The following is a 121,902-nucleotide window of genomic DNA, read 5'->3' on the forward strand; positions in this document are numbered from 1 at the left end:
TTCAATGAGTATTACTGTGTTACGAGTAACAGTGAGATTGTGGACCTTAATTCTCCCCTAAGTCATACATAAACACATACTAGTCTGTACAGTCATGCATATACAGTCCTGGGAAGTGACAAATCAAGCATTTAAGGCTTTCTAAAAGCTTTACCTAACATTCTCCTGTTGATGGAGCTACAGTCTGTACAGTGATGCAGTGCCCACGATGGTCAGACCTCTCCTCCCCACGCATGACCCAGATAACCAGGATGGTGTGATCATTCACCTGGAGCCAGGCATCCTGAAATGGGAAGTCAAGTGGGCCTTAGGAAGCATCACTCTGAACAAAGCTAGTGGGGGTGATGGAATTCCAGTGGAGCTATGAAAGTGCTATGGAAAGATGATGCTGTGAAAATGCTGCACTCAATATCGTCAAAACCTCACCTTGTTTTGCCATCTTCGCCAATCTTTGTTGGTGGGTTCTATTGCTTTTTGTGCCAAAATTTCCTCCACGTCTTACCTCATGTCATCAAAGTCTTCTCCACTTATTTGCCATGTGATATGCTTTTTGGGTTCCCACAAAACCAAAGGACAGACGAGGAAGAGGGATGCAGGTTTACATCTGTCAGTTCAACCTCAGAAGTTTGGCTTCACCACTTGTGGGTGGAGTTGGCACTTTTCCCTCCTAAACTGGCTCCAGAAACCGGATTAGCCCTGTCTGCTTGGTTTTTGCCTCAAATCTTTAAAGCATCTCGGCACAGGCGGCAAAGGCATAGGAAGTTAAGCCCTTAAATTTGAGGCTTCGATCAAGTATTTGCTCATGTCACTGATAATTGTTCTTTAAGGCAGAGTTCCATTCTGATTTTTAGCCTGCTGTAACAGGGACAGTTTCAAGACTCTCAGGCTGTCATCACTATCTTCATCATCACCTTCTTTTTCCATCTTGGCCAGTCTTTGTTGGTGGGTTCTGTTGCGTTCTGTGCCAGAATTTCCTCCACGTCTTACCTCCTGTCATCAAAGTCTTCTCCACTTATTTGCCATGTGATACGTATTGTGTTTTTGACACTGTTCTTTATACTTTCTGCAACACGTTCAAAGATGGAAATTTTCCACACAGTCTGGTCAAATATTTTTCCTACAGTTATTGATAGTTGTCTCCTTGACATTGCTCCAGGCTGTGCCAACATAATTACATTGCGTATAGAGACTGACTTCCCGTAGTCCATCGTGGTAGTTTCCTTACTGGTGTTGAGAGCCTCGAAAGCCTTGCAATAGAGCTCCCTAGGATAATGTGCCTTGAATACTTACTCCTTGATCCAAGGGCATGCAACCAAGATGGGCACAATAAGGAACAGAAACTGTATGGACCTAACAGAAGCACAAGATACTAAGAAGAGGTGGGCAACAATACACAGAACTATACAAAAAAGATCATGACCCAGATAACCACGATGGTGTGATCATTCACCTGGAGCCAGACATCCTGAAATGTGAAGTCAAGTGGGGCTTAGGAAGCATCACTATGAAGAAAGCTAGTGGAGGTGATGGAATTCCAGTTGAGTTATGAAAGTGCTATGGAAAGATGATGCTATGAAAGTGCTGCACTCAATATGCTAGCAAATTTGGAAAACTCAGCAGTGGCCACGGGACTGGAAAAGGTCAGTTTTCATTCCAATCCCAAAGAGAGGCAGTTCCAAAGAATGTTCAAACTACCATACAATTGCATTCATCTCATTCACTAGCAACGTAATGCTCAAAATTCTCCAAGCCAGGCTTCAACATTATGTGAACATCTTCCAGATGTTCAAACTGGATTTAGAAAAGGCAGAGGAAGCAGAGATCAAATTGTGAACAACCATTGGATCATCAAAAAAGCAAGAGTGCCAGAAAAACATCAACTTCTGCTTTATTGACTGTGCCAAAGCCCTTGACTGTGTGGATCACAACAAACTGGAAAATTCTTCAAGAGATGGGAATACTAGATCACCTGACCTGTCTCCTGAGAAATCTGTACGCAGGTCAAGAAGCAGCAGTTAGAACTGGACATGGAACAACAGACTGGTTCCAAATAGGGAAAGGAGTACGTTAAGGCTGTACATTGTCACCCTGCTTATTTAACTTATATGCAGAGTACATCATGCAAAATGTTGGGCTGGAATGAAGATTGGTGAGAGAAACATCAATAACCTCAGATACACAGATAACAGCACCCTTATGGCAGAAAGCAAAGAAGAACTAAAGAGCCTCTTGGTGAAAGTGAAAGAGGAGAGTGAAAAAGCTGGCCTAAAACTCAACATTCAGAAAAGGTCACGGCATCCGGTCCCATCACTTCACAGCAAATAGATGGGGAAACAATGGAAACAGTGAGAGACTATTTTGGGGGGCTCCAAACTCACTGCAGATGGTGATTGCAGTCGTGAAATTAAAAGACGCTTGCTCCTTGGAAGAAAAGTTATGACCAACCTAGACAGCATATTCAAAAGCAGAGACATTACTTTGCCAACAAAGTTCGTTCAAGACTATGGTTTTTCCAGTAGTCATGTATGGATGTGAGAGTTGTACTATAAAGAAAGCTGAGTGCCAAAGAATTGATGCTTTTGAACTGTGGTGTTGGAGAAGACTCTTGAGAGTCCCTTGGACTGCAAGGAGATCAAACCAGTGAATCTTAAAGGAAATCATTCCTGAATATTCATTGAAAGGAATGATGCTGAAGCTCCAATACTTTGGCCACCTGATGCAAAGAGCTGACTCACTGGAAAAGACCCTGATGCTGGGAAAGATTGAAGGTGAGAGGAGAAGGGGACAACAAAGGATGAAATGGTTGGATGGCATCACTGAATGGATGGACATGAGTTTGGGTAAGCCCTGGGTGTTGGTGATGGACAGAGAAGTCTGGCATGCTGCAGGCCATGAGGTTGCAAAAAGCTGGACAGGACTGAGCTAGTGAACTCTGATACAAGGGCTGGATGAGAGAGGTAGTATTTGTGGGCATGAAAAGAACTTGTACCTTGGTGTTGGGATTTTTGAGTGTCCTACAGCAGTGGAGTGGGGCATTATGCAAAATTAACAAAATCTTGAAGGAAAAGTTTCTGCCCTGGAGACAGTATTCAACTTCTGGTATAAAACAGCTGTGAAAAAAAAAAAAAAAAGCTGTGGAAGCAATTAGAGGTCATCCAGGCTTTTTTGTTCCACTTCCAAGGGACTGACATAAGGTATGGTTCATGCTTTTCCCTCTAAGTAACTGAACTTGAAGCTCTATACCAGTAGGGGTTTGCACTTAAAGTCGGCCTTAGCATTGGTGCACAAAAGTAAGGTTTCATATTCCTGGAATGATTTAAAGTCAGTGGCATTGGAGGTTATTCGCATTATATAGGTTCTTTTGCCAACATCCCTGTAAAATAAGCCAGTTTCATAAGCGTTGAAAACCTGCTCTTTCATATATCCTCTTCCTGTATAACAATTAGCAAGTATTGTTTGAGTTCCACAGCTTCCAGATCTGCAAAACTTGCCCCACCTGCAAGGTTAACATGACCGATACCATGCTGACTTTTGAAATGTGCAAGCCTTCCAGCACTAGTGGAGACGTTCTTTGGCTTTTAGTTTCACAACAATGCTGTCCAAGAGACTCTTTTTTATCAGTTGTCATCTCGAATCCACAAACTGAGCCGCTTTTCCATCTATTCCATAGCTTCCTCGCACACTATGGATGTCACTTTAGCACTTTTCGGAGCAGCTTCACGTACGGATCAGCGAGTTTCATTTTTCTTGATGTACCGTATAGTTGATTGAATAACACTGAACTCATGGCCAAGAGCACTATAGCTCATGCCTGAACGAAGCTTATCTAACACACGTATTTTTCTCCATAAGGTACATCACAGCCTTCTTGCGCTTATGAACATTAGGCAGCACCCCCTAGCACTACGCTCAGCGTCGTTTTAAACAGCGAAATCTCTAACAGCCCAAAGATGAAAAACCGCCGCAAGAAATAGACTGCGAATCCGACACTTATTTACACTTCTGGAGCTGAAGTAATATAGTGAATCATGTGCCTCCAATCTCGACTACCCACCACTGGTTAACTCCAAATTTTCACTCTCTGCACATGTCCGCAAATAAACCCAGAAAGCACCGAAATGTTTGATTTTGGGGTGACAGTAAATTTTCACAAGTAAGCGAGTTCAAAAACGTCAACTCCTGAACAAAGGTCGGCCGTCTTCCCACAGGCAAACAAATTTTGCTTCAAGGATACATCCCCTCAGAAGCGGCGGAGCGCTGAAGACTACTCGTCCCAGCATGCCTCGCCACAGCAGCGAGCCCGGGTCTGCAGGGCCGAGGCTCTGGCCCGGAAGTGTCGCACTGGCTGCGCGTAGCACGCGTTGCGCATGCTCCACGCTGCGGGGGTCCGCCCCACCACCGCCTCCTGTCTCGCACCACTACGCTCTATGCCTAGAGCTTTGCCGTTGGGCACAGCTGCTTCGCCCCTGTAGACCCTGCGCGGTAGCGACATGGAGGAATTCGACTCTGAAGACTTCTCCACCTCCGAGGAGGACGAGGACTACGTGCCCTCGGGTGAGCGACTCCGCCTGAGGCGAGAGGCGACTCGCCCCGCCCAGCGGCTCACGTGAGGCGCGCTTTGCCCGTCGTGCGTGGGCCCGGTGGCCGGGCAGCGCTCGCCTCCCGCGGCCCCGCCCCGCGCCCTCGCCTGCCGGCCGGCTCTGCGCAACCCGCGTGGCCCTGGTTGCGTCCGCCGCGGCGTTTCGCGCAGCGGCTCCTGGTGGCCTGGATTGGACCGCCGCCCCACCTCGGAGGGCGGGAACCTGCAAGTGAACTCAGACGCTGCCGGTCGTTGGGGCGTCGCGTTTTCTCACCCACCCTGAGCTCTTCTGAAAGGCAGACCTTGTGTCCCCAGGGAGTTGCTAACTGGCATGTCCCACATATAACCTTTTCACTGTCTGTCCTCAGAAGTGTTCTGGTTGTTTAAAAGTTGGCATAATGATCCCCTTTACTTCTTAGCGAAGATTGCACTCACTGCTGCCTTTTCAGACCTTAGATAAAGTTTTTGTGTAAACCGATCCGGGCTAAAATGTCACCCAGACCTAACCCGTCCGCCATCCTGCGCTTTCCACAGGCTCCCCCATCTCATTAGATGTATCTGCTGGTACAATCGCTCAGGTAAAAGCAAAGCCGAAAAACCCGTCGGAGTTGACCTTATTCTCACTCTTTTGATCCAGATAATCATTCAGTTCTGTTTGAGTCCACGTGGAAGATTGATTTCTAATCACTCCCTCAGTAATCTCGCTCTTACTGAGCTTCCATTATCGCTAAGACTCTCCATAGCTTCCCAACTGGGTTACCAGGTTCCGTTCTTATCCACCATTGGTCTTCTGATATTGGCCAGTGTGATCATTTGAAAACTAGTTTTCATATTAGTCAAAAGTACCGTGTTAGTCGCTCAGTTGTGTCTGCTTCTTTGCGATCCCATGGATTTTAGCCCACCAGGCTCCTCTGTCCTTGGAATTCCCCAGACAAGAATACCGAATTAGGTTGCCATTCCCTTCTCCAGGGGATCAAACCCGGGTCTCCTGCATTGCAGGCAGATTCTTTACCGTCTGAACCCCGATGAAGCCAAAAAGGTGGCATGGGTATGCTTAAAAATAGTCAAGTATTTCTGAAATACTTACTTTGAATCTGAACCTTTTCCATCACCTATCATCCCTGTCAGTTCTCTCTAGAAGAAACTGCTTTCTTTTAAAATTTGGTATTTCCATTGTTTGTTGACATAACTGATCCATGTTAGGTCTTCTTTTAATACCCTCTTGAGTCTTTCTCCTCACTGCCAAAACATAGACTTTTTCAACTTCAGAACCTTCTAAAATCCCCAGCCTGCCAATGTTCCTATGTCTAATTTGGGTTAGACTGGTATTGATTTCTTTTTCGTAATGACTGTGTGGACACCAGGTTCTTGGCTGAATCATGTGGTATATACAGTTATTGCTTTTCCTGAACTAGATTTCTTTGGAGTGAATAATTGCCATTTTGTTGTTGTTTAGTCATCTATGTACTTAATACTGATTTGATCCTAAACTCTCAAAATTGTCTAAATCATCTTCCAAGACATTTTGATATATTAAATAATGATTCACTTTTTTGAAGTCCTTCTTTGTCTTCTGACCTGCTCAGATTTGACTTGGCTTTACCATTTTTAAACTTAAAATCTTCCATCCTGACCACCACTCTGGATGTTCCTTTTGTCTCCTTTTTCTTTTGGATTCTTTGTTTCTTGGGTCCCGTGATATCTTCATTCTTGGTGTGTTCCACCAAAATGAGAATAAATCCTCAAATAGCTTATTGAAGAAAGATGGATGATAGAAACTGTTTCATGTGTGAGACCATGACTATCTAAAAATAAATAGGTGACCCTCGGGCATGATTAATAGTTTGGTATGTAGTTCTGTATTCTATAATAGTTTTCTATCTGAATTTTGAAGATATTTCTCCATTATTTTAAGAAGTCTCTTGTTGCTAGTTTTTACTCATTTCCATAAAATTTGTTTGTCTCTGGAAGCTCATAGAATCTTTGTTCCTGATATTTTCTGATATTTCACAGTGATATACTATACCTTAGTATGAGTCTGTTTTCATCTATTGGTCTTGGCCTTATGGAACTTTTTAAATTTGGGAAGGGGACCGTTTTCTCCATTTTATTTTTTTGGAATCATTATTTGTATATTTACTCTTATGTTGGGCTTCCCTGATGGCTCAGCTGGTAAAGAATCCGCCTGCAACGTGGGAGACCTGGGTTCAATCCCTGAGATGGGAAGATCCCCTGGAGAAGGGAAAGGCTACCCACTCCAATATTCCGGCCTGGAGAATTCCATGGACTGTATAGTCCATGGGGTCGCAAAGAGATGGACACAACTGAAGCGACTTAGCAGCTGCAGCAGAGCAACTTTCACTTTTCACTCTTATGTTACCTTATGGACTGATACTCTCTTTTCTTCCATTTTGACCTCTATTTTCTAACTCTGATTTTTTTCTTCATGTGAATATTTCAGTATTTTAACATCCTCCTTTTCTGTTGAGTATTTTTCTCTTTCTATATTTTTTCTATGTTTTATGGCTTTTATTAACACAAATACAATGTGTACGCAAGCTGTTTGTTTTCTTTCCGTATGGCCTGAAATTGGTGACTTGGATGGCCCTGTTGGCTGCTCTTTCCACCATGACACTGGATTTCTTGTAGATGTTGGGTACAGTCTCAGCACAGTAAGATTTGTTGCACATCAGCAGTACTTCAAGCTCTTTGACATTGTAGACCAGGAACTTCTGAAGCCGTGGTGCAGCATGTGCTTTATTTTTTTGTTGTCCTCATCACCAGTATTGGGCCTTCAAGATGTGACCTTTCAATATTTTTAATTTTTAATAACTCTTTTTGTTGTTTGAAAACTTTTAAATAGCATCATGTTCTTGTTTTGTGAGTGCAAGTATCTTATTACTATATGGATATTAATTATAAAAGTTTTTTTCCCTCGTTTTGCCTTTTTTTTTTTTTTTTTTTTCTTTTTAAGGACTGGAGAGCATCTGCTGGTCTCGAACCAGCCTCAGAGAGGGTAATTGGGTAATTTGATCACTCTGTAGTCGAAGGAACCACTGAGCTACAGCCAGCGCCTTTTTCCCTAGTTTTGTTTCCTCTGAATTTTTTCTGTTTTCAGTCTTGCCTTTGATATTAGAGACTTTCCTCGGTTGTTTGGTGGTCCTAGTTCATTGTACATTAAACCTTTAATAGTTATATGGATCTGGAGGAATATTCAAAATACCACTCTTTGTAATGGCCCCAAACCAAATATCCATCAACACAGGAATGGGTAAATAAATTGTGGTATAGTCATATAATGAAATAATATTTAGGGATGACAATGAAGAAGCTGTACCTCCATGCAAAGTGAAATAAAAGAGTTAGTTGCTCAATCATGTCTGACTCTTTGCGACCCCATTCTCCAGGCAAGGTGACTTACAAATAAAATGTTGAGTGAAAGAAGCTGGATGCAAGAGCTCTTATTGTAGGCATCTGCTTAAGGCTCAAAAACAGATAAAACTAATCTATTTCATTAGACTTCAAGATAATGTTTCTTTGTGGGATGTTGCTGGTATCTAGATTGCAGCAGGGCACAAGGAACTTCTGCAAAGCTGTTCATGTTCTGCTTCTTCAGTTGGGTCTAGTTAAACAGGAGTGTTCAGTTTGCATAATTTCAGTGACCTGTGCATTAGTTTGTGTGCTTTTTGGAATGTTATACTTGCAATAAAGCTTATGTGAAATAAAAAAGAAAAAAATTGATTGAATCTCTGTGTGTACAGGATTTGTTGACTGGTACCCACAAAAAGTGATCAGACTAGTCATCCAAGGAGCACTTTTGTTGGGGACCCTGAATGTCAGTGTCTGAAGATGGGAAGTTGACATATTTGTTTTTTCTGTCTAACCTGAAGTTTGTAAGCCTCTTTCTAAACCTCTTTTATTGATAAGAGAAGATACTTTTGCTTACTTTTGAAATATCCATGATGAGGTAAAAACATCAGTTTGTTCTTTGAAAAGTGACAGTAGTAGATTTGGAATTTCTGTTCATATAGTTGTAAAGACATGCTGATCCATGTCCTTACGGTGGGTGGAGCATAGCAGAAATTGCAAATATAAGTAGAGTGAGGTAATGGACTCTCCTGGAGGCCTGGAGTAGGGGAACTTATCTTAGTCTTCAGGAACAGGGAGGACAGCCCTCAGAAAATATTTCTGTCTGGTGAAGAACAAAGGAAAGTACTAGTTTTTCATAATGAAAATGTGTCATCTTCATGTGAAAGCCTTTATTCCTGTCTGTCTGACCACCGTGTTATGTTATTTCAGGTGGAGAGTATAGTGAAGATGATATAAATGAATTAGTGAAGGAAGATGAAGTGGATGGTGAAGAGGAGACACAGAAAACCAAAGGGACAAAAAGAAAGGCTGAGAGCGTTCTGGCCAGGTGATGCTGCCCTCAAGGCCCTTAGACGTCAGGGGCTATTGACACAGCCTTCCAGATTGCTGGCATTAGTCTGATGACAGATTTCTTGCTGCCAGTCTCTAACCTTTTTCTCATTGAGGGAAATATTTGGTGACCTTTTAGGATTAAATTCTTATTCTCTGGTAAGCTTTAATAATTTTTGAACTTTAATAAAAAAAATTAATAGGTAATATGTGCACCTGATTTAAAATGCAAAACTGGGGTATCCCCTGGTGGTCCAGAGGTTGGGACTCCATGCATCCAGTGCCAGGGCCTGATTCAGTCCCTGGTTGGGGAACTAAGATTCTACAAGCTGTTGGTTTGCAAAAAGAGAAAAGAAAAGCTCAATTACTAGAAAAAATATGTATCCCATTCCTATTTCTTGTTGCTTTGTTTCAGAAGTATTACACTGCCAGAAATACTTCTCTGTGCATGCCATGTTCAGTCGCTAAGTCGTGTCCAACTCCTCGCAACCCCATGGACTGTAGTCTGCTAGGCCTTTCTGTCTGTGGAATTTTCCAGGCAGAAATACTGGAGTGGGTTTGCCATTTCCTCCTCAGGGGAATCTTCATTGACCCAGGGATTGAATTCCAGTCTCCCGTGTCTCCTGCACTGGCAGGCGATTCTTGACCACCGAGCCACCTGGGAAGCCCCTCATTCTGTATATATATATATCTAAGTGTGTATTTTGTATTTCCTACTTAAAAAAATTTTTTTGCCATACAGCTTGTGGGATCTTGGTTCCCTGACCAGGGATTGGATTCGTGCTCCCTGCAGTAGAAGCGGGGAGTCTTAACCAGTGAACCAGTAGACAAGACGCTGTACCTCCTACTCTAAAAAACAGTGTGAATAGTAGTGTGGCCTGCGTACCTTTTGTCACTTTCCTTACTTCACACCTTGGTGATGGTGCTGCAGCGGTGCCTCTAGCTGTACCTTTTTCCTTTTGGTAACTGCACTGGGTTGCATTTCATGGACAGGCTCTACTCTGTTTAAACATTCCTTGAGAGACCTTTAGATTGTCCATATCTTTACTACAGCAAATAAGACTACAATGAATATTCTTTGTCTTTATACCCTTGTATATTTATAAATCAGACTGTGGAGAAGTAGAATTGTTTGCCCCAGGGTTATATGTAGTAAAAAATATAGATATATTGGTATAGGCAAATTACCTTCTATAAGCCTGGTACTAAATTGCACTCCCAACAAAAAAGTGTGAAAGTTCTCACAAGTTACTTAACTCAGATAAGGGAGTCTTTCATTAGAAGTCTTTTATTCTTTTTGATTGGTATTTCTGTCTTCCTGGGCATTGAAGCAAAAAGCAGATTGTAGAAGAATTTTGAGTATTAGATGATTCACTTGAAGTCAGAATAGTCTTAGGAAACAATTTGCTCTTTTAAGTCTTGGCTCAGTTCTTTTGTCCTTGAGTTTTTCTGTATTCCAGCTTTCATATCTTCAGAAAGTTGGAAGAAAATGGATTCTCTACTCCCTACTCCCTCAGAACTCTAGAAAGAAACAGTGTGAATAAATCTGAGGCTCTCTTCAATATCTGTTCTCCAAATGAAGTGACTTTTAAAAGTATCTGGCATATATATGTTCTTAGAGCCCTCTTTTTGATTGAGGTGATTTTTGGTGTTTTTTTGGTGAGAACAGCTAGTCCTGATTCAGAAGTAGAAGAGTAGATTTTGATTCTAAGTGTTTTTGGAAAATGGTAACTCTAAGAGCTCAGTTCTTTTTTCTTCCACAAAATCTTAGCTTAACCTCTCCCACTCATCATGCCACACGGTGAGGTAAGTAGTCCTTTAAGTCAGTCGTCCCGATTTAAAAGTTTTCTGAAGTTTCCAACATGTTTGGAATTCAGGAAGGAATAACTGAAATTATCTTGCTTGTTTGTCTTATCTTTCTTCTTCCTTCTTACTGTTGGTGACTAGGAAGAGAAAACAAGGTGGCCTCTCACTAGAAGAAGAGGACGAAGAGGGTGCCAGCGAGGGCTCCGGAGGAAGCAGTGGCGAGGAGGGAGATGCCACACCAGGGCAGGAAAAGGGCGTTGAGGCGGAGGATGCCCGGAAGAAGAAGGAGGACGAGCTGTGGGCCAGCTTCCTGAATGATGTAGGCCCGAAGTCAAAAGCGCCCGCAAGGACACACGTTAGAGTAAGTTAGCAGGTCAATAGGATGAATGCTTCTTGGAAATTCCCCAGATAGATTTTTTAAATTTACAAACCGAGATTTGAGGCTTACAGCAGAAATCTGATTAGCTGCTTTTTAATAGTAACTCTACTAAGTGAAAAGTAAAGCATTCCCTGTGGGAGAAAACATAAGCTTTTCTAATCATATCAATTCAGTGAGTATTTAAGTGTTTAAAGATGAAACGTGTTAAGACTAGCCGGAAACAATATATTTGGGTGGATCTTTTCCCTAATGTGAAATTTATTACACTTCTTTTTTCATAGACAGGAGAGGAGACTGAAGAGACAAGTTCAAGTCATTTGGTCAAAGCAGAGAGGCTAGAGAAACCTAAAGAAGCAGAAAAAGTTAAAATTACAAAGGTGTTTGATTTTGCTGGTGAAGAAGTCAGGTAAGATGACATTCACAAACTTGAAACTTAATTCTTTTTTTTTTCCCCAAAATCAGTTCTTTTTAAAAGAAACATTTTTCTTTTAATATATATTTTATTTATTTTTTTTGCTGCACTGGGTCTTCGTTGCTACATGTGAGCTTTCTCTTGTGCGGTGCTCAGGCTTCTCATTGTGGCGTCTCTGTTTGCAGAGCGCGGGCTCTAGAGTGCAGGCTCATTAGTTGTGATGCACAGGCTTAGCTGCCCCTAGGCATGTGGAATCTTTCTAGATCAGGGATCAGACCGGTGTCCCTTGCATTGCACGGTGATTCTTAACCTCTGGACTACCAGAGAGGCAAGCCCCTAAAAAGGAACATCTTTCTAAATGATGTTAGACATCTGTCCTCTTTCGAACATATCTTAATATTTTGGATGAGTTATATTTGAACTCAAGGAAAACAGTGGCTCCATTAATCATCAGGGAGCAGGAAAATGTCCTTTCACGTATGGCTATATAGTTTTGGGGCAGCATGGAGTGGTTGGCTGAACAGCAACAACAAACTGAGCACTAACTGCTTGCTTCCACTTACTTGCCGCCGTGCTTTGCGTCTGGGCTCCTTCTCCCTTCAGTACTTTCCCTAACTTTGAAGTATAAGCCCCAATAAAACGTTTGAAATCCGGTGACAGTTCAGAGTACTAGGAGAGAAGTTTGATTCTGATGCTGTTTCCTCATCTCAATATTATTTTTTTCAGTTGATTCATAGATTTGTTACTAGTTTAGCAAAACAGTACAGACTTAATACTTGGGTTGTTTTGGATGAGAGCCACATGCCTAGAATTTTCCTCTTTCCCATTTAAAAAAAATTTAATATGAAAACAGTGGGTTTGTAATTTAGAGCTAGAGGAGAACAAATGAATTACCTGCCAATCAGTAATGTTATTTTCCTTAAAGTTGATGTTCTTAAAAACAAATAATATCTAATTTCCAACAGTTGTTTCATCTAGTGAAAATATATCTTGGAAAAAGTTTTGGCATTGTTTTATAAATGATGTGAAGGAAAACTTTTATTATTTTTTTGTTGTTGTTGGTTGTGGCTCTTTTTTTAATTGGAATACAGTTGATTTACAATGTTGTGTTACTTTCTGCTATGAATTAAGTTATATATATATATATATTTCCTGGAGAAGGGCAAGGCAACCCACTCCATTATTTTGGCCTGGAGAATCCCATGGACCAGATGATCCTGGCAGGCTACAGTCCATGGGGTCACAAAGAGTCGGATACAACTGAAGCGACTTGAGTACTCAGCACACGTACATAGATATTTCCACTCTTTTTGTGTTTTTTTTTTCCTCCTTTTTTCTTCTCAAAAATTTTACACTTACAGAAGTGTTCTAAGAATAGTATTACAATGAGCATCCATATACCTGTCATACTGATTCACCACCTGTAAATGTTTTGCCTCTTTCTCCCCCACCTGTATCAGTGTTTCTCTCTTTTGTTTTGGCTGAACCTTTTAAGAAGTGTAGGTCTCATGACATTTCACTCTTAAATACTTCATTCCTGTTTCCTAAGAACAAAGATATCTTCCATGGTGACTCAGTGTAACTCTCACATCCAGTAGATTTCACATTAATACAGATTATTCTCTCAACTCACTCTAGTGAAGGATCCTGATTTTAAATATTCAGCCTGTTGCAGACCAATACTTTCCTAAAACACAGCAAAAGGAGTCAGAAAAGTATGTTAAAAAGATACAAAATGCAAGCTCACACTTTTAACAATGAGATTTAACATGCAGATATAAAGTTACATTTCAGTATATACAATCAAAATGAACATAAATCAGACAAGGAAAAGAGTTATACAACTATATTCTTTTTTTTTTTTTCCCTTGGCTGTACCCAGAAAAAACTGGTGAGATCTCAGTTCCTGGACAAGGGGTTGAAACCCCAACCTCAGTGCAGAAAGCACTGAGTCCTAACCTCTGGACCACCAGGGAATTCCCAGTAACTCTACATGTTGGTCATTGAAAGTGTGAGTGTAAGTGATTGATAAAAGGAATCCACTTTAATTATGAAACAAGAAACTAAGAATAGAGTATCAGTTCTTAATATCTAGACACATACTTTGAAAAAATACTGTTTATATTAATTTTTGCAGTTTTTAATGTGTCAAAATAGCTTATTTCTTTCTCGTTAATTATCTAGTCTAAGTGGGATTGGTGACAGCCCTACTCCTAGAGGATAATGTATTTGTAAATTACTGTTTCTGTGTTGGTGTTCTTCCTTGTCTTCTTTTTAATTTTTTTTCTTTTTAATTTTTTAAAAAATAATATTCATCATAAAGAAATCCATCTCAAAAGGCTGTATTGTATCTCTTTTAAATTTATTTTTCTAATAATTTCTTTTGATTGTGTTTTACAATAATACTGCTCTGCAACAGGTTGAAACAATTTTATGTCAAAGTCCTTCACTACAGATAGTTTAAATAATAATCTGCAATAATGTAAAATTAATGGAGATGGATGTGTGGATTTTAAGGCAGTCTCAATAAGTTCAGGATTTTCATTTTTACTTTTTCCAAATGAAGTCATTAATAACTTTTTTTTTCTTGCAGTTTTATTGAAGAAATAATTGATATACAGCACTATATAAGTTTAAGGCATAGAGAGTAATGATTTGATTTAGGTCCCTCATGAAATGATTAGTAATAACTGTGTTTTCCGATTTCATCTTCCATGCTTCATCAGTAGTCAGTTCCAGTCATTTATCCTGTCAAGTTATAATTAAATGTTTTATATAATTAAATTTAAGTCATATTTCAGTGGGAAAAAGGAATTCTGGATGCATGAATTCTCTATGTGTGGATTTTTTTTTATGGAAAATACAATTCAAAATATTCTATCAAACATGTTAATTTGCAGACACTGTTCTTCAGACTTTTATCACTTTTGCTCTTATTATTTATTTGCTTCTGAAAAATATGTTCAGTCTCATCCATGTATGAAAGTACTAAGATTGTCGAAAACACCAAAATGGGAATTCCCTGACGATCAGGTGATTAGGACTCTGTTTTCACGGCTGAGGGCCCAGGTTCAATTCCTGGCCAAGAAACTTAATATCCTTCAAGGTTCTTGCCACAGCCCCCCAACCCTCAAAAAAAACAAAACAAAGCCTGAAAAAAAACTCAACAAAGCAGACAGATAAGCATGTTTTACTATCTAATTGAGATGTTTAGAACTGGGGACCATATGGTTATTGTTTCTCTTTTGGAAGCACTAAATTTTTTCTGTAGTTCATTCGTATGGCGCTTTCTTCAAAACCATTGTACCTCAGCATATATAATATATCCACATTTATGATCAGCTTTCAGTTTATCAAATACAGTCTTTTAAATTTAATGCATTACCTTTACATGATTCACAAGTTTTCCTACTGTGCTCAGAATAGTGGGGTTTTTTGTTTTGTATTAAGATTTTTCTCAGCGAAGGAAGCAGTATATTGATTTATGTTCTAGCACAGACTCCTTAATCTAAACTGTTTCCCTGTCCTGCAGCTGTGTCACTGGAACTTGTTCTTGCAAACACTTACACTTCGAATTTCATCTGTTGTCATATGATCCTACTTTTATTATACAGATCACTGTCAGTTAATGTTTATTAACAAGAAACTGATTTTTAAAAAAGACTTTTTAATATCACCCTCATGTTTAAATCACAAATATTAAAATAATTTTCATATCAGCAGTAATTTGTCATTCTTCAAATTGCATTGAAGAAACGCTTTGCTAACTTTGTCATAGTTTATCATAAGCTAGATCCCAAATACTTCAAGCCATGGTGTCATTGGAAAGTTAAACTTGAACTACCTTCTTTGTCACAGATTCACCAAGATTTCCAAGCAAACATCATTGATATGGTCTTTTACTAATGTCCTTGGAATGGTTTATTATGTTCAGTTTAGCAACAGAAAGTACTTCTTTCCCAAAAGGCCACAATGCTAAAGAATGGAATTTTGCATCTGTTTCTATTGACTTTTGAATTTAGTAGTGTTTCTTTCAAATAATTCTTTTGATTTTGAGCTTATTTATTCATGTTTTATATGTAAATGCTGCAGAAGTTTTTGTGAATTTGTTGCTTTACTAGCTAAAACATCTCTGCAAAGAACTCACTGTGGTTTTAGCCCTGTATGATCGAAAACCAAGCCCAGTGTGTGAGGGCTCATAGAGTAAAATCAGCTTCACCTCAGTTGCCCTTCATTTCTTTGAAGTCACTTCTGTTATCATCATGTGGTTTATTACTTCTGCTGCATTCAGAAAAGATATTTAAAAAAAGAGCTTTTTTTTTTTTTGCAGAGACATACAGTGTGGGGTTTTTTTTTTTTTGCCATCAGCAAATTAGGATTAAAAAATTATAACAGTTTTATTTTCTTAGTTATTAAAAATTAAAATGATTATAAAAATAACAATTTGTAAAGAGAAATGCTTACGTTTTATCACATTTTGGGGTTTTAATTGAGAAAATAACCCTAAACTTTCTCCCTGTAGTATGGTCTAACTGCACATGACTAATATAGTAATATCACATGTGAGTGCTTTGCAGTAATTGGTGTATGTTCTGTTTAATGCTGTGAGTTCATCATTCCTATCTTGAATATTATGACATTATCAAATTTCTAGGCGAGTTTTTAAGTACAGTTTTTGTACCTATCTTTTGTTAGACCAGTAGCAGGTAGTTTGCAGCTCACATTTTTGGTAGCTCTACGTACAATTCTAGTCAGATCTTTCCATAGTTATTCCAAAATGTTCTTAATATCTGTATTTCTTCTCCAGTCCAAAATTCAGTCCAGGATTACCCTCTGCATTTAGTGTGAAGAGCCCATCTGTGTGGCAGAATGTCCCTCAGTTTTGGCGGGTGCCTTGTTTCCTCGTGGTTAGCTTCATGTTAATCACTTGAGACAAAAATACTACCCTGGTGATGATTTGGCCTCCTCAGCGCGTCACGTCATTACCACCCAGCACTGGTGCTGATGAGTTAGACTGCTTAGGCGATATCTGTAGGGATTCTCCATTACAAAGACTGTCTTTTCCCTTATAATCCTTTTTGGGATCCATTAAATAAATCTTGATGTGAATTAAGAATGTATTTTGCTGCCAGAAATCCACTGGGAACTATTGAGTTGTCCGACAGAGGGTGGTAGAACACTGATGGAGAGCCTCTAATGTTTGGAAGTCCTACAAAAAATACAGAAAATGTAATATATCATTAGGAATATAGGTTTTAAATTTTTGGAACTCTTTCTTGGCTTGCGTTATTTCCCATGTGTCACACAGTATATCTGAGAAAGATTTATTATAACTCTACCACTGACTTGACAGAGTAAGAAAAGCTGGTGAATAACTGTTGTTATGAAAAATCATTAAATTTCCTAACCAAATTAAGTTTTGTGGATTTATTAATACTTATAAATATAGTTGACACAAATTTTCTTTAAAAAAACTTTTTTCCCCCTATTTCATTTTTTAAGCAAATGCATCATGATTTTAAATACTGGATGAGTATGCAGGGAGCCTGCTGTTTCTGTCATTTGTCAGAAGAGGGCAGCCCAGTTTCTATCAAAGAAACAAATATGAAAAAGGAAACGCTTTTTTTTCCCAATAAATATACACACTCACATATTTATATATTTTATATTCTAAGGTAGTATATATGCTTTTTTGTTCAAACATACATATTGCAGAGACATATAACATGCTAAGGGAAAGTTCTCTGGAATTTTTCTTCCTAAACAAAAATTCTGATAACAACTGGCATGTTGGCAGCACTTTTTTAAACTTAAAGTATTTATAGTTAAATTTATGTATTATAAAGAACATTATGTAAGAATTTGGAGGGTCTGAATTTTAACTGATGCAAACTTGGTAAATGGATTTGAGCATATCTTTTAATCTCCTGATGTCATTATTCTGCTCTGTCTGTCTTTGTATCAATTAAGAGCATTACTACATCTTAAAAAAATGTGAGAAAAAGCTATAATTATTGGGAAGAATTTATAAGTATAAGCATAAAGTAGCGTTAGCAAAGATTGGCGTTTTAGTTTTTTTCTTAATATGTTTTAAATGCTAAATTTTGAGTTTTTACCATTTTGTTTCAGTTTTTTTCCACTTGAAAAATGTGTAGCTCATTAACACTGGAGAATGAGGAAAAATAGTACTTTTTTTTACCCTTCCTTATCATATAACCAGCTGAGCTAGTTAGCTCAGAGTTTCCTAAATGATTCACCTTTTGGAAGAGGCCAGTCATGGAAAGTTTCTGCTAAATAAAGACTTTTCAGGAAGTTCTGATTAAGTGAAAATGAAGTTAAGATGGAATTTCTGCTGATAGCACTTGAATTAGCTGTTGCTATTGGTGGGCCTTTTCCTGACAGGGATCCCTCTTGTATATTAGAAATGGTCTATAATTTAACTGTTCTCTTACTTGAAGATATTTTGACAGCTCCTCCCACCCTTCTTTTTTTTTTTTTCTGGCTGCCCCCATGGATCACGGGCTCTTAGTTTCTTGAACAGGGACTGACCTCAGGCCTTGACAGTGAGCACACTGAATCCTAGCCACTGGACCTCCAGGGAATTCCTGCAGATCTCTTCTCATTGCTTGTTAAAACTGGAGTTCTAGACATAGCCTCAGTGTGCAGTAGTCTGCTTGTTATTCCTTTGTGTCCTTTACCAGAATCCCTGAGAGAAATATTCCGGTTGATAAGAACTTTTTTCCCTAGTGAATATGAATAAGATTTTGACAGTAATAAATTTATAGAGATGCTTTTTCCTTATACTTTTTTCCCCACAGCTTATCCTTTTTTCTTTGCTTGCTTTATGGCACTTACCATATATCATATTTCGTTATGATTTGTTTTCATGATTGGTTATCCCAGTGGACTGTGAGCCAGTCAAGGCAGAGACCATGTTACAGCTTTTTCTGTGTCTCACATGTAACACAGTGCCTGCACCTAGGTTGCTTTTTTAGATAATGTCCACTCAGTTGTCTTAGATTGCTGGCAGAAACATATTGTTCATATTGTGGTAAAATAAGAAAACAAAGCATATTTTGCATAAAGGCTTCTTTTACTCTCCCTGTAATTTGGGGGCACATGATTTGTATCTTCTCTCATCACTAGCCTTCTGAACTTTCTTTCTTGATGCTGTGCCTGGATGTGGGACTTTCTACACTGTGGGGTCATGAGAGTTCCCTGGCAGCCTAGTGGTTAGGATTTGAGACTGTCCCTGCTGTGTCCTGCATTCGATCTCTGGACGGGGAACGGAGATCCTGTAAGGTGGCTGGTGCGGTCAAAATATTTATTTTAAATAAAGAAATAAAGTAAATTGTTGGGTCAGATGTTCTGTGGAACAACCATTTTGTGGAAACTCATCCTTCTAGGAAATTTTTCTTTTTGTTGATAACCTCCCATATTTTCTCTTATTCTGAAATTCCTGTCAGTTAAATTGATGTAATAGTAAGGCTATGCTGGGGTAACAAACCCAGGACGTCAGTAGCATAGCACATTTGTTTCTTACTGGTGCGAAGTCCAGGACAGGTGAGGTGGCAGCTCCATCTAATAACACGTGCATGCGAACACATAGGAAACACATAACCTTTGGGGTGGTTGTGGCACGGGAAATCTGAGTAGATACACTTTGATTTAATTTGTCTGCTTTGAGAATGAGTCTTGAAACTTCAGCCCTGCCCTTTGAGTCTAGAACTTCGGTGGTTTCTCATCTTTCTGCCAAGTAATGGATTCTGCTGGATTGGTTGGGGTCAGTAGCCTGTGGAGAAGGGAATCTGGGACCTAGGTGCTCCTGATACAGACATTCAGTTGGTTTTAACCCCACTCCTCTCCTCCACCTTCAAAGGTTCCTGGTATCTCAGTTTCCTGAACCTTTGTAGGTGATATGGCTTGTTTATTGGCCATTCCACATGGCTACAGCTTGAGAGAGCAGACCAAAGACTTCAGTCAACTGCTAACATGTTTGTTTGCTTTCTACCTTCAAAAGTTTAATTGATATCTTTCTCTTATTATTCCTGTTCTTATCCTTGTATAGTTCTGCTTTTGTAAATTTATTACCACTATTTGGCAGGGTTTTGGTAGGAAATAGAAAGTAGAGCATGTGTTCAGACCACCATTTCCAAGTGAAAGAATTCATGAACCATCTTAGGTCTCCCCAGATTCTGCCCAGGGCAAGGAGATTTAAAGCAACTTTCCAGGCCAGTATTCTTGGACTCTGCAGCTCTCAGGTTTGGACAAAAGTTTATTTTGTTTTTTTTTTTTTTTTCTATTGTAGTGTAAGGAATCACCCCAAAATTTAGCCACTTCAGACCATTATTTTATCATAATCTTTCTTAATTATGGGGTGGCTGGACTCAGCTAGATGGCTCTCATGCAGAGCCTGTCTTGCAGTTGGGCTTAGTGGCTGGTCTGGGACCATCTTGATGGTTTATTTACTTCCTTGTCTGGTGTCTGGGCCAGGAAGACTCAAACAGTTGGGATCTGGAACGGGCTCCTTAGATATCTCTCTCTCCCTGCGGTATTCCCGTGTGTTCTCTCCAGCATGGTGGCTTCAAGGCAGACAGACTTTTTATGTGGTAATGTGGGGTTTTAGAGGTGCATTCCGAGAGACAGCCACCTGGAAGCTCCGTATCACTTTTCTCAGCAAGTCTAAGAAGTGCCCTTTCTCCTGAACCTTGTGAGCTGACGCAGCCACAAAGGCCCACTCAGTTCCAAGTGGGGTGACATACCCTCTCTTTTCGCTGGGGTAGTGTCAGTTTCTGGACAGCATGGGAGCTGGGAAATTTATGGCAACCATATTTGGAAAGTAGAGTTAAAAGATTCTCTCTAGCATTGCTACTTAATCTCTAGATGAGAACAAGTAACTTAGCTCCTTAGATATCAGTGTTCTTACTCATGAATTGTAAATGTGTTAGCTGTTGGTACAGGAATGCTACCGACCATTCCCCCCAAAAGTGGTATACAGTAATACCCATTTATTTGTTACACATGTGTTTCTAGATATCGAGTTCAGTTCATCTAGGCTCGTGTCCAAGCTGCTGGTTGGGTTGAGACTTTTGCAGCATGTGTCTTTCCTCTGTCTTAGACCAGCAGCTTCTTGAGGTATATTCTTATGGCTAAAGGGAGGAATTCAAGGGACAAGTAAAAAAGCACAAATACGTTTAAAGCTTCTTTTCCTCTCAAATCAGTTAATGTCTCATTGACCACTGAAGTCGTATATCCAAGCTCATCGTCTGTGGGGCTTGGGGAATATCTTCTTGGTCAACAGGGAAGGAGTATTTATTTGGGGAGTAATGGTCTAATCTATCATATAGATTCTCCCTCTGTTTTTGACTCTTGACGTATTCAATACATGGAGAGACTTTCTTAGGACAGCAGTTGTTGTTCAGTTGCTAAATTGAGTCTGATTCTTTTAGACCTCATGCACTATAGCACTCGATGGTTTTCTGTCCCCTACTATCTCCTGGAGTTTGCTCGTATTCATGTCCATTGAGTCGGTGATGCTGTTTAAATATCTCATCCTCTGTTGCCCAATTTTCCTCCTGCCTTCAATCTTTTCCAGCATCAGGGTCTTTTCCAGTGAGTCAGCTCTTTGCATCAGGTGGCTAAAGTTTTGGAGGTTCAGCATCAGTCCTTCCAGTGAATATTCATGGTTGACTTCCTTTTGGATTGACTGGTTTGATCTCCTTGCAATCCAAGGGACTCTCCAAGAGTCTTCTCCAGTATCACAGTTCAAAAGCAGCAATTCTTTGGCGCTCAGCCTTCTTAATGGACCAACTCTCACATCCTTACATGACTATTGGGAAAACCATATCTCTCACTTATACGGATCTTTGTTGGCAAAATGATGGCTCTGCTTTTTAATATGTTGTCCAGGTTTGTCATAGCTTTCTTTCCAAGAAACAAGCATTTTTTTATTTCATGGCTGCAGTCACCATCTGCAGTGATTTTGGAGCCCAAGAAGATAAAATCTGGCATTGCTTCCACTTTTTCCCTTTCCATTTGCCATGAAGGTATGGGACCAGATTCCATGATCTTGCTTTTCTTAATGTTGAGTTTCAAGCCAGCTTTTTCACTGTATTCTTTCATCCTCATTAAGAGGCTCTTTAGTTCCTCTTCATTTTCCCCCATTAGGGTGGTATCATCTGCATAACTGAGATTGTTGGTATTTCTCCCAGCAGTCTTGATTCTCACTTGTGGTTCATCCAGCCTGGCATTTCACATGGTGAAGTGTGAATTTCACATTTCCCTGGTGGCTCAGACAGTAAGGATCCACCTCCAGTGTGCGAGACCTGAGTTTGATCCTTGGGTTGGGAAGATCCCCTGGAGGAAGGCATGGCAGCCCAGTCCAATATTCTTGCCTGGAGAATCCCCATGGATAGAATAGCCTGGCGGGCAACGTGGGTTGCAAAGAGTCAGACACGACTGAGCAACTGAGCACACACACAAACTCTGCATATAAGTTAAATAAACAGGATGACAGTATGCAGTCTTGATGTACTCCTTTCCCAGTTTTGAACCAATCCGTTGTTCCATGTTCTAACTGTTGCTTCTTGGCCTGCATACAGGTTTCTCAGGAGACAGGTTTTCCACAGTTTGTTTCGATCCATACAGTTGCAGGGTGTGAGATCTTTTAGCTGTGGCACGTGGGATCCAGTTCTCTGCCCAGGGATCAACGTTCAGCCCCCTGCATTGAGAGCATGGAGCCCTAGCCACTGGACCACCAGGAAAGTCCCAAAGATTCTTAGATGTACAACTCTCATTTTGTGCTACCTGTGATGGTGAAATAGTACCAGAGTGAGATAGTTCTTAATATAAAAATTTGGTTCTAGTCCCAAGAAGCCTAGAAGGAAAAAGAAAAGCTAAGGACTTCTGTTCTTTGCAAATCTGGAATATAGGATTTGTCTGTCATTATTGTGAATGACCTGTTTGAACACTCAGAATAACACCATAATCTTGGACCCTCCGACAGACAGATTGCAGTTAAACAAAATTCCTTAGATGTTTGTATTCGCTTGGGAAACCCAAGGCAGACATAAGGCATTTCCCCTCTTTATCTGAAGTTTCTGGTATCAAATTCATATCTTCATTTGATCCTTTAGGACTCAGTGTTATTGAGGGCAGTTTTCTTAGATTTGAAATTGGACAGGGTTCTCAATCGGGTAACTTTCTTTCACTCCTCAATCACTATCTGTGTAGCCAGTTTTAAGGAATTTTGTTTCATCTTTGGGTTGTTTTAGGAACAGAACAGGAGCCTTCTTTAGGGTTATCCCAATTGTTTATACTGTTGCTTTTCTCCTTAAAATAATGCCAGTGTGTTTCTCGCAATTACTCCACATCCCTGTTCCCACTTTGACTTAAGCGTGAGCACTAATATGCACGTGAGGTGCAGTGGGAGAGCCCTTCAGGCTTCACTTTGGTGATCTCACGTGGGCTCTGATTCAGAGTGACGGTCATGTGACAGAAGTAATGGAGGGGGTTTGAGAGACATCACTTCCATCTGCTGCTGTTTCCTTTTTTGAATTAATAAGGGCTAATGTCTGTCTAGAACTGTTAAAGTAAATTTTAACCATAACGCTCAGCAGCCAGAATTTACAGAAAGCCCAGTGATTTTTCCTTGGTTCTTTATGCCTTTTTTATTAGATTTTGTTTCTCTCCTTTTCTTCCGCTTATAAACTTGGTGTCTCTTTCCTTGGTACAGGGTGATTAAGGAAGTGGATGCCACATCTAAAGAAGCCAAATCCTTCTTCAAGCAAAATGAGAAAGAAAAACCCCAGTCTAACATCCCTTCAGCAGTACCATCACTTCCTGCCGGGTCAGGGTGAGTAGTCTAGTCTCAGGCCCAGGTGTACCTGGCACATTGGAGAAGCTGTTTTCACAACAGGGGCGCCCTTACCTGTAACTCTCATGGCTCCTTTCGTGAGAGCAGGAATTCTGCTGCTCTTCTGTCTTTGCTGAAATACCTGCCAAAATGGAGGATGCAGAGAAAAATACTTGCAGAATGGAGGATGCAGGCTTCTTCTTTGACTCTGAGCAAAGTCCTGGTTTACAGTGTTGGCCACAGAGGTGAACATAGAGTAGACTTCACATTTAAAAAATGGTTTTTGAATGTGAATATCAGCAGTTCATCATAACGTAATAAAGATTTGAGTTGAATACTTCCTTCCTAAGAATCTCCTCAGAACAAAAAAAGGTCAAGGCTGACTTACAAATAATTGTATTAGCACATTGTCAAGAACTTAACAGTTTTTCTCCCTTCATACTTTCCATAGTACATGAGTTATTTTGAGCTGAAGACTAGAATTCTTTCCGTGGAAGAAGGAAAAATTTCTTTCTTCTTAATCTACATGTAAGAAGTAAAGGTGACAGTTAAGTAGGAGGAGTCAGGGCATTCGCCTCGAGAGTGGTGAACATGGGCCACTCGCTCCCATCACAGCGCTGATCACCTCTGACTCCTGAGCGGAGCTCTCTCTTCTTGAGGTGTTTAGGGTGGAACAAGTCACCTATAGTTGATTTGCTGACCTTTCAGTTTTTGCTTCATCCTTTCCCCCTAAAACGGTGAAGTTTTATTTTGTGTGTTTTTTTTTTTTTTTTTTTTACAAGGGCTGAGATAAAAATAGGAGGCTCTAAGCTGAAACTACATGCTTTTGGCTTTCTAGTTATTATATTGTCTGAGAGGGGTTCTCTGCAGACCAGTGGCTTTCAGACTTTTTTGACTGCCACTCACAATAAGAAAGACATCTTACGTTATGACTTAGGTGAAGTGAAAGTCGCTTAGTCGTGTCCGACTCTTTGCAACCCCATGGACTGTAGCCTGCCAGGCTCCTCTGTCCATGGAATTTTCCAGGCCAGAATACTGGAGTGGAGTTCTCTTCTACATTCCCTTCTCCAGGGAATCTTCCCAACCCAGGTATCGAACCCAGGTCTCCCTCGCTGCAGGCAGGTGCTTTACCATCTGAGCCGCCAGGGAGGCCCCACATTAGGACTTAGTCTGTCCATAAATACAGATATGTATGGTGACTTCTGTTTTATGTCTATTATGTGAGTATTAGGGCTTCCCTGGTGGTTCATAGGTTAAAGCGTCTGCCTGCAATGCGGGAGACCTATGTATAGTATATGTCTTTTGAAAGAATGTTATAACCCATTGAATCAATTTCACAATCTCTTACAACCTGTATTTAACTAATACTGCTCTAGACTACATATAGAATTAGCCTTCTGCAGGCTTATCTCTGGGTCAACAGGCTTGTATCTGGTATTATTAAACAATGCCTCTTGCATTTAGTGAAAGTGTTACTGTGAATGTTACTGTGGATTAAATGCGGATGGAAATAAAGTCAGAGTTTCTTCTGCCTTAGATTTCTAGCATAGTTAGTTTCAAGTAGCATAATTTTTATTTCTAGCTTCCTTGGGTGTTTCTTGAGATTCTACTTGGAAACAACATGTTTCAGAAAATACTATTACCATAGTTCTAAAGATAACCGGAGGAGGCAGAAGTGGCATCTTGGCAAGGACACCTTGTTTAAGTCACTGAGTCAGTCATGAAAATCTCACTGTATTCTGTATTCATGGCTTGCTTTCTTAGAAAGAGCTACTAACCTTTCAAAGATAAGAAATCTGCTATGTTTTAGTGGGAACCAGAAGGAAACAGATGGCATCCTCAAATTGGGACACCTCTAGGAGATTTTAAGAACTCACAGTGTACTGAAAGACTACACAGATAGTGAGAGTGTGGTATCCTTGGGATTAGTAATAATGAGGCTCCATCACCACCCCTCGACCTGAGGGGCACTGCAGGGAGCAGCCTGTGGCAGTGAGGATAAGAAGGACCTCCAATCAGGAGCTGAGAGCTTTGCTTGAGCGATGGATCATCCAGGGGAATAAATAACGAAATATCCCATTCCTCCCTCCATCCTTTCTCTGCTGGGGACTCCATTGGCCAATGAGGCTCATGAAAGAAAAAATTATCCTCTACTTGTTAAAATGCAAGGAAGATTCATTTAGGATTATTACAGTAGGTATTAACAATTGTCACAGTAGGGGAGAAAGATCAGGCTTAACTTTTTATTTTTTTAATTTTTTTTGGAGTTCAGTTGCTTTACAATGTTGTGTTAATTTCTGCTGTATAGCAAAGTTATACGTATACATGTATCCCCTCTCTTTTGGGTTTACTGCCTATTTAGATCTTCACAGAGCATTGAGTAGAGTGCCTGGTGCTGATAGAGCAGGTTCTCATTATTACCTATTTTATACGTAGTGTCTTGGTGTATATATGTCAGTCCCATTCTCCCAGTTCATCCTCTCCCCCCGCTTTACCCCCTTGGTATCCCCTGCGTTTGTTCTCTGCATCTGTGTCTCTATCTGTGCTTTGTAAATAAAATCATCTATACCATTTTTTCAGATTTCACACATATGTGTTAATATACGGTATTTGTTTTTCCGACTTAACTCCGTTGTGTATGGCGGTCTCTAGGTCCGTAGCCATCTCTACAAGGACTCGGCTTCATTTTTCTTTTTCTGCCTGAGTGATGTCCCATTGTGTAGATGTGCCCCGTTTGCTTTATCCATTCCTCTGTTGACGGACGTGCAGGTCGTTTCCACGTCCTGGCTATTGTAAATAATGCCGCGGTGAACACTTGGGGTGCATGTGTCTTTCTGAATGATGGTTTTCTCTGGGTGTATGTTCAGTGGTGGGATTGCTGGGTCACATGGTAGGTCTGTTTTTAGTCTTTTCAGAAAGCTCTGCTGTTCTCCACAGTGGCTGTATCAGTTTACATTCCTACCAACAGTGCAAGGCGGTTCCCTTTTCTCCACGCTTTCTCCAGCATTTGTTGTCGATTTTGTGATGATGACCATTCTGACTCGTGTGTACCTCGTTATAGTTTTCAGGCTTGATTTTACATGCATCAAAGAGCTGGGGTTTGTGGCCAGGGAGCAGGTGAGGGCTGGGAGGAGGGTCTGTGGATGGGCCGGTGCTGAGGGCGACAGCAGCAGTGAGAGGGTTCTGGCTCACTGACCCAACAGGGTTCTCGTTGAAGGCGGGCCAAGGACTGATACGTCAAAGGTGGCAACTGAGGAAACTGTTCAGATACTGATCGTGATCAGCTATCACGGGTGGGCGATTCTGTTTAACCTGATTTAGCAGGATTCTTGCTAAAATTGAGCTCGGCAAGCCCAACAAGGAGGGGGGCCAAGTTTGAGACCTCATGGAGAAGAGGTTTCAAAGGAGCCTGACTGAGATTGGATCAAGTAGAGAGTCTGTTGTCGATACACCCGTACGGGACAGCATCTGGGGCAAGGAGCAGTGTGGAGACGGACGCAGGGGCCTCCCGATGGGTCAGTATCCTTTAGCAGGTTAATGAACTCACTCCTTCGTGATGGGGTAAAGTGGAACCTGAGCTTCTTTGAAAGCTATAATGAAACATAACAAGATTACAAGGATATGTCTGACTGAGTAAAAAAGTCCTCACAGTTTGTACATGAAAACAGGGACACAGTTCATTAATGATACATTGACTTTGAATTTCTCAATAAATCCAGAAGATAACCTTCAAAGTTGACATGATCATTTTTCTGAGGTTTATCTCAAAAAATGTCCACAGTGGTTGTTGTGCTTGGGAAAAGACAGGGTCAAAAGGAATTCAGTTGATCTGAGGTGTCTAACAACATTTTATCAGTGCAGACCTCAGTATGTGCTGCAGGCTGCACACCCATGGTGTGGAAAGTCTTCAGAAGAGTCTACAGGAGATACCAAATTTATTAAATGAAATTTATTTAACGTAGTAAAATTTTTTTTCAATGTTGGAATTGTTTCAGTTAATAGAGATTGCCCAGGAGAAACACATTGTTTGTTTATTTTTCTCCTCTCTAAACAGATTTAAGCAATACAGGAAAACCAGAGCAGGAGAGTAAAACATCCTGTCCCACATCCTTTGCTAGAATCACAGGAGCAAACATTTGTAACTGAAAATGCATTTCCTCCACATGTTTAAAATAGTACACTGCTTTGGCTTAAAAAATCTAAAGTTTATACTTTGGGGATAGAGTAAACCAAACATCCAGTTTTCACTGGAGGCAGGAATCAGAGATGACAGCTAACTCTACAGTTGGTAGAAGCAGCACCACGCTCATCCTGCTGTGTCTGAATTCTCCTAGTCCTCTTACTCTAAGTGCTCTATCCACTTCTCACCCTCCACTTCCCTCCAGCCCTGGTGACCAGTTGAATCCAGCTTCTGTCAGTGTTTGTGGGTGTTTGGCCGGTACATTCACTGCTTGTCTTCAACCCAGCATTTACTACTTACTTTATTCCAATAGTGGGCAACCGTTACTCCCATTCAAGTTTTTAATCCCAGCCAGAGCCATTAACTTGTTTGATTAAGGGCTTACTGTTTTAGATTCCTCTTTATAGACTGAAAATGATCTAAACCAGTAAAACATAAGGGTTCAAGACATCATTTTCCTGTATAATTTTGTGTTGTCTTCTCGATCTGTTGAGGGAAAAAAAAGGCTTCATTGTTGAGTCTAAGACATCATCCTGAGTGGTATCAGGTTAGCACTCTTTGCCCCAAAAATAGAAGAGAGAGGATTCCTCACAGTGCCACACTGCTGGTTGAAGACCTGTTGGTACTGAGTGTATTTGAGCCATCCATCCCCAGGACCTTCACTTCATACAGCAGGGTCTGTCTGAGCCGTTGATCTCTCCCAAACTCTTTGGACATGAGTTAATCAAACCTTGTTGACTTTTAAGTTTCAATATATAGTCTTTTGATAGAGATCATTGAGCATTTTACTTCAAGCAATAAAAATGAAACATAGCCACAGCACTGGGTTGGAAAAGTTTCTAATTTTTGATCTGAATCTCATTATTGATCAGTCAGACTTCTGACATATGTTGATTTATTTCTTAGGCCATTTTACCTTTAAAGTGTTACAGTCACATTGAGAGGAACATCTCAAAGCTACTGCTGCTGCTGCTGCTAAGTCACTTCAGTCGTGTCCGACTCTGTGTGACCCCATAGACGGCAGCCCACCAGGCTCCCCTATCCCTGGGATTCTCCAGGCAAGAACACTGGAGTGGGTTGCCATTTCCTTCTCCAGTGCATGAAAGTGAAAAGTGAAAGTGAAGTCGCTCAGTCGTGTCCGACTATTCGTGATCCCATGGACTGCAGCCCACCAGGCTCCTCCATCCATGGGATTTTCCAGGCAAGAGTACTGGAGTGGATTGCCATTGCCTTCTCCATTGAGAGGACCATCTCAAAGCTAGATAAAATTATATTTCAAGTTTTTTGCCTGACAGTGAAGAAAGGACCTCCGAATTATTCACAAAAAATATATTTACATCAATAGCAGAAAAAAAGACAGGCTACCTCAAAAATCTGACTCCACCTCCAGGTTTGATGCTCTTGTGAAATGCCTCATCAGGTGGCACGCGCTTGTGGGCTTGTGAGTAGTTATACATGATGAGGTTACTGAATGCCAGAGAAGGACCCTTCCCAGAAGAAGAGAATCAGCTTGTTTCAAAAGAATAAATATCATAAGTAAGTGCTTACTAGTAATTATTATAATTAATTATAATCATAATTATATAATTATACAATTAATTGGAGAAGGCAATGGCAATCCACTCCAGTACTCTTGCCTGGAAAATCCCATGGACGGAGGAGCCTGGTAGGCTGCAGTCCATGGGGTCGCTAAGAGTCATACTTGGCTGAGCGGCTTCACTTTCACTTTTCACTTTCATGCATTGGAGAAGGAAATGGCAACCCACTCCAGTGTTCTTGCATGGAGAATCCCAGGGATGAGGGAGCCTGGTGGGCTGCCGTCTACGGGATCACACAGAGTTGCACACGACTGAAGCGACTTAGCAGCATACAATTAATTATATACTTATAATTTTTATATATTTATAAATATTTTATTAACATTTCTAATTTGTATATAATTAATTATTATAATTAAGATCATTTGAAAAAAGTGGGCATTCTAGACATGACCTGTGATATCTTTCATATTCGTTTTTAAGAGAACAAATAGTATTCGTTTAATAGTTTAAAATTGGATGTACCTTATCTCTTTTTAAAAATAGCTATATTAAACTGTATTTACCAATTAAGTTATGCCATTTTTAGTTTTTAGTGTATTCAGCATGGTGCAGCACTTCCCCCCAAAATGCTGTCTGTCTCCATTTTTATACACCTCTCTTTTCCCCACCGCCAGGAAACCACTAATCTATCTCTTTGTCTAGATTTGCCTGTTTGGACATTTCATATAAATGGAATCATACAGCATTTCTTGTTTTGTGTCTGGCTTCTTTGACTAGCATGATGTGTTTTGGTTTTTTTGGCTGCATTCTGTAGCCTGTGGGATCTTAGTTCCCTAACCAGGGATGGAACCCGTGCCCCCTGCTTCGGGAGCTCGGAGTCTTAACCACCGGACCACGAGGGTTCAGGCCCGTTCTTGTGTCTGTACGTCATTCCTTTTTATGGCTGAATAGTATTCCATCATATGACTGTACCTCTTTTTGTTTTGTTTATTCACTCACTAGTTGATGGACATAGGATTGTTTGCTCTTTTTGACTATTACAAATAATCCTTCTCTAAACATTCATGTGCAGGAGACCTGGGTTTGGTCCCTGGTCTGGGAAGATCCCCTGGAGGAGGGCATGGCAACTCACTCCAGTATTCTTGCCTAGAGAATCTGCATGGACAGAGGAGCCTGGTGGGCTACAGTCCCTGGGGTCACACAGAGTCAGACACGACTGAGTGACTGAGCACACACACACATTCATGTACGAGTTTTTGTAGGGATATGTGTATGAACCTGGGCATGAGATTTCTGGGTCAGGTGGTAAGTTGGACACAGTTTTGGATAGGACAAGGAGCCGTAAGAGGAGAATTCACGTGTTACCAAGAGGTTCCTTTGACCGTGGTTTCTTTTAAAGCATGTGTAGTTCTATATATAAGCTCTGCTATAGGAAAAAGAGACTGGTGGAAAGCTGTAATGTCCAGTAACATTATAAAAGAAATGGCTAGATAAAAGATAAGGCAGTTTCCTTTTGTCATAGTTCATGTTGGATGTAAGGAGAGAGCTTAAGACTTTTGGTTTGTTCCCACAGCCAGCTCTAAGCTTTCTACTTAGTGAGGTTTCCTGTTTGATGATAATTTGGGATTTTACTTCAGCTGACTCAGGGCTGGCCCTGCCCTTATTTTATTACTGTTTGTAAGTAGATGTTCTTGACTTTGCCATTAATGTTTGAATGTGACTTTGTCATTCTTAGTGAATGTGGTTCCGCCATCAGGAGGTGTTCAGGAACGTGTGGTGAGAGAGAGTTTGGTGCCACATGAGACCGTTGGTACTCAGTGGCGGGGTTCAGGGGTACTGAATAGCCTGCAGTGCTTAGGACAGTTTATGCAGATAATTTTCTTTCCCCAAATGCCAGTAGTGTCCCCTTTGTGACATGCTGTTTTAGGGAGCTGGGGTCCTTCACTTTCCAGTTTGAGACTCCTTCATGGTAGACATTCACAAACTGACAGCTGATGAATCAGATCTGTCCTTGGATGCTTTATTTGACCAGCATTTAAAAATCAGGAGAGTTGGCACAACACTTTGGATTATTGGCTTTTCTCCAGAAGCAAGTTGTGCCCCTGCCCCCGCTCTTTCCTGACAGCGGGAAGGCACTGGAGCAGAGCCGATGGGCTGTGCCCATTCCCGTTCACGCTCCTCGGTGTTGCTGCCTGCCTGGTTCCTGCAGTCAGGTGATTCTCACATGCTTGAACCCCATGTTCCCCCTTAATGGTCAAGTTAATTACCTTTTGGAACCAACTTGTTCTCTAGATTAAGTATCAGACTTACTTCCTTCTCAAATTGTAGGTTAAACGTTTATCTGCTTTAAAAGAATAAGTAGTTTCTGTTTATTGATAGTTTACCAGATTTAAGACACAGTCCTAAATGTACAGGTATTATTTCATTTACTCCCCATGGACGCTTCAAGAGATAGGTGCTAACTTCGTGCCCATTTCCCAGATCAGGAAACTGAAACTCAGGGAGCTGCTCTTAATTTGTTAAAAGTACATAGTTGATGGATGGTGAAGCCTGGATTCCAGTCTAGTTCTACTTGACACCAAAACCTGAACTCCATCCACTGTGCCTTAAACCACTCCTCCTTATTTTCCTAATTGACCTTTTTTGTTAAAAGTATCTCTTCAGCTTTATAACTGATGAAGGACCCTTTAAAGCTATTTTGTGTTTTGTTATTTTTGAAGGAAGTGAGATGACTATTTAATCCCATTTCCTTTGTAAGCCTTTTCCTCATTAACCATGACTAGTTGGGTTTCCTGTATTATATTTTAATCTCAGCCTTATCTCATGAAATTGAAGGAGCTAGCACATTTTTAAAATGAGCTCCAGCTTTGTTTAGAAAGCAAAGACACCACTTTGCCGACAAAGGTCTGGATGGTCATGGCTGTGGTTTTTCCAGTAGTCATGTATGGATGGGATGTGACAGTTGGACCATAAAGAAGGCTGAGCACTGAAGAATTGATGCTTTCAAATTGTGGTACTGGAGAAGCCTCTTAAGAGTACCTTGGACAGCAAGGAGATCAAACCAGTCAATCCTAAAGGATATCAACCCTGAATATTCATTGGAAGGACTGATGCTGAAGCTCCAATACTTCAGGACTACCTGATGTGAAGAGCCTACTCATTGGAAAAGAGGCTGACTGATGCTGGAAAAGATTGAGGGCAAGAGGAGAAGGGGTGACAGAGGATGAGATGGTTGGATGACATCACCGGCTCAATGGACATGAGTTTGAGCAAACTCCAGGAGGTCGTGAAGGACAGGGGAGTCTGGCGTGCCGCAGTCCATGGGGCCGCAATAGTCGGATAAGGCTTGGTGACTGAACAGCAGCAGCAGTGGACTCCTGTTGAGGTCTGCATCTTACGCTGCAGAAAGCTTCCAGGGGATCCAAGTAGGAGATATCCTTGTCTGGCTTGTTTTAAGGTCATTTCTTCTTGCAACCATTTGTTCCAGAATAAGTCTATCTAGAAACAGCTTTTAAGAGGAAATGATTGATTCTATAAGCCTCACTGGTACTGCTGTTACTTTACTTATCAGCTCCAGAATGCTGCTTTTTGTTGGGGCAAGAAAACCCTGTACCAACTTTCACCTACATGTTCTTCAATGGATGCTTATATTCTGCTTCATTTGGTTTTAGCTTATTCTTAAATTTTATTTTAGGTATACTCTACAGTTGTTGCAGGTATAGGGTAAGTGGATTTGAAATTGAAATTAAACAATTCTTTTAAGATTTCCCCATGACTACTTGGAATATTTTGAATTTATTACAGGTGATCCCATCTCATGCACATTCTTGATTTGAAGAGATTGTTCCAGGTCAAGCTAGTAACTGAAAGAATTATGAATGGAGAGATTAATGATATTCCTTTCACCCCACCCTTCACTTTTTGGGGAGACTTTTTGACATTTGGATCAAGTAATTCATGCATCTAAATGAGAACCCAAACATAGAAAAGCTGCAAAGTAAGGACATTTTTCCTTTGTAGTCACTAGGATGGGATTGAATGCTTACAACAAATACTATGCCTCTAGGAAATGTCCCTTTTGGTTTTACAGGTTGCCCAGAGTTGAACAAATTCTAGTGATCTTAGAAAGTCCTATCAAGGAGTTGCTTTATTCCACAGAGCAACCTCCTTTTTAAAAACTTTGCCTTTACCCTTGAGTTAAAGCAGCAACAAGTCTAAGAGCCAGATACCTATATGTGTTATAAAATTTAAATTTTTTATTTTTCTGTATTCCTATACCCTTGATTGTACCAAATTTCTCTTGGTGTGAAATAGGGAAGGAAGATGCTTTGAGTGCTTCTTGGAGTGTAGGGAAGCATAGAAAGGGTAGGTAGCTGAAGTTATGACTCTTGTGAAGTTCAGTTGGTGCAATAATAGGAAACTGATTTGGAAAAGATTCATAGAGGCCTTCATTTAAGGAGAGAGTTGTGATGCTATAGGGATGAAGTGAAAGTATTTTGGTTATAACATGAATTTATTGATTTTAGTTGCTTCTTGTGCTTTAGCTTCTTTCAGTGTACACTAGAGGGCAGAGTTCCCCTGAAAAGATAGTTTGTCTTTTTAAGATAGTTTGTCTTTGGCAAGATCCCAGGAGAAGGAAACATTCCTAAGATCGGGTATATAAGTGTGTAATGTACATTTTTCTCTAATGATATAAGATTACTCTCTTGGTATGAAATATTTTTATGTTTTATATATAGTTTCTACATTTTTCTTTTATTAGAGAATTTGTTTTGTTTTAAATTTTACCATTGTGCTTAGAAAATGGAAAATGATTTTTCCTCCCTTGAGTTCTTTCATTCCCAGTCCCAGAGGCTAATCATTTTAGCCAGTTATCAGTTATATTCCAATCCTTCCCTATATTATCTAATATATTATAATATATGTATACATTAAAACAAAAATGGACTTACTCTTTCTTCATTAATCTGCAACTTGTATTTTTAAACAGTCGCATTTTGGGTATCTTTCCAGGTCCAGTATAAATGTCTATACTTTTTTATGCCTGCATGATACTCTGTTGTGTGAATATTCTATAATTTGAATAACCAACCATTCCCTTCTTGGTGAACTTTTAGTTTTCCAAATTTTGCACTTATGAATAGTTCTGTAGTAATCCTTGTACATACTTTTTTTTTTTTTAATGTTCTCATGCTGTTATTTCTGGAAGACAGATTTCTTATAAGTGGAATTGCTGAGTCAAATGTATGCACCTTAAATCCTAATAGGTGCTGCCAAATAGGCAACAACAGTTTGAAATCTCCAGTGTTATGTGAGTTGGAGGGCGTGTTTCTGCACATCATTACTTTACTAGTATCCAAAGATTTCTCCACAATCATGTTAACTGATTTCTCTTAACCTTCTGGTTTGTGTTGTGGCTTAAAATTCCCCCTCCTTTGACAACTTTTATCAGAAACAGACTTCTTTTTTTTTTTTCCCCAAGAATTAAACTAGTGCTACGTTTTGGTGCATTTGTCAAATGTTAGAGAAGGAATAAGTTAAGATTTTGGTATCACCTCTAGATTGTCTCCATGTTATATCAAATCATCAAAGTTAATTAATTCTCAGTCATTTAAGAGTTCAGATAAAAATCTGAGTTTTATGAATGCTGAGAGCAATTGTGAGCCAGTTTAGGGACTGCAGTATATTATAGATTCTTTAAAATGCTATGTGTTAGCATTCTCTCTTTATGTCCTTAGTGGTGGAAGTCACTACTCCCAAATGTTTTCATGTCAGTGAAGAATGTCATTTGTCCTAAGCTTAGCAGCCAGTGATTCTTACATTCTGATCATGTTCTGATACAGGCATCTTGCTACTGTTTGGTGGGAGGTTATGATTATATAGCAGAGAAGGCAATGGCACCCCACTCCAGTACTCTTGCCTGGAAAATCCCATGGACGGAGGAGCCTGGAGGGCTGCAGTCCATGGGGTCGCTGAGGGTCGGACATGACTGAGTGACTTCACTTTCACTTTTCACTTTCATGCATTGGAGAAGGAAATGGCAACCCACTCCAGTGTTCTTGCCTGGAGAATCCCAGGGATGGGGGAGCCTGGTGGGCTGCCGTCTATGGGATCGCTCAGAGTCGGACACGACTGAAGTGACTTAGCAGTATGATTATATAGAAAGATGCATATTTAATAAATATTTTTATTTGGATTGGGGAGTTTTTCTTACGGGAGAGGCTGAGTAGCTTTGTTCTCGTTATTTTGGTCAGGGATTGAAAATCAGGCTGATGTGAGGTCCAGCACTGAACTATCGTCAGTTACTAGCCCTGGATTCTTGCCAAAACTCTGTTATCCAAGGGAACCTATGATAAATTTCATTCAAAATAATTTAAAATTTCTAACCTAAGCTAATATTTCTGTATCATTAAGAAAATGGGAGATTCTGAATAAGTGTTAATCTTTAGATATGGTAATAGTAATTCTAGATGCTTATGACCATAAAAAAATGTCAGCCTTTTGAAAGTTAGACTTCCCTTGAACTTGAAATGCTTGCAATTTCAGTAGCTGCTTATTTGAGAATGAGCAAGAGCAATCCACACTTTGCATTGGCTTTTGCTTTAAACTGGGATCATTTAGCCCCAGCTGCTTGCGAGATGGTAAACTGTAGGAGGTAGGAACCAAAAGAGAAGAGTTTCTCTGTAGTCAGAGAGTGACATGTCTTATTTGAAGTGAGAATTGGAAAGATCTAGAGGATCCTGTGTGTAAGACACTCTTGACCTTGAACTTTTGTCTCATGTAACTAGTTTCAGAGAAAAGACTTGAGGGAGTCTCCTTTAGAGCGTTAACCACAAGCCTCATGTCTGCTTCCCAGCTGCGTTTCTGTATATGCTGTGGGTTAAGGAAATCCTAGTTTTTGAAAGCATTTCAGAAAGTCATTCCAATTAAGTTTACGTTGGACCTGTCTGGACCTCAGTTTCTCAGTCTTGTTGTGATGAAGCCAACTTTCTTATTGGGCTAACTTGGACAATCAGCTATGTGTTTTACAGTATCACAGAAGAATGAGCCAGGTAGAATTTCAGCACAAAGGCTTAGCTTTTGAAGTATCTGTCTTTATGAAACTGGAGTTATAGGTGTATTTTTTAAAGCTCCTTTGAAATAGGACTTTGGTCAGCACCAAAATGAAAGCAAAGGATCAGTGCTTCTCAGATGTAGTAGGGAAAGTTTGGATAAAGGCTTCTGTTTTCCGTACATTTATCAGTCCCTGGGGGAATTGATTGGCAATGGAAAATGGAACACATCTCCTTTCTCCCAGTGTGGTGTGTCATCTGCTTACGATACACTATCTCAGGATGCCCCTTCCTGCTAAGACTGACTTGCCTCTGAGCTCCCCACTGCCGCCTCTCCTGTGTGTGTGGTGCGTCCACAGGGTTCAGAGGCCTCTTCTGACCATCTCTTCAGTGCTGGTGGTTCTCTGTCCATCCGGTACTGCTTTTCTCCTGAGCTCCAGACCCATGTTTCTCACTGCTTGCTACAAGTTTATTCTGGATCCTCTTGACACCACAGTGGTCCAACATTTAATTCATTTTCTCTAAATGCTTCCATTTTACAGTACTGGAGAAATGGAGCCGGGAAGCTAAGTAGCTTCTCAGAGAGAGCTTCTAAACTAAAGCTTCTCTCTAGTCCATTTTTCCTGCCTGCTGGGCCACACTGCTTATCTATCTCTGGAGAAAGACTATACCACCACTATTTCCTAAATCAGTCATCCCAGCCTCAGTGCCGTCTTCAATTCTTTCCTTTCTTTTTCCTATCCTCCTCCTACCCCCAACTGCCCAATCCATTAAGTCCTTTTAATTCTACCTTCAGAATGTTCTGAATATTCATTTATATTCTTTCTCTCTCTCTCTTCATGCCTACTGTCTAGATTTCATCTTCACTGACATTGCCTCTTTTCTGGGTCTTTCTTTCTTCATCATCTGTCTTGTAATTGAAATATTTTCTAAAGTCTTTGAATAGCTTGGACTATTATAATTGGTTCCTAAATTTACTTAAAAGACTGCTGTCTCTCTTCCTGTATCTACCCTGGATGCCATTGCTGGAATAAGAGATTTGGGGCAATGATTCAGTTTAGATCCTATCACTTGCTCAAAAATTTGATTCTTTTTGCCTACTATTCAGTTCAGATTCTTTAGCCTAATATTAGTGAACAATGGATTTTAGTTCCAGCAAACCACACTTTTTTCTGGTACTCTGACAGCCAGAGAAGGGTCCTTCCCTTTACCCCGTCAGCTTATTCAGACTCCTTGTCCCCACCCCAGGTGCCTTCATCTCTTCCCATCTGTGGGAATCCTGCCCATTTTTCAAGCCCAGCTCTGCCCTCTCACACGCTGTCCTGATACAGACCCTCTCTCTCTGTACTCCTGTCCCACTAATGGCCCTTTAAATATTTGACCATGAAGTATAGTTATTTTGTTCTTCCTTATTTATGTCTTGAAGAGAATAAAACTCTTAAGATCTTTTCTTTGATGTTGGATTTCTGCAGTTTCAATACTGTGTGGATGGTAGAGATTTAATTTTGTCTCTTAAATCTGAAAATTCATGCCTTTTGAAAGTTCTGAAAATTTCTCAGGCATTATCTCTTTGAATATTGTCTGTTTGCATTTTATCATCACTGTTTAGAATGCCTATATGTCAGGTCTTTTCATTTTGTCCTCCACATCGCTTCACTTCTCTAGTATTTTTCACCTCACTGTATCTCTGAGTTGCCTTCTGGTTGTTTCCGGTGTCCCAGTTCTTTACTTTTTCTTCAGCTATGTCTAAGCTATTTTAACTTGTTCAGTGAGTTTCATTTCAATAAGTACGTTTTCTTTTTATTTTTAGAATTTTTATTTGATTTGTTTGCAAATCTGCTTGTTTTTTTTCTCATAGGATCATATGGTTTTGAGGTTTTCTTTTATATTCATCCTCATTTTATGTGTGCTTCCTTTATAGCTTCTGTCTGATCTTTTATCAGAAGTTCCTAGAGTTCTAAAGCTGTCTTTATTTCATTTGTTGTCTCTCTTAGTGGATTGTGTCCCTTTGTGTTTAGTATTCTTTATCATCTTTACTAAGCTTTTGTCTGTGGCATGATCTCATATGGCCTAGTGAAATTATATTTCTCTAAAGTGAGATGAATTCTCCACTCAGTGCCCTGGCTTTTTATGTGTCCTTTTTTCTTTCTTGGCTTTGAAGTTTCTGGAACACTCAGCTATCATAACGGGAGTAATTATGCATCCCAGCTCCGTGTGATAACAGACCCAGGGCCCCAGTTCCCAGGAGATGCTTTCCCCTCCCTTTCCCTGTTGTCCAAGCAGAGAGAAGCCTTCTTGTTTGCTCTGTAGGCTGTTAGGTGAGCTTTTCCTAGCCTGTCCTTTCCCTGAGGATACATGGTTTCTGTTTTATTTGAGACTTTAGTTCTAGCTTTCCACCTTTTACAAGTCCGAGACTAGTCCTGTTAGCATGTGGATAGCAAAGCCCAGGGCGGCAGTTGTTGAGACTCCTTCCCCACCGCATTCAGCCCCTGTAGCCGCTAGATCAGCTCACATTCTGCCACTGTGGCTTCGGTTCCTTCCTTGGTCCTGGCACCCTGGGCATTTCCCTTTTCTCTCGCGCGGGTTTAACTATGCATTTAAAATAAGGTTTGGTCTTTTGTTAAATTTAAATCTAGTGTTTCTAGGTCTTTATTGGAAAATGTTTAGGTTATATTAAACATTCATCTTGCCTGAACTGGAAGTTCATTGTGAGAAGTCACTCAGTCGTGTCCAACTCTTTGCAACCCCATGGACTGTCGTCTGTCAGGGTCCTCTGTCCATGGGATTGTCCAGGAAAGAGTACTGGAGTGGGTTGCCATTTCCTTCTCCAGGGGATCTTCCCGACCCGGGAATCGAACCCGGGTTTCACTTTACCATCTGAGCCACCAGGGAAGCCCCTCTTTAAGGGCAGATACACCCTGTATTGCTTTTTTAAAAATTGTTTCCCTGCAGCTAGTACGAAGTTGGTCATTACAATTGGCGAATTTGAAGTTACTCAAAGGAAATACTTCTGACCACTCTGAGCATAGGAAGAAATACCCAGTAACCCTTAAAAACACATTTGATGACTTTCTTTCATATCAGATATAAACTGATTCTTCTCCTATGCAAACCCTATTGATTTTCACCATTAAAATACTCTATATCTTAAATATCTGTTGTTTTTCTTCTCTCTTTTGAGCTATTTACATTGCTCCCTTTGTTGGTTTTCCTTGTTCTCTTCAGAAACAATATATCTGGGAATATTTTTTGTTACATTTTCTAAAGCATCCATGAATTTTCCTCATACTCATATTAGTCTTATTTCTTACCTTCCCCGGTCCCGCCCCCAGCTCCATCTTAATGTCTGTTTTGAAAATCTTTACCACTAGGTATTGTGGATCTTCCTTTTGTCTGTCTGGTGCCTCACCCCCTCAGAAATCTGCAAGACATTTCATAAATGCCACACTTCATGGGAGGCAAGGAGCTGAATATTCAAAACCATTGATTTCCCAGTGTTCTTTGTAGCTAGTTTTCAGTCAGGAACCTAGGCTTCTTGCGTCAGATACCTGCCCAGGATTTTCCATACAGGCCTAGTGAGGCAGAGGCAGAGAACTCGGAAGATCTTCCCAGGCCCATGCAGGGGCGGCAGCTGCGGTGTGTGTGGGACCCCAGACAGCAGCGCCAGTCTACATCTGTGGTGTGATTTGGGGGCATTGTTTCCAGCTTCTGAACTTGCTTCTTAAATCCTGGATTTTGATGAGTAATCCAATACCTTTTTTTCTATTTTGAGAGATTGTAGACTCACATGCAGTTTGTAAAATAACAGCTTTCTTGAATCCTTGACCCAGGATCCCTCTATTGTAACATCTTCAGTTCAGTTCAGTTCAGCTCAGTCGCTCAGTCGTGTCTGACTCTTTGTGACCCCATGAATCACAGCACGCCAGGCCTCCCGGAGTTCACTCAGACTCGCGTCCATTGAGTCAATGATGCCATCCAGCCATCTCATCCTCTGTCCTCCCCTTCTCCTCCTGCCCCCAGTCCCTCCCAGCATCAGAGTCTTTTCCAATGAGTCAACTCTTCTCATGAGGTGGCCTAAGTATTGGAGCTTCAGCTTTAGCATCATTCCTTCCGAAGAAATCCCAGGGTTGATCTCCTTCAGAATGGACTGGTTGGATCTCCTTGCTGTCCAAGGGACTCTCAAGAGTCTTCTCCAACACCACAGTTCAAACGCATCAATTCTTTGGCACTCAGCCTTCTTCACAGTCCAACTCTCACATCCATACACGACCACAGGAAAAACCATAGCCTTGACTAGACGGACCTTAGTCAGCAAAGTAATGTCTCTGCTTTTGAATATGCTCTCTAGGTTGGTCATAACCTTTCTTCCAAGGAGTAAGCGTCTTTTAATTTCATGGCTGCAGTCACCATCTGCAGTGATTTTGGAGCCCCCAAAAATAAAGTCTGATACTGTTTCCACTGTTTCCCCATCTATTCTTCATTTTCTGAATGTTGAGCTTTAAGCCAACTTTTTCACTCTCCTCTTTTACTATTGTAACATCTTACAGTCTCACAAATAAAGTGCTACAGAGAGTCATGTACAGGTTTTGTGTGGTTGTTAAGTGTGTGTATTTGTGAGGTGTTTTGTTTCTGTCGTGCCACGTGTCTTGCTGGCTCTTAGATCCCTGACCAGGGATTGAACCCGGGCTCCAGCTGTGCAAGTGCTGAGTCCTAACCCCTGAACTGCCAGGGAATTCACATAAGTGTGTTATTTTTGTGTGAACAAGTTTTCTATTGCTACTATAACAAATTACTATAAATGCAGCTACTTACAAAGCACAAATTTATTGTCTTACAATTTTGTAGACTAGAAGCCCAACACCATGGTTTCACCATGCTAAAATCAAAGCAGATCTGTGTTCCTAGTGATTGTAGGACTGCTAAGGGCTTCATTTTCTTGCTCTCAGCTGTGGGCCTTCCCAGCTTCCAGAGACCACCCACTTTCCTTGACTCATGGCCCGCTTCTGTTTTCAAAACCAGCAGCAGCTGGTTGATTCCCTCTCAAGCTAGGAATGTCTGTTCCTCCTTTCATCTCATCTCTACCCTAGCTGGGAAAGGTTCTCTGCTTGTGAGGATTTCTTTGATTAGATTGGGCCCACACTGATAATCGAGGATTATCTCCACTGTCTCAAGGACCATACCCTTAATGACATCTGTAGAGTCCCTTTTGCCATGGAACATAAGGTAACTAAATCAGATTCCAGGAGGGTAGGGAGTGAATATCTTTCAGGGAAAGGGGTCATTATTCTTCTCAGCACAATTAAAATTTCATTTCTCAGAGGTAAATGCTCTGAGAGGGAGTCAATTACTCAGTCATATGGTAGTTGAGAGTGAAACTACCATATACTAGGAGAGTGAAAAAGTTGGTTTAAAACTCAACATTCAAAAAATGAAGATCATGGCGTCCAGTCCCGTCACTTCCTGGCAAATAGATGGGGAAACAATGGAAACAGTGAGAGACTTTTGTTTTGGGGGGCTCCCAAATCCCTGCAGATGGTGAGTGCAGCCATGAAATTAAAAGATGCTTGCTCCTTGGAAGAAAAGCTATGACCAACCTAGACAGCATATTAAAAAGCAGAGACATGACTTTGACCACAAAAGTCCATCTAGTCAAAGCTATGGTTTTTCCATTAGTCATGCATGGATGTGAGAGTTGGACTGTAAAGAAAGCTGAGCACCGAAGAATTGATGCTTTTGAATTGTGATGTTGGAAAAGACTCTTGAGAGTCCCTTGGACTGCAAGGAGATCAAACCAGTTGGTCCTAAAGGAAATCAGTTCTGAATATTCATTGGGAGGACTGATGCTGACTGAAGCTCCAATCCTTTAGCCACCTGATGCAAATAACTGACTCACTGGAAAAGACCCTGATGCTGGGAAAGATTGAGGGCAGGAGGAGAAGGGGACGACAGAGGATGAGATGGTTGAATGGCATCACCAACTCAATGGACATGAGTTTGAGTAAACTCTGGGAGTTGGTGATAGACAGGGAGGCCTGATGTTCTGCAGTCCACGGGGTCACAAAGAATCAGACACGACTGAGCGACTGAACTGAACTGATGGTAGTTGAATGTATACTTTTATAAGAAACTGTCCAACTTTTCCAAAGGGGCTGCACCATTTTACATTTCCACCAGAAGTGTGTAAGGGATTCAATTTCTCTGCATTCTTATCAACATTTGGCACGGTCATTATTGTTTATTTTAGCCACTCCAGTAGGTGTGTAGTATACTTCTTTATGATTTTAATTTAGATTTCTCTAATGTCATATAAATACATTTCCCTAAGGTGTTAAATACTTTTTTATGTGCTCTTTTGCCATCTATATATCCTCTTTGGTGAAATGACTATTCTTGTCTTTTGGCCATTTTCTAACTGGATTGTTTGAACTTCTTACTGCTGAGTTTTAAGAGTTGTCTATAAATTCTGGGTATTTGTCCTTTATCAGATATTAGGTTTGCAGATCCTTTCTTCCATGTATAGCTATCTTATCCTTTTAAGATTTTCACAGGGCATACGTTTGTGATTTTGATGAAGTCCAATTTATCAGTTTTTCCTTTTATGGATTTTCCTTGGGGTGTCAAGTCTAAAAATGCTTTGCCTAGCCCTAGATCCCACAGACTTTTCTTTATTTTTTTTATGTTTTACATTTAACTTCATGCGCTGTTTTGAGTTATTTTTTGCATGAGGCATGTGATTTAGGTCAAGGATGATTTTTTAAAATTTTTGTTTCATTTTATTTGTTTTTTGACTGTGCCGTCCTCTTTGTGGCAATATTTGTTGAAAGGGCTATCTTTGAATTACTTTTGCCCTTATTCAAAAATTAATTCGGCTTATTTGTGTAGTTCAATTTCTGGGTTCTCTGTTCCATTGACATGTGTCTATCCCACAATCTTGATTACTGATCTATAAAATAAATCTTGAAATCTGGTCATCTGATTCCTCCCACTTCATTATTTCATTTCAGAAGTATTTAAAAAAAACTCTTCTAGTTCTTTTGCCTTTCCAAATAAGTTTTAAAATAATTTTGTCATTGTCTAGAAAAACTCTGGGATTTTGATAGGAATTCCTGTCAAACCTTGTTAAACCTTGTTATGGGCTGAATTGTGTTCTTCCCTCCCTCTTAAAAACTTGTATTTTGAAGCTTTAACCCCCAGTGTGACTGTATTTTGGGATAAGGTAGAAAGTAAATAATGTTAAATGAGGTTATAAGGGTGGGTGCTCATCCCATAGGATCAGTCTCCTATAAGAAGAGGAAGAGACACCAGACCTCTCTCTGCAAATATTAACAGAGAAGGAGTCATGTGAAAACACAGCTAGAAGGTATTTGTTTGCCAACCAGAGAGGTCTTACCTCATCTTGGATTTCCAGCCTCCAGAACTGTGCTGCTGCTGAGTCCCTTCAGTCGTGTCCGACTCTGTGTGACCCCAGAGACGGCAGGCAGCCCACCAGGCTCCCCCGTCCCTGGGATTCTCCAGGCAAGAACACTGGAGTGGGTTGCTATTTCCTTCTCCAGTGCATAAAAGTGAAAAGTGAAAGGGAAGACTCCTAGCGACCGCATGGACTGCAGCCTACCAGGCTCCTCCGTCCATGGGATTTTCCAGGCAAGAGTACTGGAGTGGGGTGCCATTGCCTTCTCCGTCCAGAACTGTGAGGAAATGCATTTCTGTTATTTAAGCCACTAGTCTATGGTATGCTGCTATGGGGCAGCCCAAGCAGACTAATATAAACCTATAAGTCAGTCCAGAGGGTATTGATATCTTTATTATATTGAGTCTTTCAATCCATGAACTTTGTGTGTGTCTCCATTTATTTTTATTAGCATTTTGCAGTTTTAAACATATAAGTCTTATAGATATAATTTGTTAGAGTTATGCCTAATATTTCATTTTCTTTTGAATGATTATAAATGGCATTGTATTTTTAAATTAATCTTTGTCTTCATTAACATTTTTCTATTCTACAGTCTGTTTTGTCAGATATCAGTATAGGCACTCTAGCTCTCTCTCTTTTTTAAAATGGACTTTATTTTATTTTTTTCAATTTGTTTGCATCACACGGGTTGCAGGATCTTAGTTCCCTCAACCAGGGGTTGAACCTGTGCCCTTGGCAGTGAAACTGCAGAGTCCTAACCACTGGACTGCCAGTATTTCCCTCTTACTGTATTTTTAATTTTAGTGTTGACATGTTCATTGCTAGTAAATGGAAATATAACTGATTTTTGTGTGTTTATCTTATACCCTGCAACCTGACTTAACTCACATATTCTAGGATTTTAAAAATAGACTCCTTGGGATTTTTACATAGTTAATCTTGCAAAAGAAAGTGAAGTCACTCAGTCGTGTCCGACTCTTTGCGACCCCATGGACTGTAGCCTACCAGGCTCCTCTGTCCATGGGATTCTCCAGGCAGTAGTCCTGGAGTGGATTGCCATTTCCTTCTCTAGGGATCTTCCCAACCCAGGGATCAAACCCAGGTCTCCCCCATTGTCTACAATCTCCGCCAGGGGGATTCTGCAGGCTAGAATACTGGAGTGGGTTGCCATGCTCTCCTCCAGGGTATCTTCCCAACCCAGGGATCGAACCCAGGTGTGCTGCATTGCAGGCAGATTCTTTACCGTCTGAGCCACCAGGGAAGCCATATAGTAGTCCATCGTATGGCTATCCGTTATCAGTTGATGGACATTCAAGTCAGTTTCCACTTTTTGGCTGTATGAATAGGATTATATATGAATAGCCTTATGAATAAGGCTGTAAGTATTTGTATACAAGATTTTTTGTGGACATTGTTTTCATTTCTCTTGGAGTGGGAGGGAGTGGGGTCATATGGTAACTGTGTTTAACTATTTGAGCAGCTTGCAGACTTTTCCAAAGAAACATTTCCACAAACATTCTACTTTTCCTCATCCTCATCAGTACTGTTACTATCCTTCTTTTTGGTCATAACTATCTTTGGGGGTACGGCGTGCCATCTTACTGTAATCTTGATTTGGAATTCCCCAGTGGCTTATGATATTGATCATCTTCATGTGCTTATTGGCCATTTGTATATCTTTTTTGGAGAAGAGTCTATTCAGATCTGCTCCTCATTTTGGGGGGGGTTGTCTTTTTATTATTGAGTTGTAAGAGTTCTTTATATATTCTGAATATATGTCCCCTGCAGTAGAAATGCAGTGTTCACCACTGGACTGCCAGGAAAGTCCCCTTCACCTCTTCTAATTTTATTGACATTAGTTTTATGACCCTGGATGTGGTCTAGCTTGGTATTTGTTCTGTGAATGCTTCAAAGCCTAATATCCCCCGCCCCAGTATCTTTTAAATAAATTCCTTTTCTGTGTAAATCAACCAGAGGCAGTGTCTGTGTCTTTTTCTGCTGCTGCTAAGTCGCTTCAGTCGTGTCCGACTCTGTGCGACCCCATACACGGCAGCCCACCAGGCTCCCCCGTCCCTGGGATTCTCCAGGCAAGAACACTGGAGTAGGTTGCCATTTCCTTCTCCATGCATGAAAGTGAAAAGTGAAAGTGAAGTCACTGAGTCGTGTCCAACTCTCAGCGACCCCATGGACTGCAGCCTACCAGGCTCCTCCATCCATGGGATTTTCCAGGCAAGAGTACTGGAGTGGGGTGCCATTGCCTTCTCCTGTGCCTTTTTCTAGAAACTTTAACTAATACTTGCTGCCCACTGCATCTGTTAATAGCCTTTATTGCAACACTTGCTGTACTGTCCTCTGTCAGTTTACATGTTGGTCTGTGAACTTGAGGATGTAGGTTTTGTGTCTTTTTTTTTTTTTTTTTCTTTAATACCCATTCTGGTACATGGAAAATAATTTATAGGCATTTCTTGGATGAATGAATAAATAAATAGATTTTATTAATGATCACCATTTTTAAAAAGTCTTAGGTAAACTCAGATCTAAGGAGATTTCTTTTTTTTTTTTTTTTTTGCTTATATGTATTCTCCTATCAGTCTTGATCTTAAAAGCAGAATGGGGGACTTCCTTGGCGGTCCAGTGGTTAAGACTTCGCCTTCCAATGCAGGGGGTGAGGGTTCAGTCCCTGGCAGGGAGTTAAGATTCCACATGCCTCAGGGCCAAAAAATAAAATAAATAAATAAATAAACAAACATAAATATTAAAAAAAAAAAAAAGGGCAGAATGTTTTTGGTTCCACAGCCTGTGTGCAGCAAGTGACTGACCCCTGAAACAAACTGTAATGTCTGTTTATGTAATTAGAGTGACATTTCATTCCAGCTCGATCATGTCGTATTTCAAGCACAGACACGTGGGACGTTCCTTGCTCATTCCACAAGACTGATTTCACACCTCCTGCTATTTCCTTCATTACAGGTTGACTTGTCCTCTTGTTGTGAAAGTGTTTCCATAACAAGACATTTCACAATTCACATCCTTGTACAGTGAACAAAAGCTCTGATATGTACCTGGAAGCCTTGTTTTCTAGTCAGGAAGCACATGGTACTCCCTCAGCCTTTCCTGCATTCACCTTTGCGTTTCCTTATGGATAACTGTTGGGTTGTCTTCTCCATTCAGTGTAGGCACTGGGTAGCTCAGACAGGGCCGGGGGAGCCTGGTGGGCCGCCGTCTATGGGGTCGCACAGAGTTGGAGACGACTGAGGCAACTTAGCAGCAGCAGCTCAGACAGGAAAGAGTCTGCTTGCAGTGCAGGAGACCCAGGTTTGATCCCTGGATCAGGAAAATCCCCTGGAAAAGGAAATGGCAACCTATTCCAGTATTCTTGCCTGGGAAATCCCATGGACCGAGGTGCCTGGTGACCTACAGTCCAAAGGGTCACAAAGAGTTGGACACGACTGAGCAACTAACACTTTCCCTTTCCCTAGGTTAAAATGTATATAAAGGATTTTGTTGTATAATGTGCACTGTTAATGTTAAAGAGTTCAGGCTGTTGCTGGTGACTGCCATCTAAGTTGTGTGCAGTAAATGGAGTAGATGCAGGAGCCCGTGCAGGGACCTGAGCTGCACATTCTGCCACTTGGCATGATATCCTATTTATTGCTAAGGCAATTTGGGGTGACTTCCTCTCTGTTGCTTTGGGGATTTTCTAACAGTTTTTACTGCAAGAAAAAAAAAAAAGAAGAAGAACTGAATGAACTGGGGATGGCCCGTGGGAAAAGACTTCTTGAATGATTTCTCTGACTTTCAGTTAAGAGCATATTTAATGGGTTCATGTTTTTCTTCCTTTGAAACTAAATTGACTAGATGGTACTTGAACACAGGAAGATCTTTCTGTATCTTCTCTCACACTTAGTTTCTTCTCTTCTTTGCCATCTTTTTTTTCTTTTTTTGTTATTTCAGCTAGATGCCTTGTTAATAGCTTATATATTGAGAATTTGCAAGAAAGGAGTGAGATATAAATAAAGCAAGATTGTAGAGAGATAAGGATATCATTTTAGTTGTTGTTAGTATCCTTTCATCACATTTCAGGTGAACTCAAGTCAAGAATGGTGGAGAGCATTTTAGTGACAATCCCCATATTCTAAGCTTTGTTATTTTCTGAGTCTTCATCTATTCAGAAGATGTATTAAACAGCATCTGTTGAGTGCTTTTTTGTTCCCCACAGAATTTGACTTTCTTAACGGAATATGGGATAGTTATCATAGGAGCCTTAGTGTTCAATTCAGTGAGTTACAACAGCTGTATATATCCATGTAGCCCCTCCTGAAATGAGGTCTGTGTGGTGTGACTCCATCTCCCCAGAAAGCTTTCTCATGCCTTCTCTCAGGTGGTTCTCTTCCCGCCTCCCCTCACACCTTCTGCCCTAGGCAACCACTCATTTTTATTACAATATGTTAGTTTTCCTATTCCAGAATTTGATGTATATCAGTCATATGTTGTGTAACTCTTTTGTTTGTGGCTTTTTTTACTCAGCATGTTTTTTAGACTCACCCATGTTACTGTGTCATATTCATTTATTTCCATTGTATGAGAATATAGTTTATCCATCCTCTTGATGGGCGTCTGGGTTGTTTCCAAATCTTTTTGAAGACGTGTATTTTTATTTCTCTTAGGTAAATAAATACCAGGGAGTAGGATTGCTAAGTCATAGGGTAGGTGTGTATTTAATGTGAAAAACAGATTGCCAAACAGTTCTCCAAAGTGAGTGCATTATTTTATATTCTCGCCTGCGTGTGTGAGAGTTCCACTTGGTCCATATTCTGGTCCACATTTGGTTTCGTCAGTCTTTTTTATTTTGGTGGGTGTGAGTTTTCATTTGCATTGCTCTGAAGACTAATAATAATGACATCTTGTGCTTATTGGCCATTTGTATGTCTTCTTTTGTGAAATGTGTCCTCCAGTCTCATTTTTTTATCAGTTGTTCATCAGTTTGTTGAATTGTAGGAATTCTTATGGATATGTGCACTTTGTCAGATATAAATGCTATTACTGAGTATTTCTTTTATGTTTTTTTTAGCTCACAATTATATTTATTTGTTATTTTTGGTTGCACTGGGTTTTTGTTGCTGTGAGTGGGCTTTCTCAGGTGCAGACAGTGGGGGCTTTCTCAGGTGCAGACAGTGGGGGCTTTCCTCTAGGTGCAGACAGTGGGAGCTTTCCTCTAGGTGCAGACAGTGGGGGCTTTCGCTAGGTGCAGACAGTGGGGGCTGCTCTCCTGGTGCAGACAGTGGGGGCTTTCTCAGGTGCAGACAGTGGAGACTGCTCTCCTGGTGCAGACAGTGGAGACTGCTCTCCTGGTGCAGACAGTGGGGGCTTTCTCAGGTGCAGACAGTGGGGGCTTTCTCAGGTGCAGACAGTTGGGGCTTTCTCAGGTGCAGACAGTGGGAGCTTTCTCAGGTGCAGACAGTGGGGACTTTCTCTAGGTGCAGACAGTGGGGGCTTTCTCAGGTGCAGACAGTGGAGGCCGCTCTCTGGGTGCGGACGGTGGGGGCCGCTCTCTGGGTGCGGATGGTGGGGGCCGCTCTCTGGGTGCGGACGGTGGGGGCCGCTTTCTGGGTGCGGACGGTGGGGGCTGCTCTCTAGGTGTGGGTCTCAGGCTTCTCTTGGCAGCCTCTCTTCTTGTAAACACAGGCTCCAGGGCGTGAAGGCTTTGGTAGTTGGGGCACATGGGCTTATTTGCTCCACAATTTGTGTAATCTTCTCCAACCAGGGACTGAACCTGTGTCTCTTCATTGGCAGGTGAATTCTTTACCACTTGGCCATTGTGGTGTGTGGTTTGTTCTTTTTTCATTCATTCATTTATTTTTGGTTGTGCTGGGTCTTTGCTTTATGCGGGCTTTTTCTCTAGTTGTGGTGAGTGGGGGCTTCTCTCTAGTTGTGGTGGGTTTCTCATTGTGGTGGCTTCTCTTGTCGCAGAGCCCAGGCTTCTGGGCTTGCAGGCTTCAGTAGCGCTTGGGCTCAGTAGCTGTGGCGCACGGGCTTAGTTGCCCACAGCGTGTGGGATCTTCCCGGACCAGAGACTGAACCCGTGCGTGTCCCCTGCATGGTATGTTCTGATGAGCAGAAATTTTAAATTTCGTTCAAGTTCAGTTTATTTATCTTTTTTTTTTTAAATGGTTAGTGCTTTTTGTTTCCTACAAGTTTCCCTATCCTAAGGTTGAGATGGTTTCTCCTTTCTTTCCCTCATTGTTCTAGTGTTTGTTTAGGTTTTTTTATCTGTCTTGATTATTTTTATATTTAAACAGTTTTTTAAGAATCATGAAAGTAAAAACAATTTAAACTGTTGCTTAAAAAGTTCAAACAGTGAAGAAAGATACAGAAAACAAAATGAAAGTTAATAATTCTATGTTTCTTTTTCTAGATATCCTCTGTTCAGGAGAGTCCTCATTAAGCATATTTGATGCTTAGCATTTAATGCTGAGCATTAAAACGTGGCTACTCTAAATTGAGATGTGTTTAAAGTATAAAATATACACTAAATTTTGAATAGTTAGGAGAAAAAAGCAAACTAGCTCAGTTTTTGTATCCTTTTCATTATTGAAGTGGTAACATTTTTAATATATTGGGTTAAATACAATAATTAAAATTCACTTCACCTTTACATTCTTTAATATGGATACTATAAAGTTTTAAATTATATGTGACTCTTATTTGTCGTTTCCATTATATTTCAATTGAATAGCTCTGTTCTAGACTTTTTCCTAAGCATTTAGTAGTCTTTATATACTTATCTGTGCTTGAGATTTTTTTCCACATGTAACAGTTGGTTTTATTTTATTTTATTTTTTTTTCTCATTAAACTTTTTTTAATGGGTCTCAAATTCTGTGACAGATTTTTGGTCAAGTTGTTTTCATTAAAAAGTACTGATTTTAAAAACTAATAACTTAAACTGCCACACACAAAACATATGGTCCACAAAAACATTCTCCTTTCCTTCTGAAGGTTTTACGATGCATTGTTATCATTAACCAGTCTTTTACTATTAAACTTAAATGGCCAATTGAGACAAACAGTTCTGAGACCGTTCTTCCACCACTGATTAAGACTGGGGTGGCAGGTATTGGGGATAATATTCATTTAGCCTTCTGAGCTTTCTGGGCAGACTTGGTGACCTTGCCAGCTCCAGCTGCCTTCTTGTCCACTGCTTTGATGACACCCACAGCGACTGTCTGTCTCATGTCACGCACAGCAAAACGGCCCAGGGGAGGATAATCAGAGAAGCTCTCGACACACATAGGCTTGCCAGGAACCATATCAACGATGGCAGCGTCACCAGATTTCAAGAATTTAGGGCCATCTTCCAGCTTTTTCCCAGAACGACGATCAATCTTCTCCTTCAGCTCAGCAAACTTGCAAGCAATGTGAGCTGTGTGACAATCCAGCACAGGTGCATATCCTGCACTGATCTGGCCTGAGTGGTTCAAAATAATCACCTGAGCTGTGAAGCCAGCAGCTTCCATGGGTGGATCATTTTTGCTGTCACCAGCCACACTGCCACGACGGACATCTTTGACAGACACGTTCTTGACATTGAAGCCCACACTGTCCCCAGGAAGGGCTTCACTCAGTGCTTCATGGTGCATTTCTACAGACCTCACCTCAGTTGTTACATTGACTGGAGCAAAGGTGACCTCCATGCCAGGTTTGAGAACACCAGTCTCCACACGACCCACAGGGACAGTACCAATACCACCAATTTTATAGACATCCTGGAGAGGCAAACGCAAGGGTTTGTCAGTTGGGCAAGTTGGTGGCAGGATGCAATCCAGAGCTTCAAGCAGGGTGGTTCCACTGGCATTGCCGTCCTTACGGGTGACTTTCCATCCCTTGAACCATGGCATATTAGCACTTGGCTCCAGCATGTTGTCACCATTCCAGCCAGAAATTGGCACAAATGCTACTGTGTCGGGGTTGTAGCCAATTTTCTTAATGTAGGTGCTGACTTCCTTAACAATTTCCTTGTATCTCTTCTGGTTATAAGGTGGCTCAGTGGAATCCATTTTGTTAATGCCAACAATTAGTTGTTTCACACCCAGGGTATAAGCCAGAAGGGCAAGCTCACGGGTCTGCCCGTTCTTGGCAATACCGGCTTCAAATTCACCAACACCAGCAGCAACAATCAGGACAGCACAGTCAGCCTGGGATGTGCCTGTAATCATGTTTTTGATGAAGTCTCTGTGTCCTGGGGCATCAATGATGGTAACATAGTACTTGCTGGTCTCAAATTTCCACAGGGAGATATCAATGGTGATACCATGCTCACGTTCAGCTTTCAGTTTGTCCAAGACCCAGGCATATTTGAAGGAGCCCTTTCCCATTTCGGCAGCCTCCTTCTCGAACTTTTCAATTGTTCTCTTGTTGATCCCGCCACATTTGTAGATCAGATGGCCAGTCGTGGTAGACTTCCCTGAATCTACGTGCCCAATGACAACGATGTTGATGTGGGTCTTCTCCTTTCCCATTTTGGCTTAGGTTTAACGGTGGTTTTCACGACACCTGTGTCCTGGCAGCAAACCCGTTGCGAAAAAGAACAGTTGGTTTTAGTTACATGAAGCCTGTTTTCCTGAAATTTGTCATTTTTGCTTAAAAATAAAAAAATATACACACACATATCGTGTTGTGCATATAGATTATTTGATATTTCTCTTAGTGGCTGCATAGTGTTCTATTTTGAATGTTCTATAATTTGTAAAACCATTTCCCTATAGAGACATTTAGTTTATTTACTGTTTTGCTTTCTGCTAAACAGTGTGTTTTTAGAGGCTTCTTCATATTTAGAAATCTGATAAAAACAGTTTTCTTCTCAAATAGAAGTGGTTATTATAACCAGAATGGGTGAATTGTGTAGAGGAAGTCAAGGTTCCCTTGTCAAGGACAAAATGGTTCCATAACTCTAATCAAAACAGCCTTAGGAGGAGCAGGCCCTTTAAATATAGTGTATTTTTCCTGCTGGAGTTCCAACTGCCTCTCTTTTGTTCATGATCAGTTGTTACACATGATCAGTTACACAGCAAGTTTAGGCTGGACAGAGGGTCACAAACGAAAAGAAGCCAGTATTCTGTGCCTGAGCTTAAGGGATTTTTTAATGCTCACTGTGTTCTTTTGAAAAGTTCTCCTCTTTCTAATTATTCTCCTTTTTTTCTAAGCAAAACATCTTTCCTAATGGTTCTAAAATCTAAAATTTTTTTTTTAATTTATTTATTTTTAATTTTTTACTTTACAATTCTGTATTGGTTTTGGCATAGATGGCCAGCTTCCTTAGTGGCTCAGTGGTAAAACTAGAGACCCAGGTTCCAATGCAAGACACCCGGGTTTGATCCTGGGTTGGGACGATCCCCTGGAGAAGGGCATGGCAACCCACTCCAGTGTTCTTGCCTGGAGAATCCCGTGGACAGAGGAGCCTGGCGGGCTACAGTCCACGGGGTCACAGAGAGTTGGACACGGCTGAGCAACTGAACCGGCATGCAGAGTATGTGGCCGGTCGTTTTGTAGTAAGAGAGTCTAGAAGAGAACTCACCTGTAAGCATTAGCAAGAGTGAGTGCAGTGAGATTATTTCCATATACTCTGGTCAGTTTAACATCTGTTTGTGAGTGTTGAAATAGGCCAGCGTGTTATTTCCATGATTGTGGCCTGGGAAATGTGCGTCTTTTTCAGTCAGCATGTGTAACTGATAAATGCAGCCCTTGAAGGAGCCTTTAGAGGGAAGTGGACAGATTGGAGCAGCTGCTCCAACAGAGGTGTGTTGGGCGCTCCTCACGGCTCTATCTCCAGGCCAGAATTGTTTTGGTTCCTGAACTGGGAATTGAGTCTATGATCTGACTCCGGGCCTGGGAATTCCTTTGAAACAACAGGATCATGAACTTTATCTCAAGGTTGATAAAGTTAATTTCCTTTTTCAGGTATCAGTTTGCCTTTAGAACTTTGTAGCTAAAATGTTCCCTTGCTGACACTTTTATTTTCTCCTTCCCTGACACATGTTTTGGCTTATTTAGGATTCACACAGGCTTTCAAACTGTGTGTGTGTGTGTTCTTTTAAATTTGTGGGTTACAGAGGTACAGGAAGAAAAGTCAGCACTTTCTTGTGTTAAAATGCAATGATTTTTTTCTCCCCCGTGAAAGAAAACCTGGAAGGAAAAGTTGGATGAACTTTGCAAGCAGTTTAAGAAGTAGAATGATTTCCAAACCGTAAACCCTGGACTGAGGCACAAGTAGAGTACTTCTGTTAGATTTTCTGTTGACTCTTTCATGAAGAAGATACTTGTTGCTCTGAACCTGGTCTGAGTCTTTTCAGTTTCCAGTTTTGATTGGATACTGGAACCATTTTGTGGGCAACTGTATATTGCTTCTTTAGAGAACTGAAAAGTTCCACTGATCTGGATCCTTTGGCAGTCAGTTGATACTTTGTCAAGACTAGTGAGCACTCCTGGGTCCAGTCTTGAACTTGCGGGTATGCCCAGTATTGAGTTATTTGTGAACAGACATAAAAAACATGCATCTTTCTATTTATAATAGAGGGAAGAAAATACTGTCATGAATATTACTGCTGGCTTCTTCTTTGGAAGTGTGTGCACGCACGTGTGCATGTGTGTGTGTGTGTTTAGTCACGCAGTCGTGTCCAACTCTGCAGCCCCATAGCTCACCAGGCTTCTTTGTCCATGGGGATTCTCCAGGAAAGAATACTGGAGTGGATTGCCATGCCCTCCTCCAGGGGATCTTCAAAACCCAGATATCGAATCCAGGTCTCCCACATTACAGGTGGATTCTCTACCATCTGAGCCACCTGGGAAGCCCAAGAAAACTGAGTGGGTAGCCTATCCCTTCTCCAGGGGAACTTCCCTACCCAGGAATCAAACTGGGGTCTCCTGCATTGCAGGCAGCTTCTTTACCAGCTGAGCTATCAGGGCAGCCCTCTGCCAAGTCGGTAAAGTATTATCATGGCCTTTTGGCTTGGGTAGATCTGCCATGAAAATGCAGTTTCAGCTTGAGTCGTAGCCACTCCATGCCACACAGGGACTGGTGCTTGCCTGCAGGCAAAGCTCTGTATGTAACTGGGCTCTCTCAGCTGGGTCCCTTTTTCTGGTGATTGACTCCATTCCAGTTTTCTACATGGTTTTGGTTGCTCTTTATGCCTTTAAATACTTGTTTTTCCAGTTTTATCCAGAGTTTATCATTGTTATCTGATAGTGGAAGGATTAGTCCATAAAAAGTACTCCACCATTACTGCGTTATTCGATTTTAAAAACAGATTCTCTCATTACTCTCCCACCACAAATATATAACTTTGCCATTCAGCTTCAGCTGTCATATATATAATTACTTTCTGAAAACTCTTTATGGGCTTTGAGTAATTCCACCTACTGATACGTTAACCATTTAAGGTGCTGTAGGAGAACAACTAGCCAGTCACCATGGTAAAATTTGTGATGTGTTGAAGGCCAAATAATCCAGAGCATATTGTAGCTGCAGATAAGTAATTTGGTTTCCATCTTGTTGCCAGTCTACTCAAAACGTACTCTAAAACCTTTACCAAAATAATGCAGTAGATGGACCAGGGTTTAGTGGGATTAAGAATGAACAATTGACATACCTTTTTAAAGAAATTTACTTTGACCGCATGGAGCCTTTGTTGCAATGTGCGTGGGTCTCGCTTGTTATGACAGGTGGGCCTCCCCTTGTGGCACGCTGGCGTCTATTGCGGCATGTGGGCTTAGGTTTCCCACAGCATGTGGGATCTTCATTCCCTGACCAGGGCTCAGACCTGCATCCCCTGCAGTGGAAGGCAGATTCCTAGTCACTGGACCACCAGCGACGTCCTGATGTACGTTTATAAATGCCTGGATTAGTGGTTCTCAAACTGTTTGGTCTTAGGACTTCTTTACATTCATACAAATTACTGAGAACCCCAAAGAGCTTTTGATCTGTTCCTGTATTAGAACTTAAAGCTAAGAAATTATTCAGGTAGTAATAAACTCGTTGAAAGCGGAAGTGTCAGTTGTTAAGTCATGTCCGGCTCTTGCGACCCCATGGACTGTCAACTGCCACGTTCCTCTGTCCATGGAATTCTGTAGGCAAGAGCACTGCAGTGGGTAGCCATTCCCTTCTCCAGAATAAACTCATTACATGTTAGTAAAAGTAGCATTTTTATGAAAAATAAATATATTTTCCAAAACAAAAAAAATTCAGAGGAATGGCCTTGTCTTACATTTTAGTTTAGTATTATCTCTGGAAAGATACTCAAGCAACTAATAACAATATTTATCTCAGAGGAGCCAGAATTTGGTAACTAGAAGATAGGAGAGGGAAAGAAGGCATATTTTCAATTTGAATTTTGTGCCTTGTACATTAATTACCATTTTTAAAATGTAAATGATTTAATAAAACCCTTATCTTTTCTTCTGGCAGAAAGGTGTTTAAAGTAATAGATTTTCAAAAATTATTTTATTTTAGATACTTATATTTAGAGGGGAGAAGAACTTCAGGAGACACCTCTTCAATCTAAATTCGGTTCCCACTGTCTTTCTCTCTTATAGTCCCCGATTCTTTTCTTTTGTAGCACTTACCTCAACTTGTAAGTACATAGATTTTGTTGTCTATTTTATTTTTTCACCTTTCTTCTCTCTCACTAGATGGTTAACTCCCTGAGGGCACGAATCAAATCTGTTCACTCTTCTCAGTCTAGTACTTGGTTCATAATGGTTTGTCAGCAAACATTAATTAAACAAATGAATGAGGGTCTATGGGAAACTCACATCAGTTTCCCATTTGTCGATGCTGAGCAGTTCTGGACAGATGCCAGAATACAAATATCCTGCCCAAACACCATTTCTTTATGGGTAAAAAGCTTCCTGCGTTTGTTCAGGCTCCCCATAGATTGTGCATTAGATGAGCAATAAATGTTTAGTAAGCAACTTGGAAGGTGAGCGTCACAGAGGAGGCCACAGAATGGGTTTGTGCTCATACTTTCATGCATGAAGCCATTTTGCTATTTTAAAGATTTCCTTCTCCATCTCATTCTTTCATTTATGTTTTTCTCTAAATAAAATAAACATTAAAAAAAAACTCTGATGCTAAGGTAAAGAGCATTACACCAAACATTTCTTCCTTCCTGGATGAAGATAGCCAAACATTTCATCTGTTTCCCTGCGGTGGTTCTTTTAGTGTTCTCAGCTCATTCACCACTGGGTCATCAGAGGCAAGCAGGTGGATTTCAAAGCCAGCACTTTGCTCATGAGACCCTCCATTGCCATAAGATCTGCCACTGCCGTAGTAACAAGAGCTGATGCTCTTGCTGTAGCCACTGAGGTCCACTCCTTTGCCTCAGGTTCCATGTAATCTCACTATTTCTAAAAAGATTTATTCCCTCTTCTATTCAAAACAACCCTGTGGAGCAGAAGATTTATAGTCATTAGTAGAAGAGCACATGGTGAACTATATTTTCATAGTAAAGTCATTCTTTTCCCATCTGTGAACAGATCTTTCACTTAGGTTTGCTTAATAAGTATAGGAATGAAGAGCAGAGTGTATGCTTCTGGAAGGTACCTCAGCTGATAGCTTGTGCTGGAGATCATGCCGTGATTTTTTTGGAGCTATGGTGAGTGTATTTTATAAACCAAAAATCAGCACACCTGCTGCAACAAATTTTTTTTCATTTGTACCAGAAAAGTCATACAGTGGTATTAAAAAATAAGTCAATAGCATGGATGGTCCTAAAGGCATTACGCTATGTGGAATAAGCTTTGTGGGTTTTTTCCCCTAAATAAATGCCTTTGCCAAAATTTTTGAAAATAATAATAATAAGGAGGTCCTCCCTGGTGGTCCAGTGGCTAAGACTCCATGCTCCCAATGCATAGGGCCCAGGTTTGATTCCTGGTTGGCAAACTAGATCCCACATACTGCAAATAAGATTCCACATGCCACAACTGAGACCCTGTGCAGTGAATAAAGAAAATACATTTTTAAAAACAATAAGTCAAATATAGTTATACATTAAAGAGTAAAGTAAAAAAGTTGGCCTTGTCCAAGAATATCAGGACATAAAAATGCTTTTCCTAGAAGGAAGGCAGGAGGTTGACTCTTTAAAAAATTGGAAAGCTGTGTTTTGATTTCCACTTTATTGATCTTTCAGCACAGTGTTGGCATCAGCACTCCTAGAACTGCAGCCTGGCCCCACCTCTCTACCCAGAGTAGGATGCTGCACCACAGACTACACAAAGCCATCATAGAGAGATGTCTTTTTTGCTGCAAAGGACACTTTTGCCTTAAAGCCTGTAGGTCAGACAGGTGAAAACAGGAGAATATAACGGTGACCCAGGACTATCCCATTTGGCCATCCTCACCTAATCTGTATAGATCATACACTCTAGGAAATAGCAAGTATCTGGTGGTAGCAAAAGGACCTCTGAGAAAGAACAGCTTCATTGACTACCTGGGTTTTTCTGAGTTTCTTCATCTTATACAAGTAACTTCCTGTAGTTATGGGAATTGGTCAAGACAAGCTCTTTTGCTTGTTTTTCTTAGACGTCACTCCAATTCGTGCCATAGCTGCACATTGCAGAATAGTAAAAGGAAAAGAGCAAAAAAATAACAAAAGTTCTGAAAACAAATACAAGGAAACCAAAGGAACCAAAGAGGAAACTGACATGAGAAATTCAGAAAGAGCCCAGCCTAGTTGAAAACATGCCTGTGCTGTGCATTCAGAGTTTTTTCCCGTGGTATATTTATGGGAGCTACAGGTGCCCTGGGAGTTCTATTGTGTATTGTAAATGTTTCATTCTCTGAACTTTTCTAGTCCTTATCCCTTTCTAGGTTTTTGTAATATCTGACTGAACATTGTTTTGAGATGGAATTTTTAGTTCCTGCTGTACCTCTTCTTGTCCCAAAGTAACAAACTCTTAACACTGATAGCAGTATCACTCTGGGAGGCATTTATGGGGACCTGAATCTGTGACTGTAACCCAGAATTTCACCTGTGAAAGTTCTCTGGGTAGTGGCTGGTATTGTCACTGTGCTCAGGACCATGTATGTTTACATGTTGAGGTCATAAGCCCCACCAGTGGGAACCCAGATTACTTGGTTTACTTACCTCTGTATCAGCAGCACCCAGAAGAATTTATGTTAGAAACAGGCACTTAATACATATTTGTTGAATTGATGAGGTTTTAGGAAGAAGATTGGAGAAGGAGTGGTATATTTGAAAGGACAGCCCAAAATGCATCTTAACACTGAAGAATTTGAACATTCCCCTCCACATTTCCTTATGCACAGGTGTAGGTATTTTTCCAGGTCTGTTTTGGGAAGTGTTTTTAACCATGACCCCATAGGAAGAAATATAATAAGACAAAATGCACTATTTGTGTGTAATGAGGTAAAAATATAATGTTTTATTCCATTTACTTTTCTTAAAATAAAATACTGATTGTACCCACTAAATTGACTCAAGATCCATTAGATTAAAACCAGCAGTTTGAAAACTGCTCTAAGAATGACTGGGTCTAGAATGTGTTTAAATGTTAATCTAAGAAGATAATGTCAGTTTGTTTTCAAAGTGGTTGAATCAGTCTAGCAGCAAGTGAGAGTTCCTACTGCTCCAGTCCTTGGCATTGGCAGACTTCAGTATTGCCATTTTTGTGGGTGTGAAACGGTGTGTCCTTGTTTACTATTAGAATGCAACTTTTCCTATAGCTTTAATTTGCATTTCCCTATTACTGATTCAGTTTCCTAGTGGGGAGACAGTTGTTTACTATTAGAGTGCACTTTGATGTTTTTACCTAAATATAAAGTACGTCTTAACTGTTCTTAGATCTTGAGGTTTTTGAAAATCTAAGGAAAATTATGGACCTGCCTCCTAGAAAAATTACACATATGCTGAGAATTCTTGACCACTGTGGGAGCTTCAGAGAGAGAGCGAGCTGGTGAAGAGTTCCCATGGGCTCCCAAAGAGAGACGGTTAATCTCTGTTCCACTCTAAGTCAGTTGCTGTGCTGGGTGGACGCTTCCCTGCACACCAGCACCACTGCCCTTCCTGAAGCTTTCTGGAAAAGTGCGATAGGGCCCACACCTTTGCACTGGTGGCAGAATAGGTCGGTGTCTATCACGGGGCACCAGTGCACATAGCATCACGTGTATAGACGGCGTGCTAAAGATGAGTGAGAGAGCAGAGGCTGTAAATGAACATAACTGAAGAAAACGGAAACTGAAAGCAACTAATAAAAGACTCTGCGAATATCCAGAAGAGAGTGGCTGGGTGCAAGTTTTTCCTACATGAGATGGTAGATTGAACTAATTTTATTTAAATCGAAATAGGATAGTCTAGTAGTCTTGAGGCCCTGATGGGCTTTGGTAACTGATATGAGTTACATGGACCCCAGTTACACACAGCATTATTTGTTTGTATTATGATACAGTTAACAAGTAGATATAATTCTACATGGGTAAATTGATCTCAAGGGGAAAACGGTTTATGCTTTCTTTGATCTGCCAGTCCCATAGATTTCTTTTTTTCTGCTCTGTTTTCCCTATGGCTTTTCTTACTCATCTAAGGCCAGAATTTAGAATTTATCCCATTACTTTGGCTCCAAGGAACTTTATTCACTACCCAGCCATGTGATTCAGCACCCAGTCAGTGGTTGACTAATTAGATACATCGTTCTCTTTAGAGTCACCTCCAGCCTTCCCTGACTTCCACTCCAAAGTCGCCACATCTGTGAAATAAAGCTGTTTTGTAGTATAAGGACCCTTGTATTTACTTTCAGAAGGGACATCCTTCCAGAAGCCATTTTTTATTTGATTTGGTAAGAAGTATGTGTGGATACCTTACAAGACATGTATTCCAAGCTCTATTGGGAGACCAGCATTTTAAAAGATAGAAAGTATGCAAGATTCAACCAAGTAGAAAACTAGTTGTCTCTCAGTGGATCATTTTCAGCTTTCGTTGGAGTGTATCCATTAGCAGTGCAAATGTGGGGTTGGATAGCACAATAAACAAATATTGAAAACTTCAGATTGTATTTATGAAACTCTGGCCCTCAGAGAAATTGACCATGTCAAGGAGACCATGAAGCACATCCCTATTGGATCACAGGTAGTTATTCTTTTATTCTGAATTCAAAACCAGTTACTTCTAATGGTCCTGAATATGTCTCCAAAATGTGCTCAGGGTTAGTATCCCTGGAGAAAAGATAGGAGAATCTGATAGAAGGTGAGCCACCTGCCTTTGTATAATATGGGGGTGCTGATGGTCGGGGAAACTCCTTAAAGGTGGCAAAGGCATTAAAAAAAAAAACTGGCTTCATGGTTTGTCAAACACAAAGTATGAAATTTGATGGTTTTGTTGGTTTTTTTTTTTTTTTTTTTTGCTAAGAGTTGGGGAGCAGGTGGGCAGAATTAAATGCACAGACTGACTAAAACTTCAACACACTTGATTCACTTCATAGCATATCAGCCTCTACTGCTGCTGCTGCCGCCGCTGCTGCTACTGCTGCTAAGTTGCTTCAGTCGTGTCCGACTCTTTGCGACCCCATAGACGGCAGCCCACCAGCCCCCCGATCCCTGGGATTCTCCAGGCAAGAACACTGAAGTGGGTTGCCATTTCCTTCTCCAGTGCATGAAAGTGAAAAGTGAAAGTGAAGTTGCTCAGTTGTATCTGACTCTTCTCGACCCCATGGACTGCAGCCCACCAGGCTCCTCCATCCATGGGATTTTCTAGGCAAGAGCACTAGAGTGGGGTGCCATCGCTTTTTCTGATCAGCCTCTGCAGAGCTTAGCTATTTTGGAGCCGGTGGTGTGAATTATTCTCTGTTAATAAGAGTCTGGCTTTTTTCCCCGCATTGGAGAAAAGAAGCTTGTGTACATTTTACCCAGCTTGGCAGTTCTCAGACTTTTTTGTTTTCAGGACCTCTTAGCACTCTTCAAAATTGTTCAGTTGGTTTATAACTGCCATTTATAGTGTAAAAAGTTAAAACTGAGAACAACTTAAAATATTTATTAGTTCATTTTCAAATAACAATAATGAACTTTGATACATGTTAACATAATATAAATAACCATATTTACCAAAAAAATTAGAGTCGTGCTGTGATTTTTCTCTTTAACATCTGGTTTAATAGAAGAGCAACTTCCCAGGTAACGCAGTGAAAAAGAACCTGCCTGCCAGTGCAGGAGATGCCAGAGACACGGGTTTGATCACTAGGTTGGGAAGATCCCCTGGAGAAGGAAATGGCAGCCCACTCCAGTATTCTTGCCTGGGAAATTCCATGGACAGAGGAGCCTGGTGGGCTGTAGTCCATGGGGTTGCCACAAGTTGGACACAACTAAGCACACGTGCGTATCTTAATAGAAGATAACTGGATTCTCAGATCTGCTGCTCCAGTCAACCTGTTTTAAAATATGTTACTTTGAAAAAAAAAAAATGTTACTTTGGTTGAATTATATGCAAAAAAGCCTGTCTTATACATATACATAGTTGGAAAAGGAAGGGGTATTTTTTCTATTCTTTTTTTTTTTATTTTTCTTATTAAGGAAGGAGTATTTTAATAGCTATTTAGATCATTTGGGGTATTGTTCTGTGGTACTACACAAAAATACAACTAATGATAGTTTTTTTTTCTATAAGAAAGCATTACAACTTTTTTTTGACATAGCAAAACTGAAAAGAGTCTAAATACCCAGTAGTGTGACTAATGAAATATAGTATATCTGTACAATGGAATATAATATAGTTGTTAAACCCTAAGATGAGTATATACTTACTGGGAAAGCCTCTGAAGTACATTATTAAAAAATACAGGAGACCTGAAACAGCAGTTTAGTGAGAGGGTTAGCCAGCAGGAGTCTAGCTTCTTGGCTTCAAAGTCCAGGCCTGCTACTTGTAGTTACAGAGCATTGGAAAGCATCTTCAGTTTCTCTGTGCCTCTCCTACTGTCCTTTGCTTTGGGTGAACTCTCTAGGTGACCCTTCTGTTTCTGAAACTTTTAGCTCTAAATAATGGTCTCAATCCAGCAAAAATATCCAGGACTCCCACATCCCCAATACCCACAACAAAAGAGAGAAAAAGTTCTTTTGCCTTCGATAACTAGGAAGTCAGTGGGGACATCCACCAGCTGTTGCAGAGGACGAGTAAGACAGTCCGGATGCAGTGGGAGAGGGCAGGAGCCAGGGTGTGCAAGGGATGCAGCAAGTGAGGGCAGCCTCTGGGAGCAACTACAAAGGGAAAAGCGAAAATAGAAGAAGGTATAGCTAAAGAAGGGTATAGCTACTAGAGTACACACGCGGCCCTCCCAGCTCCTATCAGTCATCACAAGGGGGCTACAGCAGAAACGCAGACCACGGCATGAACTACCAATACAGATAAAGCCCCCGAGGGGGTGAAGATTTGTACCTTCTGCACTTACCCTCCCATTTTAAGATTCAGTTTTATGCCTCACAGTTAACATGTCAGCCGCCCTCTCCAGGCCCCTCCAGCCTCCCCTGTCCACATTGACCTGTCGTGAGGTGCAGCTGGTCACACCCATGACCTGTCCTATGACCCATATTTAGCCGTGTTTAGGACTCCGTGTCTTCATTGGTTTGTTAGCTGCCATTACAACTTTGAGCAGTTTTTTGAGTTCTTGCAGTTAAATATCCCTCTGTTTATTTATGATTGATGTTAGTGTTAACTCAGTTTGCCTTTAAATAGTCATGGAAGGGATACGTCATCTGTTAATGCTTTTGTGAAGTGAGTTAAACAAGCTTTCTGTATTTTAATGCTTGTGTGCTCTAGTTGCTTCTATTCCAAAACTAATGCACTCCTTGAGCTGAGAATTCCATCCATCCTTTTCTACCTCCTCAGCAGTCTCCCTTCTTTAGATACACCTCTTTCTTCTATTTTAGCTTTTCCCTTTGTAGTTGCTCCAAAAGTTTGCCCTTGCTTGCTGTATCCCTCGCACATCCCTGGCTTCTGCCTTCTCCCACTGCATTTGGCCTCTGTCTTACTCCTCCTTGGTAGTCATTGGTGGAGGTCCCCAATGACTCCACAATGCGGGAGCCCTGGCTTCAGTCCCTGGGTTGGGAAGATCTCCTGGAGAAGGCAGTGGCACCCGACTCCAGTATTCTTGCCTGGGAAATCCCGTGAACGGAGGAGCCTGGTAGGCTACAGTCCATGGGGTTGCAAAGAGTTGGACACAACTGAGCAATTTCACTTTCACTTTTCAGAGTACACAAGCATAGAGCCTCCACATAGGGAGAGTGGCCTGAAAGTTAAGATGGATCCTGTTTGATTGTTCTTACTTACAACAGGAAAGAGAAGATGATGTTAGGGACTCGAGGAGTGTGGTGGTGGCTGGAATGGTCTCTGGGAAATGGGAAAGGGGAGCTTCCTAGAGTCACTCCCCAAGACTTCTGAGCAGCTTTAAGAGCAGGTCTGAGTCTGGAAATCATAGATCTGCAGGATCAATGTGACTGTGATCTTCCCTGGAAGCCTCAGGAGCAGGATTGCAGGCATAGCATGTGTCTTCGGGGCCATGCTGCTGGCCGTCTCTGAGGACCTCCAACACCCCGAGAGCCAGTGACTAGATCTGCCCTTCCTCACTATTTTGCTGCAGGCAAGCTCCAGTAGGCAGCACAACCTGTCAAACAGAATAGTACATATAACTTGCCTCATAAAAAAGCAACACCTTGATTTCCCTGTTTAAAAACATAACACAAAACATTGACGAGCTCAACAAAACACACAGTGGCTTTATGCATTAGCACCTAATTCATCAGCGCACCGAATTCAGATACTTGGATTTCTTTATCTAATTCACAGAGTTCTCCAGTGGTAGTTTCTTAAAGCTTAGTTGCAATGTGGAATCTGAAAACATATCAGTAAGCATCTTTTACTATCATATGAAAATTTTTGGTCTCACTTGCATTTTGAATGAATTTTTTTAACTAATACACATGATTTGTAATACCATGCACTAGTCGTTTTAGGCATTTGTAGAATGCTAGTTCACTGGATTACACAGAGCTAATGTTGACTGATTTCATTAACAAGTTGTATTCATTAATATCACCACCAATCTCATCAGAAAGTCTTTAAGTACCAGGAAGCCATCCAGCTCACAGTGGTAGATCCAAATTTTCCAGAATTCTAAATCTCAGAATTTTTCATTGGCAGCAGATACTGTCAGTTGTTCTCCTTCAAGTGAAAGACTTCGTTCGTTTTTCAGAAATGAGAAAATATCTGCCAAGTACCCAAGTATGAGTAACCGTAGTTTATCTGGAAAAGCAGATTTAGCTTGCAACTTGGTTGTACAAATGCTTTTCCTAGAGACCACCACTCTTGGCAGGAGTGCTTACTTCTACTTCATAAAGTGGAATATTAAAAAGATACCTATTAAAGAATTAAGGTTTAATAAGTTAGCCTTATTTTAATAAAATTATATTTATTTCATTACAAATGCAATTATAATTGTATATAAAATGTTTATTTCCCTTAATTTTTATGGCTTTTGGGTTTTCTTTTTTAATAAGAATAAAGCTCTTATTTTAGAATAATTTTATAGTGAACAATCTGATCAGAAAAGTTGCTAAAATGATACAGAGAGTTCCCCTATATTTTTAATCCAGCTTCCCCTAATTTTAACAATTATATGACCATGGGACATTTGTCAAAATTAAGATATCAACAAGAGGATAAAACTTAACCAAATTCTAAATTATATTCCAATTTTCCCATAAGAGTTCAATCCAGAATATCCCATTACATTTAGGCAACAGTATTTTCTCCACCACTTTTAAAGAAATAAATAAATTTAAGATTTATGGAAGAGTTGCAGAGACAGAATGGACTGTGCCATGTACCCTCCACCCAGCTTCCCCTAATGTAAACATCTTGCAGATAACAGTGTTTGTCTAAAACTAATAGACCATCAAGGCCACAACATTTTTATACCATCAAGGGGACACTTCCCCTGCAGATATGGCTTAGGTTTGCGGGGGGGCCCCCACATCTGTGAGCCTCACACTCTCACGACTTCAAGACTTCAAGCGTGGAGTCAGGCAGACCAGGGTTCTGGGCCCAACCCCAGCTGTTTCCGGGAGTGTGACCTCCCTAATCTCAGCTTCCTCCTCCACAAATGGGCAGATATAATGACAGACACACAGCAAATTACTGCCTTGTTCTTAAGTGAAATTGCCTTTTTTTTTCCCTTTCTTTCTCTCTCTCTCTTTTTTTTTAGCCTTTTTGACCTGGTCATAAGGAATCCTTTTGGCAAAGTGTTGTGCTAGTAATAGAAAGAAGAAAGGAAAAGGTCCCTATCCTCAAAGGACTGAAATCCTTGTGAGGAGGAGAAGTACCCCTCCAACTATGACGGGCTATTCTTTGTTTTAATTTTATTTATTTCTGACTGTGCTGGGTCTTCACTGATGCCCGGGCTTTTCTCTAGTTGTGCCACGTGGGCTTAGTTGGCCCACGGCATATGGGATCCTACTTCCCCAACCAGCGGTCGAACCCACATCCCTTGCATTGGAAGGTGGATCCTTTTTTTTTTCTTTATTTGCGTATTGGAAGGTAGACTGTTAACCACTAGACCACCAAGAAAGTCCCTGTTCAAATATTTTTCTTAGGAAAAACATAGAGAGAAAGGTGTATAATACCAATTTAAAAATTTAGGAAATCACGGGTAAAGTTAAAAATACACATATTTCTATTAGAAATTAACAAACCCAAGTAAGAGAAAGAAATATGAAGATTGCCCATGTATTAAAAAAAAAAAAGAAAAGAAACCTAAGAAATTAACATTGGTATATGATTAACTAAGCAGCAGACATTATTCAGATCTCACCAGTTTTCCCACTGATATCCTTTTTGCGTTCCAGAATCCAAACTGTGATTCCACCTTGCACTCAGTTGCATGTCTACATAGTCTCCTCTGATCTGTGATGGTTTCTAGTCTTTATATTTCTTGCCTTGACACCGTTGAAAACTACTGATGTATATTTTGTAGAATGTTACTCATCTGAGTTTTCCTCATGATGAGGCTGGGCTTATGGAGGTTTAGAAAAACTGCCCAAGAAGTGGCGTTCCCTTCTTATCACATTATTACTGGTGATGCTAACTTTGATCATTTGGTTAAAGTGGAGTCTGCCAAGTTTCTCCACTATAATACTTTAATTTTTTTCTCTTTACCTTTTTTTAAATTGCTTTGCTTTTTCAGTTTTTCCAGGTCACTTTGGATTTGTGTTCTGTTGATATTAACAAAGGAATATTGATGCTTGTTACTGAAGCTGAGCTCCCCAAATGCATTGTGGCACCAACTACTTGTTACTCTGGAAGGATAGATTAGACCATCTGCATTTTTCTAAGGGCAGCTCAGTCACTTTTCGGGGATGCAGTGGGGAAGTCCTGATGACTGACTGGATTTTCAAGTCTCTATTAGGCAGCAAAATACGACCTCAGAGGAGAGGAATGGAACAGGGTTATTTCCAGAGTTTGGATGGCATGCGACTCTTTCATAGGGAGTGTTGGCAGTTTTTTTTGGAGTGGAAGTTTTTAAGAGTTATCTTAGAAGATTCAAGCATACACATTGTAGAGTATCTAGAAATTTTGTAGTTTATTCTTATTTCCTTCGTCCTATCTGTCCATCTGCAGTAGATCATTTACTCCCAGAGAATTTTGGCAAATTAGTATTCCTAGTTCTTGGGCTATTTAATTTACATTTCACCAGGAGCGTTCATATCAGAATCCAGGGTACAATCTCACCACTGTTCTGCTATTAATACTAGGCCGACTAGTAAGCCCTGTGTCCAGCAGAATTTAAGCGAGGCAAGTCCTCATGGAAGATGGATTATGAACGCTGAAATTTACACTGTCATTGAGTTCTGTTATTTTCTCTTAATGAACATTTCCGTTTTCTTGGGTGGAAACCCAGAAGCCTTCAGACCTTATTGCAAGAAGGCCTTGATTATTCCCTGGTGCAGCTTCGGTGCAGTCACTGATTACTTGACCAGGTCTTATGGCGGCCAGACACAAACTCGGGACCAAGTAACACGTGTCTTCAAAAGGTCAGCAATTCCCAAGATTTTAAAAGTTACTCTGTCACTTTCCTTATATTCCTACATCCACATTAGTCTGCCTCAAACCAGTCACAGTAGGAACAGGTTATTTTACTCTCCTATTACCAAGTCTCTCACAGCTTTTAGGGACATTCTTTGTAAATTATATTGTTCCTGGACTCTTCTTAAAGATCATTATTTTCATTCAGAGATGTATTTTGAGTAGTCTTTCATTCAGCATTCCTCTTCTTTTTTGCTTTTCTTCTCATGTGAATATATATATATATATATGTCTACTGTAAAACATCTGTACATGAGCTATAATACTCTTGATTGGTTATAAAGTATATTGTTGTTTTATAGGTATTTTTCTAATAGGCATTCTTCCCATGGTTTTGTGGTTTGAGCTATAATACTGTTGATTGGTTATGAAGTATATTGTTGTTTTATAGGTATTTTTCTAATAGGCATTCTTCCCATGGTTTTGTGGTTTAAGTAACATAAAATGAACCATCTTAAAGCATGCAAATCAGTAGTATTTAGTAGTCTCATTTTTGTGCAGTCATCACCCTGATTCCTTTTTTACAGTTTGTGTGTAGCAATGAAAAAACTTGTATATGCCTCCAAAGCCTTGTATATGCTGATAGGGCAAGCTTTTCATTGGCTTCAGAATTTATGCCCTAGTACCGGAGATTAGTTAGTTGTTAGTTTCATCCAATAGCCAGGCAGTTGGTCCATTGGGTTTTAAGTTACTTGGGTTTTTACAGCACATTGTCTTACCATAATTGTCCTACCCCTCTTATTTAAAGAGTGCTAAAATTGTTTCTGCTGCTTTAATTTGGGGATAAGGGGGAAGTTGTTTTTTAAAGAGATTCTTGAAATGTCATAATTAAGCAAATGCTTTTTAAAAATTCTGCAGGAAATGTCGCATTCTCGTCTGCTGCTCAGTCTACACAATTATCAAATCATCCACCAAATTATTTCCTTTTCTTTGCCTCCTTAGGAAATTAACCGTGCATGAACTGATTTTGCATTTATTAACTGATTTAGAGTAGTATAGCAGAAAAGGGTAGGGTTAGTCAATATTAGGATATTGATCATTTTTAGCTCATCAGACCACCTTTGAGAATTCTGCTTAGTGTACTAGCTGAGGCAGTTCCAAAGCTTATTGCTTAGTTTCTGTTTGGAAGCTTTTAAAATAATTGAAGTAGTGATGAAGTCATGACCTCCTTCCCAGGCTCTCCTCATGTGCTCTGGGGGCTCATGCTTCCCTGAAGACTGTTTTGTCATAGACATATATTTTCCCTAAAATTCCTGTCCATCTTGGAACAGTTTCATTAGAGTTTGCTTCTCATCTGCATGATGTGGTCTAGCATTTTTTGCTGGAGACAGATGGAATCAACACATCAGTGTGAAGGAATTTTAGCCAGGCTGTGCCCAGGCTACTTGAGGACTGCTCAAAAGTAGAATCCTCAACAAAGGAACTGCCATGAAACAAGATAGAATGTGTGCACACAGAGGAGACTGGCTATTTCGTGCTACCTTTGTTTGGTTATCTAACCAGCTAAAATGTGGAAGGGTTTTGCAGAAAGTTATTTGGAAATATCTATTATCATGCAGTAGTCTGAATTCAGTGTAGAGACTTTTTCTAGTTTCCAAGCCAGTCTCCCATCTTCCTAAGAACAACCAGAAGTTGGAGCTCATAGGGAATGCTCACTGATGGACCAGACCTTGAATCTTGTCTGTTTCCAAGGAGCTCAGCACGCTGTGTCGGGGCACATCTGTCCTCCTGGCAGCAGACCTGCTCCCTGGGGTGGCGGGAGCGCCATTGCCCCTCAGGCAAGCATCTCAGGCCTCTCCCCTGCTCTGGCTGGAGAGTCCCTTGTCCTGGAGAACTGGCCTGTGCATTACGGGCTGTTCAGCAGCTTACCCAGCCTTTGCCCACTTGATGCCAGTCATACCTCTTCCCTCTCCCCAAGTAATGACCACCCAGAATGTCTCCACACATTGCCAAATGTTCCCTGCGGGCAAAATTGTCCATGATTGAGAATCATTGATCTTAGGATTCTTCCGGAGGCAAAATGAGCTTCCTGACTTCAACCTAACATCTAACCTCAAAGTAGTTTTTCTTCTCCCAAGTAAGAGCCTAGAGAAAAAATGCCTCTTCTGCTTTCACTCTGATACACAGAAATCAGTCCGAAACTACTGAGTTTGTCTTGGACAGCCCTGGGGATGGGAAGTGATGAGCTAGCGGTGACCTCCTTACTACCTGCCCCTCTTGTTCTAATTAAACAAACTTTTACAGCCTTTCTGTTAACGAGTCAGCTGGTAAAGAAAACGCTCTTCGTTTGCCAAAGCTTTTAAGAAGCAGAGACACAGCAGAGTTGTGTGCACATAAGTTGCTGTTGTACTAACTTTCTCAGTGAAAACAGAAGTGCCAGCATCAATTTGTGACTACTGTGAGTAATGGTTTTTCAAAGCTCCAAGATTTTCTTCCCAACAATAACGATTAGAAAGCACCACTATTCTCTATATTTTATAGTAAAAAATAAATTCTGATGTCAACAGAGGATTATAAAACCTCTAGTGTAGCAAACTCCACAAATTGGTCCTGTTAATGAATTTTGTGGCAGCATGCCAGCAACTGGGAACATCCTTGGTGTAGCCTGTGATATTCAGGCACTTGAAGTGCGTATTAAAATGTTTAGCTTGAATGTATGTGCTGTACAACCAGGCTCCTCTGTTCATGGGATTCTCCAGGCAAGAATACTGGAGTGGATTGCCATTCCCTTCTCCAGAGGATCTTTCCTACTCAGGGATTGAATCCAGGTCTCCTGCACTGCAGGCAGATTCTTTATCCTCTGAGCTACAGGGAAGATCCAGAAGCCATGAGTAAAAGTTAGACCTAAGGTTTATCTCCCTATCCAGCCAGGGGGAAGCCACACCCATAGGTAAGAGCCACGTATCCGTTAGGTCCAGTAGGTCCCGTTTGGAGCAAACCAGTGTGACTGAGGGATCCAGTCCAAATGAGTGCCTGGCCAGGCAAAAGGAGGACCTAAACTGGGATTGGAAAACACAGGAATGATTGTATTGTATATTTCTTGGGGCAAAAATCCCAGTTGTTTCCAATCATTAAGCTGGTGGCTAGCTTCTGGGGATGGCTCTATTTGTTCCCAGCATATGGGAGCATTAGATAGTAGGCATCACTTTTTAGGAGTTAGCCATATACCTCATCCCATATTTGATAAATACCAGGTAGAAATCCACCAGATCTAGACCCATTTACCTTCTTATATACAGCAAAATAGTCATTAAACCAAGTTAAAACATAATCAAAAGTTATGTCCATAGTTTCATCAGTCCATCTTAGGATTGTTAGATGTCATCAGATCAAGAAGAGAAGTCATATGATTGGTGAAGGTTTTAGCAGATTTGAAGAAAGTCCTTTCCTTAAAATGGAGAAACCTACCATGTTAAACCTTCAATTGATGGGGGCGGGGGTGGGGGTGTGCTCTGCAGACCCAGCAATTAGACCAATTGTAGAATGCAGCGTAGGAAAGAGTCCAGGACAGGAAGGCGTTGTCTTTAGGGTAAGATGGCAGACAGGACTTTTGGAGTCAGCAAAAGCAGGCCCACATAGGTTATCAGGCTCATCTGAAAAGTAAAAGATGAAAGCATAGAGGATAAAAACATAAAATTACATTGTTTAGTTTGCCAAGGTACCACTTTTTAACTTGAGTGTGGTTGCACCCAGGACTCAATTCCTGGCACCTTGACAGCTGTGGGAGAAGAAAGAATAACCTGGTAAGGGCCTTCCCAAAGGGGCTCGAGAGATGGCCCTCCAGATCCCAAAGTCTTTATCAGAACCTCAGTGCCTGGCTCAAACAGTGGCTTGTTTGACTCAGGCTGGGTCAGGACCTTTGGAGTTTCCACAATGTCTCTTGAAAGGCTGAAAGCTGAGTCACATAGTTAATTCTAAGGCTTCAGGGTCTATAACAATGTCTATGCATAAAGACGGTCTTCCATAGATACATTCGAAGTGGGACAGTCTTCCTTTTTAGGGGCACTCTAAGCCCTCTTTAAAGCTGTGGGTAGAACTTTGAGCCAGTTGTTCTGAGGCTCTTGAGTTAATTTACACAGATGTCTCTTAATAATGTTAGCCTTTTTTACCTTTCCTGAAGATTGGGGTCTCCAGGAACAATGTAACCCATATTCTATTCCTACAGCTTTCGACACCCTTTGAGTTACAAATATTAGGAATTAAGAAAATGCCAGTAGTGTTTTAGAAATGAAAGAGACCACGGGAGTGGGGGTTCAGAGAGGCTGAGGGACGCCTGCGGCTAGGTCTTAGCTGTTCCACGCTACCTCCCGAACTGGCTGCTGGAGAAGAGCAACAAACTGAACACAGAAAGGGAGCCTTGGATGTGGTGGCAGAGGCAGAGCACCAGAGGCGGGGAGAAAACACGGCAGCGTTACTTCCTCCAGAAATGCTGTGGCTGCCTTTCCTTGCAGCTGAGGAAGGTGTGTCAGGACTGCTGGGTCAGGGCTAGGAGGGGATGGCGAGAAATCAAGTCTTCTTTTTCCCCCTCTTCCCTGCTGCAACTTACTGTTTGCAGTAAGGCCACAGAAGCCTTCCCAAGGCTTAAAAGCCAGAGCAACGCCAAATGCATGGGCGCTTTAATTATAATACCCCACTGAGAGGTTTTACTTTGGAGTTTTGCTTTAAGCTCCCTGCTAATCCAACTAGTCACGTATTTTGGAGAGAAACTCCCCATCTTCTTTAGACAGCACAATGATTGCTCAATTTTTCATGACTTTCCTCCTCAAGGTATATGCCAGCTCAGCGTTGCAGAAGAAAGCCTTTCTGAACATTATAGCAAAACCAGTTGGGTTTCCATAGGGTTACTAATAGCTTTGGGTCCATTTTGGACTGTGAGCAGTAGCAGTTCACAGTTAGGAACATCAGCCACCAGGGAGAATTGTAGCTGATGTATGTGGTGGCAGGTAGAGGGGTTGGCAATTACTGCTGAAACTTGCCTAATTTACAGCTATTAATATTTACATAAAAATTCATTTAAAAACTTGTGCCTCTTTGGTGAAGCCCAGTGAGGTTATACGTAGCACCATTAGAACATAATTACCTGGGAACAAAAAAGCATTTAGAAAGTGCTCTGGGAGAAGAAGCCCCATGTTTGGACATTGTGCCTTTGGACCAAATGTAACACCAACCTGAGAAAAGAATACTCATCGTGAAAATATTTTCTTTCCTTCCGAGTCAGGAAACAAACTCACAATAGAGTCCACTTATCCATTCTGAATTTTGAGATGTGCAGGAAACAAGCAGCCATTACCAGCTGAGGCTTTCCTGCTGATAAATGCACCCTGAGGCCACAGTGACCTGTCTCGTTAATGAGTTAATGAAGACTCTTGGTCCTTGCATTGACCCTCTCCTTGGAAGCTTTCTGTGGAGTTGAAACATGCTGCTGGTTTATGAATTAACTCTTACTTGGCGAATGAGAAACAGAAGAGGAAGAGAAGAACCCGTGCTGCAGAGAAGCAGGGAGTCCACCAAAGCAGCCTCAGTTTCTGAAAATGTTTTACCTGAACATTCACTTCACTTGCAGACAGAAATGTCACTCACAGAATTATTTTCCTCTTACTGCAGAACCTTAATAAAGCTAGTCTTGTTTTTGTCATGTTGCATTTTACCCCAAGGCAGTGACGTTTTATTGAAGGATTTCCCCACCCATTACTCTGACTAGAAACTGCTTTGAATTGAGCAACAGAAGTATTTGAGTTCTGTGTAAACATTTCAGTATAGGAGAAAGCAAAGGAGAGTTTACTTCTATAAGTAAATGTTTTGAACCCAGCATTTATTAAAGGAGGCAGATCCTCTCTTCAGCTTATTTAGAGGAAGAATAGGCTCCTTTAAATTTGGTTATCTTTCAGAACCAGACATTATTTCTCCTCCCAGATTACTTTTTCTTTTAGCAGTTGATTGTTGATTATGTTCTGTGTTTTGAAGGAGGCCACAGGGTTGTTGTAGATACCTCTGTTATAGGATCATTTCTCAGCTTTGCAGTTCTAGAAATGTGATTTTATTAGTTTATTAGATTCTAATGAACTGTTTGATGACTCATTAGGCTGGTGTTTTACATTTGGTTTAGAAAACCAAAATGCTTGTGAGTTAACTTAAAATTATTCATTGGCCAGAAGAGTTTGTTCAAATGAAGCATCCCAAATCCAGTAGCTGAGAAATCATGAAAAGTGATCGGCTTTGTAAGGAGGTGAGGAAAAAGAAGTAAATAGATCTAGCGTCTTCTCCATGTGCCACTTAGAGACTTCCAAGGAATCTATCTTCTACTGTAAGGCATTTATCTGTAAGGTTCTTAGTAGTAGTGGTTTGTATTTAAACACTCTCCACCTGGTCAGTTTAAATGGCCACTGCTAAGATGGCTCTAGATGGTAAATTGAACACATGCCGCCACACAGGTGCTCCAGTGTGCCCCCAATTCCTAAATATATCAGAAAGCTATATGTCTTTAACTGTTGGGAAAAAAGGATGTCTTGGATAGTCTAAAAGTTTGAGGAATTCCTGAAGGACAGAAGGCAGATGGAATCATATTAAAGGTGGAAACCAGAATCCAAGAGCTCTGCGTGTCCCACCTCCTCTACCCACCACCCCACCCCTCTGGGCGGCCGCCTTTGCCTGCGCCTACAGGGGTCAGTGCTGTCAGGGGCAGGCAGCGGCTCACAAGTCCCAGACTACTGGCCTAAAGCATTTTCTTTCTGCTGTGTTTCCCCCCCACCTTTATTAATGCTTCTGTTTCCCCCTTGAATTTTCCTGGACAGCACCCCCTGGTAATTCTCTAAAATAGGGATCATGAGTAGGAAATTGAGTTCTTGCAAACTTAGCAAATGCCTTCATTGGATCTCAATATCTGGGGGATAGCTTCCCTGGGTATGGACTCTGAGGTCCTACAGTATTTTCTCTCAGATCTATGAATATATTGTTTCATTGTTTGCCTGCATCCAGCATTGCCAATAAGTCTCTGATATATCAACCTGATTCTAGGCTGCACTGTTGTCCTCTATCTGGAAGCTTTTAGGATTTTTCCTTATCTTTGAGTCTTTTGAGACTTCCACTGTATATGTAAAATGTAAGCCCTCTTAATACATTTATAGTGGGCCCTTTCATGATAAGGATTATTTCTTGTTTTGGAAACTTTCTTCCATTATGTCTTTAGATATTTGCTCCCCCTGTTTATTTTTCCTCTCTTCTCCCAGAACTCATATTCTGTGAACCCTGAAACTTCTGAAATGACTCTTTTTGTTACATTTACTTTTCTGTCCACCTATTTCTTAATTATTTGAAATTCTTCGGGTCTCTCCTTCGCTCACTGTTAATTCCTTTTAGTTGTATCTATTAGGCTACAGAGTCCCTTTAATGAGGTTCTAGCTAGACAATCATGTTTTATTTCCAAGGTCTAGGAAATAGAATTCATTCTTTCCCATAAGAGTCTGTTCTTGTTTTATTAATTAAAGATTTTCCTTTTATTCCTTTCAGGGTATAAACACATTTCCCTTTAAGTCTCCTTCCTTAGGTTCTATTTATAGTAGTTGGATTCTCCAATGTCAGCTCTTCAATTTCTTGAGTTTGGAGTTTTCTCTCATGATGCTGATTCTCCTGGGGTTTACTGTTGTGCATGCTCAAGTGAGGTTCTAGTTCCTCAGTGTGTAAACGCTCCTTCCATTCACCACAGGTCCCCAGGCTCTGCTCAGCCTTGAGATGCTCATCCCTCGCCACCCCTGCCTAGCCTCTCATACCCGCCTGTACTCGGGACCCAGTGATCTCCCTTTTCCCCTCCGAGATCCTTTTGCTAGGCTAATAATTAAATTGACACAAGATAGATTAACAGGAGAAAAATGAATTTAACTTTGTATGTACCAGAGCTTCATAAAAATATGAAACTCAAAGAAGTGACTGAAAGAGGAAGCTTTTATACCTTTTAGACAAAGAAACCATAGATTTGTGAAGGGTTGAGCAAAGGGGTTTGGGCTCGGGATAGTGAGTTGGTGAAGAAGTAGCACGATGTGTTTATATGACAGTCTCAGCCCTAAGGATGCCCACTACCCCTCTGCTTCCTTCCCCATGGGAGGTTATCGCCTGGTGAGTAGGGGGACAAGCAGGGTCAGACTGTCCTTTTCGTCCTGGCTATTTCTCAAGTACCTTTAATTCAGAAAAATCAAAAGGCCAAAGTGGCATATTTTGCCATGACACATCCTGACCCCCTGCTGACTCAGCTTCCTTGATGAATAATCCCTTCATCTTCTGCCTTTACTGAAACTGGCCCAAGTGGGCCCCTGGAATCATGGCTTCCCCTGAGCAGCCTCAGGCTGGAGCTGCCTTTTCTCCTGCACTTCACATTTCCCAAGACCTGGCGGTGAAATAGATGTCTTCCTTGTACCGCATCACGGCTTCCAAATTCTTTCCTCCTCCTTCCGGAATTTGCCATTGAGGTTACTGAAAGTACTAAAGTATATACACATCTTCTTTATCCATTCATTTGTCAATGGACGTTTAGATCATTTGCAGCTTTTTTAAAAGAATGCCGATACATTCATTAAAAAAAAAAAATACCATGAAAAACCTATGACAAAGACTAATAACAAACTAGGAGAAACTCATTTGCAACTCAAATCCAAACAAAGTGTAAGTTTCCTTAGTAAGAGCCTCTACTAATCAATAAGAAATATATTAATCACCCAATTTTTAAAAGGGCCAAAAAATCCCTTAGCAGAACAGAAACGTAAATGTCTCTTACACATTAGAAAAGATGCTGAGTTTCCCTATTAAAAAGAGAAACACAAATTTGAATGACAAGGAGATGCTATTTTTCACCAGATTGGCAGAGATCCCAAAGTTGGAGAACAGCACTTTGACAAGGGTATGGCCCTCTGTGTTTGTAGTGGCAGACAGTTGTCATTGAGGTCCATCAGTAGGGGCTGTCTGGTAACCTATGGTTCTTCCATATGGTGGGACAGCATGCAGCTTGGAGAAGAAAGAGAAAGTACCCTGTATACTGATGTGTAATGATCCAGGGAATACATAAATCAGGGGAAAAGGCCAGGGGCAGAATAGTGTAGAGGCCTACAGTCAGTTCATGTGCAGGATGGGCGAGAATATAGACAAATATATATTGCTTGGATATGCATGAAATAGCTCTGGCAGGAAGAAGCAGATTTCTAAAATCTGACTGGCAGAGCTCTCTTTCCAGACCCCAATAAAAACTAAACATATGGAGATTTAAGTGCTCAGATAGGAAATTAGGTCCTACTGGAGAAGATAGCGAGGAGACTGACAGTGACTGCACATGCAGAGACACTCTGGAAGGACACCAGGAACTGGTAACACCAGTTGCTTCAGAGAAAAAGAATTTCTGGCTGGGACACTGGCAGGATATTATTTTTCATTGGTCCCTTTTTGATCATTTTGACCATATGCATAAACAAAATAAAGATTCCCCCACCCAACTCCCAGCAGCAGGAAGTCACTGGCAAATACATACTTCATGTTCTAATGGTTCATGTCTCACTGTAAATCAAGAGACCTGAGAGCATTTGAAACCTGGCGAGGGGGCAGGTTGCAGCTTTTATGAGACAGGAGGACAAGAAAGCCATGGCTGGCTCCAGAAGGATGGCTGAATTGGTTGAGTCCCTGGAATGTGTTGATGGGGAGACTAATTGTAGGGACAGCTGAGCCATTTCTCAGCCGCATACGCATTCCCTTAGCCCATCAGTTGACCTGCTGAATAGTAAGTTTTCTTTTCTCCAGTCTTTTTTTTTTTCAGTTTGGTAGGGTTTAGATTGTGCTGGGACTATCCCAACTTTTGTTTCTTTTTTAGCCTTATTTTGACAGTTTATTGGAATAATAAAAAAAGGTGAGGGAAGAGGCTTCTTCCCGTGCTTTACCCGAGCATCTCTCCCTCTCTCCTCGGTCCTGGTGGAAACTTTCTCCACCCCCTGTGCCGTTTCCAGCTCATGGTTTCTGCTTTGCAACACCAGGCTGGGTCTACTGGCCAGCAAGCAGCCTTTTTCTGGGGTTTGCACCCCTGGAAAGTCCAGTTAGATGTTTCTGAGAGCACTTCAGCCTTGACGGGATTGGCTAGCCAGAGGGAATTGATTGTTGCAACAGTTTGTCCTTATTATTGTCCTCTTTCCTATTCCTTTTCATGTTTCTGTTGTCTTAAAGGGTCTTGTTTGGATTAATTAATTACAGGAAAAGGAGGAAGCAAGCCTTCCTATAGCTGGAGTGGATGCAGTGCTTCAAGAGGAGGCAAGTCCTGGATCTGTGGGAGGGGGTGGGGCCAGCGGCCTTTCCAGATGATCGCGAGTAACTGATACTGCAGTATCTCTGTTCCAGAGGCTCTTGCAGAGTATTAATGATTAATAATGTTCATGACCTCTCACAGAGTTAAACTAGTTTCTCTGTGTCTCAGTCACTGAAGTAGAAAATGTGGAGGAGTGATTTCTCCGGTGGGGGCGGGGGGCGGCCAGCCCAAGCAGCAGATGAGTTAGGAGTGCAGCCCAGAAGTCGGGCTCTAACCACCTTAACGCCTTGCTCCAACCACTGTCACTTCCTTCCTTATTTTTTTAATCAGCTTGTGGAGAGAGCGAAAGAAGAAATGCACTCTATTAACATTCAGAATATAGAGTGAATGACTTTAAAGACTTCCTTTCATCGCCTTTTTACTTTCCTCCCCCTGTTTAAAACAAACTTTCTGGTTTGATGACAGTTTCAGTGGCATTCCAGGACTTCCGTTCCCAATTCTCATTTGACAGAGGCACGTCCCATAATCATGGGAAATCCCATACTTTGACTCTGCAGCACAGCGTCTATCTGAAGGGGCACCCTTTAAAGATTTTTGTCTTTCTAAAACTTAACAGCATACAAAACCTACTGAGGAATAAATACGATTCTGCAAAACTTTTTCTGTTAAGTGCTGGAAGAGTGTTCTAGCTTTCATCTCTTTAATCATTTCAGCAGTGCACTTAACTGGGGAACAGATCACTTCACCAGCTTGTCCATTGGAGAGATAGACTGATTGACTCCTCAGAAACATTCCTTTCTCTTCTTTTCCTGCTAAAAGGAACATTAAGATTTATTAACCCAGATTTGTTATCAGCTCAAAGTCATACAAGCATAGTGTGAAACATCCAAATGCACTGTTTGATCCTGTCCTGGGTCCTTCTTTTCAGAGGCAACCACTTTAAACTCTTTTCGCTAGTTCTTCTGGTATTATTTTGTTGATAATTTAAACTACTGTGTTTAGTATACTGGGTATTTTTTTTTTTTTTCAGTTTTAGACATTGTTTGTTAATCTTTAAGGAACACCAGCTCCTGATTTGAAAGAGAAGGAATTAATACTCTCGTACTGCCCCTTCCCTGAGCCCAGGTGTGGACTAGCTTTGTGTTTCCTTTCATGTATGTATCGTATTCGCTGTTGTTGTTCAGTCACTCGGTCGTGTCTGACTCTGCAACCCCATGGACTGCAGCACACCAGGCTTCCCTGTCCTTCACCATCTCCCGGCGCTTGCTCAAACTCATGTCCATTGAGTTGATGATGCCATCCAGCCATCTCAGCCTCTGTCGTCCCATTTTCCTCCCGCCTTCAGTCTTTCCCAGCATGTTATTTGTTAGTTTGCTTCGTTTTCTATATCCCTGTCACATTTTTTCCAAACTCTCCCATAGATCTGTGAAATCCCTGTCGATACTTTTCTTGACTGTGTTGTTTCCATACCACCCCCACCCCCAGTCCCTTCTTAAGTCTTCCATCCTTCTGCTCGGGTCTGGACTCTATTCTCTGGGCTTTCTATGCAGCTGCTGTTCTGGGCCTGCCTTCCATCCCTGTTTGTGTGGCTCCCCTGACTCTTGGATTCCTTGTCTTACTCTTTCTATTTCCTCGTTTAATAGAGCTCATCCTCCAGTAACATCCTGAGGAAATGATATATAGGAGATAAATTTTTGAAACTAAGCATGTCCGAAGATGACTTTGTTCTGTCTTTACATTTTAGCAGTGGTTTTTCTGCATATAACATGAGGTGGGAAATGATTTTCCTTCAGAATTGTAAGGATGTTTCTCCACAGTCAGGCTTCTAGAAGTCTCAAGCCATTTGGAAGTCTTGCATTTTTGCATTTGACCTCGTTCCCACACCCCTTTGAACGTTTTTAGGGTCTTCTATTCTTACCAGGCACCCAGACCACCAGCAGTGAGAAGAACCCACTTCTTTTTGCCTCTTTTTCTAGCTGCTGTTGCCATCTTATCCCTTCCGCTGTGTCCACCAGCTCAGGTGCCCACTGAACAAGAGAGAAGGTTCCTATCTGTATAATTCTCTTACCTTGACATAGTTGGTTGTGGCAGCTGGAAGGAGTGGTTGTCTTTGCTGTAGCTCAGCTTGCTGCCGATAGCAAACCTGTACCCCTGAATGATTCTTTCTGGCAGCTTCTGACAAGAAGTTATTCAGTTGGCTGAATATTGAGTTAGCTAATTGCTCCAAGTACATCCATCCAGTGTTGGTTTTAGCTTCAAGACTGGACTCAGACATTGCTTCTGGCTCATAACATAGTAGAGTATATGACTTTAAAACTAGCCCCCAAGACCAAACCAACAAAAGCAGCTTTGCTGTGAGGTAACTGGTGGCAAGAGAAAAAGACTCATTTGTGACCCTCATAAGTCTTTCCTTCTGTCTCCTGACCTGGTTGTTCCAGAGCTTCATTTACCACAAAATATGAATGCTTATATCACTTTTGGGTTTTTTTTGCAAATTCTCTTATCATAGACCAAAAAAACAAAGGTCATCCAGCATTCCCTCCAATTCTGTCCCTGACTTGTGCTTCAATTAGGATATTTTAGCCTGTGTCCACCAGATTACAGTTTATGGTGGGGTTGTTGAGCATTCTGCAAGGCTCTTATCCAGTGACACTGGGGCCAGCCTAGGACAAATTCCAGGATCCTGACAGCCATTCACGGAGGGATCTGCCATCTGTTGCAATGAACAAATGCTTTTCCCATGTCTAAACTGCTAATTTTTCCTGCAGAAAACCCAGCTAAGGATATGCAGCAGCTACAAGATTAGCCAGCACCAAGAACTGTTACCTTAGTAGATATCATTATTGGAATCTGTTTATAATGTACCAAGTTGATATGTTTTCCCAATATTCATACATTCTTTTAACAAATGTTTATTAAAAGTGCCTGCCATGTGCCAGGCGCTGTACTGGATGTTTGGGTTATATCAGTGATCAAAACAGATGTCAGCTCCAGCCTTTGTGGAGTTTCCCATTCCAAGCAGGAGATGGACAATAAACATAATAAATTATATGGTGTGTTAGAAAATACTGAATGTTACAAAGAAAAGAAAAATCTGAGGAGGGTAGTTGGAGCAGGACCGTGGGGTGAGGGTGAAGGTTAGAGTGGAAACGGGATGCACAGGGTGGTAAGGGCAAGTCTCACTGAGAAGTTGAGATCTGCACGCAGTCTTGAGGGCGGTGAGAATGCTAAAAAGATGTTCTATTGGAAGAGAGTATTTCATGTGGAAGGAGTGGCTTGAGTCTAGGCCTTCAAAGGTGGGTGCGTACCTGAGGTAGAGTGAGTGTGGGGTTAGTCGTGAGAGAGCAAGTCTGAAAGGTGAGTACCTAGCCAGGTGCTATGCCTTCTGCTAAGGTGTGGAAAGCTGCTGCAGGCAAGGTCTGCTGGGCAGTTAGTGAAAGTCTGGAGTTAGGGAGCAAGGTCTGGGCTGAAAATAAGACCTTTGGGAATCAGAGGCAGTTTACTGGTATGTAAGCCTCGGGACTGGATGAACTCACTCAGGAAGTAAGTGTCCGTGAGGAAAAGCCGTCCAAAGATTGCGTGCTGAAAGACTCCCAAGTGCCCCCAAAGCAGCCAGCGTTAACAATCGGACAGGTCCAAATTGTGGGTCGTTCTACAGGCATGGGGACTGTTCTAGATCAAAGGTGATCAACTTTTCTTGGTTTGAAATTTTTCAGGAGAAAAAAGTAGAAATTTAAAATACACTTTGCTGCCAAAGATGAATTAGCTTCAGAAGAAGAACAAGCAACTCCTAAAGCTCCATAGTTTTTCTGTAGCAGCAGCAAGACTTTAATTTGTTTCTGGCTTCTAGAGAAGCATCTTTTTGAGGGCATGATGAGGTAGGAGCGACAGGAAGTGGGGCCTCTCTGCTCTGCGCCTCCACACGCGCTGCAGGTGCCCCTGCCTCTGCTGACTTCTCTCCCACCTTGTCTCCTTGGCAAACTCCTTCTCATCTTGCCCATTTCAGATACCTCCCCTCCCTCCCTATAGCCTTCCCCAGCTCACACTGTTAGGCTCCTAAAGCACTTGGTTTTCCCATAATCTAATTAATTACTTGTTTGCGTTTCTGTCTTGAGCAAGTGAATTTAATGAGGCTAAGAAATTTGTGTTTCTATCTCCAGTGGCCAACAGAGTCTGGCACACTGAAGGCACTCGGGCTAGGTAGATGAATATCTCATTTAATCATCACACTTCAAAGTAGTTATTATTATCCTCAGTATTCTTGGGCTTCCCTGGTGGCTCCATCAGTAAAGAATCCGCCTGCAATGCGGGAGACCTGGGTTTGATCCCTGGGTCGGGGAGATCCCCTGGAGAAGGGCATGGCTACCCACTCCAGTATACTTGCCATGGACAGAGAAGCCTGGTGGGCTACAGTCCATGGGGTTGCAGAGTCAGACAGGACTGAGCAACTAAGCGCACACACACACACACACTGAGTGACCTGAGGCTCAGATAAATTTTCTCACCCTGATGGTTTTTATTTTTATTTTATTTTATTTTATTTATTTATTTTTTTTTTAACAATTCACATTTTATAAAAATGCTTGTGCAAGGGCTTCCCTGGTGGTCCAGTGGTTAAGAATCTGCCTTCCAATGCAAGGAACACAGGTTCAATGCTGGTGGGGGAACTAAGATCCCACATGCTGCAGGGCAACCAAGCTCGCAAGCCACAACTAGAGAGAAGCCAGAACGAAAGATCCCTACACCACAACTAAGACCCGAGGCAACCAAATAAATAAATATTAAAAAAAAAATACTTGCACAATAAGAGGATATTAAATAAAGGCCCTAGATATATCTATATAGGATATGTTGTTCAGTCACTAAGTCATGTCCGAGTCTTTGCAACCCCATGGACTGTAGCCCGCCCGGATCCTCTGTCCATGAGATTTTCCAAGCAAGAATACTGGAGTGGGTTGCCATTTCCTTCTCCACCCCTGATGGTTTTTAAAACAAACAACCAAAAAGGTTTAAGTGGCAGGGGCAGTTTTCTGCACTGAATGCTAAGCCACTGCACCTCACTGCTTTAAAAACACAGCTCCAAAGTAGTGGTGATGGTATTCAGGACTTAGCTATCTAAGCAGTGCTCAGATATTACAGTATTCCTGTCTGAAGTCTAGATTTCGGATTTTTGTGGCTCTTATGAAATATATATGTATATATGACCATCAATATATGGGACAAGTTGAAATTTTAAAAGTGTTTCTTATAGTTAGCTACAACAGATACCAACTGTATAGTCTTAAATTTACGATTTAAAATTATTAGCTGGCTGGGACTTCCCTGGCGGTCCAGCGGGTAAGACTCCATGCTTCCACTGCAGGGGACCTGAGTTCAATCCCTGGTCAAGGAACTAAGATCATGCATACTGTATAGCATGACAAAAAGTAAGAATAATAATAATAATTTTTAAAATAGCAAAATACAACTATTATTGATAGCTGGGAGAACAGGCAGATCTGTAGAGACAGAACATAGATTAGCTCCTGGCCTGAAGCTGGAGGAATGGGGGCGACTGCTAATGAATGGGTGTGAGGAGGAGTGTTTTTTTTTTTTTGGGAGAATGATAAAATGTTCTAAAATTAGACTGTAATAGTGGCTCCACAACTGAATACACTGAGAACCATTGACTTGCATACTTTAAATGAGTGACTTCCTTAGTATGTGAATTATATTGCAGTCAAGCTGTTTTTAAAAGTATTAACTGAGAATAAAAAATGATGTGTCACCAGTTTTCCAGCATTCTTTTATCAACAGAATACAAATCAATTCAGTAGTTTAATCTTCACCCTTAGAAAAAAGCTCTTCATGTCAACTAGGTAAGTTTGGGGGAGGGGAGTTGTTTTGTGTGTTTTTGCCTGAATGCCCTTTTAGTTTTAGTAATATCATTCAAATGAGACCACCGGTGTTAGTACCTCTGGCTCCAAACCTCCTTCCTTCTGGGCAGTGGGAATGCTGCTCATACAGTCTTTGCTGAATTACCAGCTGGGCCTCACAGTGACAGGAAGGGCGTCATGAAGCCACTTGCCCCCAAGGAGAGGGTCACTGGCTCTCCCAGACTGCTCCTGGCTTCAGGGCAAGGAGCCAGAGGACAGAGGCCTTGCTCTCACAGCAAGGAGAGGGTGATGCCAAGTTTCCCAGGGCAAGTGATATACAGGGATGAATCGGAGAACTGTCCAGTCCACCCTTCGCATCTTTAGTTAATGATGTTTGGTTTGATTTGTTTTCATTTTCTTGAACCATCTGTGCTAGGCAGGGTTGGCCAGCTTTGTTTCAGCGTACCTTCATCTCCCAGCCAGCAGTCACAAAAGCTCCTTCTTCACACCTATTGGCCATGATCCATAGTCATACATTTACCTTATGACCCATTGTGGATCGTGGTCATAAAGGCTCTGAGGGGGTCCCAGCATGCAGAGAAACTGGATTTGTTCAAGGTTCATCCATCATTCAGCAATGGGGCTGGATGACAGAAGCCTCATGAAACAGTCTACATTTCTGAATGAAAAAGCTTCTTCAGCAACCACTGACTGGCAGATTAAGGAAAGAGACTCTACTTAGCCTTATCATTTTTTCTTGCCTTAGAGATGGAGGGTGGGAATTCTTTTTGGTGGTCAGTGATGCAGTGCTTAAAAATCTTCTGTTTATTAAAGAGAAGCTATGTTGTGGTTATACAGATTACCCAGCTGTGGTTAACATATATGAAAACCATTTCCTGAGTGCAGTGAAAAAGAAAGTTTTCTGCTTTCTTTACCAGACTACGTGGGAACAGATATTCCTCTTTATTGAAATCCATTGCATTGCTTTAGCGAAGTGACACCTCGGGCTCAGGCTGGAAACAACCCCCTTCTTTTGATCACCGTTGTGCAGGTAATTGCTTCCCAAGGACTCTTTGAATCCTGGATTGTGAGGGGTGCTGTGACGATGGGAAAACTGTAGATGATGGTGTGTCCTGGCTTTTTGAAGACAGGCGCTGCCCTGGGAGGGGGACAGGTTGGGGTCTGGGTCTCGTTGAGTTGCCCGTTGAGTGAGTAGGACAGCGCCCTCTGGGAGGCCAGAGGAAATCCCCTGGCCAGTGAGCAAGCGCCTGACAGTGCAGCCGCCATGCGGAGAGCGGTCTGGAGTCAGGGACCCTGAGGCACGCCAGGCGCTAGAACACGACCTCTGTCACCACTCAGCCTCACCTAATGAGAAGACCGTCGAGCACACCCCTCTCCAGACAGAACTGCGAGGTGTCAGGAGTCAAGCTGTGTCCGGCGTTCATATCCTCCTCATTTGCAATTTAGCATGCTTGTTTCGTAGTGGTGAGAAGTTGAGGGATGGAGGGGGAACAGTTGTATGAAATATGTGCTAGTTAACTCATGTGTTTCATCTGAAGCCTTGTGGTTAATGTGCCCACCCATTTCTAGAAAGGAGTGCAGGCATGACTCTCTTCAGTGAACACTCCCTGATCTGACTGAGCACACCCCCACATTCTGAGACTCTAACTTGGTCTCAACCTGGGAGGCGGCCAAGACTTAAAAAAGTATTTTATGTTGACATCCTCAGACATTTTCATGGAGGGAGAGAGACCTGCCTGAGAAAAAGCAAGCTGGAAGTCAAAGAAAGCAGAATGCTGAGGTCTGAGAAAGCACGCCAACTCCCGAGTCAGCAGTCAGCAGTTAGCCAGAACAGCGCCGTCGGGCACATTCGTCTTCCAGGCTCCATACTTTGCTTCTCACTGGCTGCTGTCTCTGGGAGAGGCGCTCTTCTCCTGCCGGGATTGGACCGGCACGGTGAGCGGGGCTCCTGGCCTCAGCCCCGGCGGGCAATCCAGGTAGTCCAGAGCTGCCTGGCCTGGCTCCGTCTCAGGGAGGCCCCAGAGCACCCCCAAAGAGGAGCTCGCTTTGCTCCTCTGCCTCTGCCCCAAGGCTGTGACTGGTTGGCACCCATATGGAAGCAGTGTCTGGAAAACAAGCTGTGCCTGCCTCAGTTGAGCTCCCAGGGTTTGCCTAAAGAAAAATGCCATTATGGGCTTTGTTAGGAGCTGTATTTAATACTTTCTTTAAAAGTCTGTCTCAGAAATGTAAATGGTCTGTTTGTGTTGGTCAGTACATTATTCTCCCCAGCTGCGCGTGATCATGCAAATTAAAGCAACAGCAGCACCTCTCGGGAAAGGCCTCCATTCCCCCCCAGGCACAATCCTCACTCCCAGTAAATGAACATTTCCTCCTTGGAGAGCCCCCTGGCCTGCTTCAGGCCCCAACTGCTCTAACGTGGTGGCGGCTCTCCCCTGCCCTCCCTGGGCCCCGCCATGGGAATGGTGTGAGGAAGGAAGTTGCCAGAGCAGAGGCAGGAAGGGATGTGGCATTATCTCTTTCCCAGGGAGTGAGATGGCCACATGGGAGTGGGACAAAGGAGAAGGGAAACAGAAAAGTATCATTTCCTCAAGGCCTGGTGGACAGGCCAAAGGGTTTTCTTTGCCACTGACTTTGCACTGACTTCGCTTAACCCTCTGCACAGCGGGCCTCTGACCCTCGAGAAGAGAATCCAGATATCAAGGTGAATGCTTCTATGTTGGCCAGGGACTCCATGCTCACCGCTGGCAGTTCTAGGCTAGGACCCTGCTGATGATCATAACTCCTGGCCTTTCTCCAGTTACTGCTTTTTCACTTGTTGGAGACTTTCTTAGACCCAGAGGTGATGGGGCATGAATCACCCCCCAAAAAAGAAAATTTGTATATAGAGAGAGAAGGCGAGAAAGAGAAAGCAAATGTGGCAGAATGTTAAAGTGAAAGTGAAGTCGCTCAGTCGTGTCCGACTCTTTGTGACCCTGTGGACTGTAGCCTACCGCGGCTTCTCTGTCCATGGGATTCTCCAGGCAAGAATACTGGAGAGGGTTACCATTTCCTTCTCCAGGGGATCTTCCTGACCCAGGGATCGAACCCGAGTCTCCCGCATTGGAGGCAGACGCTATTGCAATGAAGAGTATTTAGATAAATAGTTGTTCTCTGCTTTCAGCTTTTCTGTCAGTTTGACATTTTGAAACTGGAAAGTTGAGGGGAAGTTCTCAGCAGACCACATTGGCCTCCTTGTGCCGTCACATTCCATCTCGCAGAAGCAGGAGCGGACTGGGTGCTCTAGAGCTCACCCACCCGCCTGACAACACAGGCCTTTTACATCTTCATACAGCATTTTTCTCTGCATTAAGTGTGTGAACCAAGCACCGCAAAGGCCTCATGTGCGCCAAGGATTGGTGTGGAAAAGGACCCATTCTTTCCTAGTGCTTGTCTAACTTTGACCCGCCCTGAAAGGTCTGAACTAGGCAGATTAATGAAAACAAACAACAATAAAAACAAACAATTGCCTTCTGTGGCAAGGGGCCCAAGCCCACTGAGCTGGTTTCAGCAGAACAATAGACCAGCAGAGGACTGTTCTTCACAAAGAGGGGCATTAACTTTCTCTTGGCATCTGATGCTAATAAACTGCTGCCCAGCCGCTCAGTTAGCTGTCCCAGAGAATAAGTCCATTTCAGTGTTGTTTGAGAGTCCCCAGCCACAAGTTACTTGTCTCAGAAATACTTGACCTTGATCATAAGAGAGACCAGAGACTGTGCAATTACAGGACTCCTACAGCTTTGAGGAGAGCTGACGGTGGAGGGATGGTGTGTCTTCTCTAGGAAGGGCTGCTCATTTAAGTAGAACCAAGTCAGCTAAAACAGTCCTTCCAGCAAGCAAAACAGTCCTGTGCTTAACAGATAGGGAAGAAAAAGTTGGAAAGGGCTTTCTGTAATATAGTATTTTAGAAGAGCTTAGAATTCAGGGCTTTTGCTACCAAAATCATCACCTAGTTTTCACAGACATGCTGTAAAGATGGAGAGCAGCCGAAATCTAATCAGACAAAACTTAACTTCTTTTGCTCTTGGATTGGCATAAGATCAATAAAACTGAGTTAGCAGACCATTTTCTATTTGTACAAAAACTGTGAAGCTGCTACTTGTTGCCAGCTTTTATTTCACCTTTTGCTGGTAGATGCTTTTTTTCTTTTCTGGTGTGTGTTTTTTTTTTGGCTGGCAGTGTATCAATGTCAATATTTCTGGTTTTCCACTTTACTGAGCCCAGTGTCCCATAGAATACTGCAATACAACGTTGGGAAGTGAATGGGATTTAAACTCTTTTCCTAATGTGCCAATGGCTCCCAGTCCATTTCCTTGAGTCGTCTGGTCTTGGGCTTTGGGAAGATTACTTAGAGACTTGCACAGGTGGGGAGTGAAATTGGCCCAGGGACTGGGGCTTTACTTCTCATTCTTAGAGATTTCAGCTTAATCCAAAGATGATCTGCAAGAGAACAAGCAGACGGCTCTCACTGAAGCAGACAGCTCTCACTGAAGAATTTCCATCATAAACCTTCTTCACATTTCTGAGGAAGAACCATGCCAGTTCCAGACCCTTGTATGGCTCTTAGGCCATGGGTGAGCTGCGAAAAGTCCACTCCTGCCTTGTAAACAGATGCCAAATACTAAGGAAACTGCTTATTACTGCCAAGAAATCTTAGTTCCAAATAATTTGCATTTTAGTGGTTAAGCAAGTTGTGAGCCGGAAGGGATAGACTTGAGTTGGGCTGTGTGTGTGGAAGTTCCAAGTAGAGGTCAGTGGCGCTCCCGTGCTCTTGTGTTGACCTTATCCTTGCTGGTTCAATTTTGGAGCTTCCTTTTCTTTGCTGTTGGTTCAAATGTAGTGTTAAAAACTTCTGTTAGAAGAGAAAATTGATTTGCCCACTGTCAAATCCTATTAAACATGTAGTTATCACATACCATGGCAAAGCTTTGCACAATGCTGAGTGAGCCAAGAATGAGTAAGACATGGGCCCTGTGTACAGTGAGCTCCAGGACAACAGGGAAGATAAGAATATTCCCCCAAACCCCCAAACCAGCAGTGAAACTGGAGTGTGGAAGGGAGGGCCAAAGGTGAGCTGTCCTCATCTCTCATATCAGCAGGGTGATCAAGCACTGAGTGCTGACCCAGGTCTCTCTCACTGTGCACCTGGGCAGATTTCTTAACCTTCTTAGAGTTTAGTTAACGCATCTCTAAAACAAAGAGCTTGCATCAGCCGGCCTCTCAGCTGCTCCTTTCGTGCCCTAATAGTATTTGGTCACAATTTTTTTGTATAATCATCTGAACCAGATTTTCTCCTAGAAGCCAAGAATTTTGCTTTATATATTTTTGTATCAATCCCTAGTTCCAAGCACACTGTCTGGTATACAGTCATTTCTGAGTAATCTCTGTCGGATGTGTCCAATGAACGAATGGACTCTAAATTCATTCCCAAACCTCAAATTCTCTTCTGTGGGACCACTGGGCACCTGAGGCTGATTTTAAAGATCATGGGAAAGATGTTCCCACTCTTTCTTGAGAACCAGTTGCTGTGTCCTCTCATCCTTTCTATTTCTGTTTAAGAGGTTATTTTTCCAGCTCCTGTCCAGTACATCTTATAAATAAATAGCAGGATCCAGAGCTTCACTGAACATGGCCAGATAAAGCAGTGCTTTTGCTATGGAACAGATCAGTTGGGTGAATCTGTGTCCATGTTCATGGGACTGGAACAAAGAAAACATGTTACTTTAATATCTTTATAACAGATTTAACAGGATGGACTTTATCATTTAGTTGCAATGAATTTTGTTAAATCTACATTTCAGGGGCTAAAAGGCAACATAAGTTCTAGCAGATTATCATTGTAAACTTTGAATTCAGAAAGGAAAAAGACAACAGTCGTTTTGCCCTTTTATCCTTTTTACTTTTCTGAGGTTCTGAATCTTCTTTTGTGAGGCCTTGGCTGGTGTCTGGTGTTGGGGCAGGTCAGCAGGCTTTGCGTGGTGGGAAGGGAATTGAGGGAATTGCTGACTTCTCACAGAAGTGAAGGCTTAGTGAGGGTCTCTCACCAGCGCACTGCACGCTCAGGCACATCATGATGGCACAGAGGCCAACTGGCCAGAGTGACGGCGCACTCCTCAGATGGGACTAGTGTTCACCCCAAGCATATGGTCGGAAGGTCAGCAGAGCAGGAGGAGGTGGTTGAAATGTCATGGGTTATGTGGAAAACATCTTGGCAGCAGTATTCTGGACGTGTCTGAATATAACATTCTGGATGCATTCTGAGGGAGCAAGTGCAGAAGCCCACTGTGAGCTTCGGCCTCTAAAGGTGGGTGAGGGCTCTCTTGAATGTGGTTTCTGTAACACAGCTCACCCCACTTTAGAACCAAGACTGGAAAGTCTGCAGCTGGGGAAGGGGTTGAGCTGTCAGAGCCAACTTTCTGGTAGTCTCTTGCCCTTATGGCTTAGGATCCAGAACAAACTGTAACGCCTGAAGCTGCTCAGGTTCCTGCTGACAGCAGAGAGGTCACCAACGGAATTAGGAGTCTCCCCTTTCCCTGGTTGCCCAGTACACAGTTCCTCAATGCCTGTGGGACGCCAGTGCTAGGCCACCGTCTCCTAGCCCAGCTGCTGTTGTGAGGGGGGCATGCAGGGCACGGCATGCTTTGCATTTCCCAGCAGGGCAGAGATGGCTCCCAGCCGCGGCCCAGAAGCTGTCTGCTGCTGCCTGCCTCAGCTCTCCTGAAAGCCTGCTGGATGAACCTTCGCAGCAGAGAGGGGGCCAAGGTCAGAGTGGATCTGCCTTCCTGATGGCTGCAATGGGCTGACGCCAGGACTGTGCCACTGCAGCCCTGTTTCAAGGGGGGAACTGAGTATGAGACCCCACATGCTCGACCCCAGGAGAGGTGCTGGTCTCAGGATAAGGCCACCAGGTGTTTCGGTTACTGCTGTAACTGTGACGTTCGCTTTGATTTAGCCTCAAATAAAAGGTGGGTAATTTTGCTTTTGAGGCCATCAAATTAGGAAATCATACACTGTGTTAATGATCCGGTGCAGGCAGACTTGGAAGCTTTTCCATAAAACGTAATAGAGCAGGTGACATTTTGCTGGTGTTTACTGGTGACTGTTTTCCTTTTCTAGCACCCTCTTCCCTGCCATGTGCAAAAATCATTTTCCTGTTGTTGAAAAGATGGTGTATTCTGGTAATGCCATCAGAGCTGTAGGCTAAGGGGAAAAGATGTGTACAAAGCCATGGTGTTGCCCAGATAAAATGGGAACCCTGAGTTGCTGAGAACTGATTGGCAAATGTAAGTGGAAATTCCTCCCCTTCAGTTCAGTTCAGTTCAGTCACTCAGTCGTGTCCGACTCTTTGTGACCCCATGAATCGCAGCACGCCAGGCCTCCCTGTCCATCACCAACTCCCAGAGTTCACCCAAACTCAGGTCCATCGAGTCGGTGATGCCATCCAGCCATCTCATCCTCTGTCGTCCCCTTCTCCTCCTGCCCCCAATCCCTCCCAGCATCAGAGTCTTTTTCCAATGAGTCAACTCTTCACATGTGGTGGCCAAAGTACTGGAGTTTCAGCTTTAGCATCATTCCTTCCAAAGAACACCCAGGACTGGTCTCCTTTAGAATGGACTGGTCGGATCTCCTTGCAGTCCAAGGGACTCTCAAGAGTCTTCTCCAACACCACAGTTCAAAAGCATCAATTCTTCGGCCTTCAGCTTTCTTCACAGTCCAACTCTCACATCCATGCATGACTACTGGAAAAACCATAGCCTTGACTAGATGGACCTTTATTGGCAAAGTAATGTCTCTGCTTTTGAATATGCTATCTAGGTTGGTCATAACTTTCCTTCGAAGGAGTAAGCGTCTTTTAATTTCATGGCTGCAATCACCATCTGCAGTGATTTTGGAGCCCAAAAAAATAAAGTCTGACACTGTTTCCTCCCTTAGAATTTCCTAATTTAGAAGTATTCTGAATACGTTTTATTCTAAAAAACTCTAATCCTCTCCCACTAGTTGGTTCTATGGTCCAGGTAACACTGTTGACTTTATTGAGTGTCTGCTGTTGGCAACTATATCCACGTGCTGGAGAGAGATTTGGAAACCCAGAACTGAAGTGTCCACATCATACAGAGCTAGCACAGGGCAAGTCGTGTTTCTCCTGAGCATCTTTGTTAGATTCCCGTCAAAGCAGAACCTTGGGGAAGGCTTTGAGTACAGGTAACTTATTTGGGAAGGTGTCTCAAGAAGCAGGAGTTGAGGGAGCGGGGGAGGTGAGGCCGGGAAGGGGGAAGAGCCAATACAGGCGTGTGTGTGTGCGCCCAAGGCCACAAGGGCCCCGCGTCACTGGGACTTCCGAGGAGCATTCAGTGTGCCTCCCGGAGCCGCCTGTGTGAGCACAAGAGCTTGGCCCGCTTAGGTGCCAGCTCCCCATAGTCATTCCACCACAGTGCCTGTGACATGTGGACAGGGTTGGAGGAGGCCCTGTGGCCAGAAACCAGAAACCTGCAGGTATGCGGTTTTGGTGAGGTGTCAGCAGTGGCCCTGAGCATCCTCAGAGCTGACCGGTGTGGCCGCAGCTGAGAGTGGTGTTCCTCAGGCACGTGTACAGGAGCAGGGCTGCGACGGAAGAGAACCGGGCGCTCTTGAAGCTCCAGCAGGAGGTGTCTAATCCAGAGAGTGCGGGAAGGGCTGGGATAGCCTCCTGCGGGAAGTGGTTTCCCAGCTGAGACGAGACCAGAGAGATGTTAAATGTGTAAGAGGTAAACTGCACGGTCGGGATGGTGTGGCTGGAGCTTTGGCTGCAAAGGGAGATGTGGTGAGAGAAGGTCAGGAAGCACTTCAAGAGTGAAGGTGTTTAGACTTTATCGTAAGAGCAGTTGGGGGTCAGGGAGGACATACTTAAACAGAAAGACGTGGTAAGATTCGTATTTTAGGAAACTCACTCTGAAGACAGCATATATTAATAGAATCAATGCCAGGATGGAACAGGTGAGTGATGGGACAAGATAAAAGTCAGGGAGACAAGTGAAGAGGCTGCTGAGTTATCCAGGTGAGAGAAAATAAAACTGAGAATCAGTATAGTGCAGCAGGTGAGAAGTGGAAACATTGGAGCCGTATTAAGTTTCCTCATCCCTCCTCGTGCTCTGTCCTGGTAAAATATCACCGTCTGCAATTCAGGAGACACGTTCAATCCCTGGGTCAGGAAGATCCTCTGGAGAAGGAAACCATTTCCTTCTCCACTCCGGTATTCTTGCCTGGAGAATCCCATGGACAGAGGAGCCTGGCTCCTACATCCATGGGGTCACACAGAGGTGGACATCACTGAGTGACCACACATACACTCGTGCTCTGTACCTGGTAAAATATAGTCTGTGTGTGGATGGAGAGACTGCTGTAGGGACTGAGTTATCTGGGTATGAATTGAAAGCTCATTAAAAACTGTTTGGAAAATTCATAAGCAAATTGGGAACAAAGTAGCCATTAGAAAATCTCTCAAGTAAATTCTCACACTAGAGGTGAGCACAGCGCCCCACACTGAGGGCCAGAAAAGCCTTGTTTTATCCTGGATCTGCATCTGCTGTTGGTTTGACCTTTCTGTATCATGTAACCCCTCTACTCTTGGTTTATTTGTCCAACTCAAAGTGAGGACAGTGACGCCTGCCCAGCCTCTCTGAGTTGATCTTAAGCTGACAGCATATAGTAGGGTATGACCACGACGGGGAAGCTAACATCCCCTCCACCAGTATAAACAGAATGAGAATGTGGAGGGTAATTGTCCAGCCCCTAGAGTCTTCTGTTCACTGTGGACACTGGCCTGTCACCTCTCTCCAGGGCAGAGGTAGTAAGCCGTCCCTCCTTGGCGCTGTGCTGCAGGGAGGTGGGACTTCAGAACAGTTGGTGAGTCAAGATCACCTCGAAGGTTCCTCCTCCACCTCTGAGACTCGGTGCTCCTTTTTCGCAGGCATTAGGGAGAATAAGATGAGAAAATGGCTATGAAAAGCACTTGGAGAATTAGCCTTCTAGATAAATGAGAGGTCCTATTACCAGTGTTATCAGTAGGCCTTGTGATGTTAGCTCATAGTTTTTAAATGTTTTAACTCTCTTGCATATCCCAGTAAAGCAGAAAATGATTTCTAATTTTTTGTATGCTGGTATATAACTTGTCTTACTTTCTGAAGAGACCAGAAGCCATGTTCCTTCCGTAATTCCTTCTCCTTGTAGTACCTTCTTACTAGCTGCAGTCTGTTTTGCTTATTTGAGCTCACACATTTAACATTGACTGGAAACATGCGACCTGCCAGGACTTGAACTTGGGCATGTGGGGTTTCTCCCGCCATCCATGATAGCATCACCAGCAAGCAGAGCACAGGCTGTACATTCCTTGCTCTCCGGGTGAGGAATGTTCTCCGCCTCCCGGGAAAAACCAGGGTCCTGACTCACAGGAGTTGAAAGGAAACGATCTTAAGAGTCTTTTAAAGCTGTTATGACCTCTTGCTCCTCGGTGTTGGGATCTGGTTCTCCTTGTCTTGAAAGGATCCCCTGGGGCTTTAGTGCACAGATGATGGCAGTGATGCAGGGTGGATAGCATGCTGCCCCTTTACTCTGTGCCAGGTGCTGTCTGAAGCACTTTGCACAGAAGAGATACTCCTGCCCTGTGAGTCAGTGTTCATTTTGTGGATTAGGAAACCGAGGCAGATGTATTACTAGTTAAATAACTCGCCTAAAGTCACATGGTTCAAGTTGAAATGTGAACCATGGCATGTGCTTCTAAAACCAAGACTGAATCATGCTGGACTTCTCCCTCCTTGCAGGCAGAGGCTTGTCCGTCATACACACCAGAGAGAGGTCTTCAGGATCTCCTATCCCCAGCTCGTTAGAGCGGTCAGAGGTATTAAGCAGGAAAAGCGCATTAGAATTCTGGTGTCTTTACTGTGTTCTCCTCACCAGACAGGAAGTACCCTGGATGCAAACATGGCTTCCAATAAGATATGTAGTTCGAATCTAGGGAGGCCCATGCCAGTCAGAAAAACCATTAAGAGATTAGAGCTTTTACATGCTACATGTTTCATGTTTTTGCTTTCCTTAGGTTAAAAAGATCAAGTGGCATGAGCAGCCTTTTGGGGAAAATCGGAGCCAAGAAGCAGAAGATGAGCACCCTAGAGAAGTCCAAGCTGGACTGGGAGAGCTTCAAGGAGGAAGAGGGCATTGGCGAAGAGCTAGCCATCCACAACCGAGGGAAGGAGGGGTAAGAACCACTGCATTTTGTTCCTCTGAAACCCTCGAAACCCTGGGAGAGCTCTTTGTACACACACCACCCAATGTAAGTAGGCGGGAGCTTTTCACGGTGAAATGAAAAATGTCAGTGCTTTGCTTTGTTGCTGAAACTCTGCTCTCATGTGGGCTGGTCCCTCCAGCGAGGGAAACACTGAGCTGATGGCAGGGGGTGGGAGGGTGTGTAAGCAGCAACTCCCTGGGGAACAGGCATGGCTGCCACGCTGAATCTGCGGATCTGGCTCACCATATCAGCCTTGGCCTCATCTGAATTGTTTGGTCTTCTGAGAAGCCAGGCAAACGCAGTGCATCAAATGCAGAGCCAGTAGAGCGCCTAGATGTTGTCACGTTGTAGGACTTTTGTTTGGGTCGTCATGGCCCTGGTGGGCCTTCACCCTTGGTTTCAACCTGTGTGACACACCAGCCCTCAGACAGCATCTGACCATCGCGTGTACCCTCCTCCTCTTCACTTCGCAGTACAAAGGGGATGTCCATAAACTGTGCACAGGCATATCCCAGGGGAAACGGTTTTCAGTGCTTTCTTAAGAACCTCAGAAGGAGCCAAGAACAAAGTGACTGCAGAAGTGGTCCATGGCTCTGAGTCCATTTCCGCCCCACACGACCACCTGGCCGGGCGGACAGCCCGGCGCTCCCCCATCACAGAGAGAGGCCCGTGGCCCGGCGGACGCCCAGCGCTCCCCCATCACAGAGAGAGGCGCGTGGCCCGGCGGACGCCCAGCGCTCCCCCATCACAGAGAGAGGCGCGTGGCCCGGCGGACGCCCGGCGCTCCCCCATCACAGAGAGAGGCGCGTGGCCCGGCGGACGGCCCCTCGCCGGCAAGGGCTCTCCCTGTAGTTCCTGTGCATCCCTAAGGCTCAGCTCTTTTGCCAGTAAAACTGTGGTAATAGTACCACCCTTGGTGGTTGTGAGGCTGTCGTGAGACAAAACTTGTGATCTATGTATCATGCGTATACGTATATAGCACAGGCAGACCTCAGAGGTACTGCAGGTTCAGTTCCACACAAAGACGCTGAAGCAGATAACACAATAAAGCCTTCATGGGAATTTTTTGGTTTCCCAGTGCATATAAGTTATGTTCATACTATACTGATAGTCTGTTAGTGTGCAAGCATTATATGTAGAACACAACATACATACCTAATTAAAAATACTTTTGCTACAAAATGCTAACAGTCATCTGACAATACAGAATGGCCACAGTCCTGCCGTTTGTACAGAAGCACTATCTGCACATGCAGTGCAGTGGAGCCCAACAAAACGAGACACAGAAAGCCCTATGCAGAGCACCTCTCAGTGCCACTTAAAAAGGTGTGTCTTAAGTGGTAGTTCAGTTCAGCTCACAGTCATGTCCAGCTCTTTGCAACCCCATGAATTGCAGCACGCCAGGCCTCCCTGTCCATCACCAACTCCCAGAGCTCACTCAGACTCATGTCCATCAAGTCAGTGATGCCATCCAGCCATCTCATCCTCTGTCGTCCCCTTCTCCTCCTGCCCCCAATCCCTCCCAGCATCAGAGTCTTTTCCAATGAGTCAACTCTTCCCATGAGGTGGCCAAAGTACAGCTTTAGCATCATTCCTTCCAAAGAACACCCAGGACTGGTTTCCTTTAGAATGGACTGGTCGGATCTCCTTGCAGTCCAAGGGACTCCCAAGAGTCTTCTCCAACACCACAGTTGAAAAGCAACAATTCTTTGGTGCTCAGCTTTCTTCACAGTCCAACTCTCACATCCATGCATGACTACTGGAAAAACCATAGCCTTGACTAGATGGACCTTTATTGGCAAAGTAATGTCTCTGCTTTTGAATATGGTATCTAGGTTGGTCATAACTTTCCTTCGAAGGAGTAAGCGTCTTTTAATTTCATGGCTGCAATCACCATTTGCCGTGATTTTGGAGCCCAAAAAAATAAAGCCTGACACTGTTTCTACTGTTTCCCCATCTATTTCCCATGAAGTGATGGGACCAGATGCCATGATCTTCGTTTTCTGAATGTTGAGCTTTAAGCCAACTTTTTCACTCCTCTTTCACTTTCATCAAGAGGCTTTTTAGTTCCTCTTCACTTTCTGCCGTAAGGGTGGTGTCATCTGCATATCTGAGGTTATTGATATTTCTCCTGGCAATCTTGATTCCAGCTTGTGCTTCTTCCAGCCCAGCTTAAGTGGTAGTAGCTCAGGTTTATTTATAAGCTAAATTCTAATAAAGATAGGTGGGAGATTTGTTGGAGGGGCAGGGTCATTTTTCTAGATTAGGTTTCAAGACTATGTGAATGAATGTGGAAGCTGATCAGGATATGAATTTTTTTTTTTCTCTAGTGACGTTATGAGCTTGCATAGCTACCAGGCTTCTGAGTTCATCTATCAGAGATGGTTTGCCACAGGACAAAGGCAGAAGTGCCAAAGCCATCCGAGGAAGGCCCATAAGCAAGCACTGGCAGGGGTCAGGGTCACCTGCAGGTCTCTGACGCACGCCCAACCTCCGCTCTCTGATTCAGCCTGGGCAGCTCAGCCCCACCTCTTCTCGTGTTTGCTCAGTGATCTCAAGCAGCGGAGGAACTGCCAGTGTGTGCCACACTTTACTGCTTCTCTAAGGATTGATTATATGGGTTAGACAATGTTCTTTCTGTTAATAGAGGTCTTGTAAAAGTAAGGAGTGGTGCTGCTGAGGATAAGGGAGAGATAAGAAAATGTCTGGAAGTGAAAAGAAGATGATTAAAAAGGACATCTGCCCCAGGAGGGCTTTTCAGGCAATGGAGAATCACATAACTGGGTTAGGGAACAGCCAAGAGCACGGAACTTTGCAGCCCTTTGCTTTCCCCTCATCTCTGAGCCTTTCCCCTCGGTCAGATGATTCCGCAGATCTGATTGTGTTTTTACAGTGCTGATCTCGTGACTGCAGTGCTCTGCTTCAGCTCCTCTCTCACCTGCCCTCTCCAGGGCCCGCCCCACACCTGCATGCGCTGCCCTTCCTGGCTCCTGCTGGCTGATTAAGGGCCCAGCCCCTAGTCCAGGGAAGGAACTGTTGATCTGGTTCTTAACCTTGGCTGAGCACGAGTATCTTCTGGGCTCTTCCAAAGTTCACATGACAAAGACATCCCTGTACACTGTGAATCAAGAGTCAAGGGTGCGTGTGTGCATGCACACGTGCACACAGACACAGTGGAGTACTACTCAGCCACAACAAATAATGAAAATTTGGACTTCTTGGATGTACAGTAAATAAGAATACACCTGCCAATGCAGGGGATATGGGTTCGATCCCTGGTCCGTAAAGATGCCACATGCCGTGGAGCAACTAAGCCTGTGCACCACAGCTACTGAGCTCACACTCTAGAGCCCATGAGCTTCAACTAGCGGGTTCATGCACATTTTAGGGCCCTCAGGCTATGAGTACTGAGCCCAAGTGCTACAGCTACCGGAGCCTACACACCCCAGAGCCCATGCTCCACAACGAGAAGCCTGCGAAGGAAGAGCAGCCCCTGCTGCCACAGCTAGAGAAAGCTTGCATGCAACAACGAAGACCCAGCACAACGACAGCAGCAGCAACAAGGAGTGAAAGTTTGCCATTTGCAACAACATGGATGGCCTTTGAGGATTTGTGCTGCTGCCGCTGCTGCTGAGGCGCTTCCGTCGTGGCCGACCCTGTGCGACCACAGAGACGGCAGCCCACCAGACTCCCCCATCCCCGGGATTCTCCAGGCAGGAACACTGGAGTGGGTTGCCATTTCCTTCTCCAATGCATGAAAGTGAAAAGTGAAAGTGAAGTCGCTCAGTCGTGTCCGACTATTTGAGACCCCATGGACTGCAGCCCACCAGGCTCCTCCACCCATGGGATTTTCCAGGCCAGAGTACTGGAGTGGGGTGCCATCGCCTTCTCCCATATTATGCCTAGTGAAATGCTTAGTGAAATAAGTCAGAGAAAGACTAATACTGTATGGTACTGTTAATATGTGGAATCTAACCTAGTAAATAAAACATAAATAAGCTACATGGGAACATAGCCAATATTTTATAACTATATGGAGTATAGCCTTTAAAAATGATGAATTACTTAGGAGTTCCCTGATGGGCCAGTGATTAAGACTCTGCTTCCACAGCAGGGGACACATGTTCGATCTCTGGTCAAGGGATTAAGATCCCACAAGCCATGCAGCGTGGCAAAAAAATTGTGAATTTCTGTGGAGAATCCCATGGACAGAGGAGCCTGGTAGTTACAGTCCATAGGGTCACAAAGAGTCGAATGTGACTGAAGTGACTTAGCACAGCACACCGAAAACTTATATAATATTGTGCCTCGATTTAAAAAAAAAAAAATCACAGATACCAGTATCTTTAAATCACTCCTCAGGTGCTTCTCATGTACAGCGAGGAATGAGAATCACTAGACCACAGCAACAAAATTCTAGAAATGAGAGCAAGACAGTCAGCTGCTGGGTGAGCCTTTATAGTACCTGCGTAACTAGAAAGCTGACTTGAGAACAGGCAAGAAGATTTCTGTGGAGAAGTGAGCCCAGTGCCACAGTGTTAAAGGGCAGGGAGCACAAGCCAAACCTGAAAGGTCTGTTTGGTCAGGTCCCCAGATTCCCTTACACGGATGCCAGTGAGGGCAGAGGTCATCTGGGGAGAGTCTACATTGAGGTTGGAGAATCCCAGACAGGGTTACCCTGGAACAAAAGTGATCTCTGCTGAAACTAAGAAGGGGGAAAGATCGTATTTGGTAACATCTCGAATAAGGTACTTGTGAGTAATCATTGGCCTCTACCATAGTCTTATGAGACTGTGACCTTTTTACAGGCACCATCTTTAAGTTGTTCTCACATAGAAGAATCCAGATCACAAACACAAAATGATTACAGGTGATGAAAATATTCCTGTAATACAGTCCTGATTAAAATAAGATAGAGTGAAAGTGCTCAGTCATGTCCGACTCTTTGCGACCCCGTGGACTGTAGCCCACCAGGCTCCTCCGTCCACGGGATTCTCCAGGCAAGAGTACTGGAGTGGGTTGCCATTTCCTTCTCCAGAGGATCTTCCCGACCCAGGGATCGAACCCGGGTCTCGCTCTTTGTAGGCAGACGCTTTACCGTCTGAGCCACCAGGGAAGCACCTCAGTGGAGTGGGAGATGTCAATAATTAAGAAAAGTAAAATTAGAAAAGAGAGTTTAGAAGATTATTTGTATAGACTGTTTTATATCCCTTCCAATTGATAGAATATTTAGGAAACATCAAGTTTCCACCAGAGAGAGCCACCAGGGAGTCCAAACTGAGATAGAGTTGAGGTTAAAAGATTATGTTGTGCTTTTTTCTGTTTTGATGGTAATTCTACTTCAGTAAGTGCTATGCCATCTTTCCCCTTGTAAACCTTTGATACAATTTGAAGCTACATTGGTCAGTATTGAATTATTATTGTCCAGTCTTTTAAAAGCAATTTTGCTATCTTAAAATATTCACAAAAAGAAGCAAAGCACCTTGAGAAACAGCAGACATAGCAAACAGCAGACACAATCTGGAGATCAGATTGGCAGAGAATTTAGACAATGAAGATAGCAGATACAGATTTTAATACAGTTATGCCTGCTGTATTTAAATAAGTAAACAAACTTGAAATATTTACAAGAAGAAGAAACTATAAAAGTGGCCCTAGAACTCCCTTATGCTCGTGGTTGAGAGTCTGCCTGCCAGTGCAGGGAACACAGGTTCGACCCCTGGTCTGGGAAGGTTCCACATGCTGCAGGGCAACTAACCCTGTGCACCACAGCTGCTGACCCCCTCCTCAGAGTCCGTGCTCTGCAACAAGAGAAGCCACTGCAGTGAGAAACCCAACCACCGCAGCTGGGGAGGCCTCTTGTGCAGCAGTGAGCATCCCGTGCACTGTAATGGAGACCCAGCACAGCCAAACATAAATAAAATTTGTTTAAAGTGGCCCTAGCCCATGGAAGAGAAATGCAAAAAAGCAAAATGGCTGTCTGGGGAGGCCTTACAAATAACTGTGAAAAGAAGAGAGGCGAAAAGCAAAGGAGAAAAGGAAAGATATAAGCATCTGAATGCAGAGTTCCAAAGAATAGCAAGAAGAGATAAGAAAGCCTTCCTCAGCGATCAGTGCAAAGAAATAGAGGAAAAGAACAGAATGGGAAAGACTAGAGAGCTCTTCAAGAAAATTAGAGATACCAAGGGAACATTTCATGCAAAGATGGGCTTGATAAAGGACAGAAATGGTCTGGACCTAACAGAAGCAGAAGATACTAAGAAGAGGTGGCAAGAATACACAGAAGAACTGTACAAAAAAGATCTTCACAACCAAGATAATCACGATGGTGTGATCACTCACCTAGAGCCAGACATCCTGGAATGTGAAGTCAAGTGGGCCTTAGAAAACATCACTACGAACAAAGCTGGTAGAGGTGATGGAATTCCAGTTGAGGTATTTCAAATCCTGAAAGATGATTCTGTGAAAGTGCTGCACTCAGTATGCCAGCAAATTTGGAAAACTCAGCAGTGGCCACAGGACTGGAAAAGGTCAGTTTTCATTCCAGTCCCAAAGAAAGGCAATGCCAAAAACTGCTCAAACTGCCACACAATTGCACTCATCTCACATGCTAGTAAAGTAATGCTCAAAATTCTCCAAGCCAGGCTTCAGCAATACGTGAACCGTGATCTTCCAGATGTTCAAGCTGATTTTAGAAAAGGCAGAGGAACCAGAGATCAAATTGCCAGCATCTGCTGGATCATGGAAAAAGCAAGAGAGTTCCAGAAAAACATCTATTTCTGCTTTATTGACTATGCCAAAGCCTTTGACTGTGTGGATCACAATAAACTGTGGAAAATTCTGAAAGAGATGGGAATACTAGACCACCTAACCTGCCTCTTGAGAAACCTTTATGCAGGTCAGGAAGCAACAGTTAGAACTGGACATGGAACAACAGACTGGTTCCAAATAGGAAAAGGAGTATGTCAAGGCTGTATATTGTCACCCTGCTTATTTAACTTATATGCAGAGTACATCATGAGAAATGCTGGACTGGAAGAAACACAAGCTGGAATCAAGATTGCCAGGAGAAATATCAATCACCTCAGATATGCAGATGACACCACCCTTATGGCAGAAAGTGAAGAGGAGCTAAAAAGCCTCTTGATGAAAGAGGAGAGTGAAAAAGTTGGCTTAAAGCTCAACATTCAGAAAACGAAGATCATGGCATCTGGTCCCATCACTTCATGGGAAATAGATGGGGAAACAGTAGAAACAATGTCAGACTTTATTTTTTTGGGCTCCAGAATCACGGCAGATGGTGACTGCAGCCATGAAATTAAAAGACGCTTACTCCTTCGAAGGAAAGTTATGACCAACCTAGGTAGCATATTAAAAAGCAGAGACATCACTTTGTCAACAAAGGTCCATCTAGTCAAGGCTGTGGTTTTTCCAGTGGTCATGTATGGATGTATGTGAGAGTTGGGCTATAAAGAAAGCTGGGTGCTGAAGAACTGATGCTTTTGAACTGTGGCACGTGTGTATCTCTCACGACCACCCACATACCCATATCTGACACCCAAGCCTAGCCAAGTGTGAACCTGCCCACATTTCCGCTTTCAAGTTTCTGTTCCTCTGACATTACGGTCTAGTTCTGTCTGATTGTGAATCATTATAAAGCAAGCTCTCCCAGGCCAGCTTGGGTTTCTCTGGGGTGCTCATTCTCTGCTTCTTGGCTTGCTTTATTGATTCATCTGCCTTGCCCATTTGATACTCTGAGGGTGTGGTGGTGGTTTAGTCACTAAATCGTGTCTGACTCTTGCCACCCCATGGCTATAGCCTGCCAGGCTCTTCTGTCCATGGGACTCTACTGGCAAAAGTACTAGAGTGGGTTGCCATTCTCCAGGGGATCTTCCCAACCAAGAAATTGAACCCGTGTCTCCTGCATTGCAGGTAGATTCTTTACCGTCTGAGCTATGAGGGAGTTGGGTGTATGTTCTGTTTTACAATAAACTGAATTGAAATTGAATTCAACTCCTGGCCCTACTGCCAGCCCGTCGTGTGCTGTAGCCCCGTTTCTTCATCTGTGCAGTAGAAACTCTTTAGTATCCTCCCAGGTTTTTTACGGGAATTAGATAATAAGTTGGGGGATGTCTGGCATGTTCACAGATAGGGTTCCCCCTGCCCCGCCCCACCCCCAGTCTCCCCCCTCTCCTTTCTCCCGTCTGCCGTTACTGACCATGCCCAGCTTCGGGCCTTATTGGAAGGCTGGGTGCTCTGTGCCTCTAAACTCCTTCCTGATGTAGTCCTGCCAACCCTTCGGGAACACTTACTAGCTGTGGCCTGTAAAGCCTGGGGGCCATCTGCCCTCAATCCTGGGCTTTAAGGTAGGAGGCCCTAGGCCCAAGTGCTGGGCAGGTCCTCACATTCTTTCCTCCAGCAAAGCTCACTAATTCTGTGGGTTAGGAACCCAAAAAGCTACCTCTGCCTGAGCATCCCACTAAGCTGAAGACTCCTGTAGCAGCCATTTAGTTCACATCTCCATTTGCACGTACAAGACGTACCTCAAATTTAACAACTAAAACCAAATACGGATAGCCCTCGCTTTTCAAGAGTTTGCTCTGTGCCATTTTGCTTTCACCAAAAACTTCCATGAATGCTCTCCCTTTTCTCTCTATCTGAAAGAAATCTGAAGAGGTTTCATTTTCACCAAAAAGGTAGTTGCTTCACACCATGTCAGCTAAGAGAGGTGTCCTAGGAACACTACTTTCAGCTAGCAGGGGAAACCTGGCCTTGCTTTCTTTCCGTAAACAGCCTCCTTCCTCAGACTTCTCAGAAAGGGGACCATCCCCATCCACTCAGCTGACCCTCGGAGTCAGTCCTGAAAGTCCAATAGAAAATTCTCCTATGAAGTATTTCGGCCCCTCCCAGGTGCTTGCAGTCCAGTCCCAGCCACAGGCGTCTGCGTCTACGCCTCCTTTCTCCACGTCGCAACCAGAGTGATTTTTTTTAACGTGCAAACCATTTTCCCTCCTTCCCCTGCTGAAATGAAAGCCCTTCAGTAGCACTTAGGTCAGCATTCACCTCCTCACTGGGCATTCCACGCCCTCCCTGAGCCGTCCGCTGCCCAACTCTTACTCTTCTGCTTGCCCGCGGCCGCCCAGCCTCTGCTCCGCTCCTCAGGTCCGCCTCCCCGGTTCCTCCTCCGTGGTGGGCTCTTGTTGGTCACTCGGGTGCCGCTCTCTACTCTCTAGCGCAGCCCCCCTTAGAGACCCTCCATCACATCTCTCTGATCTTCCTCACACTGTCAAGTGGTACGTGTCATCACGTTTTGTTTCATGTGCAGTAAGCTCCAAGGGCAGGGTGGGGAGGGTTCACCTCCCCACCACCAGTACCTTCTAAGAGTACCTGCCCAGAGCAGGCGCTGAGCCGTTGTGCTGTCTAGATGCCCATTCCGCTAGCTGTCAGGCATCCGTGGTTTTGTTTGGAACCCAGCAGGATTAGAATTAACCCCTCAGAAAAGAGGGCATGGCATGTCGGAATGAGATCTCCACTCGGGCATCTTTTTTGGTCAGCAAAGTTGGTTAAAATGCCTGTACCAAAGAGGACAGCTGCACAGCAAAGACTTGCTGCTTTTCCACTGAGCCCTGCACTCCAGAACTCAGTCCAGCATTTCAAGATTGGCGTGGCCCTCAGGCCTCTAGCATTGCTCCCCTCTATTCCTGTACCCACTCTTACTAGATTCCCTGGAGGTATCCGCTATCAGCCACACATCTTTCTTACTCTGTTGAGGTGGAGGCCAGCAGGCTTAGAAGAGGGATCACTGCACAGAGGAGAGGAAGCTAGGCGTGGTCTTGGCTGCTGCTGGCAATCAAACTGAAGGTCGTGGAGCGTGATGATTGGAAACCAGGTGTGTTTGTGATTTGAAGAGGTGTGAAGGAGAGACCAGAGAAAATAATTTTCTTTCTTCAAAGAATCTATCTCCATGACCTTGAGGTGAGATGGGAGGAAAGCAGTGGAGAAGAAACTTAATTAAAATCAGCACCCTCTCACTCTGGCCCCCGCAGTGTGCTCCCCTCAGGGCTCGGGCGATGTTGGGCAGATTGCTTCTTTCACTCACGGGTCTCAGAACAAGGTGCCTCTCATCTCATCCCTTACAGAGCTCTGTTCCAGCCTCAGTGCCTGTGTTGCCTGTTGCTTTCTGGTGTTGATCCGCTTTCCTTCCCAGGTTTGTGCTGCACAGAACACCTGCGGGCTCTGCTGGGGGCAGAGTGATAACCAGCCACGAGATGTCCTCGTGTGCCCGCTCAGACTCCCTGCAGCTGGCTGTGCTCTTTCTCCACTCCTCACCCCCATTTTTTGGGCACTCCACTCGGCATGTGGGATCTTAATTCCCCAACCAGGAATTGAACCTGTGACCCCTGTGATGGAAGGGCAGTGTCTTAACCATTGGACCACCAGGGAAGTCCCTGCTCTTTCTTTTCCTAACCATAGGTCCAGAGGCCTCTCGTGGATGGCTGTGACTGTGTGGCAGAGCTTTTTTGTCTTCTTCCATTTTTCCTTCCCTCCTCAACAGCCTGGATCTCAAGGAAATTGGTGGCAGAAAAGTAATTCGGGTTGAAAGATCAAAAAGATGACCAAGCCTATTGTGTCTAACCTGGTTTCTGAAAGGAAAGGCTTAGCACATCCCTTGGGTTTTGGTGCCGTTAGCGTATTTTGTGAGTGAGTGAGGAGCTGCGGCCTCTTAACTGGGCTCCGTAGTGAATGGTGGCAGGAAGGGATGTGCCCGCCTCCGCCTCCCAGTAGACTGAGCTGAACCAGGCTGGTCCCCAGGAGTGCTGGGCACAGATCAGAAAAGAACCTTTGCACTTGTCAGCTGGTGATTCTCCTTGGAGACCATAACCTGCTTACGGGGCCTGAAAACTTCCTGAGGCTCAGTTTAAATGGGCCATCCTCTCGGGCCACCTCGCAGAGCCAGCCTTCCCCACGAGCCCGTCCTCCTTCTGGAGCACTTGGTCTCTTGGTCCCTGTTCCAACCGACCTGGCTCCTGAGGCTTGGGAGTGGTGCTGTCAGGTCAGGAATGGGAAGCATGGAGCCCACAGTGCTCATAGCCATTTCTGGTTTTATTGTTTACAGAGTACTTCTCTGTATTGTCAGAGAGGTGTTGTAATTCTTATTCGTGTTTTCCAGCGAAGACAAATGAACTGTCCTGCCCACAGTCACACACACAGTTAATGCTGGAACGACCCTCATCATTGGCACCTTTTTGATCTCGGGGAGGGGGGCAGGGGCTTGTCCAGTAGAAGCTTGGTTTCTGGTCTGCTCTTGGCAACAAGCCAAAGCCATCATAAGGATCCTGTTAGCAGCTGCAGATGCTATAAATGGGGGAGTAAAGTCGCCAAACCTGCCGGATTGGCCTTTGTCTCGGTTGCCCTTGAGAATTCAGTTGCCTTCTGCACATGTGCCTCCCTCTGCTGCCTGAGGCATTCCCTGAACCCACAGTCTTCCTGCACCTGCCTATTTAGCACCCAGCCTGGCCTTGCTCTTGATGGTTTCAAGGTCAGCTGGACCCGACACAGCTTCCGGGAACCTGTGAGGCCATTATTTATGCTCGGTGAGCATCTTAATTTAAGTATCACTTCCTCTACTTTAAAGGAAAGTCAAAGAGGAAAGACCACAAATGCTCAAAGCCTCCTGCTTCCTCTTCTGTCCCCAGGCTGCGCTCTCAGGTGACCCTGGCTGGTGGCTCTCCTGAAACATGCCCTGAAGTCTTCTCAACCACAGCGCCCCACCCCCTTTTTTTCTGTGGAAACCTGTAGGGGCAGTTAAGCTCGCTGCTGTCAAAACTCTGATGCCCACTGTGATCTTCAGCCCGGGCCCTTGAGCTGGTGTGAGGAGGGGGACAGTTGTGGGGCGACACAGCCCATCAGTCAGTTCTGGCTCACTGCCCCCACTGGGGAGTCGTGGGGCCCCTGGTTGGGGACGGAAGAGGAGCTTGTTCTGTGTGTCCACGTCCCGCCACCATCTCTCCTGCTTTCTCACTTTATCAAAAAGGGTCCTCTTCCCCTGCAGTGGCTTCCCCGTCTGCCAGGGAATCTGAAGCCAGTGAATCTGTATTTCACTGCCTAAATTTGACAGCCTGACCTTGAGGGCTCACGTCAAGCTTACAGGTGGGCCCTTGTTTTTCCAGCCATTCCGGCCCCTCCGTGGCGGTTTTGACTCAGCTGCCGAGTTCCTGATCCTGGACCAGGTTCTTGTTACAGATGCTCGTAACATGCACCAGAGAGCTCCTTGCTGCTCTTGAGTTGATTGCCCTCAGAGCCCAGACTCTAGAAGCTGGCTTCCTGAAATGGTGGCCGCTCTAACTTCCATTTTATGGAGCACCTGTTCTGTGCTCGGCATTGTATGTACACTATTTCATTTAATCCCCGTGGCAGACCTTCAGAGTAGGGGTAATTATCTTTTTTTTTTTTTTTTGGCAGATTAAGAAAGAGAATTAGCCAGGTTAGGAGGCTTATTCAGAGACACAGCCAGCAAGTTGCAGGGTCAGGATTCGGCCCCGAGCTGCTACCCTGTCCGTAGTGAGGCACAGGGTTAGTGGCCACAGGCCTGCGGGAGAGCGGGGACGGTGGGCTGCCCTTCACAGGGGACCTCAGCCGAGGAACACGGGGTCCTGACCTGGTAACGTGCTCACCACAAATGAAATGACCTTGTAATCACAGATGCACATTTTCCGCAGTGCAACAAAGGAAAGATTAGCACAGAGTTTCAATTATGTCTCCCATTTTCAGTGGCAGTTTTGCTCTCTCAGTAGATTACTTGGCAGAGAGCCCCTCCCCCCAAGGCAAATGGCAGCGCACTTTAAGGCCAGAAGGTGCATAAAAATCAAGCTGTTTCTCACCGCTCACTCCCCGCAGCGCCTGCCACCTTCAGCCTGGGGCTTCCCTCCCACCGTGCCTGGCCAGCCAAAGGAAGCCTGTCTGCCGAGCCCGGGTGAGGGGCAGGCTGCCCGCCTTGAGGGCACCCTGAGTATGTGGGCCATGGGCACAGAGGCACTTGACCTCATTCCCTTGGAGGAGTTCAGGGAAGCCTCCTCTGTCATCCTCATGGACATCCCCTGGCCCCACGTGGGGGGAGGACACGCGGAGAGGAGGGACAGATTGGGGGAAGGAAGGGCCGCCAGCAGGCAGGTGCCCCAGATAGGGAGCGCCCGCCTCTGTCAGCTGCTGTGTAACCAGGTCAGGCTCTGAACCTGGGCCTGACTGAGCCCTGCTCTTTCCTTTAAACCTGGCTACACAATCACGTTTTCCTGCCCCCAGCCGCTAATGTACTTCCCCTTCGTAAGTTGTTGCTTTCTCTTTTTCATTTTACTTTTATTCACCTCTGAACCAGAAAGTTCCTTGTTTAGACCAAATGAGTGGTCTGGATGTTACTGAAAGAGTAGCGGCGGCCCCTCTGGGCGCTGCCTGTGGTCACCTGCTTGCATTTGCTGTCACCCGCTGAGCCCCGGGCCAGGTGGGCCCTTCCCCATGGGGAGAGGGGAAGCTGCCAGGGAGGCGTTTTCTCCCACTCAGTCTGCTGACGGGCACGTTCATTTTCTTCCAGGTACATCGAACGAAAAGCTTTTCTAGACCGAGTGGATCACAGGCAGTTTGAAATCGAGCGAGATCTCAGGCTGAGCAAAATGAAACCCTGATGTGATGGGGAGCCCCCAGCAGCTCAGTCCTCTTTACAGCGTGAGCTTCTTGTGTGTCTGTGAGATGTTTCCTGTGTTTCTCATCGACTGGCTCCCAGCAAGGTCCTTTTATCTACACTGAATTTCTGTCTTTGTATCTTGATCTCACGTGACTTCATCTGTTTTACTTTTTAATAGTTTGTCCTTTCAAAAATAAAAATTAAAAAAAAGTACAAGTTGATCCTGTGAGAGGCTGATGAGGATGACGCCACTTGCCTTCCCTTTGTTCTGCTGCGAAGTCCACGAGGCCAAGCCCGTTCCTCGCAGGCCTGCCTCGACTGCTGTGGAGAAGAGAGCGCACGGCCTGCTCACCATGAGCCCGAGAACGGGCTGTCTGAGACGAGGCTCGCCACGCTGGCGTGATGAGGGCGGGCGCTTCCCTCCTGACTGGGACTCCTCCACGCGGATACAGTGTAAGGATGTAAGGCTGAAAAATAAGGATATGCCATCACTGAATTAGAGATCTTTCTTTTCCTTCAGCCTTTCTCCTCTCCTCAAAGTTAAAGTCAACTTCCCATGTGTTCTCACTTCAGTAATTCTTTGATTGGGGGTTTGTCAAAGAAAACTCCAAAGGACTCTTTTTTTTAACTCTTTAGAAGATTTAAATTCCAAACTTCATATTAATAAACCAGTAAACCTCAACCTCACAACCTGCCTCTGGGGGCGGGTGGGCGGATGTCCTGAGTAACCTGGACAGGGTTAAGGGGCAGTAGGGCTCCAGAGACTGGAATTCAGATCCTGCCCGTACATCTGCCAGCCCTGTGACCTTGAGCACGGCTCAGCTCTCTGAACCGCACAAGGTGTAGATGAGCTAGGGACACATACAGGGAACACGCTTAGGTCTCCCCCTCCGGTCCTCTAATACATGGCAGACGCTCACGCAGCCAAGACCAGAATGTCAGCCCTGCACGGTCGTGAGGTTAGGACCCTCGTTACTCGCTGAGGCTAGGCTGGGTGATGGGGCTGACTGGCGTGTGTGCATCTTTGATACAGAATCATCTTTTCCATCAGAGTCTTGTTTGAACTGTAGCCAGCAATTTTTAAGAACAGGTGGATAATAGTTTATCTAGCTTTTCACGTCAATACTGAGTGAAAACTGATCTGCCTAACTCCCAAGGGAAATAACATCCCTTTCCAGGAGTCAGGAACTGCCAAGGAAAATGTCTGCAGGAAGTGGGGAGCTTGAGTCAGCGCTGGGAGGCAGCTCAACAGTCCTTTGCCAGGCACCGGGCACCGCCCTTGGCCGTGGCGGGGACGTCCGAGGAAGGCGGCCAAGGACACTTCCTGGCCAGTCTGTGGAGTCCAGAAAACCCCTGAGAGCTGAGTTTCCTGGCCTTGCTCTGGCCATCAGTCTTCTCCTAGTCCCAGGTGAACGCATTTGATTTCCAGGGCTTCACGTACTTTCCCGTTACTGAAAAAAACCTGCCCTACAACAGCATAACGTCAAAGAAGAAAAACAGTCTTCTTTATGTGTTCTGTTCACCTATTTCCCAAGGAACGCAGTGCTCTAATTAGGAGCTCTGCATAAAGTCCTGGGGGAGAAGAGCAGCGTTGAGAACTAAGTCTTGATTGAGCTGTGCACCATCGGAGCCAAGCGGAGAGAACCGGACAGACCCCAGGGCCCGAGGTCACAAGAACTGACGGGGCCAGCAGGCCAGCTGCTGGCTGGTGCCACAGGAGGATACGGAAGACCTCCAGGAAAGGAGTGGCATCACGGTGCTGCTGGCAGCCAAGAGGCACCAGGCAGGCCAGGGGACGGGGTCTCAGGTGCCGTGCCGCCTCTTGGCCTCAGCAGGACAGAGGAAGTGTGTGTGGAGTGGGTCTCAGGCGCAGTTTTCTTCTGGCATTTAACGGAAATTGCCGAGGCATGTTGGGTAGGAGCCCATGATTTTTTTTTTCATTACCAAAACACAAGTGAACAGTAGGAATTGGTGTAAGATGGTGAACTCCAGGGGAAACATTCAGAAGCTCTTAGCTTCATCAACACATGACGGACTGGTCCCATGTGCCTGGTGCTTTCTCCCATTTTTCCTGACCAGGAGAGGAAACTCACCTAAAGTCAGACTGTGAAATTGACAGTGATTACATCCGCGTGGTAGGCTTGGAGGGCAGAAGGCAGGCAAGATGAAACAGCCTCTTCTCACCTGCCGAATCCGGCTCCCGATTAGAGGATTCACATTGGAAAGGAAAGATTGGAGTGCAAGGGGACAGAAAAGCCAAAAATGAAGGACACTTAGACTTGAGAACAGTGACAGCTGGCACACTCTGGTGCCAGAAGTACACCAAAGGCGTGGGCACACGGGCTTCAGCTTCCAGTCTTCGGTGCCCTGGGGCAGCATCGGAACCTCTCCAGGGGAGAGTGTGCCCCACAGTGCAGGCTGGGTCGCCCTCTCCTCTTCAGGATGCTGCCTGGTTTCAGCGAGCGGGGGCAGTAGGGGCAGGTGCCCAGGTGACTGTACTTGGAGGTACAGTCGCGGTATCTTAAATGCCATCCCACTGCACCTCCTTCCCTGGGGGTACCAGTGTGCCCCGGGTTCCTGCTTTGGCAGGAAAAGTCTTTGCCTCAAAGTGTTTTTTTCCCTGCAGCCTTTTTGTTTTTTTATGCCGTCTCAAGGCAGCTTAGATCCAACAGTACTGCTCCCAGATGCAGCCTTTGTGCGTAGGCAAGTTGACCACAAGGAGGAGAGTGGGTTTTAGAGGTCCAGAAGATTCCGCCCTGGTTCCCTGCAGCCTGGAATGGCCCAATCCACAGAGGCCCCCCTTCCCAGGGCTCCTCTCCAGGGTCAGCCTGTGAGCTTTCATTACTGTGCCCTCAGAAGGCTGATAGGGTGCTGGATCTCTGCTCAAGTAAGGGACAAGGTGGCTGTGTTGGGGAAGGAAGGGGAGAAACTGATGTAACAGGAGGAGCATGCAGACAGTGGGTTTGGCTCCCTGTGATCCTGGGTGAGTCTCTCCCTCTGCGTCTTAGATTTCCTTGTCTTCAAAAAGTTTTCTGAGAATGCTTAATAATCCTGCTCTGCCTACCTCACAGCGTTTTATTAAATGAAATACACTATCCAAGTGTTAAGTTACTCTAATTAAATTGCACACTTGGCTCCCAGCTCCCCAAGACCGCCAAGCTTCTGTGAGTATAAATTAGCACCACCTTGAAGAGCACTTTGGCGCTGCCTCAAATCTGGAGCTGCACTTGGCCCATGGCACAGCAGCTCTGCTGCTGGCTTGACATCCTGGAGAAGCGCCAGTGTGTGCACAGGGAGGCAGGCTTACTGGTAACAGGGAAAACCTCGAAACCATCCTCTGGCCATCAGGAGAAAGGGTCAGTTGTGAAATAGCCACACAGGAGAATACAGTAGAGTGGTGAAATGAAGAGACCAGGGCTACACGCGTCCCAAGATGAACCTCGCAAGCAGCTCTGATGCACAAAATGCCTAGCCACACAGGTTCACGAGCATGCAAGCACAGGTGGTGGTTACCCGACACTGTGCCCTGGGTGCACTGGACTGTACAATGGTTAACTTTATGTCATGTGAATTTCGCCTCAATAAAGTTTTTTAAACAGAAAGATTGTATATTGACTCTCTCTATATATATACTATGTAATTATATATACACATAAATATATGTAAACGAATGGGTGATGACACTAATTTCAGCATAGTGGTTATCATGGGATTGGGGAGGTTATACAATCAAAGATAGCAAAGGAGCTTTGTTGAATGATGTGGTTTTATATCTTAAATTGGGAAATGACACAGATATTCCTTAACATTATTTACTACACCTGTCTATCCATACTATTTCAAGATAAAATGTTTTTATTATCTATTTGGCTACGCCAGGTCTCAGTTGCAGCTTGTGGAATCTGGCTCCCTGATCCGGGATTGAATCCAGGCCCCCTGCATTGGGATTAGCCACTGGACTAGCAGGGAAGTCCCAAGATAAAATTTTTTTAGAGAAAGGCAAGCCCACGTTTAAATTTGCATCACCTCTGTCAGTCTCTTTAGGGAGAGAGAGGGCCAAGGCATGGGCAGTCCGGGGATGGAGGGTTGCCATGGGGATGAACTTGCTGGGTGTCAGGGAGCTCTCTCTGTCTCCTGGGCTAGCAGGCATTCCAGAACGATCCCTGCGCGGCTTTTGGAACATTCCCCAGGAGAAGAGTGATTCGCGTATGTAGCTCCACCTCAGCTCCCCTGTCTCTGAAAGCAGGTCGGGAGGCTGGGGAAGCCGAGGGGTCAGAGCCAGGCCGTGTGCCCCACCCCAGCGCAACCGACAGTGCGAGTCCTGCTGAGGCCTTCCTCGCCCGCAAGACCGCACAGGCGCACGCGAACGGACCATATGTCAGAAGGATGCTGCGGCAGGCCGCGGCTTGTTAGATACAGACACATGGTTTCTGACCTGGGTAAATGAGCTTGAATTTAAAGGCTCCAAAATGAATTACAGTCAGTGTCTGGGTGTTCTAGTGGAAGTCACGGAGCTGCCTGTCTTCAAATTCTGCCCAGCACCCTGAGCTGCCCCAGGGCCACAGCTGTGACCCGAAGCTGCTCTCAGCTCCTCAGGGTGCAGAGGCGTGTTGCTGGGCCTCGGCAGGGAGGGAGGGAGCCACCCTCCGCCCAGCCCCACTAATCTCTGCTAATGATTTAATGCCTTACTTCTTCCAGTTAATGCCTTTACATTAGTAACCTAAGCCTGCCTGCGTCTGAGGCACCCTGACTGACAAATGGAAGACGTGTTTAAGTCCGGGAGCTCTCTGGGTGCCTGAGGTTGTGTCTGTGGCTGGGTGGACCCTCTGCGTCCCAGGCATCCCATAAGGTTGCCTCATCCCTGCTGTTGTCTCTAACTGGACCTCGCAGTCTGGTTACAGCTCTGCCATTGAGCTCCGTTACAGGACCTTTGAATTTGAAGTTGGGTCCCCCAGTCACACACACCCCCAGCCCTCCTGCACCAACAGTGTGTGGTGCGACCTGTGTGTGTGCCCTTGAGACCGCTTTAGACAACTGGTGGTAGAAATGCAGGTGTGTTTTCCAGAAAATTGTAAATACCCTATGTGGTATGATAGGAAATAAATATATCTTTTACTTTTGTGCAGTTCCTGGCACAAAGCCCCTAAAACACTTGCAATTTACAGTCTGTGTGATAATGAGATGACACGTGGGGAAACCGAAGTAGCTTCAGGATGGGATCTGGTCACCAGGAAAACCACCCCTGTGACTGGAGGGTTAGAACTTCCAGCCCCTCCCCTCCCCGCCACAACCCCCTATCTCTGGGGAGGAGAAGGAGGCCAGGTGTCAGCCACCGATGGCTAATGACTTAATCAGTCATGCCAACACAATGGAACCTAAGTGAATCCCCATAAACAGCGACGTGTGGGGAGCTTCCAAGTAGCTGACCACATCCGTGTGCTAGGAGAATGGCGCTCTGCCTCGGACCCCTCTGGACCGTTTTTATAAACTGCTTGTAAAGGGAGCACCTTCCTGAGTCTGTGAGTTGTTCTAGCAAACTATCACACCCAGTGCAGGGGTCACGGGCTCCTCGTGTGCAGCTGGGGTCTGCAGTGGGCTCAGTCTTGGGTGACTGAGCCAGTAACCAGTGGGGTCTATGCTAACTCTGGGTGGTTAGTGACAGGACAGAAATGAGGTGTTGGACTTCTAGTTGGCGTTAGAGAATGGGCTGGACCCCATGTTTGTCTCACTCTTCCTTTCATGCCAAACATCTGCCACAGGAGATAGGCACAGTGCGACAGTCAAAGGCAGCCTCGCGGGAGAGTCCAGACACCCTCACCCCAGCTCTGCTGACCCTGCTGGTGCCCTCAGGTACGTGGCTTGGCCTCCTCTGCCCCCCTTTCTGCATTTAACACTAGGAGTCTGAATGTCACACAGGCAGCCTTGTGATTCCTATGTGCTCTGAAGTTTGAGAACCTTGCTTATGGCCTCTCTACCTAGAAAAAAATCTGTAAGCCTCCGGCTATGTCTTTAGGAAAATTCCATCTTTATTCTTGCCACTTCAAACAATTCAAGCTCCTAAATTGCTGACACACCAGCAAACCATAATGAGCCAGCCCAGGCTTCCTCCCTGCCGTTGGCCGAGACCCACCTGCAGTAACTTTCTCCTGCTTTCAGAAGTCCTGGGAGGGAAGGTCCTTAAAGTTATGGGTAACTGGAGAAGTAACTGAAGGAAAGCCTGGAAAATAAGTGAACATTCAAGCAAGCAACAGAACCCACCCAGGTTTCAGCAAACAGCTGCAGAGGCAGCACGGGGCTGCCAGGTTGGCAGCAGAGGGCAGGACCCACGTGCACGCGCACACATGCTCACCCCAGCTAAGCCGCGTATCTCGTGTGTCAGCGAGGGTGCCCGTCAGCTTGGAGGAGACCCAAGTCACAGAGGCACAGCGCGCCTGTCACAACCAATCCCACACGAGGCAGACGGCCCACCTCCCCAGCTGCCTGGCCAGCGCCTGGCCCTTCTGCCTGCGGAGCTCTGCCTGCCCCTGGCTTGTCCTCTCCTTCCTCCCTCCTGAGGGACCTGTTTTCTCTTCTGACTGTCAAAGCCAACTAGTCATCGTTGGAAAATCTGGAAGCACTGCATCTCCAGAGAAAACTGCTGTGTACGTTTGGGGATACTTTTCGGTCCATTTCCCTATGTTTTTGCATACCTTTTTTTAACACAGTTGGAATTATACTCTACCTGTGAAGCTCACTACAGAAGCTGTTAACCACATGTGGCGATTTCCATCGAAACTTTAAATTCATTAGAATTCACAATTTACTTCTTCAGTCCCACTAGCCAAAGATTTCAAGTGCTTACCAGTCACGTGATCGGGGGCTACAATATTGGGCCGTGCATGTATTGAATGTTTCCATCAGCATGGAACTCTGTTCAACCACCTAGTACGTGCAGTTTTGTATTCTTGTTTTAACCTGTGATACATACCGTGAGCCATGAGCCATGAAAAATGTACATCCCTACTCTTCAAACATTCTTTGTATGTTTGAAGCAATACATTATATGCTTGTATTTATTTCATCAATCTTCACTGGCCACTGAGGTTGCCCACCTTTGTTATTATACATGATGCTGTGGTGAACTGCATAGTCCTGGATCTGGACCTGCATCCCTGACCATTTCCAGATCACTGATACAGGTGGAGTTGTCATGACAAGGAAGGTGCAGGTTTTTTCAAGGCCTTGAAATATGATGCCCAGTTACCTCCCAGAAGGGTCTCCCTCTCTCCAGCAGGGCGGTTGTGCCCCTCTCTTCCTATGTAGACTCTCTGAGAAGACAAGATTCAGCAAGGAAACCCTTTCTGCCTGTTTGTGAGCACAGTGAGTTTCTGAGCCAGTGCTTTGGGCAAGATGTGTCCATAACCAAAAGGAGAATGGCCCAGGGAAGACTGGCCTCAATGGTCCCTGAGGACTAGCGCCTTCTGCAGTTCCAGCCCAGGGCTCTGTCTCTGGAAGAAGCATTTGGACTGGGTGGCTGTGATGGTTATTTTTTCGTGCCAACTTGGCTAAGGGGTGCCCCGGTAGCTGGGAAAACATGTCTGAAGGGGTTTTCTAGAAATGAGTAGCATTTAAATGGGTAGACTGACAAGAAGATGAGAGTCACCAGTGTCGACGGGCATCCTCCAACCCACTGAGGGCCGGAGGAGAGCACCAGGAGAAGGAAGGGCAAGTCTGGTCTCAGACCCCCAGCTAGTCTCGCCCTGAGCTCAGACACCCATCACCCCTGTCCATCGGCGCCCCTGGCACGAGTGCCTGCAGGCTTGGACTAGGACGCGCGCCGCCAGCTCCCTCAGGTCTCCATGGCACTCTTCAGCCTGTCTGTATCCTGTTTCTGCCCATCTCCAGAACCCTAATGCAACAGGAATATGCCCCCAATGACCCTGCATTTATCTAAACCTAGTTTTGTGGCACAGTCATCTGTGAGTCGCTCTAAACATTTTCTGAGTTCATTTATCAGGACCTCCCTGGTAGCTCAGCTGGTAAAGAATCCGCCTGCAATGCAGGAGACCCCGGTTCGATTCTTGGATTGGGAAGATCCCCCTGGAGAAGGAATAGGTTACCCACTCCAGTATTCTTGGGCTTCCCTGGTGGCTCAGATGGTAAAGAATCCGCCTGCAATGCGGGAGACATGGGTTCGATCCTTCGGTTGGGAAGATCCTCTGGAGGAGGGCCTGACAACCCACTCCAATATTCTGGCCTGGAGAATCCCCATGGCAGAGGAGCCTGGTGGGCTACGGTCCATGGGGTCGCAGGGTCTGTTATGACTGAGCAACAGCACAGCACACATTTATCCTCTCCCTGCTCAGGGACAGTGAGCTTCGTGTGGTTAAGAGGCAGAGCTTCACTTCTCTTCTCTCACACTTTCCGGGGGTTCTGAGTTTTGGTGAGCAGGTTCACAGTCACCTTATCATTCACAACCACATGGCCTCCACCTCATAGGCCCTCAGTCTTTCTCTCCCCTAACTCGGGCCCCTCTTCCTCTCCTCTGTGGCCTGCCCGTCCCTTTCTCGTGTCAGCTGCCCCTTTGTGTGTCCTCCAGGGCTCCCACGCCCATCCTGACGGGCAGTCAGGTTACACGCGGCTTCCCAACTTGGGGTTCAGACCCCAAACATCAGTTCTGGCTTCCACTCTCTTATAGTTTGGGCTGCTTCATGCAGTCTCACTTTTGCCGTCTGTACAGTGGGGGTTGACAGTTATGAAGCAACACAGACAGACTGGGCCTAGGGCGTCGGCTCCACTCTGCATCCTTAGACAATGGGGAGCCAGCACTGTGTGAGAGCCAGAGCTGGCCCCTGCTGGCAGCTACAGCAAGAGCTGGGCCTCCCGGGATGGGCTGAGCTTGGGTCACCGTAGGCCTCAGGGCTGGAAAGACTCCTTCCTTGGAGATGTGTCAAGGGACTATCTGCGAGGATATCATTTAAGACAGAGTCACTTCCTTCTTGAGAGCTTGAGACAGGAGGCAGGAACAGCACCCCCAGGAAGTTCAAAGTCCCTGGGGCAGCTGCCCTGTCTTACCGAGCTGAGCTCGTGGCATTTAGTGTTCCCCACCCCCAGGCTGCTGGCTGGCCCAGGGTGGCTGTACCCTTAACCGCAGCCTGCATTATTACCTACTCTTCATTGTTCAACAAACCGACCAGAGGCCACAGAAGAACAAAGCAAGCTTGCGGCTGCTCCAGAGGGAGCTGTCTTACCCTCACACCTCTGATCAGGAGGCTCTGTCGTGGGTTTCCTCCCAGAAGACCAAGGTCCTAGCTGCAGCTCTGTGTGCCTTCTGAAGCGCTTCCTCTCCCCGGGGCTCTTCCCTGCACAGGGAAGGTTTTGGGCCTCCAGGCAGCAGTGCCCACCTCAGGGGAGTTGAGAAGCAGAAAGCAGGGTGCCCAGCAAGGCAGCCTGTGGTTCTTTAACCAGGAGCCCCACTGGCTCTTCTAGCCCATCCCGACAGCCGGGTCCGTCCAGGACTTCTGAATCAGGGCGCCGTGGCACTGCGGGACTCTGGGAGGGAGGCCTCCCAGAGCTGTGGCTGCCAGGCTGCTTTACTGAGCCCAGTTTGACAGACGGGGTGGAACCGTGCTCAGAGAGTGTACATGCCGCGCCGAAGTTCACGGCCAGCCTGCTGCCCAGAGCTGGCCACCCCGCCCTGCCCTTGGAGGCCAAAGGGGCCGGTTCTGTCACAGTACAGGCCTCCCTCCCTGCAGTGAGTTCCTTCCGTTTCCATGAGAGTGAGCCTCGCTCTGGGATGAGCGGGAGGCGCTCCCAGCTCCCCAACGCCGACCCTTGGCCTCCAGACAGCACAGCAGCAATGGGAGTGGGGGCCTGGCAGGCCTGCCTTGCTGAGAACAGAACTGCTGCTCTGGGGACTCGCACTGGTGACCCCGGCGTGGCAGCCACTCTTTAATAATTTAGAGAATGTGTACTCATCAGCTGGGAGGCTTCATCCCTGGATTCAGAAACACAGTGCCCTGGGGGTTGCTTCCAGTGGAGAGTGAAATTCCACTTGTCACAGTCACTGAGAACGCAGGCCTGCTCCTGGAAGGGCTCTGGTCCCTGGGTGTTTACGAACACCCTAGAAGAGAGGAGGCCAGCAGCAGGGCCCCAGGAGCAGGGGTCGGGGCCCGCGGGTCTGCCCAGCTCCGCTGCCCACTGCAGGGCGCCTCTGGCAGCTCCCTTCCCCTCTGTCTGCTGCCTGCTTGGAGGTGACGAGGCTGCCTGGGAACCTGTATTTCCTAGACCTTGGCAACTAACATCTTGCAAACTGCAATAAGCCAGACACAATAGGATTAATATTGTATGATTGCACTTATCTGAGGTACTAAAATAGGCAAATACATAAAGACAGGGGATGATGGTTGCCAGGGGCTAGGAGAGGGAGGGGAGGTTATTGTTCAACGGGCACAGGGTTTCTACCCAGGAAGATGGGGAAAGTTCTGGAAATGGATAGTGGCAATGGTTAGAGGGCACTGTGATTGAATACTTCCTGCCGCTGAATTGTACACTTAGAATAGGTAAAATGGTAAATTTAACATGTATGTTTTACCACAGTTTTAAAAAGTGTTTACTGTGAGAAAAATTGTACAAATAATGCATAGTCACTCAAGAAACATCAGAAGATGGAGGAAATAATTTTAGTTACACCAAAACCCCCTCGTCTCCTCCAAAAAGCAACTAAAAAATCTAGTCTCCTGTGAAATTTTAATCCATAAAGAAAGGAAAAGCTCTACTTATTAATCAGTAGAGTATCAAGCACTGAATAGGCCCTCCCTAAATATGACATGCTGGTGAAAAAAATCCAATCCCTACCCCAAGATATCCATAATTGTATTTTGGTTATCTACCCTTCCACACTTTGCCCAGTGCAAATATACGACATAAATATAAATATGTGAATTTTTATGAAAACAGGATCCACCTGTACCTATTATTTGAAGCCTCTTTTTCCTTAGTTTACGGTATATTATAAACACATCTCCATGCCATTCTACGTCATTTGTGGCAGTGCCCAGAACTGAGTTCTGTCCTGGGAATGCTCCATGAATTGTTTCACTGGTGTCTTCTTGAACTTGTGAGTCGTTCCCATAAGGAAAGCTGCAAGTTACATCCTTGCACGTAAATCTCTGGCTACTTGTGAGTGCATTTTTTTTGCATGCATTTTTTAGGATAGATTTATGGAATTTCTGGGTCAAAAGTTCCCTGCCTGTTAGAAGTTTTTGCCAGACTGTACACTGGAGCCATACATGACTTATAGCTGTTCCCACGAACAGCCAGAGATCTCTCTTGAACTGAGTGAGAGGGTTCCTGGGCTGGCCAAGTGGGTAGCCACGGTGGAAGTTTAGGCTGTAGTACCCAGTGGGGGAGCAGCTTCAGGGTACCAGGGTCTCCCCCACCCCATACACATCTGAATCCCCAGTCTATGACTGAGTTACCTTATAAGACAAAATGTGCTCTGCCAGCTGTGATTAAATTAACAATCTTGAAATGGGGAGAGTTTCCTGGATTCTCTGAGTGGGCCCAGTGTAATCTCAAGCTTCTTATAAGAGGAGGTCAGGAGGGCCAGAGTGAGAGAAGGAGATGTGATGATGGAAGCAGAGTCTGAGTGACGTGGGGCCACAGGCCGAGGAAGGCAGGTGGCCTCAAGCAAGGGAAAAGGCAAGCAAAGGGGTTCTCCCTAGACCCCCCAGAAGGAATGCAGCCTTCTCAACCCATTTCAGACTTCTGACTTCAAGAACTGGAGGGTAATAAATTCATGTTGTTTTAGCCACTAAGTTTGGGGTAATTTGTTACAGCAGCAATAAGAAACTAATACATCTTCCTCTTGCCACCAGGTCCTAAAACTTCATTGTCTCAGGGATGAGGATCTCCCTCTGGGCTCAGCAGCCTGATGACCTGAACCTCACTCTTTCCCCTAACCCGTGGCCCTCCAGCAGAGCATACCCAAGGTTCTGTGCACGAGGACAGACAAGAAGGAGCCCTACCCAGGGGGCCCATCCTTGACCAGACTATGAAATTACCCTTGTTGGAAACTGGACTTGCTTAAGGTCACATGGTAAGTATGAGGTGGTACCAGGACCAAACCCCAAGGTCTAGCCTGGCAGGCTAGTGAGGCCCCCCATCCACTCCACTCAACTGAACCTCTTTTGGGTTCCAATCTGACTTGCCTTCCTGAAGAGAAGTAGTCATTCAAATCTTAGCATGAGTAAGACAGGACAACTGGCACTGGATACTCCAGATCGATATGGTATTACTACAGAGTAGCGGAGCTCAACTCTCATGTTGAAAATTATGCTTGGGGTGATGCTCCTTCTTATCAACCCCAGGGCGCACAGGGTTCTGCCAGCTACCTCCACCCCTGAAGTGTCTTTCTAGGTCTCCCCCAAACAAACTCTTTTGTGTCTGATTCTTTTGTGACCCCATGGACTGTAGCCTGCCAGGCTCCTCTGTTCGTGGGATTTCCCATGCAAGTATACTGCAGTGGGTTGCCATTTCCTTCTGTTGGAGATTTTCCCGACCCAGGGATCCAACCCGCATCTCCTGCACTGCAGACAAATTCGTTACCACTGAGCCACCTGGGAAGCCTACAAGCAGAGGACCAGGGTTCAAAGCAGATAATCCTACTCCAGGACTTAGAGCTGCCAGAGTTGGCAGGAAGAAGCATTGGCTTACACAGTCAATGTTTCAAAACCTAGAGATTTTATAAAACAATCTGGATTTCTAGATTCACTCAAAAAATCTGATTCACTGAAAGAACTCAATCCAGCCAAAGCAGGAACAATTTGAAGAAGAAAATAAAGTATTATTGGATTCTAATCCAAAATGTAAAATAAATATTCATAAATTCATACTGATATAAATGATTGAATAAATAAATAAATAAATAAATAATGGGCACAATTTCCCATACAGAAGAAACACAAATAATTGATGTAGATACTCTATCATCAAAGAGGTGGAACATAACTCCTCACTTCTTTTCAAAGGGTACATTGT

General features: G+C 43.7%; 2 protein-coding genes across 2 annotated transcripts; one reads left to right on the plus strand and one right to left on the minus strand.

The window, feature by feature from the left end:
• The first annotated feature begins 4,338 nt into the window (after window positions 1-4,338).
• Window positions 4,339-109,561, plus strand: LOC120872846 (craniofacial development protein 1). The gene is made up of 7 exons (XM_040253511.1): window positions 4,339-4,554; window positions 8,879-8,996; window positions 10,946-11,163; window positions 11,463-11,589; window positions 23,330-23,449; window positions 95,019-95,177; window positions 108,793-109,561. The coding sequence occupies exons 1-7, from the start codon at window positions 4,491-4,493 to the stop codon at window positions 108,881-108,883; spliced, it is 897 nt and encodes a 298-aa protein (XP_040109445.1). The 5' UTR covers window positions 4,339-4,490; the 3' UTR covers window positions 108,884-109,561.
• Window positions 50,533-52,220, minus strand: LOC120872842 (elongation factor 1-alpha 1-like). The gene has a single exon (XM_040253503.1). It carries the CDS (start codon window positions 52,148-52,150, stop codon window positions 50,762-50,764), a length of 1,389 nt encoding a protein of 462 aa, XP_040109437.1. The 5' UTR covers window positions 52,151-52,220; the 3' UTR covers window positions 50,533-50,761.
• Window positions 109,562-121,902: the final 12,341 nt, after the last annotated feature.

Source organism: Oryx dammah, unplaced genomic scaffold (genome assembly GCF_014754425.2).
Source record: "Oryx dammah isolate SB20612 unplaced genomic scaffold, SCBI_Odam_1.1 HiC_scaffold_13, whole genome shotgun sequence".
Taxonomy (NCBI): Eukaryota; Metazoa; Chordata; class Mammalia; order Artiodactyla; family Bovidae; genus Oryx; species Oryx dammah.

Excerpts from the sequence above, each read along its gene's own strand:
- LOC120872846 (XM_040253511.1), top strand. The coding sequence starts at position 4,491 with ATGGAGGAATTCGACTCTGAAGACTTCTCCACCTCCGAGGAGGACGAG. Across the intron at positions 11,164-11,462 it reads GCCCGCAAGGACACACGTTA|AGACAGGAGAGGAGACTGAA; the intron begins GAGTAAGTTAGC and ends TTCTTTTTTCAT. Across the intron at positions 11,590-23,329 it reads TTTGCTGGTGAAGAAGTCAG|GGTGATTAAGGAAGTGGATG; the intron begins GTAAGATGACAT and ends TCCTTGGTACAG.
- LOC120872842 (XM_040253503.1), bottom strand. The coding sequence starts at position 52,150 with ATGGGAAAGGAGAAGACCCACATCAACATCGTTGTCATTGGGCACGTA.